The sequence below is a fragment of the Theropithecus gelada genome, chromosome 2 (genome assembly GCF_003255815.1).
Source record: "Theropithecus gelada isolate Dixy chromosome 2, Tgel_1.0, whole genome shotgun sequence".
NCBI classification, from domain to species: Eukaryota; Metazoa; Chordata; class Mammalia; order Primates; family Cercopithecidae; genus Theropithecus; species Theropithecus gelada.
Genome location: NC_037669.1, coordinates 16,652,287 through 16,796,465, shown reverse-complemented (window position 1 = coordinate 16,796,465; position 144,179 = coordinate 16,652,287).

The following is a 144,179-nucleotide window of genomic DNA, read 5'->3' as shown; positions in this document are numbered from 1 at the left end:
GTGATGCCTCCAGCTTTGTTCTTTTTGCTTCGGATTGTCTTGGCAATGTGGGCTCTTTTCTTGCTCCATATGAACTTTAAAGTAGTTTTTTTTTTTTTTTTTTCCTGATTCTGTGAAGAAAGTCAGTGGTAGCTTAATGGGGATGGCATTTAATCTATAATGGGGATGGCATATAATCTTGGGCTGTATGGCCATTTTCATGATATTGATTCTTCCTACTGATGAGGATGGAATGTTCTTCCATTTATTTGTGTCGTCTTTTATTTTGTTGAGGAATGGTTTGTAGTTCTCCTGAAGAGGACCTTCATTTCCCTTGTAAGTTGGATTCCCAGGTGTCTTATTATCTTTGTAGCTATTGTCAATGGGAGTTCACTCATGATTTGACTCTCTGTTTGTCTGTTATTGGTGTATAAGAATGCTTGTGATTTTTGCACATTGATTTTGTATCCTGAGACTTTGCTGAAGCTGCTTATCAGCTTAGGGAGATTTTGGGCTGAGATGATGGGGTTTTCTAAATATACAATCATGTCATCTGCAAACAGGGACAATCTGACTTCCTCTTTTCCTAATTGAATACCCTTTATTCCTTTCTCTTGCCTGATTGCCCTGGCCAGGACTTCCAACACTATATTGAATAGGAGTGGTGAAAGAGGGCATCCTTTTCTTGTGCCGGTTTTCAAAGGGAATGCTTTCGGTTTTTGCCTATTCAGTATGATATTGGCTGTGGGTTTGTCATAAATAGTTTTTATTATTTTGAGATACATTCTATCAATATCTAGTTTATGGAGAGTTTTTAGCATGAAAGGCTGTTGAATTTTGTCAAAGGCCTTTTCTGCATCTATTGAGATAATCATGTGGTTTTTGTCTTTGGTTCTGTTAATGTGATGGATTATGTTTATTGATTTACGTATGTTGAACCAGCCTTGCATCCCAGGGATGTAGCCAACTTAATCATGGTGGATAAGCTTTTTGATGTGCTGCTGGATTCAGTTCGTAAGTATTTTATTGAGGATTTTCGCATCGATGTTCATCAGGGATATCGGTCTAAAATTCTCTTTTTTTGTTGTGTCTTTGCCAGGCTTTGGTATCAGGATGATGCTGGCCTCATAAAATGAGTTAGGGAGGATTCCCTCTTTTTCTATTGATTAAAATAGTTTCAGAAGGAATGATACCAGCTCCTCTTTGTACCTCTTGTAGAATTCGGCTGTGAATCCATCTGGGCCTGGACTTTTTTTGGTTGATAGGCTATTAATTACTGCCTTAATTTCAGAGCCTGTTATTGGTTTATTCAGAGATTCAACTTATTCCTGGTTTTGTCTTGGGAGAGTATATGTGTCCAGGAATTTATCCATTTCTTCTAGATTTTCTAGTTTATTTGTGTAGAGTTGTTTATAGTATTCTCTGATGGTAGTTTGTATTTCTATGGGATCAATGGTGATATCCCCTTTATCATTTTTTATTGTGTCTATTGGATTCTTTTCTCTTTTCTTCTTTATTAGTTCTGCTAGTAGTCTATCAATTTTGTTGATCTTTTCGAAAAACCAGCTCCTGGATTCATTGAGTTTTGGAAGTTTTTTTGTGTCTCTGTCCCCTTCAGTTCTGCTCTGATCTTGGTTATTTCTTGCCTTCTGCCAGCTTTTGAATTTGTTTGCTCTTGGTTCTCTAGTTTTTTAAAATTGTGGTGTTAGGGTGTTGATTTTAGATTTTTCCTGCTTTCTCTTGTGGGCATTTAGTGCTATAAATTTCCCTCCACACACTGCTTTAATTGTGTCCCAGAGATTCTGGTACGTTGTGTCTTCATTCTCATTGGTTTCAAATAACATCTTATTTCTGCCTTCATTTTGTTATTTACCCAGTAGTTATTCAGGAGCAGGTTGTTCAGTCTCCATGTAGTTGTGCAGTTTTGAGTGAGTTTCTTAATCCTGAGTTCTAGTTTGATTGCACTATGGTCTGAGAGACTGTTTGTTGTGATTTCTGCTGTTTTACATTTGCTGAGGAGCACTTTACTTCCAATTATGTGGTCAATTTTAGAAGAAGTGCAGTGTGGTGCTGAGAAGAATGTATATTCTGTTGATTTGGGGTGGAGAGTTCTGTAGATATCTATTAGGTCTGGTTGGTGCAGAGCTGAGTTCATGTCCTGGATATCTTTGTTAACATTCTGATTTGTTGATCTCTCTAATATTGACAGTGGGGGTTAAAGTCTCCCATTATTATTGTGTGAGATTCTAAGCTTCTTTGTAGGTCTCTAAGTATTTGCTTTATGAAGCTGGGTGCTCCTGTATTGGGTGCATATATATTTAGGATGGTTAGCTGTTCTTGTTGAATTGTTCCCTTCACCATTCTGTAATGGCCTTCTTTGTTTTGATCTTAGTTAAACCTGGTTTAAAGTCTGTTTTATCAGAGACTAGTATTGCAACCCCTGCTTTTTTTTTGTTCTCCATTTGCTTGGTAGATCTTCCTCCTTCCCTTTATTTTGAGCCTATGTATGTCTCTGCATGTGAGATGGGTCACATACAGCAGACTGATGGGTCTTGACTCTTTATCCAGTTTTCCAGTCTGTGTCTTTTAATTGGGCCATTTAGCTCATTTACATTTAAGGATAATATTGTTATGTGTGAATTTGATCCTGTCATTATCATGTTAGCTGGTTATTTTGTCCATTAATTGATGCAGTTTCTTCATAGCATTGATGTTCTTTACAATTTGGCGTGTTTTTTGCAGTGTCTGGTACCAGTTGTTCCTTTCCATGTTTAGTGCTTCCTTCAGGAACTCTTGTAAGGCAGGCCTGGTGGTGACAAAATCTCTCAAAATTTGCTTGTCTGTAAAGGATTTTATTTCTCCTTCACTTATGAAGCTTGTTTGGCTGGATATGAAGTTCTGGGTTGAAAATTCTTTTCTTTAAGAATGTTGAATATTGGCCCCCACTCTCTTCTGGCGTATAGGGTTCCTGCCGAGAGATCTGCTGTTAGTCTGATTGGCTTTCCTTTGTGGGTAACCAACCTTTCTCTCTGGCTGCCCTTAATATTTTTTCCTTCATTTCAACCTTGGTGAATCTGACAGTTATGTGTCTTGGGGTTGCCCTTCTCAAGGAGTATCTTTGTGGTATTCTTTGTATTTCCAGAATTTGAATGTTGGCCTACCTTGCTAGGTTGGGAAAGTTCTCCTGGATAATATCCTGAAGAGTGTTTTCCAGCTTGGTTCCATGCTCCTCTTCACTTTCATGTATACCAATCAAATGTGGATTTGGTACAAAAAAAAAAAAATTAGCCGGGAGCGGTGGCGGCGCCTGTAGTCCCATCTACTCGGGAGGCTGAGGCAGGAGAATGGCGTGAACCTGGGAGGCGGAGCTTGCAGTGAGCTGAGATCGCACCACTGCACTCCAGCCTGGGTGACAGAGCGAGACTCCATTCCAAAAAAAAAAAAAAAAAAAATGTGGATTTGGTCTTTTCACATAGTCCCATATTTTTTGGAGGCTTTCTTCATTTGTTTTTACTATTTGTTCTCTAACCTTGTCTTCTCACTTTATTTCATTAATTGGATCTTCAATTACTGATACCCTTTCTTCCACTTGATTGAATCAGCTATTGAAGCTTGGGCATGCATCACAAAGTTCTTGTGCCTTGGTTTTCAGCTCCGTCTGGTCATTTAAAGTCTTCTCTACACTGTTTATTCTAGTTAGCTCTTCCCCTAACCTTTTTTCAAGGTTTTTAGCTTCCTTGAGATGGATTAGAACATGCTCCTTTAGCTCAGAGAAGTTTGTTATTACTGACCTTCTGAAGCCTACTTCTGTCAACTTGTCAAAGTCATTCTCTGTCCAGCTTTGTTCCGTTGCCGGTGAAGAACTGCAATCCTTTGGAGGAGAAGAGGCACTCCAGTTTTTAGAATTTTCAGCTTTTCTGTTCTGGTTTCTCCCCATCTTTGTGCTTCTATCTACCTTTGGTCTTTGATGTTGGTGACCTACAGATGGGGTTTTGGTGTAGATGACCTTTTTGATGATGTTGATGCTATTCCTTTCTGTTTGTTAGTTTTCCTTCTAACAGTCAGGTCCTTCAACTGCAGGTCTGTTGGAGTTTGCTGGAGGTCCACTCCAGACCTTGTTTGCCTGGGTATCACCAGCAAAGGCTGCAGAACAGCAAATATTGCGTAACAGCAAATATTGCTGCTTGGTCCTTCCTCTGGAAGCTTCATCCCAGAGGTGCGTTTGCCTGTATGAGGTGTCTGTCAGCCTCTACTGGGAGGTGTCTCCCAGTTCAGCTACACAGGGGTCAGGGACCCACTTGAGGAGGCAGTCTGTCCATTCTCAGAGCTCAAACGTCATGCTGGGAGAACCTCTGCTCTCTTCAGTGCTGGCAGACAGGGACGTTTAAGTCTGCAGAAGTTGTTTGCTGCCTTTTGTTCAACTATGTCCTGCCCACAGAGGTAGAGTCTATAGAGGCAGTAGGCCTTGCTGAACTGTGGTGGGCTTCACCTGGTTTGAGCTTCCCAGCTGCTTTGTTTACCTACTCAAGTCTCAGCAATGCCAGACGCACCTCCCCCAGCCAGTTTGCTACCTCGCAGTTTGATCTCAGACTGCTGCGCTAGGAGTGAGCAAGGCTCTATGGGCGTGGGACCCACCAAGCCAGGCACGGGACAGAATCTCCTTGTCTGTCGGTTGCTATGATGTTGTGAAAAGCGCAGTATTTGGGTGGAAGTGTCCCATTTTAGAGTACAGTCTGTCACAGCTTCCCTTGGCTGTGAAATCCCCCAACCCCTTGTGCTTCCCAGGTGAGGCGACTCCCTGCCCCACTTCAGCTTGCCCTCCATGGGCTGCACCCACTGTCCAACCAGTCCCAATGAGATGAACCAGGTACCTCAGTTGGAAATGCAGAAATCAGCCATCTTCTGCATCGATCACTCTGGAAGCTGCAGACTGGAGCTGTTTCTATTCAGCCATCTTAGAATGGAATCTTAGGCCCCTTTTCAGGGACAGGGTGTTGCCAGTTTGAGGCTTTCTATCACCAACACCAAGACTTTCCTTCTTGATTGTCTCATTCCTGGTTTTCTTTGTTAAATTTCTAGCTGGTCTATCATTTTTCTTGCTGTTATTAATATCTTGGAACTACTAGCATCCTCTCAGTTTCTCACCTGTATATTTTCACTGTTTTTAACAATGCTCTTAGGACATAAACTTCACTAAGCTGAATTAATTCAGAGCTCTTAGATGGAGCCATGAAACTCCATGTTATGAATTCCTGCTTTTTCCAGTGGAAGAATCTTTGTGTCATGATTCCCCTGCTAACAAGAGTCTACAATTTGAGTAAAGAAGACTACAGTCTGGCTCACTCTCCTAGTCTTGGTTTGCTCCTTTAGTGAGGAACCTCTGTCTTACAAGCAACCTGAAGTGGAGATGGTTAGAGCCCATACTGTCATTCTGCCATGCTTTGTATATAGCTCCTGCCCTATGGGTGGGAACTGGGTAAATGAAAGGAACCCCAGTCTTCTGCCTGCTCATGTCTGTAATAGAGTTTCCACATCTCAGAGCTGAGAGGGGACTGAGAAGTACTGGTTGTCATCCTTTACAGGATACACCATAGCTCTTTATTGTGAGCTTGAAAAAGAGGAAACTCTGTCTTCTTGGCTGCACCCACCTAAGATAAAGCTTCCATCACACTGGGCTGCAAAGGAATATGTGGGGGTTAGCATATAGGAATGTGTTGTAGCTCAAGTACCCTTGACTCACATTCTTCTGAGATTTAGTTTATTTTCTTGACTACAGATTTCTTCATTTGCTATATTTCCTTTAAAAAATTCTAGAGTGTTCATATTTATTATTTTTATCAATTGAGTAGATATTCCTCTGGGGAGACATTTTGCTAAGCTCCTTACTCCACCATTCTACAAGTCCTTAGCCTTTAGGATTTTCTATGGATACAATCATGCCATTTATGGATAAAGATGATGTTACTTTCTTTATTTCCAATTCTGTGAGCTTTTTATTTTTTTTCTGAATTACACTGGCCAGGACATGTAAACAATGTCAAATATACTTCTGTGAGCAATCACAATCTTTGGTCCTGATCTTAGGGGAAAGGCTCTGTCTTTCATCATCAAGGGTGTTGTTACCTGTAGGTTTTTATGTATCTGTTTCCTCAGATTGAGAAATTTCCTTCTTCTCCTAGTATGCTGAAAGTTTTTTCACTTAAGTGAATATTTAGTTCAAATGCCTTTTTTTCTGTCTATTGATATTATCATACATCTTTCTCTTTATTTTCTTAATAGTATGATGGATTCTATCTGTTAATATTTTTGATGTCAAATCAACTTTTCATGTGTGAGGAATTCCCACAATTTGAAAGTTACTATCTTTCTATATGCTGTTGGATTTAAGTGAAATTTATCATTAAGGATTTTTACATCTATTTTTCATGAAGGATATTTAGCTGTAGTTTTCTTATTCTGTGCTGTTTTGTTGATTATGTTGACACTTCAGATGATTTATTATTATATATTCAGTTTCTGATATCAATTTACACTTGGCCCTCCATATCCATGGGTTCCACATCCATGGGTTCAACCAAACTATTATTTAAAATATTTTTAAAAATTGCACTGAACATGTAAAGACTTGTTTTTTGTCATTATTTCCTAACTGTACAGTATAACAACTATTTGCATAGCTTTTACATTATATTAGCTATTATAAGTAATCTAATGACAATTTAAGATATACAGGAGGATGCACACAGGTCTTGTGCAATTACTTGATTTTTATACCATAGACTTCAATATCTGAAGATTTGGGCATCCACAAGAGGTCTTAGAACAAATCCCCCATGACATTGAGGAATGATAGTCAATTTTGGTATGAGTCAAGATAGGTTAATATATCCTTAACAAAATTAAACTCAAATATAGTGTGCTAAAAGAATAAAAGGAGATTTGCTTACCTTTTCTTTTGTGCAGGGTTGTATAGTTGTTTTCATCGCAAGAGTTATCATAAGAGTGTCAAGAGGTAACTACACCTACACACCTGTACAGGTAGGGAGCTTTACACCTACACACCTGTACAGGTAGGGAGCTTTGCCTGTCTTCTGAAGGTTTCCTCTAACATTTTTATTTTTCTTTTCTTCTTCTTTATATTTTTTGTAATAGCTTAAGAAAACAATTGGATGAAGTTGGGTCAAGATGGCAGACTAGAAGCAACAAATGTATACTGTTTTCATAGAGAGAAAACAAAATAGCCAGTGAGCACTGACTCTGCAAGCCAATTATTTTGTATTTATTTATTTATTTATTTATTTTTTGAGATGGAGTCTCGCCCATCACCTAGGCTGGAGTGCAGTGGCACGATCTCGGCTCACTGCAAGCTCCACCTCCCGGGTTCACGCTATTCTCCTGCCTCTGCCTCCCAAGTAGCGGGGACTACAGGCGCCTGCCACCACGCCCAGCTAATTTTTTGTATTTTTAGTAGAGACGAGGTTTCACTGTGTTTGCCAGGATGGTCTTGATCTCCTGACCTCGTGATCCACCCGCCTCCACCTCCCAAAGTGCTGGGATTACAGGTGTGAGCCACTGTGCCCGGCCTTCTAGTCAATTATTTAAGCAATCATGTCAAATTCATCAATGCAGTAAGGGCACACAGAAAGCAGAGGAGCAAGGCTGGGCAGCAGCTCATCTGGGAACAGAGTGAAGGCAGAAGAAGCTCCCTAACACAGGGAAAGGGTGCATTTGTGAGACCCCCTTGGAGTATTCACACTCTCCACAGAGACCTGGACAAGTGAGGGAATGGGATAATGCTCCTGACACCGCCTACCCACACTTCTAAACTAAGGCATGTTTATATACCAATCATGTTCTAGCTGAGAACCAAATTAAGAACACAATATTGTTTATAATAGCCACAAAGAAAATGAAATACCTAGAAATCAATCTAAACAGGGAAGGGGATATTTCTACAAGGAAATCTCCAAAGCACTGCTGAAAAAAGTTACAGATGACAAAACAAATGGAAAAATAATCTATGCTCACTGATTGAAAGAATCAATATGGATAAAATGGTTATACTGTCAAAAGCAATTACAAATTCAACATTATTCCTATCAAAATATCTATGTCATTTTTTACAGAATTAGAAACATTTATTCTAAAATTTATTTGGAACCAAAAATGAGCCCACGTAGCAAAAGTATTCTAAGCAAAAATTACAAAATCAGAGGCTTCACATTGCCTGACTTTAAACTATACTGTAAGGCTGCAGTAATCAAAACAGCATGGTACTTGTACAAAAACAGACAGATAGATCGGTGCAACAGAAGAGAGAAACCAGAAATAAAGCTGCTCCTCTACAACCTTATGATCTTCAACAAAATCAACAAATATATGCAATGAATTGGGGAAAGAACTCTGTATTCAATAAATGGTGTTGGGATAACTAGCTACCCATATGTAGAATAATGAATCTGGACCTCTCACTATATTTGTGAATTAACTAAAGATGAATAATAGATTTAAAGGTAAGGCCTCAGGCTCTAAAAATCTTAGAAGAAAACCTAGAAATACACTTCTCAACAAAGACTGTGGCCGAGAATTTGTGGCTAAGTCCCCAAAATTAATTGCAAGAAAAATAAAAATTATCAAGTGAGACATAATTAATCTAAAGAGCTTCTTCACAGCAAAATAAATTACCATCATAGTTATCAATCTACAGAATGGGAGAAAATACTTGCATACTATGCATCTGACTAAGGTATAATATCCAGAATCTACAAGTAATTTGAACAAATCAACAAGCAAAAAACAAACGATTTAAAAAATGGGCAAAGGACATGAAGAGACACGTTTCAAAAGAAGACATACAAGTGGGCACAAACATATGAAAAAATGCTCAGCATCATTAATTATCAGAGAAATGCAAATCAAAACCACAATAAGATACCATCTCACACCAGTAAGAATGGCTATTATTCAAAAGACAAAAAACAACAGATGTTGGTGAAATCCAAAGACACTTCCACTAAAATCAATCCCACTACTGGGTATGTACCCAAAGGAAAATAATTCATTCAATTATAAAGACACATGCACCTGTATGTTCATTACAGTTCTATTCACAACAGTAAGGACATGAAATCAATGTATATGCCCATTAACAGTGGATTGGATAAAGAAAATATCATACATATACACCATGGAATACTATGCTGGCATCAAAAAATGAAATCATGCCTTTAGCAGCAGTATGGATGGAGCGGGAGGCCATTATCTTAAGTGACCTTACACAGGAACAGAATACCAAATACTGCATGTTGGCTTTCACTTATAAGTGGGAGACAAACATTGAGTCACATGAGTGTAAAGAGGGGAACAATAGACACTGAGGGTCACTAGACAGGGGAGGCAGGGAGTGGGGCATGGGCTGCGTAACCACCAGGTGCACACTATGCTTATGTCATGGGTGATGGGATTGTTGGGAGCGCAAGCCTCAGTGTCACACAGTTTACCCATGTAACAAACCTGCATGACATGTACCCTTTAATAAAAGTTGAAATTTAAAAAAGAATAAAAGCTGATTTTCATTCATGCACAATCCATTGCATAAGTTCTCCTGGCATATCTTCACCTAGTAGTGGCTAAATGGTCCTGGCCCTTTTCATTTGAAACTCTTTGAAGTCCTTCAATGGATCCTATGCATGTCTGGGTGCTAAGAGAAGAGGGAAAGAAAAAAATAATTATGGGAAATGCTAAGAGCATGTATAAATTTCTTCTCATGTTCTGTTGGTATTACTAGTCATTTGGGAAAAATACCTAAATTTAAATAAACATATTTGTTGCAAGAAATCTAGACAACTTGACAGACAAACTTTAGACCTGAACTGGCTTATATATCATTTGTCATATCTATGCCAAGTAGATAATTAAATGTAATCTAGAGATATTTTGGTGAGTCCAATAAATTGAAGCCTCTCAAGAACATGACTGCAGCAGATCAAAAGGTTAAGCAGGGATCCATGTGGTATATTGGTATGCTTTAAAGTTGAGAGAGGCTCATTTAAAGAAATTCATCCAAAGACATTTCCACAAGAGGAATACCTCTGGAAGACTGTAAATAGTAACATTATTCTTAATATATAAATGATGATTTCATATTTATTTAACACACAGTATTCTGTATTAGGTTGAATAAGGCTTTTTGAAAAAGAATCAAAGCAATACGTCAATTTTTGGATAGTTGAGTATGTTTCAGAGTCACACCAATCTGCTAACAGCAGATTTCTAAAACAAAATATACATACAGTGGGGAATAAATTATAAAAAAATGACAAAACATTTATAAATTCTACAAAATAAAATTATATGAAAATTAATACAATTCACATTAAAAAGAAATCAGGTCAGATGCAGTGGCCCAGGGCAGACCCTGTGTCAAGCAAACAAACAAACAAAGAGAAAAGAAGATTAAAATGTTTTTCAGTTTTCAATTGTTTCTTTAATGTTTTATTTTTTCTGAGTACATAGTAAGTATATATATTTATGGAGTACATGAGATGTTTTAATACAGGCATGTAATGTGAAATAAGCACATCATGGAAATGAGGTACCCATTCCTTCAAGCATTTATCTGTTGAGTTACAAACAATCCAATTACACTTCCTAAGTTATTCTAAAATGCACAATCAAGTTATTATTGACTATAACCACCCAACTGTACTACCAGATAGCAGGTCTTACTCATTCTTCCTAATTTGTCTTTTATACCATCCCCACCAAAATCCCAGGCCCACACTAACTTTTCCAGCCTCTGGTAACTAGTCTTCTACTCTCTGGGTCCATGAGTGCAATTGTTTTAATTGTTAGATCCCACAAATGAGTGAGAAGATACAAATGTTTATCTTTCTGTGCGTATACATAATGACCTCCAGTTCCATCCATGTTGCTACAAATGACTGAATCTCGTTCTTTTTATGGCTGAATAGTACATTATGTATGTGTACCACATTTTCTTTATCCATTCATCTGTTGATGACAAATCTTAGCTATTGCAAACAGTGCAGCAACAAACATAGGAGTGTAGATATCTCTTCAATATACTGATTTCCTTTCATTTGGGTATATATCCAGTAGTACAATTGATGGATCATATTGTAGCTCAATTTTTAGTGTTTGACAAACCTCCAAATTGCTCTCCATAGTGGTTTTACTAATTTAAGTTGCAACCAACAGTGTACAAGAGTTCCCTTTACTCCATCTCCTCACCAGCATTTGTTATTGCCTGTCTTTAAATAAAAGTCATTTTAACTGGGGTGAGATGATATCTCATTATAATTTTAATTTGCATTTCTCTGACGATCAGTGATGTTGAGCACCTTTTCATATGCCTGGTTGTCATTTCTATGTCTTCTTTTGAGAAATATCTACTTAAATACTTTGCCCATTTTTGGTTCAGATTATTAGATGTGTTCCTAAAGAGTTGTTTGAGCTCCTTATATATTCTGGTTACTAATCCCTTGTCAGATGGGTAGTTTGCAGATATTTTCTCCTGTTCTGTGATTTGTCTCTTGATTTGTTGTTTGCTGTATAGAAGTGTTTTAACTTGATGTGATGCCATTTGTGCATGTTTGCTTCGGTTGCCTGTGCTTGCGGGGTATCGCTCAAGAAATTTTTACTCAGAAAAATGTGCTGGAGTCTTTCCCCAATGTTTTTTGTAGTAGTTTAATAGTTTAAGGTCTTAGATTTGCCTGTAATCCAATTCAATTTGATTTTTATATATGGTGAGTGATAGGGGTCCAGTTTCATTCTTCTGCATATGGATATCTAGTTTTCTCAGCACCATTTCTTCAAGAGACTGTCCTTTCCCCAATGTATGTTCTTGCCACCTTTGTAAAAAAAAGAATTCACTATATGTATGTGGATTTATTTCTCGGTTATTTTTACTATGTTTCATTAGTCTGTGTGTCTGTTTTTATGCCAGTACCATACTGTTTTAGTTACTATAGCTCTGTAGTATAAAGTCAAGTAATGTGACTCCTCTAGTTTTGTTATTGTCGTTTAGGGTAGCTTTGGCTATTCTGAGTTTTTTTGTGGTTCCAGATATATTTTAGGATTTTTTTTTTTTTTATTTCTATGCAGAATGTCATTGGTATTGTGATAGGGGTTGCACTGAGTCAGTAGGTTGCTTTGGGTAGTATGGACATCTTAACAATACTGATTCTTCTAATTCATGAACATGGATTATTTTTCCATTTTTTGGTGTCCTTTTAAATTGCTTTCGTCAGTATTTTATAGTTTTCATTATATCACTTCTCTGGTTAAGTTAATTCTGAGGTATTGAATTTCATGTGTGGCTTTTGTAAATGGGATTACTTTTTAAATTTATTTTTCAAATTGTTTACTGTTGGCATATAAAAGTGCTGCTGATTTTTGTATGTTGATATTGCATCCTGCAACTTTACTGAACTTGTTTATCAGTTCTAATGGTTTTCCTGTGGAGTCTTTAGGGTTTTAGAAATGTAATCTCATATCATTAGTAAACAAGGATACTTTGACTTCTTCCTTTTCAAACTGTATGCCCTTTATATCTTTTTCTTTTCTGATGCCTCTAGCTAGGACTTCCAGTATTATGGTGGTGGTGGACATCTTTGTTGTGTTCTAGATCTTAGATAAAAAGGCTTTCAGGTTTTCCCCCATTCAGTATGATACTAGCCATTGGTTTGTCATATATGGCTCTTATTATGTTAAAGTATGTTCCTCCTATCCCCAGGTTTTGAGAATTTTTATCATGAAGGGATGTTGAATTTCATCAAATGCATATCACCTCAATTGAAATGAATATATAGTTTTTATCCTTCATTTTGTTTATATGATATATCACATTCATTGATTTGTGCATGTTGAACCATTTTTGCATCCCGAGGGTAAATCCCACTTGGTCATGATGGGTGATCTTTCTAATGTATTGTTGAATTCTGTTTGCTAGTATTTCATTGAGGATTTTTACATAAATATTCATTAGAGATATTAGCCTGTAGTTTTCTTTCTTTTTTTGATGTGTTTTTGTCTTTAATATTGGCCTTGTGGAATGACTGGAAGTACTTCCCCCTTCTCTATTTTTCAGAATAGTTTGAGGAGAATTGTTATTAATTCTTCTTTAAATATTTGGCAAAATTCAGCAGTGAAACCATCAGGTGCCTGGCTTTTCTTTAGTGGGAGACTTTTTATTACAGCTTTGATCTTGTTACTTGTTATTAGTCTGTTCAGGTTTTGGATTTATTTGTGGTTCAATCTTGATAGGTTGTATAAATCTAGGAATTTGTCCATTTTTTTCTAGACTTTTGAACTTATTGGCCTTTAATACTGGCCACTAATGATTCTTTTAATTTCCGCAGTATCAGTTATAATGTTTCCTTTTTCATTTCCGATTTTATTTATTAGAATCTTCTCTCTTTTCTCTTAATTCATCTGGCTAATGTTTGTCAATTTTGCTTAACTTTTCAAAACAACAACTTTTTGTTTTGTTGATCTTTTATATATTTTTTAATTCAATTTTATTTATTTTCTGATCTTTGTTATATATTCTTCCTCTAATTTTGAGTTTGGTTTGCTCTTGCTTTTCTAGTTCTTTAAGATGCATCATTAGATTGTCTACTTGAAGTATTTTCTCTTTTTTTGATGTAGGCACTTACAGCTATAAACTTCCTTCTTAGTACTGCTTTTGCTATATCCCTTAGGTTTTGGTACGTTGTGTTTCCATTATCATTTGTTTCAAAAAATTTTCAATTTCCTTCTTAGTTGCTTCATTTATCCACTGGCCATTCAGGAGCATACTGTTTAACTTCCATGTATTTGAATAGTTTCTAAAATTCCCCTTGTATTAATTTCTAGTTTTATTCCATTGATTGATCCATACTGTGTTGAAGAAACTCAAAGAAATTCAAGATAACACATAAAAGGAATTCAGAAATCTGCCAGTGAAATTTAACAAAAATATTGAACGAATTAAAAAGAAACAAGCACAAGTTCTGGAGCTGAAAAATGCAATTGGCATACTGAAGAATGCATCAGAGCCCTTAATAGCAGAATGGATTGAGCAGAAGAAATAATTAGTGAGCTTGAAGACAGATTACTTGAAAATACACAGTCAAAAGAGACAAACGAAAAAAATAAAAACATAGCACATTTGCAGGATCTAGCAAATAATCTGGCGCTCAAACACATAAACTAAACACACAACATCCCAGTCTTCCCTCCCGTTTTCAAAGTCAGAGGAGCCTCACCCTATAGCCTCCTGCCAGGCTACCTCTGATCTTCCACTAAGGCCCAAGGTCTCTTAAGTCAGCTTGTCATGAAAGCTACCTGGCCTGAGACTCACCCTTCAGGGCAATAAACTCCCCCTCTGGCACAGAGCAGGTCCAGAAATGCCATCCAAGATTCAAGTCCTGGAATTGGGGACCCCAAGAACCCACTTGGTACTCTATCCCCTTGTGGCTGTGCTGGTACTTAAGGTGCAACACAAAGCCCCCTTGACTTTTCACCCTGCTTTTGTCAAGCAAAAGGAGTTTTGACCCATGACCACAGCAGCTGATGAAGCTGAGTCTCACCTGAGGCCAGCGAGTCCCAGAGACTCAATCAGGGCCCTTAGGGTAGTAACCGGGTATCACTGCTGGTTATTCCTGCCCCCAAAGCTCTTCAGTTAGCAGTTGATGAATGCTGTCAGGACTGGGTCCTTTCCTTTAAGGCAGTGGGTTCCTTTCTGGACCAGGGTGTGTCTAGAAATATCATCTGGGAGTTGGACCTGGAATAGGAGTCTCAAGACTCTGACATGTGCCCTGTTCTGCCGTGGCTGAACTGGTATCCTACACACAAGACAAAGTCTGCCCCCACTCTTCACTCTCCTCAAGCAGAAGGAAAGAGTGGATCCTTGAGCTGTGCAGCCTGGTATTAGGGGAAGGGTGATTCCAACACTTTCTTGGTTGCGCCAGCTGTATGTTCAGTGCCCCTCAATCCATTGCCCTTGGGCCTAGTTCAGTACTGGCACTTTCCTAAGAGTTATAGTCCTTATGGCCTAGACTGCTTTTCAAGTTTACTTGAAGATGCAGAGTGCTGTGCCCATCGGTGCTGAGGTTTGCAAGCACTCTAACAACTGGGACTGGCAATTCCCTTCTGGCTAGGGCTGGCTTAAACACCCCCTCCGTGGGTGGACATGAGCTGAGCTTAGTCTGGTTTTCTATTCTGATTTAACAGAGCAGCACTGAGTTCAGTGCCTCACAATTGCTGCGCTCTTCCTCCTGCAGTACTCAGAGAAGCTCTCTGTACTAGGCAGTTGCAGCTGGGGATAGGGGAGTGGTGGTATCTGAGATTCAGGACTCTTTTCCTTATTTCTTCAATGCCTTTCTCAGAGATACAAAATTAAAGCCAGGTACTGTGAGTGCTCACCTAATTTTTGGTTCTTTTTAAATTGTTTTTCTATGTAGATAGTTATTAACTTGATGTCCTTGCCAGAGAGATAATTTGTGGAGCTTTCTATTTCTCTATCTTGCTCTACCCTCAACTTTGAAGATCAAAATGTCTCACCTTCCTTCAAAACAAACAAACAAAACCAGAAAGCCCCAAGAAAACAAAACAAAAAAACTCCAAATGGTAAAGATTTTTTACCTGAAAATAAAAATATATTTTACACAGTACAGCTTATTTCAGTTACTTCTTATCTATAAACTATTTTTATAATGTTCCATATAAGATCATAATTGTACTTTATAGGGATCAAAATTTTTCCTTATTAGTTACATACATTGTTCAAGCGCACATTATGCATTCTATTAAAATTGTATACGAAATCACAGATAAGTGATAGATCTTAGTAAATTTATACCTGAATAAAAGATGGAAATGGGTTATTAAAATTGAAGGAAGCATCATAAATTCTCAAAGTAATATTAAGAGTCTTTTTTGATTGAAAATTTACAATGCAACATTAAATTTTTGTTTCCTCACACGTATTAATATGCAATATAATAATATAAAAGATATGGAAGCTCTGGAGAAAAGAGTTCAGTGGATAGACAGTACAACTATCATGTTTGAAAGCAAATCAGTATGGCCAAACTTGGCTGGTGCCAACACTTCCAGCTATATGATATCTATTTAACCAGCTGTGTCTTATAATTAGTTATTATTTGAGCTTTCAAAGTACCTGCCAGTGCATAGTAAACACTGTATCTGTTTGTTAAATTTAAAACCCAGGGAAGAGTTAGGGAATAAGAAAGAGACTGGGAATCAGGTTTGAATCAGGTTTACTATTGATTTATAAGGCAGAAGAGGTGTTTTTTTTTTTTTTCCACCATATATTCACTTCAGTCCTTTAATCTGGAGGCTTTACCATCCCTGGGTTTCTGGATCTCAGAAGAATCCTTTGATTTTGCTGGAAGACAAGAGAAGGAAGTTAGAAAGGAGGAGGAAACAAAATAATTTTTAAAGCCTCACCAGGAAGTTTATTGATTATTTTCACCCACATTCCACTTAGCCCAAACCCCTTTATTTAGAAAAACAGAATCAAAACACTTTGGAAACTAAAATTCCAAAAAATACTCAAAATAGAGAAAAACTCTTTTTTTAAAAAACAAAACAATGTCGAAACATGAATCAAATATCCTCAAACAAGCATTCATACTTAAATCAAAAGCCTAAACAAATCTCACATGAAAAACTCACCACAAATGTAACAAAAGCAGGAAGATATGAAATGATAGTTGACTGAACTTAAAGAACTGAATGGATGAAAAAGATAAAATAATTTAAAATTGAATACTAAATGTCAATATGACCAAGCGAAAATAGAATTTATTGAAAAATTAATTAGAATAATTGAGAAAATTAATAGAAATAGCTAGCAGATTAGAAATTTTAAATATTTGGGAGGTAAAATGGCTCAGAGAAAATTGTAGATATAGTGACAACATAAGAATATTCAACATGTGTATCTTGGAGTTTGTGAAGAATTAAAACAAGATTTTAAAGATTCTAATTTTCAAGGTAAGGTATAAGAAAAAATTTGAGAAACTTAGAAGATCTGAATCTGGGTTTTTATAACAACCCTTCTTGTACCTGGGAAATTTGACCTGGGATAGTCTACTTCAAGATATAAAAGTAAAACCTTTGGGACTTAAAGGTAAAACTTTAATCCTGTGGGTTTCACAGCACAAAGTTCTAGAAACTTTAATGGTAAAGTAAATTAGGATGGCATCAGAACTTTGAAAGCAAAATATAAGACTGGACAAACTGGAGATGCATTTTCAAGAAACTCAAGGAGAGGAAATGTAAGTCAACAATTTACTAGCCATGTAAGATATCTTCAATCAGCAAATCCTCAGAAGATTAGTTTTTTCACAAGCAAGAGCACAGGAATTATGATGTTCTCCAACTTGTACGGAGGAATCTTGCAGAAGATGAAGTTTACTCAATTGAGAAATGAATGGAAAATTACAGTAAATGAAATAATCTAGTAGGATCCTTGATTATTATATTGATACTTGGCCTTCTTGACTAAAGACTACATTTCTTAATGTCTGTTATGCATAGTTGTGGCTCAGTGACTGTTAGGGTTCTCTAGAGGAACAGAATTAATAGGATAGATGTATATATAAAAGGGAATTTATTAAGAAGTATTGTCTCACACAGTCACAAGGTGAGGTCCTACAGTAGGCTGTCTGCAAGTTGAGGAGCAAGGAAGCCAGTCCCAGTCCCAAAGCTGAAGAACCTGGAGTCTGATGTTGAATGGCAGAAAGCATCCATTATGGGAAAAAGATGTAGACTGGAAGACTACACCAGTCTAGTCTTTTCACCTTCTTCTGCCTGCTTTTATTCTGGCCATGCTGGCAGTTGACTGGATTGTGCCCACCCAGATTGAGGGTGGGTCTGCCTTTCCCAGTCCACTGATGCAAATGTTAATCTCCTTAGGCAACACATTGGATCCTTCAATCCAATCAAGTTGACCCTTAATATTAACCATCACAGAGACTAACTTCACGTGTGTGGGTTATAAACAAAGGTAGTGTATACCAATTCTATAATGTTTTCTATAAAGTGATGGATTGTGCCCTAGTCTTGTTTATGATTTTCCCATTGTCTGGAATGCCAATGTAATAATAGCTAGAACCGAAGGATCCTTTTGGAATAGGTGGACGAATAGGATATGAATATAGAGAACCAAGTCAGAAAAAGCCTATGTACCTGACAGTACAGAACTTTACGTGTAGACTCTAGAGTGCCTACATGAATGTGAGAGTTAAATACATTTCCAGCTTTTTAAAGGAGATTTTGTTATTTTGAGATCTTAGTACTAAAAGTTAAGTCTAATCCTAATTAATACAGAGCCAGTCAATGCATGCTTGGCAGGTTATTTATACCATGTTTAAGATTATTGTAAGTGTAAGAACTTGTATGGTTTTGGTGAAAGAGGGAGGACATTTAGTAAGTCAGGGAATAGTGAAAGTGGATCAGAACAATTTTAGCCAAATTCACTTTCTTGCTTTAGGGGTACCTGGGGTCCCAACTATTGATCTTATTTGACAAACTGAACAGGCCACAGGTTTGCCTAGGTTACTGAAACTGACAGCTTGCATCTGGCACGGAGATTGAGCAATAAATAAGTATTGTGCAGGCAAATACTTATAGTAATCTATTTTTTATTGGGAGTTTTAGTGTTAAATTTAAAAATGAATTTTATAAGATTCTGTACCTATATATATGATTGCAATGTCAAAAAGTAAAAATCTAAAGATAATTCTTTCAGTTTTAATTTTTTTTTTTTTTTTTTTTTTTTTTGCGATGGAGTCTCACTTTGTTGCCCAGGTTGGAGTACAGTGGAATAATCTCTGCTCACTGCATTCTCTGCCTCCCAGGTTCAAGCAATTCTTGTGCCTCAGACTCCCAAGCAGCTGGGACTATAGGCATGTGCCACTATGCCTTGCTAATTTTTTTATTTTTTAGTAGAGATGGGGTTTTGCCATGTTGACTAGGCTGGTCTTGAACTCCTGACCTCAGATGATCTGCCCACCTTGGCCTCTCAAAGTGCTGGGATCACAGGTCATAAGCCACCACGCCCAGCCTAAAATAGTTATTCTTTAAATAGGAAATTTCATATGACCAGTGTATTAGTCTGCTCTCATGCTGCTGTGAAGAAATACCTGAGACCGGGTAATTTCTAAAGAAAAGATGTTTAATTGACTCAGTTCTGCATGGCTGGGGAGGCAGCCTCAGGAAACTTACAGTTATCACGGAAGGAATCTCTTCACAGGGTAGCAGGAGAGAGAATGAGTGCAGAGCAAAGCGGAGAAAGTCCCTTATGAAACCATTAGATACTGTGAGAAATTGCTCACTATCACAAGAACAACATAGGTGAATCACCCCCATGATCAAATCATCCCCCACAAGATTTCCCCCCCAACACATGGGGATTACAATTTGGATTACAATTCAAGATAAGATTTCACTAAGGACAAGGAGCCAGACCATATTAACCAGTAATCACATTTTAATTGTTTAATTGTTTCTTGATTTAATTCAATTTGGTTCTTTTTACAATTTTCTGAGCTGTTCTGTTTGTAATACAGAAAAGATAGATTGCTTGGTGGTGGTAGGATTTTTTTAAAAGTTTGGCATCTTCAAGTCTTTGAAATGGTGACAAGAAATAAAGTTTTACCTGTTAGTAAAACAAACAAAAAATATAGAAGAAAATACTCTGGGTTTCTCTGCAGAGGTGGAGAGGTTTTTTTTTTTTTTTTTTATTTTGGACAATAGATATGTTTTATTTTCCCCCTTTGGTATTGAAAGGAGCTTCCTATGCAATAATATTCCAGTGCTTTCAAAATTGGGGTTGACAACAAAATAATACAAAAATTCTCAACAAAATCTTGCATATTGTCTTACTTCATCTCCTTTTTCATAATTTCAAAATCACTACTTTTTCAAGAACATTTGTCATGAAGTGGAGGCTAACTGTACTATTATTGCACGAAACCTATATATGTACTGGCTTTCTAGATGTTTGGTCTTTATTTATTTGATTATATTATACAGAGTTTTGTTTTTGAACAGCAAAAGAATCTCACATCATTTGAAAACAAAGATATTTATAACTTTGTTTAAGTTTCAGGTATTTTTATACATCAATGAGACAAATCTTTTAACTACAAGTCTTGCAATGACTGTTTCTGATATGGTTTAAAAACTCTGTATTCTTTAGCCAAGTCATGATTTTGGCAAAAGAATCTGGATGTAGATGTAAGAATGACAGAAGAATAATTTCTAGAGCAATGAGTTAGAAATAAGGAATTCTGGTCAATTTATTTGCAAGAATAACTGCACAGTCTTGGAAACAATGAGAAATGAATAGGTTTCTACATATGGTGTTATTTAAATGTTGCTTGAAAATCCTTTCCTTGCTGACATAATCTGGGTCAGTAATCCATATTTTCCTAAAGATAATTTAATCTACACAAGCAAAACGAAGTAAAGTTATATGAACTTAACTCAGCTTTGGAAAAATCTTTTCTTTATCGTTATAGGCCATTCCTATAACAACTGTCATATGGTGATTTGGGAACTTTGATATAATTTATACTCCTAATGTGAATTTAAAGCATTACTAAAAATGTTAAAAATTAATTAGATGTGAAATATAGTATGGGTATTTACATGTCGAAGATCTCCTTGAGCATTCTAGTTTTCAGTTCATATCCAAAGTAGCCTTCAAGTTGAACATTCGAAAAGAAATAGACTTTTTTGCCAAACTTATATTCTTCTTAATTCATTTTCAGATAGTTGGCCTTGACTTTTCACACAATAAAATTATTGTGGGAGATATGTATGTTTAAAATATATGTTCCACCCAAATAAATAAGCACTATGTATACTTCAATTAAACACGTAGAATGTTAAACTTGTGGAATTAAGTGCATTTTTTAATGTAGAGATGTTAATGGATTTTGAATCATATTCTCAAAAAGTCTGGAATCTTAAATCATACATCAAAATTTAAATGCTTTCGTGAGAAGCTTACTTTCTTACTGTTCCCTCTTATTATGTATTACTGAGCATATGAGAGGGAATCCAACAAATCTAAACAAGATTTCAAAAATAAAATAGAATGTATATTCTTCTTTTAAGCATTTAACCCAGAAAAATGACACTGTTTATGGGACTGAAGCATTTCTGCATGTTGAGAATGAATTATTTACACTATACATCGATGGGGAAAAAATCACAATAATTTTTCTTTCTCATAGCTTTATAGCAGCTGGAGCACACATTAACTCATTACAGAATGCATCTCCTTTGTTTCGTAAAATGTGCACAGGTACAATTTAGTGTATTTAGTATATTTCCAAATTCATATGTGTCCTCTCTAAAATGGAAAGCCTCACTTAGCAGAGCTCTCCTTCACACAATGAGTTAAATCTTTCACAACCAATAAAAGAGTTAATTTTATGATATGCACAAGGCGTATTTATGCAAGACTACGTATTTTTAAATACAAGAAATAAACTAAAATATTTGTAGAGAGAAAACTGTTTGAATTTCCTGCCATATTAGCATCTATAGATGGCTTACCTATAATTTTTTTATAGTTTCGTAAGAAAAAATGACAATTGATAGTGTCTTTTTATACACATTATATTGTTAGAAGTAGAAACAGGTTACTATCATATTTTTTTCTAACAGGATATTTTCATCTACTTTTAAAGGCCTTGACTTCCAAAAGCCATTTGGTGTGAAGAGAAAATAAAAGCCAGAAACCCCAAAAATTTATTCTTTATGCTTTTAAGTAATTCCATTGTCTATTACATTAGAATACTTTAAAAGAGCAGTCACCAACGACATATTGGGGGAAAAACTATTTTATTCTAGAAATTATACAAGATCAACAAAAAGAAACCTTTTAAAACCTTGAATAATGATTGCTAAAATAATTTCTAAAATGCACAGGAAGTTTATACAAATTTTTATCCCCTTTATATACACATATACATATACATATACATATAAGAGATCTGTATGGTACTCTGCGACATGAGTAAAAGGCCTTATATCTTGTTTACTGGCATAATATTATTATTATGTCAATATGTCAGTTGTTGAACCACAACTACAATGAAGAAGAAACCACTGCCTAGGTGATGGGTTGATAGGTGGAGCAAAACCGTGATGGCACATGTTTACCTATGTAAGAAACTTGCACATCATACACGGGTACCCCAGAACTAAAAATAAAAATTAAAAAAAACTATATAAATGAAACAATTAGAAGGGAAATAATATTGAAAGCATGAATTAAAAGTGAATGTTAGATGAATTAAAATGCAGGTAAAAAAATAATTTATGATTCATTAGTAACTATTTAATTCATTTTTAGTAATTTCATATTAGAAAGTCCATTCTTTGATGAATATAATAATATTGAAGTCTTGGACAAAGTTTGTAGACTGTTAGAGTTAAAAGCAATCATAAACATATCCATTTTAACCACTTGCTAACATAGTTGAGAGCTGCTACTATGGCTGCTATTGATAAAGGTGATGATAAAAAATATAAAGATGATAATTAGAAAGACTGTTGAAGCAAGACAATTTTAAGAAACTTTAAGCATACTAATTTTCCAGCTTTTTGGAGAAAAATAATAAAAATTCCATAAACCCTGCAAGTAATCTATGAGCAGGAATGGTCTTAGTATATAATCACTACTTTCTGAAATTTATAGTTACAGAAATCTTTCAGTTAGAGCAAAGACAGAGGAACGAAACTATATATGTGAAACCAAATGACCACCAGACAAATTCACACGGGAATTAAGTGACTTCCAAGCTTTGCCTGATCAGCCTCTTCTCTGAGTAGGAATGTGCCTTGGGGAAATAATTCAAAGTGAGGACAAAGAATTAAAACTCTGAAAGTCTAAGTCAATTTTAATATGGAACACTTATTTAAGTTGAGCTATAATGAGGTCTGTATAGGAAACCGATAACAGTGAAGGCAACTTATTCATTGCTCAAAACCATCAACGTAAAATGAAAAATCTCATCCAAATACCCCATTTTCAGCATTACTGCCTTTTGTAACAGCCACAGCAGCATAAAGAATTTATTTGTAGTTGAGGAGTCTACCAGCAGAAAAGGGACAGAGCTAAGTTCTCACTCCTATGTTATAGCAGAAGCAGCCAGTGCTGGCTCTTGGGCAGGAGCATTCTGGATGACCTCATCCCACCAGAGTAATGACAATGGCGGCGCTTGGGAAGAATTTCTCCATATGGTGAACATTCTGGATACCTCCAGCTTTGTGACTATATCAAGCAATGCAGCATGATACTCGGAGCCACCTACTTCCAGAAGTAGTCATGAACTTGCAAATTTTCAGGAGTGATTTTTCAAAAACCTGGCTCAAATAATGGGACAGAAGTAAATGGCATTTGTCGTTTAGATAAACACCTGGATGACTTTCGCCAAATAAAGAAGTAATATTCTGAAGAGGGAGAGAGGCCTAAATTTTCTGCAGTTTGAACACATAAAGGATCTAATTAGGTTTTTGAAACACTGGGTGAAATTCGGGGTTGAGGGTTTTTTGCACCTATATCCGAAAAACAGAATATCATAGAACTACAATAATAAATTAAATAACAGTGTGTAGTTAAGGATTCAAAGGCTGTGACCTTCTCACCATTTCATGTTGTCTTTGAAATAAGAGAACCGAAAGAAAAATGATTTGCTCAAATGAGATAGCCTGAATTTTTAGAAAAAGTTCAAAACTTTAGATGGAGTACTAGAAAGGGGTGTGGAAGAAAGATTGTAAGTCACTGGTGCTTGGCAGATGATAATGATGACAAAATAGGAGCAATAAAGCATTTGGCTTTTAAAGCCTTTAAAAATGGTTTTATAAGCAAATGCAAGCCCAGTTTCAAAGTCACCTAGGAAAATAAAGGCTATTCGAGGTGTATGCTAAAAGATCTATTTGAAAATGACGAGTTAATGGGTGTAGCACACCAACATGGCACATGTATACATGTGTAATAAACTTGTATGTTGTGCATTTGTACCCTAGAACTTAAAGTAAAATTAAAAATAAATAAAAAGAAATGGACAGTTTTTGGCACTCTCATTGCCTTCTGGAAATATTTGGTTATACATTGGTTATAGTGCAACCTATATAGGATATTTAGATTACATTTCTGTTACATTACAGACCTAGCATTTAATAATTATTATTTACTTTTAAATGAGCACTGTGTTTAGGACACTTGTTCCTTGTTTCTGCCTATTTCCTCGATTTTCTATGCTGTCTAGTTGCCATATAATTATACATTCTGCTTGTTTCAAATGGCGTACAGAATTCTGTATTTCTGTGACAAAAATATTAACTTATGTTACCTCGCTGATTTTCTCTCCTAATTTTCCTTTCTTCTGCTCTCAAAATCTGTGTTTTCTGTTATGCTGAAGCTACTGGTACATATAGGCCTTCCTTAACTGAAAGTCACTTTCTAACTACTAAGACCCGTTACTCTAGTGACATGGATTTCCTCTACACCATAATCATTTGGCTTTAATGCAAAACAGGCTGAGTAGATTGGTTACATTAAGTCAATATATTATTACTGTTAGTCTATGCTTCTCCCATGTACTTTCTACTCAAATAGAATTCTATTTGACCAATGAGGAAAAAATTTGAGAGATTTTGCCAACAATAATTCTAATATATCCCAGTAACTGTCTATCAACAATACTACCATTATAGTAAGCACTGAACATAAGTGTGGCATTGAACTGCACAAAGGAGACCTCAAGAGTTTACTTCCTTAGCAAGAGCAATTCTGTTGGTGATAGCTAGACTGTGCAGCACCCAATGTGAATTCATCCAATTGTACTGAGTCCATATTCAAAATCACAGTCCTCCTTTCACCACTTCCCCCTCCTTTAAGCAATTTCTCCCAAGTTTTGAAGTGTGAAACCGAATCACTGATTGAAATCCTTCACTCAGCTTTCTCCAAGTTCCTCCCTGTATAACTTCTTAGTAGGTGTTAGCCCATTATTTTTTTCTTTATTAATGTTCATATATTTATGGACACCTACTGAATGAATGCAGGTATTGTGATTGATTTTGCAGGTGAAAAGGATTTCTTATATTATTTCCCTGATGAATATTTCAGTTCAGTGGGAAATACATATTAACAAAACTATGTTAGAGTAATAATAATAATAGCTAGTATTATATAGTTTTTACGAAGTTTCAGACACTCTGTAACATATCTACATATATTATGTATTTTTCTTCAGAGAGAGGAACTCAAGTCAAGAGTTTAAGTAAATTGACTAAGTTCAGTCAAATCACTACGCTCTATGGCAGTGGGAAAAAGTCTGCCTGAGAATCAGAGAAGGCTTCTATTTGGAAGTAACACTTGAACTGGACCTTACATTATTTAAGATTAAAATGGAAGAATACTAGGTGGAAGAATGTTACATGATTCTGAAAATGCATGGTTCTTACTTGGAGCTGCAAATCAGCCAAATGGTAGTTTAAAATGAATAATGGAGATTTTTGGGTTTCAAAATGATGACTCCAATACTATGTGAACAAATTATTATAAAAATGAGTAAAATAAATTAATTAGGATGATGTTAAAATTGCCCTTATGAAAGATTAATGTGAGACTGAATGAAGGCAGGAGAGTGAAGCTAACGACCAGAGAATGGTAACAGAAATAATTTTGAGGCTACTAATTGGATGGAATCAAAGAGTGAGTGCCTGGAAAGAATTGAGAGTAAATACACTGTAAGGGACCAAAACAGCACACTTGAAATGTATACACAGAAACAATGCTTAACATGAAATAATGTATAATATATAATGGATTTAAATTTTTAAAAAATCTTTTCTATAAAGAATAGTCATTGCCTAAATTATTGGTCCCAGCATGTTTCCCAACGAAAAGTTTCTTAAATTAATCATTGTAGTATGCATAAGTACACATAATCAAATGAAGACCTAGGGTGTCCATGGTTCATTTCTAGATATTAGAGTTGTGATTTTCATCGCCTGTGAAGTTATTTTAAGCTGCATGTGATTAAAAAAACTGCTCATTTGTATGCATAACTGAGCCTAAAGCAATGATTTGCAATATTGTAGCTTTGTATTTCCTCTAAATGACAATGAACTTAAAAGTGACAACCAGCTGTGAGTGGTGGCTTCCTACTTTTGGTACTGTGGTAGGCTAAGGCAGGAGGATTACTTGAGGCCAGGAGTTTTAGACCAGCCTGGGTAACAGAGCGACATAGCGAGACCCTATCTCTACCAAAAATAAAACAAAGTTAGCAGGTGTGGTGGCACGGGCCTGTAGTCCCAGCTACTCGAGTGGCTGAGGCAGGAGGATCTTGAACTCAGGAGGTCAAGGCCATGATCACACTATTGCATTCCAGCCTGGGCAACACAGTGAGACCTGTATCTGAAAAAAGGAAAAGAAAAGACACTCCTCTAAACTTTAGTGAGCAATATTTGCAAAACCAAATAAGTTTTCTAAATGTAGCTAATTAGTTTAGAGTCAAGAAAAAGAGTAACATAAAAAGTTTTCCCAAGCTCTGCTCAAAGAGCTAGAGCACCTAGGAAGTTAGTTCACATTTATAGCTGAAATGGAGATAGAGACATAATCAACTTTTTTGAATTTATTCTAAGCTCAACAATAAATCTTCTGATCATGACTTTACTTCCCATCCTTGAACACTTTTCTTTAGTTCTAGGGTAACCCATTTTGGTTTGTCGTAGTAAACTAGTAAATTACAATTTTGTTTAACAGTACACTTTTCTATGATGCTGTTTTATCTCTTGAGCATAGTATTCAATGATGAAACAGAATCATTTAATAAAATTACATTTTGGAACTGGATACCAAATTAAAGTTAGATTTATGGAATTGCAGCAAACCCTTTTTAAAGCCAAGACAGAGTAAACAGTTTTTCTCCCCACAAAAACAAAACAAAACAAAACAAAACAAAACCTCTCCAAAGCACAGCTGGCTAAGATGTAAATAAGCATCATGTGCTACCGTCAAGAGAAAAAATTGTGTAAATACTATATAGTATCGAGCACCTACTGTGTACCAGACATTACTCGCAACCAACACGTAAGGCAAATATTGCTACAAATTTAGTATCCCTTATCTGAAATGATTGGGACTAGAGGTGTTTTGGATTTCAGATATATTTTTATTTTGGAATATTTGCATATACATAATGAGATATCTTGGGGATAGAACCCAAGTAAAGATACAAAATTCATTTATGTTCTGTATATACCTTATACACACAGACTCAATGCAATTTTACACAATATTTCAAATACTTTTGTAAATAAAACACAGTTTGTGTACACTGAGATATCAGAAAGAAAAGGTGTTGTTGTCACAATTTAAGGCCCCCATGTGGACAATCTAGTTGTTTGACATCACCCTTATTTCTTACTCTGAATTTATACGCTACTGATAATCATTTTCTTACACTTATTCACACATAAGTACACAACAGGAAAAAATATTACAATATAGTAAATACAGTGAAAGAAAAGTAATGTGTTCAGGGTAATTAAGTACAATAGCATCAACAGAATACCTATATCAGCTGTTAAACAATAGCAACAACAAGCAACAGCAGGCTTTCAGTCTTCACCTAAAAGGCTGTGTTTTGGTTAACATTTTTTTTAGGTGAGTTGAAACATCACAAGCAATTGAAAGACCAGGAAGTGAGTCCTCTAGGGAAGAGGAAGCATTCCACTGCATGGCTTTTAAAAATGTTGCTCCTAGGCATCTGCCTAATCAACAATGTGCTTTTTTCTTTCTTGGAAGTCTTTTCGACTTTATAAACTTACCTGATTTCTCGCTCTGTTGTGAATGCACACTGCTATAACCCTCCAAGAAGCCCATCACACACTTGACCTCCTTCAAAGTCAGCACCTTGTTCATCATCATCACTGAACATAGTTGTAGACCAGATGTTGGGTCCAGGCATGCACAACTGCATCTTTAGTCATTGTGTTCCAAGTGTTGGTAACAGCATGTATGACATCTTTCATACTAAACTCCTTTTGAAAACCTTCCCATACTCATGACTCTGTTCCCTGCTGCTAGCATGATGTTCAAAAAAGTGTCTCTATATTTACTCTTTGTTTATCTAAGGATACTCTGGTCACATGCTGAATTAATAAAATCACAGTTAGGGAAAAGTACATGGCATAATCATTATTTCTGATGAGAATTTCAGCTGGAGAAGGAGCAGAACAGTTGTCAAGGAATAAGAAAATCTGGCAGTTGTCATCCACTCCAGCTTCCCTGCAGTGAGCACGATCTGTTGGGACAAAATGTTTAAGAGACCAATCAGGAAAAGATGTCCCTGATGAACTATATTTTTTGTTAGCATAATAATTAACTGGTAAGAAATTCACTCTGAAAACAATGAGGACTCAAGCTTTTACTTATCACAAAAAGTTTACACTTATGTGTGTCTGCTGCATTAGCACATCTCAGCACAGTTATCCTGTCCTTGACATCCTTAATTCCTATAAGCTCTGTCTCATGAGAGTCTTGCTGGGGAAACAATGCCAAAAGAGTGATGTTTCATTCATTGGAATTATAGGTTTGTTCTGGCATCCGATTTTCATTAGCAATGACCTTGGCAAACTCATCAAAGAACTTCTCCACTGCTTCATAATCAGCTGATGCTTTGTCACCACAAATCTTTAAAAACGTAACGTTATGGGTGTTTTCTTAAATTACTACAAAAAGTCTGTTGAATATTCACAGTTCCCTTCCATTTTCAGTTCATCATGATAGATCTTTGCTTGTTTCATAATCGGCATACCATTAAGTAGCATGTATTCACTTGTGATGTTGATGGATCCACTCTTTCAGTACATAATTGAAATCTTCATTTCTTAGTTTTATACACCATTAAAAAAATTTTCACTAACTTCTGTTAATCACTTTCAGCATAGTGCTTCAACAATTTATCCTTCTGTTTCTTCAGATGATACATGGTGGTAATTTCAACCATCTTATTTTACTCCAAACGTCTTACTCTTACATAAGACATTTCACATTTACACTGCTGTCCATTTTCTCCAAGTTGACTTTCTGTATTGCAGATAAACGTAAGTGCTTACTTGTTTTCTTATCACTGTTATTCATAGGGGAATCTGCAGGTCTTTTTGGACATTTTTCAGTAAAATGTTTGAACCACAAAGCAGAGAATAAGCAAAAACCACAGAGAATAATGCACATTGTTCATGGTCCCAGATGGAGCATGGTGAGGAAACTGCTGCTGGTTTATTCAACCTGGACACATGCCATTCTATTACCCTTTTTAGATATACTTGCATGGGGGAATATGGGTGTGCATGGAAAAGATATATCACAGATGAACTGGGGCGGGAGGGCCCTTTTCTCTTGGGGACACTGAATTAACTGTATGTTGTGCACCTGTGTCTTGAACATAACCCATCATATGAAGGTCACCTGTGTAAAATTTCTACTTGTGGTGTTATGTCAGTGTTCAAGAAGTTTCAGACATTGATGCATTTTGAATTTCAGATTTTTTTATTAGAATTGTTCAACCTGTGTTCCTTCTACTAGTGCAGAAGATTAAAATGTGTAGGTATAATCAAAATTTGTTTGCAATTATTCAAACAGTCAGTGGCAGAGCCAAGATTCTAAATCAGGTTTAAAGGCAACAAAATCAATTTTCTTTTCAAAGCACTTTGGAAACTTTTCATACAGTATTATGGCTAAACAATCACTTCCACTGGTAACCCAGATTCAAAGGTGAGCAGATGTGAGAAAGACCTCAGCAACTAATCACACTCATAACAACTTTTTTTTTTTTTTTTTTGACACAGAGTCTCATTCTGTCACCCAGGCTAGAGTGCAGTGGTGCCATCTTGGCTCACTGCAGCCTCCAGCTCCCAGGTTCAAGTGATTCTCCCACCTTTGACTCCTGAGTAGCTGGCATTAGAGGAGCCCACCACCACACCCAGCTAATTTTTGTATTTTTAGTAAAGAAGGGGTTTCACCATCTTGATCAGGCCAGTCTCAAACTCTTGGCCTCAGGTGCTCTGTTTGTCTCGGCCTCCCAAAGTTCTGCAATTATAGGTGTGAGCCATTGTGCCCAGCCAAAAACTTTTTATGAGAAGTATAAATTTACTCAATTTTGAGACTATGGATTGTGACTTAAATAAAAAAAAATTTATTATTGTATATGAATATTTCAAAATATAATAAATAAATGAGCTATGATCTCCTGGTCTTTCTATATCATAAAATATTGACCTATCCAGCTCAGAAAATACACATTTTTTTTCTCCTGCTAATTTAGAATTACCTCCAGACTGGGCAAGTACTAATAAAAATACAAAAATACATAGATATACCTTTTACATGCTATTTTAGCTAAAGGTAGTTAGTTAAAATAATCTCCAGTTATGCATTTGTCATAACATAATTTTTCATTCACTAAGACCATTGTGATGACTAATTTTATGTATCAACTTGACTGGGCCATGAGGTGGAAAAGAGAGGTAGTAATTAAGTGATAAGGATCAATTGTGGAAAAGAGAGGTAGTAATTAAGTGATAAGGATCAATTGTGTTGCTTCTGGTTTTCATTCCAACATGAAACAAACAAACAAACCAACAACAACAACAAAAAAAAACCACTGGGATGTTGTCATGTCCATTCTTACAGCAACAGAAAGCTGGAAAACCTGAAAATCAATGACTTTCCTTGGAATTATCAGAGAACTGAAATTTCAGGGCAAACATTTCTTCCTCCAACTCCTCTCCCCCAAAATCTGGAGAGATAAGCACATTGAGAGAGTCACAGCCAATATTTGGTTACCTGGAACACAAGTCGCTGGATCTATAAACCAGTAATTTTGGTCAATTTCTGGAGGCTGAAGATGGAATAGCTTGACAGTGAAAAAATCCTGGGGGAATAGTCTCAAGGGAAGCCCAAACTTCCGTGTATTTTACTTTCTGAAACTCATCATATTCTTACAGTGAGTATGCAAGGAAAATTCTTTCATGGCTCTTGTGATGGTAAACAAAATGTAATTGTTTTGAAATAAGCCCAGAGTATTCACAATAAAGGTCCATTCTCTAGGAAATAAGATTTTACCAGACTTTTATCCCAAATGAAGAAGGGCATGCCTCACATTCATATACTTTAGTATTTCTGTAACATGTAAAGATACACAGCAAATCTCTACTACTGGAGAAACACTTGTAAAAATCACGGCCCTGTGATATAGGCCCCTTGAATGACTGAGATTTAATCAGAAAGCTACAAAAGAAACTTTATTTTACATACCTTCCCACTACAACAGTGCTCCTGTATGACAGCACTACAGCCAGAAGACTGCAAGACACAGACTGTCTCTTGGGAGGAGATCCTACAGGAGCCCCCAAACAAGGGGGAAGAGAGAAACAAGAACATAAGAATTTGAAGCCTCTGCTCTCTACTACTACAGCAAATATTAAACACAGCACAACTCCTAGCCAGATTGATATCAAACCTCACACTAAATGCCTGTTGACCTCAGTTCCTATTACCTGGTACAACACATCTAACTTTCAACAAAAAGTTACAAGGCAACTACAAAAAGTTACAAAAAAGTTACAAGGTGTGCTAAAAGACAATAGATAGATAGATAGATAGATAGATAGATAGATAGATAGATAGATTTTAAACAGATGAAGCAAGCATAAAACCAGACACAGATATAATGCAAGCACTGGAATTATCAGGAAATTCTAAAATGACTATGATATGTTGTTAAGGGGTCTAAAAGGAAAAAACAGACATAATAACAGGTAATGCAAACAGAGAAACTCTAATAAAGTATTTAAAAAGATACTAAAAATAAAAACACTGAGAAAGAAATGAAGAACATATTTGCTTATCAGTAGACTAGACATGGCCAAGGAAAGAATCAGTGAACTTGAAGATGTGTAAGTAGATAGTAGACACTTCCGAAACTGAAAGCATAAATATGAATTTAAAAAAGGAACAGAATATACAAGAACTGTGGTGCTCTTTCATAAGGTACAATCTATGTGTAACTGAAACAACATAGAAGAAATAAATAATAAGCAGAAAAAATACTTTAAGAAATAATGGCTAAGAACTTTCCAACATAAATGGCAGACACTAAAATATAGATCCACTAAGCTCAGAGAGCAGCAAGCATGATAATTATTCACAATATATTTACAATGGACACATTGTTAACAAATAGCAATTATTAATTAATCCAAGAAATCATTTAAGCATTATTATGTTTCAGGCTTAATGATATGGAAGTAACATAGAGGTTAAAAAATAGATTCAATTTGGAGAAAAAAGGCAGTAAATGATAACAGTTTTTGTTATTGTATCATATAGCAGTAAGTTCCATGAAGAATTTTGAAGCTGGGTGAAGAAAAGAATTGGCCTAAGGGGTAAAATTTTAATTAGAACTGTGAGCTCGGTCTCAATGAAAAGGTGACGTTTAGGAATTGAGGTAGGTTCCCCTTCCTGAGTCCAAGTGATCTCATTGTTCAGTTCCCACCTATGAGTGAGAACATGCGGTGTTTGGTTTTCAGTTCTTGTGATAGTTTGCTAAGAATGATGGTTTCCAGCTGCATCCATGTCCCTACAAAGGACACAAACTCATCCTTTTTTATGGCTGCATAGTATTCCATGGTGTATATGTGCCACATTTTCTTAACATCACACACCGGGGCCTATCATGGGGAGGGGGGAGGGGGGAGAGATTGCATTGGGAGTTATACCTGATGTAAATGACGAGTTGATGGGTGCAGCACACCAACATGGCACAAGTATACATATGTAACAAACCTGCACGTTATGCACATGTACCCTACAACTTAAAGTATAATAATAATAAATAAATTAAAAAAAAAAACATTTAAAAAAAAAAAAAAAAGGAATTGAGGTAGGTTAGAAAGCCTACCAGACTTATATCTGAGGACAGAGAATTACAGGTAGATGATACAGTAAATGCAAAGGCTTATAAATGGAAGGATAACTGACCTGTTCAAACAGCAGAGCCACAGTCAGTGTAACGAGAGCAGCGTGAGAAAAAAAGTAAGTCGTATGAAACAAGGTCAAAGATGTAACAAAGTCCAAATCATGGGGATCTGTAGGGACGAGGCTTTTCACGGCTTTTACTGTGAATGGAAAAAAAGTGAAAATTCTTTGGGGGTTTAAGCACATCAGCACTTGATCCAAATTTCATTTTTAAAGGAACAGTCTGGAAGTTATATTGAGAATAAATTGTAAAAAGAAGGCAGAACGAATAGGAAATTATGTATTGCTGTAATCCAAGCAAGAGATTTGATTAAGATGACAGCAGTAGAACAGATGTGAGCATTGAATTCTTAATATTTTTTGAAGTTTGAGCTAATACAATAGCTTAACGGATGTTTTGCAGAGTATAGGAGCAAGAAACAAGTCAAGGGTGATTCGGAGATGTTTGTCTTGAATAATTGGAAGATGGAGTTCTTTTTATCAAAGAATAGGAAGACTGATGATGTAGCAGTTTTGTGGAAGGATTTCATGCTAAAATTTAACAGTATTGGGTAAGGGATTTCTATTTAGGCATCCAAATGTAGCAGTAGAGAAGCCATTTGCATGTGTGAGTCTAAAGAACCAGGGTTAGGGGTAAATATTTGAGAGCTATCAGACTGTAGAGATATTTTAAATTAATGAGGTCTGTAATGAAGTGGTTCTAAAAGAGAAGAGAAAAGTTCTAGGATCTAAATGTTTTAAGAGTTTAGGAATAAAGTGAAGATTAACAAGGGATATGAAAAAGAAGTCTCTGGGAGAATCCAAGTGAAGAAAGTATTTCGAGGAAGAAAAAGTGACCAGTTTTCTTAAACATTGTTGCTTAAAATAAGGTGATGATTGAGATTTGGACATTGGATTTAGGGAAAAAAGGTTACTGGTGACATTAAGAACAATCTCAGTAGAATGAATATTTTTTTCATTTTTTTTTTTTTTGAGACGGAGTCTTGCTCTGTCGCCCAGGCTGGAGTGCAGTGGCGCGATGTCAGCTCACTGCAAGCTCTGCCTCCCAGGTTCACGCCATTCTCCTGCCTCAGCCTCCCAAGTAGCTGGGACTACAGGCACATGCCACCACGCCAGGCTAATTTTTGTATTTTTAGTAGAGACAGAGGTGCACCATATTGGCCAGGATGGTCTTGATTTCCTGACCTCGTGATCTACCTGCCTCAGCCTCCCAAAGTGCTGGGATTACAGGCGTGAGCCACCACGCCTGGCCTCAGTAGAATTGTTTAAGATTTTACTGAGAAAATCAAGCCAAAAGAAAATAGCATACAAGGTCCTGCCTCCATAGATTGAGTACGGGGAGGAGATGATTGAAGTTTAAAGAGAAAGGAGTGTATAAAATAATAGGTCATGTTGCAAGATAGGAAGAGGTAGAGGGTAGATGGATTAGACTAATGTAGTCCAGTGGCCCAGTATCATTTAAGGTCTACTTGAGGTTTACATCATAGCTTTGAAGTGTGATGTGTCAACGTGATCATATTTTTCCCAGTGATTTTCAAATATGTGGGTACAGGAAGAGAACCAGAGGAGAGTGAGTTAAATCAGGATGAAATTGTATTTTTTTATTACAACTCATAGCTACACCCGCAACCTGATATTCTTAAGAGCTTGAACTTTTTCCTTCTGTATTTTAAGTATATCACATAAACAAACAAAACTTGTCTGTAGCAGAGTGTATGAAATTGAAATGGAGGAAAAAAACAAGAAAAAGTGTTTTGATAATATAAAATGACTGGATGGATATGTATCACTGTGCCTATATATAAGTGTATTTGTAAGTGCAACCCAAAATTAACTATTAGAAATTGCCAAGTCATAAAAAATAGTGATAACTGACATTTTGAGCATTCACTTGATACTCTTATAAGGAATTTACCTTATTCATTTAAGGTTAATTCATTTAATCATCATAACAACATAGTGAGTTTGATAGAAACCAAAGGCTCCAAGTGTAATTAATTTGCCTGCTGGCAAATGGCTTGTAACCTGAGGAGCATGAACTAGAATCTAGTCTAGCTTCAGAGCACAATCTCTCACAAATGGACAATTTTTGGATTTTCTTTAATTGTGGCTTTAAAATTTATATCTCAGGATTCTGAGCCAATATGGCCAACTAGACTGAGCCAAGAGGAAGATCTCTCACGGAGAGACTAGGATATCAGAAAGACTGGTACACTCTGAACAGATCTTTGGAAGGAAGGCATTGAGAATAAACAGATGGGGGACACAGAGGTGGGGCTGAAGGAGGAAGGAGCTGGGAAACTTGTATGAGGCTGCTGAGCACAAGACTGTATTCTCGTTCCCAGTGACTACTGGAAAAGGGGTGAGTTTAAAAAGTGAGGAGTGGCCTGCTCTTACCAGGGACCTCCAGAATCTGGAAGTATGAGACTCCAGATTCCCAAAGGCACTTGAGCTGGCAGGGAGAGCCACTTAGAGCAGGGACTGAACTTCAGACTGCAGAGCCCAGAGGATTTGACGTGGAAATGGCTGTAGTGGAGCGCAGCCAGACACACCTATGCCCCAAGGCTTTGCCATGCTCCTCCAAAAGGCTTTAGCATTTGGGTAACTGACAGACCTAGGTGGAGGAGGGCAGTCTAGCCTATTATACAGGACCAGTTGGCTCTGAGAGCCGCCTGTCTTCCAGACACTCCTGGGCCCCAGCCTTGCTGTACCCACTTGCAATGTCACCTCCAGTGCCCAATCAGAGTAATTCTTAGGGGACGTCTTCATAGCTTCTTTGCTGGCCAACCATGCCTGACTGTTAGAGGTCCAGCAGACTGGCCCTACCAATGTGCACCAGCCCACCTGCAGCCTCCCCCATCGCAGTATCCTACCTGTCACCCTGCCGCTCTACCAGCATGCTGTTGCCCATGGCACCAGCCACGCTTTGCTGGAGCACACATGGGGGGTGGGTCGTGCCTCCCCTTCCCTGTCAGGTTGTGTGTGCGTGCACCCCCATGCAGCCCACCATTCCACCACTGCCAGCATGAGTGTACCCTGCCACCCTACCCTTGCTGACACATGTTTGCCATGTCATGCTGATACTGCTGGTATGAGTGAGCATGGTCAATGGCAATCCTGCCCCTGCCAGCATGCTGACCTTGCTGTGCCACTGCCATTGGTACAGCCATAAATAGGAACACTGCTTGCAGAAGCCCATTCAGAAATGCTGCAGCGTGCTCCTGTGGGTGTGTTACCCTGCCTAACATGCGTGCACTTTGTAGTGCTACGACTGCTGCTGACATGCACAAGTGAGCACTGATCTTGCTGCCACCACTCCAAATAAGTGCTTCAGTTGGCACCCCCCATCAGACAATCATGGACAGTGGACTGGAAACACCTTGGCCCTCCAGTGCAGCAAGTTCCTGACCTCGAGGAATTAGGGAATAAAGCTTGGGGCCCAGTACCAGCCCCCCAGAGACAGAGCATGCAGCCCAAGAGGGCTTATCTGAGCACTGGCTCCATAAAATCCTTAAAAAAATGAAGCCAGTCAATCAAAACAACAATCAAACCCCCAAGGGCATGAAAGAAAATAAAAGCAAAACAACTCACCCAAAGGACAGCAATTTCAAAGAAGAAAAGAACATCAGCCCACACAGATGAGAAAGAACCAGTGCAAGACCTCTGGCAACACAAAAAAACAGAGTGTCCTCTTACATCCAAACTACTGCACTACTTCCCCAGTGATGCTTCGTATCCAGCCTAAAATGGCTGAAATGACAGTATAGTTCAGAATATGAGTAGGAACAAACATTGTCTAGACTCAGGAAAGAGTCAAAACGTAATCCAAAGATCTAAAGAATACAATAAAATGATACAGGAGCTAAAAGACAAAATGGTCATGTTAAGAAAGAATCAAACTGATCTGATAAAGCTGACAAATTCACTAGAAGAATTTCATAATACAATTTTAAGTATTAACAGAGAATAGCAAAGCTGAGGAAGGAATCTCAGTTTGAAAACCAATTCTCTGAGTTAGCTCAGTCAGGCAAATATAGAGAACAAAATAAACAAAATCTGAGAAATATAGAATTATGGAATGAGATAAAAGCTATGACTCATTGGCATCCCTGAAAGAGAGGGAAAACAAGCAAGCAACTTGGAAAACATTTGAGGATATTGTCCATGAAAATTTCTCCAGTGTCACTAGAAAGGCCGATATTCAAACTCAGAAAATGTGATGAACCCCTCCAAGATTCTATACCAACGACTATCCCCAACACAGTCATTGAATTCTCCAAGTGTGAAAGGAGATAAAAATATTAAAGGCAGTTAGAGAGAGAGAAGGTGTTGGTTACCAACAAAAGGAACCCCATCAGGCTAATGATGAATCTTTGGCAGAAACAGTATAAGCCAGAAGAGATTGGAGGGCCTATATTCAGCATTCTTAAAGAAAAGAAATTCCAAACAAAACTTCATATTCAGCCAAACTAAGCTTACAAGAAAAGGAGAGTAAAATCCCTTTTAGACACACAAATGCTAACGGAATTTGTTACCACCAGACCTGCCTTACAAGAAGTCTTTAAGGAAGTGCTAAATATGGAAATGAAAGACTGATACTGGCCACCACAAAAACACACTTAAATATATAGATCACTTACACTATAAAGCAAGTGATACACCATCAAGTCTGCATAATAACTAGCTAAAAACACAATGACAGACTCAAATCTGTACATAATATAAAGCAAAAAGATAAATAATCCTAATTAAGTGATTCCAATTAAAAGACACAGAGTGGAAGTTGGATAAAGGAGCCAGATCCAGTGCTATGCTGTCTTCAATAGACCCATCTCACATGCAATGTCATCCATAGACTCAAAGTAAAGGGATGGAGAAATATCTACCATTTAAATACTTAAATGTAAAACCTAAAACCATTTTTAAAATCCTGGAAGAAAATCTAGGAAATTCCATTCTGAACATAGGCCCTGGCAAAGATTTTGTGACAATGATGCCAAAAGTAATATCAACAAAATAAAAAATTGACAAATGAGATCTAATTAAACTAAAGAGCTGCTGCACAGCAAAAGAAACTATTAACAGACTAAACAAACATCTACAGAATGGGAGAAAATATTTGCAATTTAAACATCCAACAAAGATCTAACTTCCAGAATCTATACAGACCTTAAACAAATGAACAAGGAAAAAACAAACAAGCTCATTACAAAACGGGAAAGGACATGAACAGACACTTTTCAAAAGAAAACATGCATATGGCCAACAAACATATTTTAAAAAGCTCAACATCAGCAAACATTAGAGAAATACAAATCAGAACGACAATGAGATACATCTCACACCAGTCAGAGTGTCTATAATTAATAGTCAAAAAATGACAGAGGCTGGTTAGATTGTGGAGAAAAAGACATACCTATATGCTGCAAGTAGGAATATACATTAGTTCAGCTTCTGTGGAAAGCAGTGTGGCAATTTCTCAAAGAACTTAAAACTACCATTCAACCCAGAAATCCTAGTATTGGGTATATACCCAAAGGAATATAAATTGGTCTGTCATAAAGACACATACACAAGTATGTTCATCACAGTACTATTTACAACAGCAAAGATGTGGAATCACCTTAAATGCCCATCAATAATACACTGGATAAATAAATGCAGTACATATACACCATGGGATATTACACAGCCATGAAAAATAATAAGATCATGTCATTTTCTATAACATGGGTGGAGCTCGAGTCCATTAAATAAGTGAAGTAATGCAGGAACAGAAAACCAAATACCAGATGCCCTCACTTGTAAGTGGGAGCTAAACACTGGATACACATGGACACAAAGAAGGGAACAACAGACATCAGGGTTTAGTGGACAGTGGAGGGTAGGAGAAGTGTGTGGCTACTATGCTTATCACCTGGAGGACAAAATAATCTGTACACCAGACCCCTGTGACATACAATTTACCTATGTAAGAAACCTGCACTTGTACCCCTCAGCCTAAAATTAAAAAATTTTCAAAAATACCTTTTACATCTCAGAAACTAGCTTGTCAATATAAACTTAAATCACAATGAAATGGAGCATTCATTAACCCAGAAATGTTCTTCTTATAAAAAAAATTCCAGACCATTTTAAAGTCAAGTAATAAATGTAATAAATATTTTATGGGGCACAAAAACGAATGTTTTCCAAAATGTGGATTATAAAAGTGAAGAAAAATATGGATTCTGATTAGACCAGTGAGTCTTCACAAGCCTTGTGACGTTTTAAGATTTTCACCAGTTTTTTAGTGAGGAGGAAATGAAAAAAAAAATTAAAACCTTGCCAATATCTTTAGATATTAGGGTAGGGAATCAAGGGAATATTTCTATGAATATAGTTTATCAAAGTGTAAAAAAATTAGTCAATGAATAACTAGTCTAATATTTGTATCCAAATGAGACACAGAGAAAGTTTAAAAATATATAAAGTCTTTTTAGTCAGTCCTGATCTGTGTTTGCTTCAATGATCCAACAAATATTGGACTAAAATATTTGTATTATACAGCAGAAACCGTGAATGAGATCTCTTATTCTACCCACTAAAATAAATTTAGTATAATTCCCACAAAACATTTGAGAAAATAACTCCTTTCTTATGGAAATTCTAAGTGGAGTTACCAGTGAAATGCTTATTTACTTAGTAAAAACGTTCAGAATACTTTATATAGATGCCAACCTATGTATTCATGAACACACGGGATGACTCTTATTTTACCATTAGTGAATCATTCAGTATCACGTTTCAGACCCACAGTTTCTTGAGGAACAGTTTCTTCCATCTTTAGAATATTTCTAACATGTGATATTTGAAACTTGGTGATTCACATTGCACAGGGCTGAGCTGACTCATAACCGTGGATGCTTTCAGTTGTATCAATGTGAAGTTGCACCATAGAACTCAGGAGTATGTACTCTAAAAACTTCACTTATACGTCAGGCGAGGTGGCTCGCACCTGTAATCCCAGCACTTTGGGAGGCCCAGGTGGTTGGATCACGAGGTCAGGAGATCCAGACTATGCTGGTTAACACAGTGGAACCCGGTCTCGACTAAAAATACAAAAAATTAGCCGGGCGTGGTGGTGGCGGCGCTTGTAGTCCCAGCTACTCCGGAGGCTGAGGCAGGAGAATGACGTCAACCCGGGAGGCGGAGCTTGCAGTGAGTGGAGATTGCGCCACTGCACTCCAGTCTGGGCAACTGAGTGAGACTCCATCTCAAAAAAACCAAACCAAACCAAACCAAACCAAACAAAGCACTTCACTTATGGTAACAATAGCCATATACTTTCTGTATAGAACTTCCAAATAAATAAAGTCTATAAATATTTTTAGATTGAATGACAAGCAAATTGTGAATACTTCTAAATTACATATAATAATTGTATTTCATTTCAAAAAATAAATAATAAATGACTTCTTTTACATTTTTATAAAATGTTATATTTTACATGGAAGGAGAAATACCTGACGTCTAATAACCTAATATAAAAGTTGAAGTGTGGGAGGTTTACAAATATTATATATTACATGAAATATGCTGTAATGAAAACATGAATGTATTGCCTTATGGAGAGAAAAAATAAGCTAGGAATAGTAAAAAGAGCCCACTATTTGGCCTGTTTATAAATAGGAGTTCAATACATGGCCAAACTGGCATTTCAGTTGAGCGGTGTAAAGTATGTTTAGCAATAAATGGGGCCATAATTACTGACGAGTTACAGGGAAAGAAATCACTTCTACAATAAACTATGAATAAAATTAAAATTTTACAAAAACACTTTCAATTTTTGAATTTAATTAAATGATTTTGTATAAAATAAACGTCTTGACATTTTAGCAGTGATAATTTAATTCATATTATTTAGAAAGAAAAATTTGATGAAAATTAAAATTATTTGTAAATATATACTATGAAGTTATTCAGAAAATATGTAAAATACTTTCAGAAAATATAAAAAATAAAGGGATAATACCTATGCTCTACAACAAATCCACAAAAATTAATTAGAAAAAGACAATAAGTAGTAGAAACATGGGAAAATATATCAATAAGCATTTCAGTAAAATCAACAATATTCAAGGAATTGCACATTAAAGAAAAAAATGAGATGTTATTTTTCACTTAATAGATTAGCAAAAATTATAAATAAATTAAGAAATTTGGTGCAAAAATTAAAATTAAATGACAATGTTGAATAGAATAACAAAAATTAATAGATTTTTACATTATTAGCACAATATATATTAACTTACAAATCCTTACATTTTTGATCCAAAAAGCACACTTATGAGCTCTTTCATATATTCATAAACAATAAAACTTAATGTATACAAAAAAATGAGTCTTGCAGTTTTATTGATCAAGGCAAAATCTGGAACACAGTGAATGTTTACCCATTGACGGATGCTTGAATAAATTCTGATTCTTTCACTTAGTAAAATATTATACAGCTACTAATGACTGGATAGTGCCAAAATGCAAAAATGACCTTATTTTTGTAAAGTAAAAAGTGACAAAAATGCATAGCGGCATATCCATATTACTACAATATTATAAGTAGAGTTGCTTCAGATTTAAATATTTAAACACACAACCATGCACATGCTCATGCTCACAGACATTAAAAATATATGGACCGGGTACAGTGTAATCCCAGCACTTGGGAGGCCAAGGAGGGTGGATCACCTGAGGTCAGGAGTTCGAGACCAGCCTGGCCAACATGGTGAAACCCCATCTCTACTGAAAATACAAAAAATTAGCCCAGTGTGGTGGCCAGCACCTGTAATCCCAGCTACTTGGGAGGCTGAACCAGGAAAATTACTTGAACCTGGGCGGCGGGGGTTGCAGTGAGCTGAGATCATACCAGTGCACTCCAGCCTGGACAACAAGAGTGAAACTCTGTCACACACACACATACATACAATTTATATATTATATATATAATATATAAATGCATATATATAATATATATACGTATATATGTAATACATAAATATATATGAATTTTTTGTCACTGAAATGTTAGTTGTAGATTTCTTAGTACAGTAGTATTACAGACTTGTTAACTTTCTTTCTTAAACTTTTCGTATTCCATGAGCTAACTTAATATAAACAGGTGTAGGTTATTGTGGGATCTGGCCAGCAGCCCACAATGCAACGAGGCTCTTTCTTTTTTCCCAGGTGGATTGGCAGGTCGAGAAATAATAGACACACACAAGATAGTGAAAGCTGGGTCCAGGGGGTCACCGCCTTCTGGTCCCACAGAGCCACCAATGCACTGGATATACCAGCATTTATTATTAAGTTTAGTGAGGGCGGGGGTAGGTTAGTGAGGGATTTAGGGTCATTTGATTATGAGGTGAGATGGTCACATGGGGATGAAGTGATTCTTTAACATAACATCTGTAGGCAGAAGCACAGTATATAGAGAAAAGAATTTACAATATAGTGTGTGCATCAGTAATTTCTAACAGACCCTTAAAACAGGAACACAGTCTTTCCATAACCTGTGATTAGCAAGGTACTAATCAGCAGGAACAGTTGCAGCAAAAGCTGGTTACAAACAATCCATACAAACAGGACGTGAAGCTAGACAACTGGTTAGACCAGAAATTCTCTGAAGGGAGTATGCCTTAACCCTAACGAGGCCTAGAAGAGCCATGGCAAGATGAGGATATTTACAGCCCTATCTTATCCATATGGGCAGGCGCCCCTCATGCGTCCGTTTATAGGCTCTCCACAGGGTTGCATTCCATTCCCAGAGCTATGAACATCTGCTTTTCTGGGATAGGAATCTTGGTGATGTGAAACCTCCCTGACTGCACGTCCATTCATAGGCTCTCTGCAGGGGGAAGCACATCACGTGCTATTGGCTCATTCTGGCAGTCCAACCCGGCATTGTCTTTACACAATCCTGCATGCAATTTTGTATTTGCAATAATCAGGAGCATTTCATCTTTTATTCCATAGCAATAGTTTCAGGAGGTGTCCCTACAGTAGGTAAAAAAAATTAGGAAAAAAAAAAAAAAAGGTTATTCATTCCAAAGGTAAAGAAAATGTAACAAGTAAATTTGATCACTGTGGAGCTGAGGTGACTATGTGAACTTTCCTTGGTCACACAGACAAATGAGCCATTGAAGAGGAATAAGAGAAATCCCTACAAAAAGAATGAGTAAAATTAAAGGGGACACATAAAAATTAATTCTTAATGCTGAGGGAATCATTTTATATTGTTACTTATAAGAGCTGCCTCTAGTGTTAAAGATTAAATTTTAAATTATACAGTTTAATTTAAAAGGAAGGAGGAGAATTTTAGCTAAAATAAAGTAGCCCTATATAAAAACATAGCTAAGTTATTTTTTATAATTTCTTCCTCACCTGTGTTCTAACAGTTAGGCTATGATATATCAGTCAAGCCAGGCCATCAATCAACTGGTAAGCTCTAGTCATACCCAAGATTATTGCAAACATAACTTAACAGTAGATGTCATTTATTATATAAAGGAACATTTTTCTTTCCAGTTTAAACAGAGAATAAAGTTCTCATCACACACTGAGTCTATCTAAGGCAACATATAAAATAAAACAAACAGGAAAAGTTGACATAAAAAAGTTCAAATAGATGTGAATAAGAATCAAGAGTTACTCTGAAGGATTTATGCTCCAAATTTCAGCTTTTTCCATTTTTATTAGGGAACAGTAAAAATTATCCTATAAAAAAAATGGCTTATATTTTTCTAAGATATTTATAATATCTGTAAGGAATAAATTTTATTATTATTTTTGTACTACAATAAATGGAAGATAATGTTATTGGAAGGAACATTTGAACATTATCATTTTTTCATTTATTAGTAATAATTTTATCAATATGCATGACCTTTTCACAACTGGAGGCTAATAAAAGATAATGCCCCCTAGCAAAAACATATTTGAAATCATCTTATTTGCAAACATACTGAAATAAGATATATAAAAATACTTTTTGTTTACTTCTAATTTACATTATACATCTAAAAGAAAATCTCACATCTAGCGGGGAGAAGCATGGCTAACAGGTTTAAAATTTCTCAACTATTTATCTCAAAAACTTACATGAGTCAATTAGCTCCTTTGGCACTGTTTCATCTTTAAAAAATTCGATGCATCATCACTAGCCATTAGAGAAATGCAAATCAAAACCACAGTGAGATACCATCTCACGCCAGTCAGGATGGCAATTATTAAAAAGTCAGGAAACAATAGATGCTGGTGAGACTGTGGAGGAAGGGGAATACTTTAATATTGTTAATGGGAGTGTAAATTAGGGATACTAAACGCTAGCAGTCCCATTTTCCTTATATGTGAGGTTATTATAAAAGAATAGAAGGGATAATATATGCATTTCTTAGAATAGGATCCAATAAATGAGATTTTCTTCCTCCTTCCATTTAATTAATTTTATAATAGTCAGTTTTTAAATAATCTTAAACTGGGGAAATATAATATCTATGAAATTAAAATATATTTATTAATCATTCTTTTTATTCTATTTGATTAGAAGAAATATTCTTGTTACCTATATATTATCGCTTATGTTTTTCTTTACATCTCACAATTATTTCCCACAGCTATTTTGAATATATTTTCAAAGAAGCAGTTGGAAATTGTTGCTGTTTAAATGTGTCCCACAAAGTTTATGTGTTAGAAACTTAATCCCCACTGCAACAGTGTTGAGAGGTGAGATTTGAGAGGTGACTGGGTCATGAGAGCTCTGCCCTCATGAATGGATTACTGCTGACATGGTGGAAGTGGGTGAGTTATCCTGAGTGGGTTCCTCATGAAAGCCCTGCTCCCTCTCTGTGTCACACATTCTCTCTTGCCCTTTCACCTTCCCTCATGGGATGATGCAGGGAGAAACCTCTTGCCAGATATAGGCTCCTAGATCTTGGACTTCCCAGCATCCAGAACTGTGAGAAATAAATCTCTGTTTTTAAATAACTTCACCTGTCCTAGGCATTCTATTATGAAAGCATAAAATGGTCTAAGATAGAAACATAGTCCCCTTTCATTTAATTTTTTTTTCTCTTCATAGTAATAGGACATTTCTAAATATCATATGATGCCAAATTTATCTTTATTCTCAGCAACCTATGAATTTTGGAAGAAAGAAGCTTGTCTTTTGTTCAGTAAACAGAGTTAAAACTTGTGATGGCCGGGCGCGGTGGCTCACGCCTGTAATCCTAGCACTTTGGGAAGACGAGGCGGGCGGATCACAAGGTCAAGAGATCGAGACCATTCTGGCCAATATGGTGAAACCCCGTCTCTATGAAAAGTACAAAAATTAGCTGGGCGTGGTGGAGGGCGCCTGTAGTCCGAGCTACTCAGGAGGTTGAGGCAGGACAGTCGCTTGAACTCAGGAGGCGGAGGTCACAGTGAGCTGAGATTGTGCCACTGCACTCCAGCCTAGGGACAGAGCGAGGCTCTGTCTCAAAAAAAAAAAAAGAAAGAAAAAGAAAAAAAAAAAACTTGTGGTGACTCTGATACACTGTTGTATAGAATCCAGCTAAAAATTGAAGTAGCCTTTTAATTGGTCTCTGAACCCTCTCAAAATATGAGTCAGAGGGATCAGTAGTAAAAAAGTAGTGAAATTTTTTATTTTGTTGAAGATATGATATAACAATTTCTGATGCATTTGACAAGAATATATATCTATATAGTTTGTTAATTTTTATTACGCACATATATAATCAATATGCATTTTGGTGTACTTTTTTTAGTATTTGCATTTTTTCAGTCTCAGAATTCTGAGGGGAAATGATATAATGCTTCTTTCCAACACTTAAAAAATATGTTAATCCTTAAATATTGCCTGAAGAACCTTGAAAGATTCATAAACTTTCAAAGTACTTTGCTGGATAGGAAATTAACAAATGTTTAATTCAATTTACTCATAAAAATCACCAAACTAACTGGAACAAACTGATTTAAAATTATTGAATATTTCATTATTTGGATATGTATCATATAATTTTTTTGTTGCTTTGCACATGAGTATTCTTAGCAGAGAAAAAAAGAACTCAAATACTTTTAGTGTCTTTTAGGTCAAAATATACATATTGTATTTTATGATTACATACTTTTATTATTACAAAGCTTATGCATCTATCACCTTATGAATTTTAATAACTTAATTAAAAGGGTTTAGTTGGAAAAATAATCTTGATATTCAAATTTGAATTGAAAAGTAGTCTGAAATATCAGTTAATACTAGCTACAATGTGTTTAGTTAAGGGTTAATAGAAAGGTATAATGTCTTATCTAACCCGATAATTTCTTTTGCTTGGGCAGTTACTTTAAAATATTTGCTTACAAATATATAATTTTAAATGCAATAAATATGTTAATTGACTGAATATCATAAATTTTGAATTTTAATTAGGAGCAAATCATGGCCCACTTTGCTTAATTAAAGAAAAACAACTGGTGGTCCTATAATAAATGCATATTTATTGAGCATTTACTATAAATAAAACATGATGCTAAATAGAAATGAGACCAATGTTCAAACTACATTCTCTGACTTTTGTAGGCAATAGGAGTTCTAAAAGTGCAAGACCATAAAAGACCAAGTATATAATAACATTCAGCAAAAATCACTTAAAATTTACAACTTTGAACTTTGAGGATCAATATATTTTTACAAACAGACCTGGGACATTTATATGAGCAAAGTTTTAATCATTTTAAATCAATCTTTTAGAAGAAAAATATTTGTGTAAATTTATTGTTATAAAGTTTTTTTAAGAAGAATTTTTAATAATTGAATTTGAATTTAACAGCTACAGGTAATTTAAAGTTTGTAATTAAAATGAAATTGAGGTTTAGAAGTAAGTATTTCCAAATGTCAAGTTCTGGAATCAATCCAAGGGGGCATATAAATCTGATGAGGTACTTCATTGTAAAATGGGTGATCTAGACTTTACATACAGATTTTCTATGAAATAATGACTTCCTAAATCACTTTTAAATTGGTATTATACATAGTTTTGTAACTGATTTGTGCAAAGTTGCATATGTTTTCATTTTCTTCTTATTATTTCAGTATTTACCTCTAGCCCAACAGAAGTTTGGCTTTTTGATTTTTGTTTCAAAACCTTGGAAAGGGAGGTTAGTCAACAAATACTTATTGAATTGAATTGAATTGACTTCTTTTTCTTGAACATACAGAAATAGTTTTGAATAACCATGAAAAAAGAAATAATAGACAAAATGTACAAAATATTTATCAAATAGAGTCACTGTGCTAAACACATAATAAATATTATCTTATTTAATTTCAGCAATAATTTTTTTGAGGTATTATACATCAAGTTAAGATATGTTAGCCCAAATTCACAGAAAACTTAAAGTAACAGTAGCTTAATGCAGACAGGTGCTTATTTCTCTCAAAAATAATTCAAGAATTTATGTGATCATTCCGTTCCATAAAATCCTCACAGGTTGAGGCGCTTTCAAATTGTCTGCTTCACAGTGAGGAACTGAGTTCCTGATGAGTAGTGTGGTTGCAGTTGAGAAGGAAGGGTGTGAAGAAAAGGATGAGGAAGAAAAAAACAGTAGCTTTCCAGACACAGACTCGTGACAGCTTGCATTTGTCAGCATTAGTCATAACTAAGGGAAGGGAAAATAGAAAATATTGTCTTCATTTTGAAAGATTTTACATCCAGAAAATCCTTTCTGAGAAAGGAGTATCTGGATATTGATGGAAAACTAGCATGTCTATAAATATATTTCAAGAGAATGTAGTCAAGAGTTGAAAAATTGTGATTTCTCAAAGTTTAAACAATTAATAAATGGTGGAGCACATACTGACACAGTTTGTCTGCAGACAGTTTTTCATTACTTTTTTTAAATTTAGAATTTCTGATAACTTCACATTGGATTTTACACAATATGTCTATATGTTTTCCGGGATCATACTAAGAAAAATACATTAATTGTCAAAAAATAAGTGAGGCCCGGTGTGGTGGCTCATGCCTGTAGTCCCAGAACTTTGGGAGACCAAGGCGGGAGAACTGCTTGAGCTCAGGAGTTTGAGACCAGCCTGGACAACATGGAAAAACCCTGTCTCTACAAAAAATATAAAAATTAGCCAGGTATGGTGGTGCACACTTTTAATCCCAGCTATTGGGGGGCTAGGCCAGGAGGATCCCTTGAACCTGGAAGGTGGAGGCTGCAGTGAAGCAACGTGGCGCCACTGCACTCCAGCCTGAGTGACAGAGCGAGGCCCTGTCTCAAAGCACAATTAATTAATTAATTAATTAAGGAAATACAGAAAAACCTCCTAAAATATAAGAAATACCTTAATCTTGCCAGTCAGAAATGACAGTTGCTATTGACTTTTGGTGCATTAACTTAATCCGTTTATTTGTTTCTTTGTGTACTCTGTCTATCAGGAGTACAGAGAAATTAAAATTCTTACACAATCAAGTCACACTTTTAAATTGTATATTCATTAGTTAATGAATTTATAGCACATATTATTATGTGTGCAGACCTCTCAACATGCTCTATTTATTGTATTTCTTAAATAGATAATAAATGTGAAATATAAAATTAGAGAATACTAACTATAGATGAAGTGGAGAGAACAAGTAGTTGGACCGGTGGTGTTGAGTTATAAAGACTAAATTTATTCTGAAAATCCAAGCATTTAATTACTTTATAGTTAGTAAAAATGATTTGACTTATGTATTTCAATTCAGAATATTTTTCTAAATCTCAAGCAAATCTGAGTCCATGTGTTACTCACCAGTCTGAAGAAATGTATTTTGCAGCTTCTTGACGGTAACTGCTTACATAAATTCAAGGTGCTAGTGACAAGATCAGCTTGTTCCAATAGCACCTCTGTGAAAGAAGTCTGTGAATAGTAGATAAGAAAATAGATTTATTATATAAAAGTTCTTCAAGCATAAGATTTCAATAAATTGCTTTAATTCATTATCGTGAAAATGACATGATATTTATTGTTTCCACCTTAAAATTGGATAATTGAATTACAGTCCTTAGGAACTGAGAATATGTATGCAATGTTACCAATACTTAGGCTCTCCAGAATTTCTCTTTTTCCTGAGCACATGGAATATTGAAATTCTAAGCTTTCTTGCAGCATGATTTGAATGTGTGACTATTTCAAGCCAGTAGACTGTGGAAAAAATTAGTAGGTGTCATTTGTAGGAGCAATTATAGAATACTAGGTGAAGCTTAACCATATTCTCTTCCTGAGCTGCAGCAAATGGCAATAATATTGTTGAGCCCCAGCAAATCTAAATTTATGAGTAACTACTTGGAGCATTGTTCCTTACCATTGCCCAACTCTTTTGCATTAAACATTTAGTGTAGATGAGGAAAACAAACAAACAAACAAACAAAAACCTTTCCTGATTTAAGACATTGAAGTTTTGGATTACTACACATTTCTGACAGCAAAACTAGCATATTATAATAAACATAACTTGGAATAATTAGAGCTCTATATTTTCTTTTTTCTTTTCATTTAATTTCTGAAATCACAGAAAAAATGTTCACCATATAATATTAATGTAAATATTATATCCAATTTATTTCAGTGTGAAGCAGAAAAATTCCTTGAAAATGTAATTAAATTTTGAATTACAAATAACTGTGTGTTGCTTATATATTTTCTTTTACATGTAGCTGCAAATTTATTTGATGTATTATTTTGGCATAATGTTTAACTATCATAGAACCAGGGAGACAGAGAAAAAACGTTCACTTGTTGACTTACCGTAATAGATTATAAATTCAGTCATAGGATCTTCAACATTCACATCTAAAATAAAAACTCTTTTAGCAATAACAATGTCATCCCATTTCTCATTCAATGAGAAATCCTGTTTCTTGCTAACCAATTTGCATAGACATTTACAAAAGCAGAAACGAAACAAAAACCCAAATTTCTCACATTATGCTATCAACTAAATATTTGTTTCCACCTCAAATTTATTTTTGAAATATAAAGCTCAATGTGATGGTATTTGGAGGTAAAGCTTCTGGGTGGTCAAGTCTTGACAGGGGAGACTTCTTGAAGGGGATTAGATTCCCTTACAAGGAACTGAAGGGACTGAAGTTCTCCCTTCTGCTATATGAGGACACAGGGAGAAAATAACAGTCTATGAGCCAGGAAGCAGGCCCTCACTAGACATGGAATTGGTTGGTTCCTCAATCTCGGACTTCTCAACCTCCAGAAATGCAAGACATTGTTTTTAAATCACCAGGTCTATGGTATTCTATTATAGTAACCTGAGTAGACTAAGACATGTTGCATAGATTATAAGGAAAACTATTACCGATTTTTCAATTCAGAACCAAACATTTGATTTTCCAGTACTGAATTTAAACATATTTTATGAAACCATATTTTTGTATGAGTTGGTGCTTTGAAGATTACATGCATAATTTAAAGGGAATAGCAGAGAGGAACTCTCTTATTATTTCAAGCAGTACAGTAATCATTCCTAAGATGTTTAAGATATTTTTGTCAAGAAGCCTAATATTTTGTTTCAGGTAAGCTGGTTTGATTTACTTTGTGGACGTGAGGGAAGGGGAAGTATATTGTCCCATTCAATTTGATTTTCATTTCATAGACTACAAGTGTAACTAAAGAGTGGCAATTTTAAAACTAAAGCTGTGGTACTCTCCAGTATAAAACCCTTCATCCTTTCTCAAATACAATTCTTACAGAGAAATAAGCCCTAATGTCCTTAGGCATGCACTAAACAAAATAAATTTTGTGCTTCTCTATGCATCTAGAATGATACAACTTATGTACTATCCTTTAAAAATTGAGAAAATAGTCAAATCGTTTTCTTACTCAGTAGAATTGAGAAAGTCTGCAAAAATCAGTCCATGTTATCCATAGGATAAGTACAAGCTTCTTAAAGTGGCATATAAAAGCCTCACAGACCTGGCCTTGGACACCTTGCTTGCCTAGATTTGTCAGCAGCCCCTGACTCTAGCCTACAGTTTTCTAGCTTACAGCTTTCTCCACATGCACTGATGTGTCACTTTTACTACATGCAATGTTTTTGTCAGCTCCATTTAACAGCTTAATACATATTCATTTCTTCCAAGAAAACTTCATTGATCTCTTTCCCCAACAGGAGGCTAGCTTATAGCCTGTCTGTCATTTCTGAGTTAAGTCTCTTGCGGCAAATGCAAGCCTACACCATTATTTTAATTATTATTGTTTTGTGTCTTTCAAGTATGGGGGCATTTGTTTAAACCAAAGTCTTTGTACCTGTGTTCCTTTCCCATTTATCTACCACAGGAGAGCATCTTAATAATTGGGAAGCTACATCATGCCAGAGATCAGCATCATGCTAGCAGTTGTCACCATCCTATTTATACCAACAATAAGATCCTGTTGACATCTGACACAGTTTTTAAAGCTCATTCTGAAGAAGTGTTCTCTCATACCACTTCTGGTAACTCTCTTAACTTGCAATTCATTCACTCCTCCAGCCTGCCAGACTTCCCAAGGGGAGAGAATGGTGAGACAAAAACTGATATGCAGTTTGTTCATTTGAGAGGCAATCCCAGGAAGCGTGAGTGAGTGGGGAAAGTGAGGCACTGAAGTAAGGAAAAGGGTGCACCAATGAGCATTTCACCACTGTGGGAAACAGGGATTCGATCATGTGGGAACACTCTGAGAAACTGCGTGGAACACACATCACAATTATCCCACCAGAAAACAGAAAGCTGGGGACATTTTCTATAAATACCAGCCCCTAGTAGTTGAGGGCTTCTTCTCATGTGGGTACATTAATTTCCTTAGTTTCCACCTTGAGTCTATAGTGGTAGGTGGAACAAACTTGCAAAGTGATGAAAAACGTGCAGGCAAGGGGTTTCCAGTGAAGATAACAGCCTACTGGTTACTCTGGATCATAAATGCAGGTGAATTCAGGTGGGCTGAGCTGATACAGATCATGACATTAACAGTGTCTGCTATACTGCCCCAAGATACTTTGTATAATGTCACATATTTATGACTATTGATATATTTTCCATGCTAGACTGGAAAATTTGAGAGAAAATTACATATGATCGTCCTTGGCATATGGTGTTCAATATGATAACTGTCCACAAGTCCTAATGATTAAATTTCCTAATTGTTCTATAATACTACATATTTCATTATTCTTTTCTACCTGAATACTATAATACCTTCAAACCTGATTTCCTATCACCTGTCTTGTTTTCCTCAATCCAACTTCTTCATTGTTGTAATGGTGTTCATTTTTAAAAGCTCAAATATATCAGGATTCTATTGCTTAAAGTCCTTAAAATGACATGCAAGCTCCTCATATTCTATATTAATAGCTACTGTTTATTAAGTCTATAAATGTAAGACCAATTCAAAGAACATAGCATAATCTTATAAAATTACCAATTATAAGAAAATAATTACAAGATTATATGAAAATATCTGTCTTTGGGAGAAGGACAAATTTTAAGGAGTATTGCTCTTTGAAATGTTAGTATGTTAACATAGACCACAGCAGCCTTTAGCAAAACTTGACTTTCTGTAGCATAAGTAACATATTTCTCTGGATCTAGTCCCTGCCTATTACTTTAGGACCTTACCAATGTAACACTTTACAACATTTCCTCCAATACTTCTGAGTATTCATTATGAGTAACCCATGTTAATCTATGAAACTGATCTGCCAACCCCCATGAAACATAACAGCCCCTGTAGATGCCACTGATCAAGGTGTCCACCAAATATGAAAACAAGTGGAGAAATACTGTATTTCTTGTTTTGTCTTATTTTATTGAAAAATTAGTATTTTTATATGGATAAATTTTTCAGCATTTTCATCTGAAAATATAATGTGTTAAGCTTTTATTGAAAGGCCTCTCTCTCTAGAAAACACGTCAGTCCTTGAGAAGTTGAACAGGAAACAGATGTGAGAGGCCGACCTCTGCTCCACTCAGAAACTCCTTCGTTTTAATGCTGAGGGTGTTGTAACTCCTTCATGCCTTTCCAATGTTTATCAAGAGGCTTTTGGCTGGCGGGTCCACCAGTTTATAAAACACGGTCATATCTACATCTCAGGGGACAATGTGGCTGAATTTCAATTGTATTCTCAACTGGAAATTATGTTCTTTATAGTTTATATTGCACTATAAAATTATTTATCAAAAGTGCAGTATCTTATATAATCTCAAAAATTTCATGTTACTCTCCAATCCCTATTTGAATGTAAATAAAATATACACTAAATTGTGATAGTTAAAAATGAAAAGAGATTTTATAAGAATAAGCTGATTTAGTTCTCAAACATTTAAAAGTCTGTTCTGAACGGATACTTTTCTTATAATACATAACTTGGTATGTGAAATATACATTACTCTATGCCGGAAAGGTCATGGTTTTTTTTAGGTAGGAGAAACTAGAGGCACATGACTGACTGTAGATCAATTCAGAAGCATGAGTTCATTTTCAGAGGATATATAGTCATGGTTGAACAATGGTTTAATCTCTTCAATGGAAGCTGCCCACAGAAATCTACAAAGCCATATTTGCCACATTTCTGCCAGGAGTGGCATAGAATTTAGAGAGCTGGGATTGTATCTTTTAGAAGTCAAGCTCTCTAGCTCAGTTAATAGATTTTTACATTTGAAATTGCCTTATCCTGTTGTGGAACAAAAGAGACATCCTTCAAAGGGAAAACCTATAATGGTTCCTTGTCAGAGAGGTCATGAAGAGGATTTTTGTTTTAGAATATATAACCCTTAATATCCCTTGCTGCCCTAAGTTTCTCTGAATTAATGTTATTTTCTGTCCGTTACTTATGTCTCTGACATGATTTATTTTCAATTTATGTGCATATTTGCTATATAACTTGCTCTGGGTTACCTTCAATAAAGGAAATGTGGTAGGTAAATGATGAAAGTAACATTACAGTAAGATTTTTAACACTGAACACTGAACCCACCAAGAGAAGAGAATATTACTGTAGCCAGCCAGAAGATGTGACCATGTAACAGAAAATTTATAAGGTGAGTCATTCATAACCAGGTAGCTAAAGCATTACTAGACTGGATTTTGGCATTTGAGTACAAAGATAGTATAATTTAGCTTGTATGCATGCTTTTATGGGATTTTATGATTTATCCCAGCAACATGAATATGAGGCACTGGAAAGCTGGTAATCTCAGGGAGATGCTGCTAGTCAGATAGAGTAAAAGAACTTCAGAAATAATCTGCATTCTGTATTACATCTGTGAAATCCACATTTCCACTAAAGTTAGTCAGGACATTTCACTAATAATAGAAAATGTCCTCAGAGCTGGAGCGCAAGGATATATTGGATATTGAGTAATGAGTCTTGGTTCAGGCACTTTTAAAAATGCATTACTTTACACTACTGATGTTACTTTGTCATCTGCAAAGTGGGATTATTAATACTAGCTTACTAAAGTCATTATGAGGAATTAACTAATTAAATGTAAAAATGGCTGGTATATTTGAGGAAACTCAGTGTTAGGTGACTCTCAAACTGTTACTTAATCATGAAAAAAGTATATTATTGCTTTATAAATAAGGAATTTTGAATCATTCTTGACATGCATGCTTTAAAATAAGCAATAGGGCATTTTTACTCCTTAAAAGGAAATATTTTTTATTTACATGAAGGTTACTCAGCAACACCTTTATTGCATCTTGTAATCCTGCAATATCATTAGCATTACTACATCTTCACCTCAATCTTTACTATAATACTCTCCTGGGGCTTGCATGCCATCTGATGCAATTTCATTATTTCTTCAAAGTACATCCCACATTTACCGATCTCTTAATACATCTATAAACCTGGTCACAGTGTATCCTTACCCATTGTCTATGTGCAGCTAAAAAATAAGAAAATGAAGAGATGGGCTTTGATTCAAGGAATAGAATGAGTCTGAATTATTATAGTTTTAGAGTAGGGTAAGGGGGAGAATTAGAACATGTGTTATGCATACATTACATGATTTAAAGTAAGCAAAATAACCAAAAGCAGCATTCTTATGTTTGATAGTACTTATTGGACATATCAAAATGTCCTAATAATTATAAATATATATGTAGCAGTTGGGTTGAAAGCTATTGACACAGAGGCTAGTAGGCAGAGGCTAGTTGGAATTAATAAGTTATTATTGCCACTACTGAAATGGGTGAATATTAATTATTATTGGGTTTCTTGACCTATGGTAACTTTCCCCAAGTAAATTTATGCATACTGATTTTATATTCAGGCAAACAACACCATTCCTTTAAAATGGTAATTCCATGTTGAAGAGGGAATATTTTGCAAACAAATGATAATTCTCCGTGTATACAGAATGCACACACATGGATGTTCCTAAAATATGAAAGGTGCCTGGTTCATGAATAAATTTCAAAATTAGAATATTTACTTTTGGTAGGTTATCTGATTGTTTATTTCACACTGATTAATAAGTTAGTGAGACAAAAGCAGGCGTCTCAAGACTTTTCAGTTCAAAATCAAAGAGACAGGAAGTTAAATCTAGACTGGATCTTATTAGTTGTACCCTTTGAGCAATTTACTTGTTCTCTGAGTCTCAATGTCTTTCATCTCAAAATATATAGAAATATGGACTTTCCTAACAAACAAGTTTTCTAAACACTGATTTAGAGGATAACTAAAAGGGCCTGAGAAATAATAGGTAAATACTAGTCATAGATTTCCTCAATAGACAGAAACCAATTCATTTATTAATGATAATATTTTTATAACTGTATTAAGAATGATCACCTTGTTTTAAAAACTGATCTGTAACTTTATATACTGACACAACAGTATTAGGTAAATTATTAGATAACTTTATTATATGCAGTAATTTTGCATACATTATTTCATTTGATATGTAAACAAAGGTTATGAGATTAGTAATATAAAAGTAATTACATAATTTCACAAGTCAAAAAAAACTGAAACTCATAATAACTTGACTAGAATGACAAACATATTGAGTGACAGAGTTAGGACAAAAACCTGGGTATTATTTCCCCATTTTATTGATTCCATCAAAATATGCCATCAGTTGGAATAATATTTGAGTTTTGGGAAAATAATTCTTAGCAATGTTTCTCTCACTACATAAAGACAGTAAAACAGCAAAATGTCTAAGCATTGTCAAGAAGTTTCCACTAGTGATCAATTACAAAGAATCGATGACAGTATAACTAAAGATAATCCTTCTCTTACTACTATTTTATATTAGTGAAGAAATATGTTCATGTATTTTTCCAGTTTCATACTCAGAAATTAATTTGTTATATAGACAACTTAAGAATTTTGGGCTATTTTCTAATACATGACAGTATTTATGCATAAATTGGTATTTACTTTACAAGTCAACTTTTTATATTCATTGAGTGAGTTGATAATTGTGAATTAGAGCTCACAATCTGAAATAGGTGAAGTAATTTGAAATGAATTGTCTAATTTGAAGGACAGAGAAATCAACATGAAGGTGGACTTTGAATGTTTGTATGATAGAAGAATCAACATATATATATATATATATAACAAACCAGACCCTGTTTCCCTTGTACTCTGTTGTATTTCTGTACTCTACGTTCTGTAATAAAGTGAAAGAAACAGTAGGTGCTCCACATACTTTGAAATAAAAGTCAATTTTAAAGACAAAAACCTGATTATTAAAATTTTTCTGAACTTCCTTATCCTCGGGAGAGGTTATTATAAAATCTAAATGACATACCTATTTTATACCTTGTAAGTCTTCATACACATGATATTTTACATTTTTAAAGACTTATTATTGGAAATCCAAATTAAATATCTATTAAAAGTTCAATCATTATACAACCTGACAGTGACCAAGGGAATTCTCAGTAGCTTAAAAAGCATGAGGAATATCAGCATAATAATATATGTGAAGCAAGAGCTCATAGGTGGACAAAAATAAAAGAAAGTTAATGTTATCCATGTATGTTAGTATATACACATATGCGATACATATATTCATATTTATGCATTGTAATTTGTGCCAGATAATTACTTTGATTCTGCTTCATTTGAGGTTACCTTAATAACTAAAATAAATTAAAAGTTATTAAAACAGATTTACCTGGATGAATCTCAAAGTATATTCATTGCTTTAGGTCAATTTTAGAGTTTCTAAAATATACCGGTGCTAGTCAGGGGAGCACCTCAGCATAAACAAACCAATATGAGTGGGAATTCTTCCCCAGCACAAGGCATCGTTCCACAGACAGGAAAAATGAATATTTGAGTACTTATCATGTGCCTGGCACTGTGCTAAATGATTTGATTACTGTGTTTGTTTTCTTTTTCCATTTACTTCTCACCTAGCTCCTAAAGTGTAGATATAGTGCTTTTTTTTTTTTTTTTGCCAGTTACATATAGCTTGCAAATAGTTTGACTTAAAATTGCTCAGCTTTCTTTGTTTGCCTTATCTCTGCCTGCCGTCTATACTTTCCTTTATAGAGTGAGGACTGTGGGGAGCAATGTAGTACTGCTTGATGACTGAATAAACTGGCTTATGCCAGTGTTTGAATTCAGTAAGTTTGGGTGGAAGCCCCCTTGTGGACCAGGAATGGAATTTAAAAACCCATTGAAACAAAAGACTAGGAAACACCTTCAAGTCTGGGATACCGCAATTAGTATGCAAGCCCCACAAGAAAAATAAAACAAGATCAGGGAAATAAAAACAATAAAAGAAAGACTGGTTGACGATAGGTGAAACTGGGTTGGATTAGAAGTAGAACAAAAACAAATTAAAATAGATGAGAATAGTGCGTAGAACTTGGAAAAGGTATCTGAAGTATCTTACTTCGGGAAGTAGCTATTTCAACTATCCTTGAAGAATAGTTGTGGATGACATTAGACCAAAATTAAAAATTCATGGTTTTACCTCTACAATAACCATTAAAACAATGGCTTATGCCTTCGTTCTCAGCAAACTAACACAGGAACAGAAAACAACAACCGCCTGCTGTCACTCATAAGTGGGAGTTGAACAATGAGAACACATGGACGCAGGGAGGGGAGCATCACACACCGCAGCCTGTTGGCGGGTGGCGGGGGCAAGGGGAGGGAACGCGTTAACAAACACCTAAGGCATGCGGTCTTAAAACCTGTAAGACTGGTCGATAGGTGCAGCAAACCACCATGGTACATGTATACCTATGTAACAAACCTGCATTTTCTGCGTACCCCAGAACTTGAAGTAAAATAAAAACAAAAATAAGAAAATGGCTTATGAATTTGTAAGTTCCGTGCCGTTTATTCTCTGTCATATTCATGATAGATCCATTTTCTATCTTTCTTTGTCTTGTTTTTTCACTCAAAAGAGCTGACCTTACATGGACATTCTTGCCCTCTACGTTCTTGTTGGTTTTGTTAAATGGAGGAAACTGACAACAGATCTGAGGTGAAGAGAATATAATATGAGTATGTACCCCTGTTCCCATTGTTCCGCCAGTTGTTACATCCTGCTAAGGCTACACGTTGGACAGCCCTATTTAGTGACTGCAGGATCCAGCAGCTCTAATTCCTCTCTTGCTACATGCAATCCATTGTTCTTCTCTGGTTCCCTGAAACTGGTAAACAATAAAATAAATCCCTTAATTACAGTATTTTCAAAATTAGAAACCTGATTTTCTTCTAAGATACTGATTGATAAAAATTTCTAACTGGATATAGAAATAGAGTAGTGAAAATAATTAAAATAAAACAAGATAAGAAAGAGTAAAGATAACAAAAAACCTGGTCAAACAGCGAACAAATACAAATATACAAGTAATTAGACAATGTTTATAGACTAAATCATACAGTTAAAAAAAAAAACTAAGATTAACAGACAGAAAAAAAAAAACTAACAAGTGAGCAATCTTAAAAAACAAGATTCATACACATTACTGAATGCAGGTTGCTGGAAAGATGCTCAATTAAATATTTGAACATATAAATTAACTGATATAGTAATTAGGAATAGTTACTCAAATACATCTAGAATCATTATTATAGAAAAAGAAGAAAATCTGGTTTGGAGAAGGCAAAAGTTATTTCCAAATTAAAAATATTTTTTTTCTGAGTAGATTGTAGGATGTTTATTATGTAAGAATCAGGCTATTTCTCTTTGAATAATTTACACTCTCTATACATATTTTTTATCATCTTTAAAATAAAGAAGTTGAAGTAAGATTATCATTATCATCTCTAATATTCCATGGCAGTTTATAGCAGCAAATTCACCATAGATATTGCCTTTTATGAAGAACTTCTAAGTCACAGCCCATAAGCAAGAAAGTGCTGAAAAAGGAGCAGTGATCCTGTGCCTCAGCTCTCTATCTAGAGTGTAACTGGAGTGTTGTACCCAAATTTATGGTCACAATAGTTCTGCATTACTTCTACTTGTCTGCTAATAAAATAAGACTCTAACTCTTATATACTTGAATAAGGTTCTTCAACTTCAAATTATTAGAATTTTGTGGTCTTGTTAAGATATGGTAATAGCAAAGGCAAAGCTGGTGGAGAAAGATAAAGTAGATAGGAGGTATTCAATCCTTTTTGGAGTTTACAGAAATCTTTATTGCACTAAGTAAGCCTCATAAACATACACTGTCACTCTCACAAACACACTGCATTCCATTATTACCAGTAGTAATATCACCAGGATGTCATTTGAAAAGTAGATGTCCAGGTTCTTTCTTCCACTTTCTTAAGGGGCATGTCTGAGCATTAGGAATTGCCAAAAATGCTTCTGAACCTTTACTATACCTTTGAATCATCTAAATTCTTGGGACCTGAAATTAAATAAGGATATACTAGGTGTAAGATGTGAGTTCTTCATACTTTTATGAAGAATTGCCAGTGATAAAATTACATGAGGTATATTATTTTAAATAGCTTTTCATTAGTTGCATTAATTGACGGCTCCTAGGTAACATACTTAGAGGAGTACCTCACTGTAGAAAGGGCCTAAGTGATATTTGTCATTGAATTGATGAATCACTTAGATCTATTCTCTTTTGGAATGTGCAAGACAATGTTATTTTGAGTTTTTAATGTGAAATTAATTCTCTCTAAACACACACAAACACACACACACACACTTCATATGCTTCATATGTGTAAGTATAAAGGAACATTAAATTTTGTTTCATCAAAATTTAATGTTGTCATGGAAACTAAATGCAAGTAAAGTAAACTAAAAGGTTATGTACCAGTCTTACTTAATGATTAAGACTACTAAAACTTTACTAATTTTAAGAGATTCCAAATAAAATTTGATTCATTAATAGAGGGCCAATTAAATTGTTTCTATAGTGATGGAGGTGTATTTATTGCTCACTCTACATTGTAGTGCAATATCTGTACTTAATATATACTCAGTGGGTTATATATTTCTTGCTGGCAAAAATAAATATGAATAGCTACATTAGATATAATCCCTTTCCTCAGAAAATTTTAAATGTTACGTAAATTGATATATTGATTTTATTATACTGCTTACGGATCGTTGGACTCTCAACCTCGTGATAAAAAATGTGACACAGCCTCTCTTTTGTTAAGACAATGGATATCCTTATTTTGCTAGGTGAAAATGTTTTAATAATGTTTTCCCTTTCCTCTTGGCCTTAGATTTCTAAGCTGTTTAAGATCAAAAAAATATCACAGGGATCAACTGGTTATTTACCAAAATGTATAATATGTTATCTCTTGAAAATAGCACCAAAGACATTAGTGTAATCTCAGCTAACAACCTGCAAATCATATTTAATATGTAATTAAAAATCTAAATCTTGAAAAAAGAAAGCACCTCTAAAAATTAATAATAAGTTACCAGTATGTTCACCACCATACCTTTAAATATTTCTGCCATTAAGAAACAGATTTTAATTTTGACTATACAGATTTCTCATTTGTTACTCTACTACAATATTTATGATATAGAATTTAATAAATCTTGTAATTTCCTTCATCCTACTTTGATAAGTGCATGATTAAATCTCAAATCCTCTTAATAGTTATTTATATTATTTGGGACATCTTTCTATAGGAAACTTAGGCAGACTGTCAGAGAGAAGTGACCAAGGATGTCATTCACAATGACCATGATTGCCTCTCACTAACAATTTAATATGGCTACTTCAAATTTCCTCTCACTAACAATTTAATATGGCTGCTTCAAATTTTTCACTATAGAAGAGATAAGGTCAATTACATAAATGAATAAATCAGAAATCAGATTGAATTTACCATCCAAAATTTCCTTCACCTTTCAAACAGAAATTTAAGTCAAATTGACATAATGTTATTGGGTTCTCAATACAATCTAAATAATAAATAAAACACATATAGTATTCCACAATTAATGAGATTTACTTTTTAAAACATATTAAACATTCACTTCATTCCAAACACCACACCACTCTACATGAGTTTATATATTTCAAAACTAAATCATTATTTCAAAACTAAACCAAAAGTTTTTCTATACTTTTAAAAATTGCATTTGATGCCTTCCATTATAATTCTTAAGTGTCTGTGTCATGGTAGAGCTCACTTGACCACAGGTACAGATGACTAGAGAGTGGTTTAAAAAGTTACATGTTTTCACCAAGGACTTTCAGTACTAAATGCTGGAGTTGGATCTATCAGACATTGCTAGGAAATGTAGCAACAAAATAACCTAAAATTTTTGGTGACTTAGACATCAAATTGCTATTTCTCTGTCTGCTGTGACTTTGCTTTAGGTTGCATCCAGGTTTAGGTCTGCACAGTATGTCTTCACATTTTGTTACCCCAATGTACAGAACTTTGTAGGACATATCCTTCTCATTGGCACAGGGCATAGGAAAAGAAAAGGCCATGAAAACTTGCAGTGCATCTAAAATGTGTGTTTGGATGTGGTGTATATTCCTTTCATTCACATTCTGTTGGCCAAAGCAAGATAATCACTTAAAATCAAAGAGAATTAATAATTGAAGGTATGGGGCAGAATTGTATAATCTGCCTGTAGAGAAGGAGTGAATAATTAAGGACAGTAATACAATCTACCATTCAAAATTTCATAAATACATTTTCTGGCCATACACCTTTTTTTTTGCATATAATCGCTGCTCTGTCCAATGTGATGTATATGATATGAGGTATTTCTAATCTGCCTGTACTCTGTGAGGTATATAAAATGATAGGGTTTGGAAATCCTTCGGGAGGTTTAGTTCTGCTTTACAAATAAGTATTCATAAAGGAATTTTCCAATAAAAATTAAAACATAGGACCCAAGCAAGTCATAAAATAAAGTGTATATTTCCTAGGAATTCAGAGAAAGAAAAAAGTATTTTTTTTCTGCAGGTTGGAGAAGATGCTACATTGAGAAAGTGGAAATTGAATCTTTAAGAAATGGTAAATTTTTATTGGAAGAGAAGAAATAAGATATTTAGGTGCAAAAAGAGCATAGACATACCTGAAATGAACTTGATAGATACGGATAGCACTATGGAGATTTATTCAACCCACAGAGAAGGTTTGTGTTGTGTAATTAGAAAATATAATCATATAAGTAAGATAGAATCAGTTATTGCAGAACCTCAAAGGGAAGGAAATGATATGAATTGATTCATAGGCAATAGCAATCTTCCCTCCTAAAAGCATAACCAAAATAATGACATTATTGATAATAACACATCATTAGATTTACCCTTTAATGATTGTTATTTTTTCATCACAGTTTTAGGGAAATTTGTCTCCAATTTATGTAAAATATTTTTAAAACACTAAAAATTAAAACAAAAATATTTTAAGAATTAGTTGGTGGTTTTGAGGTACAAACATTTGCTGTTCGATATAAATTAACATCGTCTGCTTAAAATGTTTATAATATTCATCACATTTCTTGCTGATTCACTTTTAAATTTTATTTTTAAGTATATAATTTACATATTTGGGGGTACATATGATAATTTAATACATTAATATAATTTTTAAAGATCAAATCAGTATAATTGGGATATCCATCACATTAAATATTTCTTCTCTTTATACTAGAAACATTCAAATTATTCTCTTCTAGATATTTTGAAATATACACTAGATTACTGTTAACTATAGTCACCTTACTGACCTATCAAAGACTAAGTCTTATTTCTTCTATCAAACTATATTTGCACCTGTTAGTCAAGTTGTCTTTACTCTGTTTTTTCCTACTCTTTTTGGTCTTTAATAAGCACCAATCTATTCTCTATCTTCATGAAATCCACTTTTTTAGTTTCTCCACATGAGTGGGAACATGTAATATTTGTCTGTCTATGGTTGACTTATTTTACTTAACATAATGACCTTTAGTTTTATCTAGGTGCCTGCAAATGAAATGGGTTTCATTATTTTTTATCTTTCCATCCATTCTCTTTCGGTCTATATGTACCATGGTGAATGAAGTAGGTTTCTTGTAGGCAGCATATAGTTGGGTGTAGTTTTGTTTATTCATTCAGTTTATGCCCCTTAACTGAAAAACTGAGTTTGTTTACATTCAGTTTTATTGTTGATACGTAAAGACTTACTACTGCCATTTTTGCTGCTTATTTTCTGGTTGTTTTGTATTTTGCTGCTTATTTTCTGGTTGTTTTGTATTTCCTCTTTGCCTTTCTTCCTGTCTTCCTTTGTGGTTACATAATATTTTCTTGTTGTGTGTTCTATTTGTTGCTTTTTATTTTTAGTGAATCTATGAAAGGTTTTTGCATTGGAATTACCTAAGGCTTATACAACTCTCGTAACAAATTATTTTACAGAGAACAACTTATCTTAGATCACAAAGAAAAAAAAAATTTAATCTATTAAAAATGAAAAAACAAAACCCCTACATTTTAACAAACTCTCTCCACATTTTAACTTTATGTTACCTCAACTTTAATATTTTTATATTGCCTATCTCTTAACAGGTTGCTGTAACTATGATTGTTTTTGATAGATTTTTCTTTCAGTCTTTGTACTAGAGTTATGAGTGGATTACCCACCACAATTACAATAGTAAGAGTATTCTGGGTTTGTCTCTGCACTTATTTTTACCTGCAGGTTGTACATCATCAAACGATTTATTTTTGTATATTAATATTTTTGTTTTTCTCTCAGATTGAAGAACTCTCTTTAGCCCTTTTTGTAAGATGCCTATGGATTGATGGTGATTAATTCTCTTAGCTTTTGTTTGCTTAGAAAGACTTTATCTTAGATAGATGAGCTGGATTCAGTATTGTTGGGTGGCAATTGTTTTTTTTTTTTTTTTTTTTCAGTACTTTAAAAATGTGATCACATTTCCACCTGGGGTGTATAGTTTTCGTTGAGAAGTCTGTTGTCCAATGAATTGGAACTCCTTTATATATTATTTGCTTCATTTTTCTTGATGCTTTTAGGATTCTCTTTTTGTTCTTGACTTTTGAAAATGTAATTATTACATGCCTTGGGGTAGTCTTATTTTAGTTGAATCTATTTGTTGTTCTCTAACCTTCCTGTTCCTGGATATTTATTTCTTTCTAAAATTTTGGAAAGTTCTCTGTGATTATTTCTTTGAATAAACGTTCTACCCTTTGATTTTTCTCAACTCCCTCTTGAATAATAGTAATTCTTAGTTTTGGTCTTTTGAGGTAATTTTCTGTATCTTTGGGGTGTTTCTTTCCATTTTTTAAAAATTTTTTCTTCTCTGCTTATTTTCAAATAGCCAATCATCAAGTACACTGATTATTTCTTCTACTTGATTCATTCTGCTGTTAAAGCTTCTAATGTATTCTTCAGTTCACCAAATGTCTTTCTCAGTTTCAAGATTTCTGTTTTATTATTATTATTATTTCAATCTCTTTGCCAAATTTCTGAGTTGCTTTTGTGTATTATGGAGATCACTGAGTTTCCTTAAAACTGCTATTATGAATTATTGATCAGAAAGATTATGTATTGCTTTCTTGTTAAGGTCAGTCATTGGTTCCTTGTTTTGTCCATTTTGGAAGTCATGGTTTTCTGTTTGCTGTTGTTTCTAGTGGATGTACATCACAGTCTTTGCATTGAAAGATTAGTTATTTATTTAAGTCCTATCTGTCTGCTTTGTTTTAGTTTGTATTGGATATGTTTGCTTAGAGATGTTTTGAAATTTACCAGTTGATTTTATTTCTCAACCCTGTAGAACATTTTAGTTTCACCTTAATATTTGTCCTTTGGTACTTCAAGGGTTGTGTTTCATTTTCATCTATTTTTAATTTCTGATGAAAATTTGAGTGTCTTTTCAATTGTTGGTTTTCTGTATGTAATATATCTCTTTATTCTGGCTGCTGTTGGATTTTTTTTTTTCATCACTGGTGCTCAGAAATTTGATTATGATGTGCTCTAGCGTATTTTCTCTTTTTTCATCAGTTATTCTGGGACTTTTGCCAATAAGTCTTTACTTTTCTAATCAAATAATTGTATACCTTTGTCAAAAATAAAATGATTGTATAAACCTGAGTTCAATTCTGGGTTCTTTTTTGGTTGGTCCTATGCCAGTAATTGTCTTGGTTATGATAGCTTTGTATTATGCCTTGATGTCAGGTATTGTAAGACCTAAAAATATGTTCTTTTTAAAAATCCTATTAATAATCTATTCTGTTTGTAGTCTACATACATTTTAGAACACAATTTTAAATTTCCAACAAAAAATCCTGCAGGAATTACATTTTGGATTGCTTTTAATATACAGACATATTTGCGAAGAATTGACAGTTTAATTATATTGAATGTATGAATAGGCATATTTCTCCACATTTTAGGACTTATTTAATTTCCCCTTGTAATACTTTTTTAATTTAGTGTAGAAACATTGCATATCTTTAAGAAAATTTGTTCCCAATTATTTTGGTTTTGATGCTATTGTGAATGGATTGTTAAATATATTCACAATTCAGTTTTCTATTGCTAGTACATAGAAATGCAATAGATATATGTATTTTAACTTGGTATACTCTTTTTTTCTAAATTATGTGTAGTTTTATATATTTGGATGATCATAATATGTATAAATGTCCATCAAAATTATGTAGAGGAATATTCATAGATGCAGAATTCTGTAATAGACAAAATTAAAACCATCCAAATATTTATCTACCATAGAATAGATACATAAATTCTGCAGATTAGTACAATGTGATACAGCAACAAATATGAATGAACTACTACACACAACAACCTGGATAAGCTTCCTCTTAGATCATTTATGCTGATTTCTTAAGTTCTTATTTACTGTGTATTTCTTTTGCATATGTAAACAAAAGTGTACTTACTAAATCAGTAATAAACTTTTGGGTAATCTTTATTTTTGAAATAAATCACACTTTCTGATAAAATATTTAACAATAGGAAAAATTTATAATAAAGAATTGAGTTGGATACATAAAGAATTGTGGATTAAATAAATATTGACTCAGGGTTTTCCATTCCCTTTTATATCATTTTTCTGCCAGTTAATTCAGAGCTTACTGTTTGTGTAGAATATCTATGTATCTGCCTAAGGTGACTATGTGTATGAATTTCTAAAAAATCAAGGGGATGTATTAAAATATAGTACCATTTAAATATAGATTTAGAAGCCCTTTTTTTTTTTTGAGACAGGGTCTCACTCTGTCCCCACGCAGGAGTGCAGTGGCATGTACATGGCTCACTGCAGCCTCAACCTCCCAGACTCAAGTGATCCTCCTGTCTTATCCCCTCAGATGGCTGGAACTACAGGTGCACACCACCATGCCCGATAATTTTCCTATTTTTTGTAGAGATGAGGTTGCACTGTGTTGCACAGGCTTATCTGGAACTTCTGAACTCAAGCGATCTGTCCACTTTGGCCTTCCAAAGTGTAGGGACCACAGGAGTGAGCTATGTGATTGGCCCAAAAGTAATTCTTTATTTAACTAGAAAAAGATAAATTGAAAATATTTCAATTGCAATAAATACATATTCAGACACATAAAATAGGGAATAGTCAAATATTACAGAAAAGTATGAAGTGTTTTATTATTTCTTTACATTGCCTATAAATTAATCAGAAGGCAGTTCACAATTAAATTTGTTTCTCAATATAATTTTTACTTATATTATTTTTATTCTCAAAAACATTCCATATAATATTGAAAAAAATTATTTCTGTTTCAAAATAGACCTAATTATTAGCCTCCCCAGAACACCTACATATAGTTCTTCATATCTCATTTTTAAATTTAAATTTTTTTTTTTTTGCTTTTTTTACTCTTCTTTCTTTTGACACATGTTCTCTCAGGTACTTGGCTCTGAGTGTAGCACGCAGGGGTGAAACTGAGTATTCAATAACCTCAAAACCATGAAGAACCCTTCAAGCTCATGATGTTAGCTAAGACTTAGCTTAGAGAGCTACTGTCAGTGTCCAAATAAGAAAGCAACTTTCTACTAAAAATATTGTTTATAATTAAGAATCAGAGACATCATCAGATGGTTAAGACGTGGCACATGCTCAGAATATAAGGCAATAATTTTTCTCCAGCAGAGGGTAATAAACAGACTACATGGGAGTGATAGCATCACGAATGGTCCCTGATCATATGGCATCTGCCAAGCAGTTTCTAAAGCAAATTTGGGAACCTTATATAAGCTGTGGACATTAAACCATTGGCCGTCCTTATGGTGTGACATTAGGATACCTGGCTCATACATATGAACATTGTATTTATTCTTACCATATTAAAGTCAGCTTTCTTGAACACATACCTTCTAATAGAAGAGAGTTATTCAGTCCAGAAAGCTATTACATACGTAGAAAGCTTCTACACATATGTAGAAGGCAAAACAGGCCACAGAGATGTCATATTAAAGTTAAGGAGGATCAAAGCAAAGAAATAAAGAAAGTATTAGAGGGTTGCATGGATTCAAATTGTAGATAAGAAAATACAGGGTGACATTCTCAAAAATAAAAACTTGAGCATTCCAGGGATTTAAATTCAGTGGCACTTTGCAGAATGGTAAATTATGCATTATAGAAGAAAGTCATACTGACAGACTCTCATATATACAGTTTTAAAATATGCCACTCTTACTCCAGAGGCCTTATGAGCCACTCCTCGGCATCACTCCTAATTGCTCATGGTACATACTAGCCATACCTGAAGTATGCCCTTTCATACCAGGTCCGGCTCTTCCCTACTCAAGAGGGGAGGGAAGCTGGAACCAAACCCTGCGCAGGCAAGCATTCCATAGGACATCTGCCTCATTTAACAGTTTAAAATAATCTACAAAATGGGAGGATCCTTTTTTTTTTTTCTAAATAAGAGGATTTGGCCATTTGACCCCAAAAGTTTCAGGAGAATCTCAAGAGACATTACCCAGATATCCCTATTGCGAGGTTCCCATTCCTTCCTTTTCAAGGTTCTGATATTGGACACTTGCTAAAAATGAGATTTTATTATTTTCTAAATTTCTGCCACGCTTAGGATTGGTCCACACATTGGCAGCACTTAGGCTATAGTATATGAAGATTACTTCCTTTACAGGTCGTCTGCTGTCTTTTAATTGGCATTTAATTACTTAAAATAGTAATATTTTCTTTTCGAAGCATCAATAGTATGCAACAATAGGCATCTGATTTACAGTCCTTATAATTATTATTTGCCAGTTACCGCTCTAATGTCAGAGATAAGCCAATCTGTCTCCTTCTACTCTCCAAGTTCACCACCTGTAAAAATCTTAGTAATTACATTCCACAGATGTTAAGAAGCATGGATAGCCCACTATTTAGATATGGAATTCTCATTTCTCATTCACTGGTAAGTGATCAAATGCAAATATCCTTAGAATCTGCTTCTTAAGGCTGTTTCTGGGACCATCTGCCTTAGATTAGGTTTCCTAGAAGCAGAGACCGAGACAAGAATTTGGGCACACAAGATCTATTGAGGATTTGCTGTGAGGAGAAACAGTTTCCATTAAAAAACCAATGAAACAATAAACTGACCAACCATACAAACAAAAATCACAGAAAAATCCAGTGGAGGAGCAACACAAAGACGTGGTGTCAACTGGAGTCTAAATTGCATGAATTGCAACACAAAGTTGATCCTATCTTGAGGCAAAGGGACCAGAATTTTCTGTTCCCTTCTTAGTCAGTCATCAGCTGTAGGCTACCCCTGGGTGGAGAAAACCTCTCTGAGCAGGCCACTTCTGTTTCCCCAAGGGCAATTCTCCAAAGAAGGAGGAATCTCTCAGCCATTAGCAGTCAACATTCTTTACGGCTGGGGATTGGGTGTACTGACCCAGAAAAGGGGATTTGCAATCCTGCTTTTTTTACAAATGACAAAGTGAACAATAAAATTTTGAAATTAACATGTAATTTCATAACTTTCAACTTACCAAGGTAGTTGATATTTCATGTTATCAAAGAAAGATAAAAATATCTATACAGAATATGTTCTATTTTCTCTTAATAACTGACTAGTGAAGTAGAGATGTTTTAAAATGGTATTACATAATAATCTTTTATTTTTATAATCCAAGATCATTTATTACATCCTTTGTAATTAGTAATAAGATAATACTTACTTAATACTATTAAGTAGTTAAATCATTGGTGATACCGCCACTTGAAATCTTCTATCTTGGGTACAAAACCAAATATTCTACAGAATAAAAAAAATTAATATGAATGCAAGGAAAGAATATTTTTATTATAGTGTCCTATTTATATTCTGTGTTAACAATATTATTTGAACATGGTATTCCCTTATGTCTGAGTTTTATGCTAATATAAGCTATCTATAACTCACTATAGATATATATAATTGTGGTTCAATATGCATTCTTAAGAAAATCTTCTGGAATAGCTAATGAAGAAGTGGTTCAGGGGTTGAGCTTTTATATACTCATCAATCAGGCTCAGCTGTCTATAAACAAGAGGCCCTACTAACAGCTTCTGTCAGTATCCTGATGGATTTTGCTGGATTTCATTTGTAACGAGAAGACAGACAAAATGCTCTATTGTTGGTGAAGGTCCTTTTTCTCCACTAGATTAATCAAGTAGGCTACTTACCAAAATCACACTACTCATTATTTCATCTGCACACTGCTCATTTGTGTTTTCGGAAGAGGATGAGAAATTTCTAACAATAAAAGGAAGCCCATGAGACGGTGATACAAATTTATATTTTATAGCACTGTATAGTCTTTCAACCATTGTCACATTTTTCCCTCTCATTTAATCTTTGCAACTGCACTATGAAGTTGGCAAGGCATACCATGTATGGATTTCTTTTTTTTCCTTGTTCCATGTTTTTATGGAAAACAGACATTCAAACATATCCAAGGTAAGGTAGAAAGGAAGTGCTTCATCCAAAACCAGACTCTAGCCCGTTTCCAGATAGTCCTAAGGTCTTCTAACATTTATAATATTACAGTGATTTCTTTTTAACAGATAACAAAGTATTTTAAAAATATATCTGTAAAAAATTCCTTACATTAGTTTCTCTTTATGAATGAAATATGCCAGTCACATAATGCTAGAAGTTTAATAACACAAAGTTAAGAAGGCCCCACTTGATACTTCCCTGTATTTGAATAATGACAGTTTTACTAATTACTGCCTTTTCAGTTGTTAGCAGCAGGACTTAGATATGGCTGAGGATTTTAGCAATGGAGTAATACTTAGTAAAGTGGTCTGAATTCAGGAAGCAAGCGAAAGAGTATGGCAGCACAATTCAAAATACCTTCCCGGCAAGAAACAGTTTAACTCGTTCGCTCTGTACAATTGACTGTGGGGTGCTGTTATGTCAGCTGCTTAACTCAAAGATCACCCAGTGCTTCTCCCGCCCCTCTAAGGAGGAGGCAGCAGGTGCAAAGATCAAGTTCCTTTCCTGATGTGGAAACATGGCATTCAGCAGAGTAGGCAGGGGCTCAAATCAAACAATGGTTGTCAAGAGCATCACCCTACAGAAAATCTGCCAGCTTCCTGTACTCCTCAGACCTCTTCACCTCCAGCTTACACCATCTTCCTGTTCAATTTGATCTTTAGGCATAATCCCAACAGTAGGGAATAAACAGCAAAGATTCAAGACAGTAAAGAGAATGAGACAGCTAGATATTTTTACCGCCCATTTAGCCAGGCCCTAGCAGTGTTATATTTGGGAAGTGCACCACAAGGCAAAAAGGGGAAATCTGAAGGGTTAATCTTCAGCTTCGTTATGTGGCAGCTGGTTTAAATCTGAGGCATTGTGCTCATGCCAGTCTCAGGCCTAGGTAATTTATAATAACCTAAAGTTCCAATATAAAAAGCACATAGCTGCAGGGAGACTTGTCAGCTTCCCTTGCACAGCCTGTCATTTCCTTGGAAACATAATAATTAAGATGTCTGGTATAACTGCTTCTGCCAGAAATATTTTTAGATTTCAGCCCATTTCAAGAAATTCTAAATTCAAGGAGAGAATTATTAAATACTGCATGACAAACTATGGCAAGTACTCTTACAGGTTTGTTCTGTCAAAAGGAACAGATACTTCATCTAAATCTCTTGACAGTAAGTAGAGAAATACCTAGACTTGAATTAAAAATACAAGGATTGGCATCGGTTTGATTAGAGCAAAAGCAGATGAGATGAGAAAGAAATATGCACACTTAATCGAAAGCATTTTTCCGTATAAAATACTGACACAATTTTCAAGGTAGAGTGACATCATCCCACATCCTCAAATTAATGCAATTGCCTTTTTTGATTATCCATATTATTTATAAACAAACTACTTCTCTTAGCATGGGGGCACTACAGAGGATCTTATTCAACATCCATTTGCTCGCCACTATCAGAGGAGGAAACCCATCACCCTAGTATGGTAAATTAATTTCCTGGAGGTATGATAAAAGCATGTCTGCTGTGTTAAAATCATTTACCTTGCAATACCTTTAACTTAAAAAAATACAATTTGAGAGTTAAAAGAAGTATTTATATCCATAGGTTAAAATAGTTAAAAAGTGGAGCTGTTAAGTACTCCTTAACAATGAATGTCGTCGTACTTTAACCTTTTCTTGGCTTTCTGAATAAAAACTCATTATGGCCTAAGGTGACACCATCAATGCAATTAAAATCAAAGAGTCAATATGTATACTATGATAACAAGGACAATATTACATTTTTCTGATGAATTTTAGGTGAAAGCATAATTAAAGGGGCACTCAGACTCAACATTTGCTTCCAATCTAGTATGTTCCAGATAACATGCTGGGTTACCACTCCCCACATATATTCTCTCATTTACTCTTCACAAATATGCACAGAAGGATGCATTCTGTTCCCATTTTAAAAGGAAGAAATTAAATCTCAGCATCACATAGTTATTAAATGGCAGAATCTGTGAATGTTCTCAACCACACTTAATGACTGTTTTCTTTTTGAATTACCTTTTTTTATTATTATTATTCTGAGATGGAGTTTCGCTCTTGTTGCCCAGGCTGGAGTGCAGTGTCGCAATCTCAGCACACCGCAACCTCCGCCTCCCGGGTTCAAGCGATCCTCCTGCCTCAGAACCCCGAGTAGCTGGGATTGCAAGCATGCACTGTGATTACAGGCCTGAGACACTGCACCTGCCCGAATTACCTTTCTTTTTTTTTTTAGAAAAAAAAGTTTTGTTTGTTTTCATGGAGGACACATTTGTTTTCACACTATGCTGAATTCTTTGTTTTGTCAACAATAAATATTAAAAGTTAAAACTCTATAAACATTTACCTTAACTCATTGCACAAAGTGGTACTCTGTGAATGTGAAGTATTCTTTTTGAGGGACTACTTAAGTTATAATAATACTAGGTAAAATAGATCTTTATTCCACATATAACCTGGAGATTTATATAAACTTTGCTAACACCAAGGAAGTATAAATTTAATAATATCACTCTCATTACCTTATCTTGCTCTGTATTTCTACACTGCTTTCCTTATCTCTCTATGTCTAGCTGTATCTCTATCTCTATTTGTGTGTGTGTGTGTATATATATATATACACACACACACACACACACACATCTATTTATCCATCCTTCTACTTATTATCCATGCACTTATTTTGCTATTCTTACCCCTCCTCTAATGAAAACATGAGCACCTTGAATTCACCTGTTTGGTTCACTGCTATTTCCCTTTGCCTAATTCATAGTAAGCTCAATAAATATTGATTGGATGAAGAGCTGATGCACTTATTTTCTGTCTTATGGGAATGTCTGATGTACAGGTATAGTGGGTTGAGTGTTCTCCCCAAAGCTATATCCACCTGGAAATTCAGAGTGGAATCTTATTTGGAAATACAGACTTTGCAGATGTAATGAGTTAAGGATCTGGAGATGAAATCATCCTGGGTTTCAGGTGGGCATGGAATCCAACAACTGTTGTCTTTGTAAGAGTAAAAAAACAGATACAAGAAGAAGAAGGCATGTGAAGATGGAAGCAGAGACTGGAGCTATGCTGCCACAAACCAAGGAATGCCTGGGCCAACAGTAGCTGGAAGAGGCAAGGAAGAATTCTTTCTTGGAACCCTCAGAGGGAGCACTGACCTGCAGACACCTTGATTTCAGACTTCTGGCCTCCAGGGAGAATATATTTCTGTTGTCTTAAGTCAACTATTTTGTGGTACTTTGTTATGGCCAGTCCTAGGAAACTAATACAACATAGAAGTTCTTTTTGTATTTCAACACTATGGACAACTTTGGCTAAAAGGATAATTTGCAAAAGTCCACGATTCCCAGAGAACTAAGCAAGGAGTGTGGGATACAGAGGTGAGTAAGATTAAGTGATACCCAAGGAATGTACAGTTTCCTATGAGAAATAGAAGAAGCACATAGGCAATTGCAAATCACAGTGACAAGAAAAGTTTGCTAAATGAGAGAGGGACAATGGAGCTAAGAGATGAGAGAAAATATTTTTTCAGTTTTGAGAGTCTGAGAAAAACGTTGACCGTATTTAAATATGTATTTTGGGTTCTCTGATCCTGAATAAGTACAGCTACCATGAACACATACACATGGATGTTGGTGTGTATAGTGTGTATGTGTGGGTGTGGGGGTGTATGTCACAAAATTATTTGCATTTGTCAATTGTCATTGTATGTGTATTTGTGTGTGCATATACATGCATATACACATGCATACACATATGGTCATGTATGTATAATACATAGATGAATATGGAGATAGAATATTAGAATGCCCAGCCTATAGGATATAGGTATAAAGTAAGTAGTTGTTTCTTTGTCCTGGTTCACCTTTTCAGTTTTTTTTTTTTTTTTTTTTTTGAGACAGATTTTCTTTCTGTGCCTGCCCCAGGCTGGAGTATAGTGGCACCATCTCAGCTCACTGCAACTTCTGCCTCCCAGATTCAAGCTATTCTCCTGCCTCAGCCTCCCAAGTAGCTGGGACTACAGGCATGCACCACCACATCCAGCTAACTTTTTGCATTTTTAGTAGACATGGGGGATCACCATGTTAGCCAGGCTGGTCTTGAACTCCTGTCCTCAAGTTAAATGCCTGCCTCGGCCTCCCAAAGTGCTGGAATTACAGGTGTGAGCCACCACGGCAGGCCCCTGGCTTTCATTTAATTGTTCTAATTTTGAATTAAACTGATATTTGTTTGAATCATTTACTTCCAGGTCTCAGACTGGATTAAGCGCTTTCTGGTATGTGTATTTCAAAAATGTGTATTCCTCTGTCTCTAACTTACAATGATCAGTCCTAAAATTATGGCACCAGTACACACCATTCTCTGCTCTTCTATTCACTGTTTTTCTTTTCTAAGTTCTGCTGAATAAATCTGTGCAGGACCCCAAACACTTGTCAAATTGTACCATTCTGCAATTGGCAGCAGGTTCTTCTGCCTTGATTGGAACTAAAGGGTGCTTTCTCAACTTTTATGCCCACCCCTCTCCCCAAAAGAGGTTATCATATACTGGCTTTATTGCTGCTTTGCGGACTCCTCTATTTTCTGAAGTACCTGTCCTTTCTGCTGTTTTACCTCTTCCACCAATTGCAAAACACTTTCTGTCTTTGGACCTTTATTTGGGATCCTATGGCCTATGTGACTTCTTTTGCCAAATATATACCACCTCTGTTCCCAGTGGCACACTGCATTGCATGTTAAATAGAATCCTTCAGGGATTATTCTCAAGGAAATCTTTTCATTGTTTCATCAAAGATTATTTTAAAAGCACATTTAATGAGAGGTACTAAATGAGGATGAAGAGATAAAATAATTAACCAGAGTGAGAACGCTTGCCCTTGCATTCTTGACTATGTATTTCTGATGAAGATCCTTAGTTCTTCAGGTCTAACTTACAACATTTTTTTCCATCTAGACAAGGAGTAGGCACCTCTTAAAACATACATCAGAAACCAGGCACGGTGGCTCACGCCTGTAATCCCAAAACTTTGGGAGGCCGAGGAGGGCAGATCACGAGGTCAAGCGATTGAGACCATCCTGGCCAACGTGGTGAAACTATCTCTACTAAAAACACAAAAATTAGCCGGCCATGGTGGCACGCACCTGTAGTCCTAGCTACTCAGGAGGCTGAGGCAAGAGGATCGCTTGAACCCGGGAGGCAGAGATTGCAGTGAGCTGAGATTACACCACTACATTCCAGACTGGCCACAGAGCGAGACTCTGTCTCAAAAACAAAACAAAACAAACAAACAAAAACCCCACAAACAAAAGCGTGTATCAGATTAACAGTATAACCATGTGGGATGATAGTCTATAGTATTTCCAAACAGGTAAAAAATAATCTTATTTTAAAAATCTACTGCTTACACTAGCACTCAATGTTGATATTTTCTAGTATTTTTTTCCTACAGCAAACTAAAGGCTACCACAATATTAATTCTTTACATTCAAATTTGGTTTTGAAGCTGGTGATGCTGGGAAGAACATACCTTTTAATAGAAGCTATCGAGTCAATGAGGCCATGAAATAAAATATTTGATATATGCTTGTATATTTTTGTTTTGTTTATAACTTTAAATTAGAACTATAATATATGCCCTGGATTAATTATAACTTGGTAGATTATTTCTATGGGGGATCATGCCTAGCTTTCAAAGAGTCACTTCTAATTCCTTGAGAGCCATTGGTCCGGTACAATATCCACACTTTTCTACATCCATCTGCATTGTTGCCAGTCTCACATCACAATTCCCATTTGGATCACATTTTACTTCCCCTCTACAAGCTTAAATCATGGCCATTTTTAAAGAGTTGACTTAACTTTCATTCCCTTTTCGACAGTTTTTAAATTGTAAAGTATGGATAAATTCTATATGGTTTTAAACACTAAAGTAATTGACAAAACCATGATACTTGATACTTTTATGATAATAATGAAGTTATTTTAATGAACGAGTTGTATAGTAGTTTAAATCTCCCTGTTGTAATGATAACTATTTACTAAGATAGAACTAAACAAATCTTCAATAAATAGTACTATGATATATACTATCCATGTAAAGATGAGTCATATATAGAATAGTAGAGTGTGTAATTGAGATGATCATTGCTGATAATAGTTATTTTAAATTTTCATTTCATGTGTTTTGTAATGTGTAGCCAATTTGCAATCAAATGTGTCATTAGAGGGGAAACTATCACCAGTTCTTCTTGTAATCTGGAAGCACTGACGATCCTCTCTGTTCATTCTTTTGCAGATCATCAAAGTTAGATGTCTTTTTCCTTTTTGCTCTCATGACGCTTTGCTTACTCGTTTTAGCTTAGACTATACACTGGACTGCAAGTGTTAGTTTACATCTCTGCTGTTCCCCAGGCTATGCACATTATAAAGGCAAAATCTGCTCTACTTATCTTTTAGTCCTTAGCAACCTGAACAGAGTGCAACTAGACAACCCTTGCATTTTATAAACAAGGATGTTTGAGTTTGAAGAGGTAAAGTGATTTGCCTCAGAAAATAAAGCTGCCACTTGACCATAAGCTAGGTCTTTCTTCTTTTCTAAAGTATACATTGATAACAAAGACATTGACAGAAAACCATGAATGATTTTGCATTTATTAAATTCTACTTTTTGTCTAAACATAGCCAACATCACGCAATAATGTTTAAAACAATTTGCATCTGCCACTGTAACACCCATGTTGCACATTTTCCCCAGTAAATCACTTTTGCGACAACAACTATTCTCTGGTTGACTTTATCTTGCCATCATGTGAGAAGGGCTACTGATTAATTTTAATTATAAAATGTATTAAATTTAACTATGAAGCTAAATTTCCCTCCTTAAATTCCAGGTATAAAAAAAGGAGTGAATGTTGAACAAAGCTGTATTCTAGTTCTGAATGGGTGGACTATCATTTGATAGTTTTCCTTGCTATGTCTATGAGAGGTAATCGAATTCTGTTACCTATCTGAGATGTTTAAATGTGACTGATACATGATTATTTAATGCAGAAGTTTTAGTTTAGATCTCTCAGAATTTAGTTTGTCTTACAACCCAACTATTGCCCATTCAGAACACTAAAGATGGCATTATGTGCCATGAAGGGGAAGTCATTTTATTTCCCATTTTGACAGTGATATACGTACAGCCTCATTCTTTTAGCCTCTTACATCCTCTGGAAGTGGAAGCTGAACCATGTGCTGTAGGGTCGTCTCTTGCACTGCTCTTTCCCTTCCACTTTCACAATCAGAGTAGATATGCTGATTCACTCCCTTCAAATAGACAGCAGACATTATCATTAAAATCTCATTCCTGAAATAGTTTTCAAAACTTCATTTGTTTTTCATGATTTTCCCGTGGAGCTTTTCAACAAAAAGGGAAAATTCCCATTTTAAAAGATTAGAATAATTGTCACAAGCTTCAACTCTGTGACAACGTTCAATAAAGGCCACGATTACACTATTACAATAAGGTTTCTGAGAAGCATAAAGGGAAAATATAATTGGCAGTAAAATCTCTGGTCATAAATATATTCATAAAACCCTATTCTTTCAATTGAGAACCTAGCATATTTCTGTTTCAACTGTGCCAATAACAGAAGAAATCTGAATTAGTTTAGATCTGTCTTTGCATTATCAGCACCTAATTGGCAAGAAGAACTTTGTAGCTCTCCCAAAAACTATCAAATGACAATAACAAAAATAAAATAAATATATATTTCAGAAAATCCAAAGCTATAATTATGTCTAGCAGGGAAGTTACAATAAAATTGCAATAGAACCAAATCTCCCATCTAATAATTATATTCATTAGACAGTGTCATATTTTGACAGTGGCTTACAAATGCTGCAAAATAAAATATGAATATACTTTAATAATTAATATTCTAAAGAATAACAAAATAAGCTCTGAAATAAGTTAATTAATATAATTTCATTAGAAGGAAAACAAATATAAATGAATTCTTCCTCACTTACCTTATATGCCTATGAAACTGTTGAGTTGGGTTTATGGAATGCTAAACAGTTGTGTCAATATGACTCTAGCTACAAAGTTTAAAGGCCCTTGATATAGTTAAAATGCATATTGTGAGATCAGCTCTGCCTCCTCGAACTCAAGCATAGTCTTTTGGAAAAGTGAAGTCTTGAAATAAGTACTTATTGCACTAACATAGAGTATGTTCTTCACTATATTGTCTACAGTTGAGTTGATTAGTACTTTAAAATTCTATTTCTTTATCAATTATAATTAGCTATCTATCTTTACTATAGATTTCAGACAAATTGTTATCTTGATGTGTATTCTTGTATAAACAATAAATAGAATTGAGTGTTAATTACAAGTATGCCTTTTTTTACTTGCTTTACTTTGAATTACCAACATTAAGTCTAGGTATGAGTTTTCTCTTTGACATCCATATTTCTCACACGATGCTATTATCTGAGCTATAAGATGTGAACAATTCATTTTAGAGAAAAACACATTTAAGAAAGCAAATTAGATGGTGAACTGGCAAGTGTTTCTTCAGTCCTTTTGTCACCGGGGAATAGAGTAACCATCAAGAGTCTGAAACACTTTTCTTGAAGCATCAAATTTAGTATTGATCATAACATAGGCATTCTTCTAAAACTGATTGCACTTATTTATAGAAATAATTTTCTAATGTAAACATTTTCTTGATGCTCAAGGGTTATAATTATAGATGCTATTGTATTCTTTTATATAAAATAACTTTAAAACTGCTAAAGTCCATAAAATTATTTACTCCTATATTTAAAGGCCCTAAATTTTTATAACTTGCAAATTCTATGTCAGTTTTTTAGAATTCATAGCATCTTTGTAAATGACAGAATGCCAAACTGTCTTCCTTCTTATAGCTATGATTAGTATTCACTAGTTGTTAACACAACACAAGCTTTGCTTCATACAAATATGCGTTTGCGTGCAGAGTGTACCATAGAACTTGGCGAGATTACTAACTAATAAAATCTCAATTTCATCATCTGTAAAATGGCAACAATATAATGTAACCTAAAGTGTTGTGCTGAAATTTAATTAAAATAGAACATGAAGAGTTCATAATGATCAATAAATGCCATTTATTGCCAGTATTGTTTATTAATTACATATTAATTACTAGTCCATATGATTTTAAAAACAGTGCTTTTTAGATTTGGCATTTTAGCTGAGATATGAGTTGAGCCAGGCACACAAAAGCTGGACAAAATTTTTGAGCGAAGTTGCAACTTAAATAAAGAAAACTTCTAAGTCACAGAGATGAAGCCAATATTGCTTTAGTAAAACTGAAATAAAAGTTGGAGATGTAATGTAAGGGCCAATTCATAAAGGCCCTATAGAACATGAGAGGAAACCTGATTCTTCCTTGTGTAGCCAGAGTTTAAATCCTTGCATGAGTTTAAATCCTGGAATAGTCATGATTTGATTTAGGTTTTTAAAAATATTACTCTTAATTGCTTTTTGTATAGGGAACTCCACATGAATAAGAGTCAAAATACAAAGGCAACAAGATGGGTAGTGTAGGTAAAAAATAGTGATGATGCACATTAGGATAAGTTTTCATGGAGATTAAGAGAAATATGATAGAAATGAATTATGAAGATAAGTTCAATAGTTCTGATAGATAAGATGTGTGAGTGGGATCATTTTTGGTCCTCAAAGTTATTTTTGTTAAGTAGTTTTAGGTAAGAAACTTATAATTTCTAGATTGTAAAGGTATGGTTTTGCACAAACTTGCTTGTTTCACTAATACAAGTTATGTGGACATTTTCTGAGATTTCCATCTGTGATACAAACTTTTGGCTGAGGACTAAATTTTGGAAGATTGAGATTACCCAAAGTTTATATTACTGTTATATGAGTGTTGATATAAAATATTTATTGCTTGTTTAACTTACATTATTATGTACCTATGTCTAATCATATTGGTATACATGAAAACATGATGTAAGGTTGTAAAAGATGTCATGATCCTTCTACAAATCCCATGGGTAGGCTGTGCGGCATTTAGTAGTTCTTCAGTTAGATTTTTAAAAAGAACACAGTGAAAACTAAAATGACTTAATATTTTCGCTGTCAATAAATAAGTCTTATTAAGTATTAGATAAAAATGTGCATGTGGTTCATTTAACACACACATGCACACACACGCACACATAGATGCACACACACACGCACACACACACGCACACACATGCACACAAACACACATGCAAACACATGTGCTCACACGCACACACACACGCGGACCTGTGCTTTATTTCCTCTAATTTCTTCATTTCACCCTAATATCGTACCATAAAGATGACTCTGTATCTTTCCTTAAAATGAATCTTTTTTTTGTATTTAACTTTGTCCTGGGGTTCCATTTTAAAAATTCTGCAACATTGTATGCTGTATGGATAAACTATATTTTTCTGCCTTATGTTTTGGGTATTTAATTTGTTTCCAACATTTTATTAGCTAAAACTACAGTGTTATTGTCATTCTTACCAATAAATATTTGTATTAGTCTGCGACATTTTGAAGTAGATTAAAATTTTATAATTTCAGACATGAAGTAAAGATGGAATATTAATTACATAGCCTACAGAAGAATAGGTAAGTAGAAAAATCAATAGATGGAAAAATGGGGAAATGGATCGATAAAGAGGCAAACACCCTGTTTTTATTAATATCACATTTGACTTTATTTATAATTAATCATATATTTAATTGATATTTTATGCTTCTCCATATGTTCTTTAAACAAATTTTATCTGAAGAAGTAAACTTTCTTCAATTGTATATTGTCCATTATTTTGCTGCATCTCCATTCCAAGCTATTTAGTTAATATTAACAAAATTATAGAAAATTATAAAATACACTTCTATTAGATTCATTATATTTTTCCTTATGTCAAAGAAAATAAGCAGTTATAGTTGATTACTTCCAAGAATATATTTAATTAGGCTTACATTTTATTGCTTTGATTTAGTAAAATTTGATTTCTGATTCTCTATGGAAAGCATAGGTCTGTTCATATTTTCATGGCTGGGTGCTTACCATATGACAGTGTTCTTGTATGTAAGTATATATATTTACATAGCACTACTTTATAAAATTCCTATTAGTTTGTTATGGATTGAATTGTACTCCTCTTTCAGTTTCACAGGTTGAGGTCCTAATTCCCAGTACCTCAGAGTGTGACCTTATTTTAACATAGGGTCATTGCAGTTGTAATTATTCAAGATGAGGTCATACTGGAATACAGGGAGCCCTATATATGATCAGTGTCCTTATATAAAAGGGGAAATTTGGAGACAGACATGCGCACAGAAAGAACACCACGTGAAGCCTGGAACTATGTTGACACAAGGTGAAGATCTAGAAGACAGATCAGGAACACATTCTTCTCCAGTGCCTTCAGAGAAAGCATGGCCTTCTTGACACCTTGATTTTGACCTTCTAGTCCCCAGAACTATGCCAATAAATTTATCACAACAATAAATTAATGTTGTTCTAAGCCATCCACTTTGCTATGACAGCCCTAGCAAACTAATACAGAGCTATATATTACGATCATCTTGAAGAAGTGGTGGCAAACGGGTTACATAATCTAAGGTCACGTAGTAGTAAATATTAAAGCTGAGGTTAAACCTAACAATCTGACTTCAGAGACTCAACTCTTAACAATGATGTGAAACTGCCTCATTAAGGTGGCTCTCAACTGTAATGAATTAACTTCTGCTTATCTGTTTATTATCTAGTGCACATAAAACAGATTCTTACAACAATTAAAATATTTATGAAAATATTTGTAAATTTGAATTTGTAAACTTTGTATACAAAATGATAAATTTAGCTTCAAATAAACTAGGAAATATTTATTATTTGAAATTAATAATCTTTGTAGTTATGACTTTAACATAAGTTATGGAAGTTATGGGAGAGTATATAGTAAGTAAATTTTGTTTAGAAAATTATTCAGGTTACACTATTTACTCATTAACTAAAAGTCAGATACTTTTAATAACTTGAGCAGTTGGTCACTTTTCAATTAATGTATTTTTAAAGATATTTGACAAACTCAAATTTAAAAGAAAGTTATTGTTTAGCTTTTTATCTCCTAATACAGTACAATTGCCAAACTGTTCCTTAATATAACATATAGAGATGTGATGTGTCAAGTAAATGTATTTGTAATTTACTTTTAGCCCTACACTTTGATGACTGTTAAAAGTTTAAGTACAGAACACATCTTTCCATCTGTAGTAGTTGTAAGAGTAGGGATCTAAACTAAATTTAAAAGTTTAAGGGGACAGGACAGTGGTCTTTTACAAAATTTGCTTGTTTTCTGAGCTGTTTTAATCTGTAATATCTTATACTGTAGTTCTGTGCTGATATGGTTTGGCTCTATGGCCCCACCCAAATCTCATCTTGAATCATACTCCCACAATTCCCTCGTGTTGTGAGAAGAACCTGGTGGGAGACAATTGAATAATGAGGGCAGTTTATCCCATACTGTTACGGGGTAGTGAATAAGTCTCATGGGATCTGATGGTTTTATAAGGAGAAACCTCTTTTGCTTGGCTCTCTTTGCCTGATGCCATCCACATAAGATGTGACTTGTTCCTTGCCTTCCACCATGATTGTGAGGCTTCCCCAGCCACATGGAACTATGAGTCCAATAAACCCTTTTTTCCTGTATAAATTACCCAGTCTCAGGTATGTCTTTATCAACAGCATGAAAACAGACTAATACAGTAAATTAGTACCAGTAGAGTGGGGTGCTGCTGAAAAGACACCTGAAAATGTGGAAGCAACTTTGGAACTGGGTAACAGGCAGAGGTTGGAACAGTTTGGAGGGCTCAGAAGAAGACAGAAAAATATAGGAAAATTGGGAACTCCCTAAAGACTTGTTGAATGACTTTGCGCAAAATGCTGATAATGATAAGGACAATGAAATTCAGACTGAGGTGGTCTCAGATGGATAATGGGGCTTGTTGGGAAGTGGAGCAAAGGTGACTCTTGTTATGTTTTAGCAGGGAGACTAGAGGCATTTTGCCTGTGGCCTAGAGATTTGTGGAACTTTGGACTTGAGAGACATGATTTGGGGTATCTGGTAGAAGAAATTTCTAAGCTGCAATGCATTCAAGAGATGACTTGGGTGCTGTTAAAAGCATTCAGTTTTATAAGGGAAGCAGAGCATAAAAGTTCAGTAAATTTGCAACATCATCAATGTGAAGAAAATTCCACTTTCTGAGCAAGCCAGCTGGAGAAATTTGCGTAAGTAATGAGGAGTTGAATGTTAATCCCTAAGACAATGGGGAAAACGTCTCCAGGGCATGTCAGAGATCTTTACAGCAACTCCTCCCATCACAGGCCCAGAGGGCTAGGAAAAAAAAAGGTTTTCTCGGCCAGGCTCAGGGTCCCCATGCTGTATGCAGCCTAGGGACTTGGTCATGTGCCTCCCAGCCACTCCAGCCATGGCTGAAAGGGGCCAATATACAGCTTGGGCCATGGTGCAGCTTGCACCTTCACAGGGTGCAAGCCACAAGCCTTGGCAGCTTGCATGTGGTGTTGAGCCTGCATGTCCATGAAAGTAAAGAATTGAGGTTTGGGAACCTCTGCCTAGATTTCAGAAATTGTATGGAAATGCCTAGATCCCCAAGCAGAAGTTTGCTGCAGGGGTGGGGCCCTCATAGAGAACCTCTGATAGGGCAGTACAGAAGGGAAATGTGGGGTTGAGCTCCACCCCCCATAGAGTCCCTACCAGGACACTGCCTAGTGGAACTGTGATAGGAGAGCCCCTAACATCCTCCAGACCCCAGAATGGTGAATCCTCCAACAGCTTGCACCTTTTGCCTGGAAAAGCCGAAGACACTCAATACCAACCCATGAAAGCCACAAGGAGGGAGGCTATACCCTGCAAAGCCACAGCAATGGAGCTGCCCAAGGCCATGGAGGCCCACCTCTTGCATCAGTGTGACCTGATTTGAGACATGGAGTCAAAGGAGATCATTCTGGAGCTTTAAGATTTGACTTCCCTGCTTGATTTTTGATTTGCTTGGGGCCTGCAGCTTCTTTATTTTGGCCAATTTCTCCCATTTAGAATGACTATTTTTACCCAATGCCTGTACCGCTATTGTATCTAGCAGGTAACTAACTTGTTTTTGGTTTTACAGGCTCACCAGTGGAAAGGACTCGCCTTGTTTCAGTTGAGACTTTAGACTGTGGACTTTTGAGTTAATGTTTAAATTACTTAAGACTTTGGAGGACTGTTGGGAAGACATGGTTGGTTTTGAAATGTTAGGACATAAGATTTGGGAGGGGTTGGGGCAAAATCATATGTTTTGGCACTGTGTCCCCACCCAAATCTCATCATGAATTGTACTCCCATAATTCCCACATGTGGGAGAGACGCAGTGGGAGATAATTGAGTCATGGGGGTGGTTTCTCCCATACTGTTCTTGTGGTAGAGAATAAGTCTCATGAGATCTGATGGTTTTATAAGGAGAAACTCCTTTCGCTTGACTCTCTTTGCCTGCTGTCATCCACATAAAATGTGACTTGCTCCTCCTTGCCTTCCACCATGATTGTGAGGCTTCCCCAGACACGGGAAACTGTAAGTCTGATAAATCCTTTTCCTGTATAAATTACGCAGTCTTGGCTATGTCTTTATTAGGAGCATGAACATGGAATAATACAGTGCTATAAATTTTAAAGATTATATTACATTAAATGTTGAGTCCATCTTATAATTACTCAACTTTAAAAGTACTTTTTATTTATTAAGTTCAAGAATGATTTTCATTAACATCAGGTTAAAGAAAATACGTTTTTGTTTTAGTGCAACAACAAGCATTCATAAAGAAAATAATTCCTAAGGTTAAAAAAGTTATCTAATCCCATTATCTCATACTATAGAGTAGGAATCAGTCTTGAAAAGATGAAACTTGCTGGCTGAATCCCCAGAATGAGTTAGCAACACAGCTTAGTATAATGGCACAATGGTTTTTTAACTCTCAGATTTATGCACTTTTCACTACTGCCTCTCTTGACTTCACTACGTTAGAAAATTGTATTTAAAAAATTGTCTTATTCTACACCTTGTCAACTTGTACCATGTACTAACTCCTTATCATCTGAAGAAGAGCTAGTGTTTGGCATTGCTATTTACAAAATTTACTCATTTCTTAAACACTGTTATTGCATCTGCCCCACAATTTTTTAGTTTTAAGTTTCCTAAGAATGTATTTTCCTTAAATGACTTATTTTCTAATAAGTATGAAAAATCACTTTTCTTCTATTACCATTTCTCTATCTGTTGCCCTTGAGATATGCTCCTTAATTAGTAAAATGGTTGCCACCCTAATTAACTGAACTCATATTTTGATCTGTTGCTCACTACCTTTTTCTTGAGTAAAACAAGCCCTCAGGATATGAAAGCCTCTCATAATAGTTCTTGAATGTGAAGGTTATAGTCCACAAAATCCCTGAACATTTTATTTGTCATTCAGCCTTTTCCTAACCTCTAGCTAAGAAAGTATGTACAACTTGCCACAAATGTGCGGTGCTTATCTCTCTTAACCTTTCTGACCCATGCTAACTCACCATTGCCCAAACTAGATTACAATCACAGTCTGCACAGTTTCTATGTTGAAGTCAAAAACATATGTTGTAATTTGAACAACTCCGTACTGAATTCTAAAGGAATAAAGGACAGAGGAGAGGTATTGGGGCATTCCCCTTTTCCACATACTTTTTTTGTTTTTTTTCCATATAATTCAAGCACTATAGAAAAAGCATCTTCAGCTAGGATGAAAAATTTTTTTTCAGGTTAGCTGGATTTTGATGGTTGGCCATAAGTACAGTGAAGGGACTGCCTCAATTTTAATTATACTTTCCACTATCTGAATGTCTTGCTTATCATTTTGTTTGAGAAATGTAATCATGTGACTATAAAGCATATGTTACGTGAATATGGTTAGTGGCATTGAAAAAGCAAATTGAGTTTAAATTGATAATTATATTTTTCTATAAATACCTAGTTATCTCCTTAATTGCTACTCACATGCTTGGGTGAGTGGTTGCCTTATTATTTTTTTTTCTTTTTTTGGAACATAGCTGTAAACACCTAAGAGAAAGGAGACAGTATATCTAAGTAAATGTTCCTTAAACAGCATGGTTTTTCTGTAGAATAACACATTTTCCTAAGTAGCAGCTGATGTCACAGAGACTACCTTAGCAACTGATAGAAATTGTATTATTTAATGTGTTCATACATCAATGTACAATTTGGGGAAAATAATCATTGCAGGTCACATTACCCCTAAAACAGAATGCTCATCAGGGAAGGGCAGTAGTTTGACATCTTTGCACACTGTGTTCTGATGAATAGTTAGCAACACAAGTAATTTCAGCAACCTCAGGGCATTTTTCCTCTTGGATTTCAGAAGACCAGTGTTTTCATTGAGGTACTGAACACTTTCTAAGCATTCAGAAAACTCTTAACATTTTATTATCTGATTTGCCGATTATGAAGCTATTCTTTCATTCTTTAATATAATTGATGATCACTCTCTTAAAAAATGAAGGAAAACTGTTTCTACCATTTAAGGCATTAGATAGTCATGTAATTAAAATAAGGCCCCCACTCCCACCCCAACCAGAGTTCACCTGAGTTTGTCAGTGAGTGCATCAGGATCTACCAAAAAAAATCTCTAAAATGTTTGCTTCTACATCCTCTCCTCAACTGTCTAGGATTCATAAGACTGAGGAGATGTAACATTGAGACTTTTAACATTTATCCTATTCACCTTATATACGTACATATTATCCAGGACATAGTCATGCAATATATTAAAAATAACTCAGAAAATACAGATGTTAGAAAAATCTCCCTAAATCCAATCACAAAAATGAGGCACTCATATTTTTGTGTGAAGTTTTAGTTTTTTCCCCCCAGACTTTATATATTAAGTTGGTGCAAAAGTAATTGTGGTTTTGGCCATTCCTTTTAAATGGCCAAAATCGCAATTAGATTTGTACCAACCTAATAGATAAACTACTGGCATTACAACATACTCTGTTTTATAATCTTCATTTGCTATGAGATGTTTTTATTATTCTTTCTCTGTCAAGAAGCACATAACTACATTTTCATTTTCTAGGCTGCATGTATTTTAATAGTCTTCATATTCCATAATTTTGATATACAGAATTATCTGCTTAAATTGACCTTCTAAACTGTAGTTTCCCACTTTATGTAACTACAAAACTACAAAGCTATTTACAAGTGCCTTCTGATATTGTTTGGATATTTTTCCTCACCCAAATCTCATGTGGAATTATCATCGATGCTGAATATGGGTATGCCTGGGTTGGATACCTCATGGCTTTCTGATATCTTTGTGATAATGAGTTGCAAAAGATTTGGTCATTAAAAGTGTGTGACATCCCCCCAACCCCCACTATTGCTCTCTTGATCCTGCTTTTGCCATATAATGTGCCTGCTCCTGCTTCACCTTCTGTCATGAGTTAAAGCTTCCTGAGGCCTCCCCGAGAAGCAAATGTTGGCATTATACTTCCTGTATAGCCTGCAGAACTATGAGGCAATTAAACATCTTTTCTTATGAATCACCCAGTCTCAGGTATTTCTTTATAGCAATGCAAGAACAGCCTAACATAGCTTTTTACCTATGTATATTTGGACAGTGACAATGGAAGAAAGAATCAACATGTATCCATACAAAACTGCAGGTTACTTACAAAATATGTCATATACTTCACAGATTATTAGTGTAGTACAAATTTGAAAAACACAATTCCTTGATTTAGATATTTCATGTTGTCTTAGACAAAAGTTATATTGACTGACACCTGTATACTATAAACAAAAAAGCATATGTAATTTGCCCATTTTTAAATTCTGCATTTCAATCTGTATTCATTCTGATTTCATACAGACATATATAAAATATATGTAACATTCTACTTTCCTTAAATAGTTTACCAGATATTCAACATGATTTACATAACATTTCATTTTTAGCATATACCATATTATTTTTTATAATGGGATATTCTTCTAGATTTTCTTTTATTTTCATTAATTGTTGTCACATGTTGATATGATTGCCAATTTTTAAACATGTTTACTGGTTTATTATAAGGAATATTGCAAAGGATACAGATGAATAGATATACAGGTGGAGGTGTAAGAGAAGGGGCTTAGACCTTCCATGTTCTTCCTGGGCACACCACCCACCAGGAACCTCCATCCGTTTAGCTATCTGGAAACTCTCCGAATTCTGTCCTTTTGGGTTTTTTATTGAGGCTTCATTACATACATAATTGATTAAAGCATTGACCATTGGTAGTTAGCTTGACTTTCAGCCTCTCTCCCCTCCCTGAAGATTGGGGAGTGGGACTGAAAGTCTCCACCCTCTAATCCTGCCTTGGTCTTTCAGCTGACCAACCTGAAATATCAGTCCATGATATTATATGAAAGTGTCCCATGGTGAGGCCACTCTAGTTTGCAGGTTTTCTCTCAATCTTGTCAGGTTTCGGAAGCAGGAGTGGTCTTGGTAAATATACAGTTTCATACTTTCAGGCATCTGGGATAATTAAGCTAAGAGATGTTATCATTTCTTGCTCTGAGACTCTTTTGCGTTGTTGATGTAATACTGAATTTCTTTCAATTAATAATCCATTTATTTATTTCTTTACTCTCAGATACTATTTGTCTTTCCATTCATAAATATCCAAACATTTTTCATTTTTGGAAGGGACATTAGAATCACCACTGTGCTAGTCTAGATTGCAAGCAGAAATACTAGTCTAGCAATTACCAGCTCCTCATTTCAATCCCATTCAGATAAGGTAAAGTTAATAGGTCCAGGAGTTGTGAGCTATTTTAACCACCAGGAAATACAGCTGCATTTACTCTTAAACTCAATTTGGCTAGATGGGGTGACGGCACAACCCACTTCCATCATGCCCTTCAAAATTCCGACATAAGGTTTAAAAACGTAGTTACAGTTTTTTGTTTATAAATCATTCCTACTTTTTGCACTTACAGTTGTAACCTGTTCCTAGGACCACTATACCAGGTAGGGGGGGAAAAATACAAAAAGAATTCTGAAGGTGATCTGAGGAAGAAAGAAAAAGTTGTAAAGGTTATACCATTGTACTCTTCTCATGGCAAGAATTGCATAGTCATACCAGCATCTGCCCCACCCCTCTGCCTCAGATCAACCAGAAAACCAGAAAAATCCAGCAGTGATACGCTGGTGCCACTCATGCTGACTGTGAGACACACACGTGATGGCATGTAAGCTAGCCCTTCCTGCTTTTATGTCCCCATGTTTTAGGAAAGCAATGTTTTAATTGCCCGTTCTACTTCTCTATCAAACTCTCACTCTGAGGATGATACCCTTCCTCCCATTGCTGGGGAATATGGGCTGTACAGTGTGTTCTTTGGTCTGAAGAAGCAACAGTCAGTTGTTGAAATCCGTACAATAGTTTCTGTTCTGTTCTGTTTTTTTTTTTTTTTTCCTGGCACTCTGAGCATTTGCATCTTCCACTGGGTAAGCAAAGGCCCAATCCATAGCCAGTGTCTGTTCCTGTCAAGACGCAATTGTAGCCCTCCAGGGCTACCAGCATCAGTCTCCCTTTCCAACTGTATTCAGGGCCTTCCCACCAGTGAATCTGCTTCATAGCAATTGGCAGTCTCTGTCTCTCTTGTTGACAAACAGAACAGTTCATACTGGCATTCTGTGCCTAAGAGGGCGCGAAAGAAACATGTCTAGATGGAACCCATCTCTACATTGCTGTAGTACTCCCATATCACTCATTTCATGGACCCATGTGGCCACTTCGAGGGAACAGAGGATAACTGTTTGTTGATTCCAGTCACTTTCTGAATCTGGAAGGGAGTTCTTCTGTTGGGCACTGATTTGTTATACTTTGGAGCACTCTTCAAATTTTCATAGGACCGTGCTCCATAGGAAGCATCATTTTAACAGGCCAGATTTCCATTGTCCTTTTGCCTGAGTCTATGGCCGTGCCATTGGTCACTGCCCATGAGTCAGGAAAAACCCAAACACAGGGACTTTCCACTATTGTTCAGTTCTTTCATTACTGTAAGAAAAACTGCATGCAATTCAGCCCAGTGAGTTGATCTGTTTTTACATTCTTTGATCAAAAAAACTTGGAGTCACCTAGGTGTTAGCAAACACTTTGTGTACCACTGACCTAATGATTTAGATATGTAGTCCATGTTATCTATAGAATGATTCTTTCACCAAATATTTATTGAGTACTTTTCTAGTTTGTGAACCTACATCAGTGAACAAAAACAGTGAGTCCAATTCATTACTGTCTTTTAAACAGCATGAAGAATATGCTATTTTTGAAGCCATGGTGCTTTAATATATATAAATAGTCATGGTACATAAACATATTGAGTAGAAGCTGATCAGAAATATTATAGACGTGATTTCCAATAAATTGATTTTCTGACTACTTCAATTTTAAGTGCAGCTTTAAAAAATGGATAGTTGGTTCATTATAGATGCATATTTTTAGATGAATAAATACCTCTGGGATCAAATGTGTTTAAATAGGGGTTTTACCTTTTGATTGCACTCTGGAAAGTATTCACTGAATTTAGAAATGTGCAGTAATCAACACAGAATTATGTTGTGGTGCTCCCTACCACAACATTTTATATTAGCTGACAAAATTTTATTGAGAGTTAATATCAACAAAATTTTGTCAGCTAATATAAAAAAGGGACTATGTCTCAGATAGTGTAAAGAATCTGGTCATAGTAAAATTCCCAGAAAATAAAGCTTAATAGTGGATTCCATGGTCTTCTTCTGAGTTTCCAGTATATTCTCTCTCAAAGTCCCAATTAAATACCTGATTTATTGGGTATTTATCTATTTATTCAGTAAAATCAAATTCATTTATTTATTCAATAAAATAAAATACAGGAAAAAAGAGCAAAACTAAACAATTGTTTAGTTAAATAATCGAAAACTAAGAGTTATGACCAACTTATTTATAAAAAGTGAGATTTTTACCTAAGTTAAAAGAACTGGAGGCTTACCAGGAAACATCATTGGTGGTTTGTAGATGCACCACTGTATTCATCAGAAAAGCATGGTTTGCTTCTTAGTAACTAAGAAGATGTAAGCCTTCCCAGCAGATTACTGTCTGCTGGTTTTTGAGATGCTTTATTTTTACCGACCCTAAAAACTGGGCAACTAGAAATAAATTTTACTCTTCATCTTTATCAATTTATATATTTCCAGAAACTTTCTGAGACTGCGTCTGTCACATTCAATTTATCAGAATGCTGGGTAGGAACCGGTGGCCACAGTTTTCATCTGCATGTTACAGCCCCACCACATAACATTCATGGGCAAGAGCAAAATCAGAAGGAGCCATAGGGGAATATATTTTCAAATTAAAGTATCTAAAAGGCGGTACATTGTAAAGTAAGAGGACCCAAGTCTAGGAACGTTGCACCGTGTAAAGGTACCACAGACATCCGGCTTTATGTTAAGAGAGACATCCATCCACCTCAGACTGTAGGTTAGAAAGCAGGATGCTCCAAACACCTATATGAGCAGTGGAAGCAGCAGAGAAATACTCCCATAGTTTCTTTCTTGGCAAACACTACATCTCTTTAGGCATCTATTTCACCAAAGGTAAATAAGCAGAAAAAAATATTTTAAATCTAAATTATGTAATATATTCTGAAAAATAAGACGAGAAATATTATCTTACAGACTAGTAGTAGGAAGAGCTACCTCAAATTGATCAACTTAAGGAAAAATATTTGGAAAGATTAGATTTATGCTCTTAATAATGTACAAGACAATATCACCTCTGTGAAATGAAAGTGAGAGACTATAAAGCCACATCTGAAAGAATGATTGCAAACCCAAGATTCATAACATCCTATTGAGATACAAGCACTCAAATGGAGGTAGGGAAACTAAAAGGTAATTGAAAATGTAATAGCAAAATTATGATCCATTCACTTTGCAGGCTGGACGAAAAGCACACTCAGGAAAATTACAATGAGTATTCTCAGGACATTTTTGAGAAGTTCTTTTAGAATCACAAGTGTAAGGCCAGTAATAGAAACTTTGTAAGAATAAGATGGTTGATATTAGGGATAAAGAAACAAAGATACAAACTTATATTATTAATTTGTTAACATATAAGAAAGGAAAAATAATCAAATTTATAATACAAAACAAAGAACTTCCAGATTGGAGAAATTACCCGGATTGGTGTCCTCAAAGTGTTTACTAAATCTAGAAAAAATTCATAAAAGAGAATCATGCATTATATTTTGAGTTACAGTGACAATGGAAAAAAGAATCAACATGTATCCATAAAAAACCGCAGGTTACTTACAAAAACAACCCCCCCCCCAAATACATGCAAAATTGCTTTCCAATTTAATCTCAAAAAGACTAAATGTCAGGAAAGTGTCAATCAATATTTAGAGGTTTAAACAAATTTTATGTTTTGTTGTTGTTGTTAACTATGTACAACATTGGGTGCACAAAATGAGCACAACTGCATACTCAGTCATCACAGAAGAAAAGGACCAAGTTTGCCAATATGAAATTGAAGCCAAGAACATTGTGTCCTGGCCTATGAAATTGACCTCTTCACTCACTGTGGCAAATACATTCCTGTTTTCTAGATGGATGCCTAAGAATTTGTAAGCCTGTTAATATTAAAATTTCAGATTATTTTACTACCTGATTCTATTCTCCCCAAACAAATTCTTGTTTGCCAAATGTCTGCTAATGTAAGAAACCTAAAAAGAGAATTTTTTTTTTTAGCAGGAAAAATTGCACCCTGATATCCTTTGAAGTTATAACTTCGCAGCTCTTGAATATGCCATATGACTAAACACCAATGTAGAATATTTTTGAGTGAATTAATCCCTAGAGAATGAAACATATTCTTTGTGTGTGTGAAAAGTCTGCCTCTAAAAGACTTGGGGCAAAACTTTGAACTGTTAAATACTTGCTAATGGATTTCAAGCTTCTGAGAATCTGGCTATCTGGGTTTTACCTTTCTTACTTAAAATTCTACTTTAGGTATTAGGTTACAAGCATCAGTTTATTTAATTTCCTAGTAACTGCAGAAGAAAATTCTATTTTTTTCTTTATGTCTTGTGTGAGACAGTTGAGCCTCCGAAAAGATAAGAAAATGGACACTATTCATAGTTTATTGTCTTGAAAACCATTATAGTATGTTATATAGCATATTATATAGACATTTGTGCAATATACAGACAATAGAAATTAATTTTCATTAAAATGTCACCACCACCTTTAAAAATTCTGCTTTGGTAAGTTAAAATTCAATGTACTCATTTTAATTCCTGGCATTTTCTTACAAAGAAAATAACATGAACATGTTATAAATGTTTAAAAAATGTTATATCTTGAAGCAAATAATAAGGAGTTTCTTGAAATCTGATGTACAGCAAACTGTCCATCAGTGCTACATCATTGCAGCAACACTTGTATTGCCCCAACTTCTCTCTGAGACATATATTCAATGGATAAAATTGGAAATAATACAAGTTAGAGCTTTCTTACTAGCATCTTCAGTGAAGTATCTATCATGTGTTTAGAAGCATACGCTCAGATTTTTTAAACGAGAGAGTGTATTTCATTTTAGGCATACTAAAACAATGAAAATGATAAGATGAAAAGGCTTTTCTGAAAATGGTATTGAGAAAATGCTAATTCCTTGATTAGAGTAAAAATCTGGGAACGATATACTGTGGCTCTTGTATCTGCTTTCTGAGTAATAACACCTTTTTCAGAAATATAATCCATGTTTGCAGCTGAATGCCTTTTTTCTATTTTTCTTCTGTAGATACTTGATGCGTTTGTGCAAGCCTAACAAATCTAACTATAGCATTAGTGGAGGCTAGTTGTCTTTCGACGAGGTATGCATATTAAAATTCATTGAGACACATGGTGAAGGATGTGGCTACTTGAATTGTTATATTTTATTCGAGTAGAGGAAAATGGAACTTAAATGAAATGCAAAGCAGGAATGAATGTTTTCTGAAATTGAAGCTTTGAATACACCCAGGAAGTGAAACTTGCCATCATATCACCTTATATGTCTGAAATAAAGGACTTGTTGAACTGGGACCACTGAAGTCAGGAAAAATTGTTCTGTCACATATGATAGTTTTCTGATATAAGTCATATTTCTTTTAGGTAGGGAAAAGATAGAATTGCTTACTTGTGTTCGTATGCAAAGACTCCTCAGCAAAAACCATAATGGAAAATAAAATTATCTCTTTTCATCTGGAGACAAACTGCATGTATCAATTATTTATCACTGCATAACAAATTATCTCGAAATTAGTGATTTGAGATAACTGTAAATATTGGCTGGGCTGTTTTGAACTAAGTCTCATGAGACATTGCTAACAGACATCACAGGGCCACAGTCTTCTGAAGGGCTTACTGGAGCCAGAAGATCCACTTCAAAGTTAACTCATATGCCTGGCTGGTAGTTGGTATTGATTATTGGTGTGAAGTCCTAGTTTCTTTCCAAATGGGCATCTGTACAGAGATGCTTCAATGTCCATATGGCATGTTGGATGGTTTCTCCCAGAGGAGTAATATGAGAGAAAAGGGAAGAAGGTTCAATGTCTTTTTTGGCATAACCTCTGAAGTCACACACGATCATGTCCACAACATCTCACTGGTCCACAAATCAACTTTATTCATTGTAGAAGGAAAGTACACACACATGCTAATACAAGTAGATGACTGATTAGCTCAGTCCACCTTTTGACCTTCAATGATTCATGTCTTCAAACCTACTCCTTTATAAAAAATCCACATCTTCTCTCCAAATTCTCATTCATTTCCAATGTCAGCTCAAATACAGGATATTTTCTACAAAATCAGGTTCAGATGGGGTAAGCCATCTCGAGTGTGGCGCTTAGAATGCAAGCCTTCTCAATATAAGGACCTGTAAACAAAAGACACAAGCTCTTGCTTTCTGTCATCCCCACAGGCCCAGCAAACAATCATGGAACAGGCATAGAATAACTGGCACAGACCTTCATTTTCATAATAGGGAAAAATGGCAGAGACACAGTAGTCACTATTCCATAACATTTCTGAAATCTAGAGCGGCACATGTTGCAAGTTCCTTGATTAGGGCTCAAAGTCTGAGAATAATGTACTGTGGCTCTTGGATCTGTCCTCTGAGTAATTTCTCCTTTTTAATGATATGTTTCCCATATTTGCAGCTCGGTAGTGGCTTTCTCAACCTGCTTACTGCCTATGGAATTGTTAGTGTACATCAGATCTTTTTCATCTTGTGCTGTCATTGTCCCTTTTAGTTCAAGTTGGCAGTATAGTACAGTTCTCTTAAAACACTTCTCAGGGCTCCTAGGACTGTTATGGGGTGGGCTTCACTAGATGAAAGACACACCTGCAAATGCCTTGAGCTAAATCCTTCCCTATGTGTGTTTCTTGGGCTTAGGCTGCTTACACTGCTTCGTATTCTTAGAAGTTATTGGCATATCAGATCTCTGAGGCACTGCCCTAGATATTCATGAGATTTTAATAAATGATTTTATGGTCACACCCTGATTTTACTACTAGACTTGTGGTAGGCAGAATATTAACCTACAAAGATATCCTTGTCCTAATCCCTGAAACCTGTGAATATGCTACCATATATAGTAAAAGGAAGTTTTGCAAATATAAGTAACTGAAAGGTCCTATAAAGGGGAAATTATCCTGGATTACCTGGGTTGGCCAAATGTAAATACAAGGATCTTTACCAGAAAGCCAGTAGAGTCAGAGACAGGGAAGGGGATGTAATGACAGCATCAGAGGTCAGAGTATTGCGGCCATGACCCACGGAAGGCGGACAACCTCCAGATGCAGAAAAAGGCAAGAAACAGATTTTCCATTACGGCCTCCAGAAATACATGGCTGTATTGACACCTTGGTTTCACCCCTTTAAGTCCCATTTTGGACTTCTGACATCCAGAATTTTAAGGTAATAAATTTGCGTAGCTTAACACCTACATGTTCATAGTAATTTGTTACAGCAGCAATAGGAAACTAATAAAACTCCATTTTCCCTAATATACCTGCAATTTATCTTTGACCAAAAGATATTACTTAATATTAAACATATTTTACCACCTGAAGAGCCTGAGAATTTTCAAACCCTGGAGGTCATTACTTTTTTATATTCAGTTATTCCTTTTTAAAAATCAGTCTCTTGATTTTACTGTAAGCATCAAGAAGAAACCACATGGCACCTTTTACACCATGACTGGAAATATCCTTATCTAGACTACACAGCATATTTTTTTTTTCTCCTTTCCAAATTGTAACAGACACACTTTCTGCTACTACACAAGTTCTGCTTTCTCATTTCCAATGACTACAAAATCACCATTACCATGTCCACGATATCCTGTTGGTCTCACAGAGTAGCCCTATGCAGTGTGAGAGAGGATTCTACACTGATGTGAATATTAATAGGTGAAGGTTACTGATGGTTATTTTGGAAATAACCTGTGGCTTTGAGACCACCAGTTAGATTAAAAGTGGTGTTTCAAAAACTTGAGAAAACATAGTCAGAATGATACTTTCTGAACAATATTCTATGCTAATTGTTACCATAAGAGGTAATATCTTAGTCCCTTTGGGATGCTGTAACAGAATGCCATAGATTGTATGGCTTATAAACAATGGAAATTTATTTCTTACAGTTCTGGAGGCTGAAAAGTTTAAGATCAAGAGGCCAGAAGATTCGGTATCTGGCGAGGGCTAACTTCCTGATTCATACAGACAGCCATCTTCTCAATGAGTCATCACATAACAGAACGGCCAATGGAGCTCTGTAATGTCCTTTACGTGGGCACAATCCCATTCACAAGGACTTCACCTTTGTGACCTAATCACATCTCAAAGGCCCCACTTTCAAATACCATTACGTTGGATATTAAGTTTCAACATATAAATTTTGGGGAGACTTAAACATTCAGTCTATAGCAGATGGTGTGCGTGTGTGTGTGTGTGTGTGTGTGATATATGTACATACACACTATCTGCTATAGACTGAATTTTTCATATATATATACGGTCTGGACTTTATATATATATAAGTCCTTATATACTTATATATAAATATATATTATAAAATATATAAATATTTTATTTTAATTATTTATATATTTACTATTTATATTTATTATATAAAATATATTTTAATATTTTATAAAATATAATAAAATATATCATGGTATATTTTAATAAACTATAAAGTATGTGAATATTTTTATAATGTATTTTATTAACAATAAAGATATTTGACATATTTTATAAAGCATGTACTTAACCAAGAACCACTCTCTCTCAATTATCACTGAAGTCTTGAGAATGTATCATTCAGAGGCCATATATAACATGTTCTATTATTTTATGTCAGGTCACATCTAGAGATTTGAGGCAAACACCTAGAGATTTTGCCATTCATTATGAGTAGATCACTGAGACTTACGTAAATGCTTTTTCTGACTGAGGACAGGGTAAATTTTATAAGAAATAGTTTCAAAAGGAATGAGAGTAAGTATGCGCTATAGCTTTATATTTTGTAGAACCACTGAAATAATAAAGAATTCAAGTTAATTATTTGGACAATTCAGTTTCAAAACCCAACTATTAGGATTTGAAAATAAGAATTCTATTGATAACTATAGATCTAATTCATATAATGGCCATGTTGATGTTGTTACAGTTTATCAAATATTTTATTTGATAATTTTTATTTTATAATAATTTTATTTATTTTATTTACATGTATTCTTTTTTGCTATCAGAATTTTATTTAGTTATTTAAATCACATTTGCTTTCTTTAATACTATATTAAATTACATCTAAAATGCATTTTAAAGGTAGAGCTAAATCATATTTTGATTTACATAGTAATCACATATTTATAGTTCTCAGCACAACATAATGTTGCTAATCTATAAAGCATCTACATGTAATTTTAATTTTTTCAATTATTTGCATGTGTCTTGGTGCAAGTGTATTTTGTTTAACAGTTTGAAAAAATCTTGGAATTACATTCTTGGTAAATACATGTCATTAAATAAAAGTTTCCATGTAAAATACAATTTTTATTAAAATGATATATTTGATTTAGTATAAATGAAGCTTTCTTTAAAAATGTGTACCTACTCTTATTATTTCTCTAAGAAAATTTCTACTTGTCTTTTCTCTTGCTATGTTTCTCATATAATTCATCTCACCACTGATAAAGAGTGGAACCTATAAATCAAATTTTCCCCTCAAATCGCTCTTTTGGACAGACACAGAAAGGAGCATGATGATGTTTTGTTGATAATTCATACGTATATATGTACTCAGCAAACATCTACCTGATCTAATTTCTGTATTTCCAAAAACCCAACCTGTTACATCCAGTCTCTCTCGCAAGACTAACATTCCTTCCCAATTTTCTGCTCTAATAATCACTGTTTAAATCCAATTGTTTTGTGTCTGGATAGGTGACGTGAGACATAAATACAACATTTAGTTGGTTAACATTTTCAGCCACCAGCAGCAACGCGTGTACATTCCTGAATTAGTTGGTCATGAGGAGTCAAGGTCTGAATAAATTTAACACAAGCCAGGTAGAATTATCTGGACTGTATCAGTTATGAAACATTGACAGAGACTTGCTGATTTACATGGACGCTAGAGCACAGAGAACATACACTTCAAGGGGTCAAGACGAGGACACTGAGAATTCCAAGTTGGATCTAGGGATGCTGGAAGGGAGGTGAGAGAGCACTGAAAACAAACCTGGCCTATTTCAAAATTTTGCCTATAGCTGTAACACATCTCTATGAATATCTCCATCACTGATTTGGGCCTGTCACACCTGTCATTTTGACATGACATCATTGGAATCTACATCTTTTTTACAGTGTGAAACTTGTTTGCTACAAACTGTCCATTCCGATGCTTTAAAAAAAAATCCTTGTATTTTCTTCCTCATCTCTGATTTTGGTCTCTAATCTCTCCTCTGTATCTCCTCCACTTTACTGCATTAACATTTAACTTTATAATTGACTTCTTTTCTTTTTCCAACTTAGCAGCTCTCATTTCTCCCTTGTGATTCCTCACTTACAATTAAATACCTCTTGGCAGCTGTAATTTCTCCAACTTAAAAAAAGAAAAAAAATAATAAAGGTAAATGCAAATCTTTAAGAAAAATACAAATACCAATAATTAACTGGAAGTACCACTTGATTGTTGATGCCATGTATAAAATAATTTAATGTATGACTGAAATAACTAGACATTTAAATCATTTGTGTGTGAATATGTTTAAGTATTTTCTAGCGAACTCAAATATGCTAATTCAAATATAAAAATTGGATCAGATTAAACCAACCATATGATGATAACCCAAATCTAAGTATCACTGTATTACATCATATTGTTCTAGTTCTGATCATTTTAGAATTCAGAAAAGTAAAATGAACCAAACTCATTGGTTCCTCAAAACTCTATTTTCTCTGTTCTGTTTTTTTTAATTTAAAGAAATGTCAAGTAAAACTTTTTTTTCTTTTTTTAACAGTAAGAGTTAATGTTAGGCAGAACTCATAATGTATGGAAAGAACATTTCATAAGTGTCACTGAAAAATTGCTCATAACAAAAATCTATGCGTCATCCGTGAATTTTTTTCCCCCTCATCTCCACATTCAACACACAAGCAAGTCTTTTGGCATTACTTCTAAAATATACTTTAAACCTATCAATTTATATCCATTTTTAGTGCCACCATTGTAGTCCAAATGATCATCATTTCTTTTCTAAAGTACAGTAGTAGTCATCCCACTTTTTCTTTGCTGTTCTCACGCCTGCTGTTACCTCCAACTGCCTAATCTATCCAGGCAGTCTTAACATTTTTCTTGCATTCTGGTTCAAACCATGGGCTGTTTCCCAGAGTAATTGCTTTTAAAATAAAATATTTGGATTTACAGGAAAAAAGGACTATATTCAAAGATGTCCTAATTTATTATTATACAATGATTTATATTTTAGTAAATCAAGTTATGTCACTATTCTGTTCAGTGGAACCTTATTAAACTAAAAGAAAAACTAAACTATTTATCATTATCAACTAGATTTAACTACCTGCCTCTCCAATATCTATCATTCTGTCCCTTGCTTACCAGTCTCTGGCTAAATATATTTCCTTTCCTTCAATATCCAAACCCTTTCCTTCCTCATGGTTATTAAATTCGATGTTCCTTATTTTTGTTTCACATGTCACCTCACCTTAAATCTTCTGACAATACGATTTATTATTGTACATTCAATTTCTGCAAAATAAAAGTGCATAAAGTGCTGGTTCTAATCCTCTTCTTGATTAAATTAGAAATGACAAATATAAAACGGTCATTGCATTCAAAGGCTATTTGTTGAAAGCTTTGTTCCAAAAAACCTTTCAATTTTTTTAAAAAATGATATTTGCATTGTGTGAACATTTTGACTTTTTCCAATACAATATATAATACACTGAATTTGGACATTATGAATATACAATATGTTTTCTTGATAAGTGTTACTGACAGATTTAAATAAGAGAAGATAGAGTTTTAAAATTAATCATTTGAAATTGTTTTGTCTGTTTTCCCATAAGATATTAAAAAACACACTAACAGACATCTTTCTGCTCTATATACATAGCAATATATGTATTTTCTCTCTGTATGCTATATATATAAGAATCACAAAACTCAAATATTAAAATATATTACTTTTACTTTTTGACCTAATGAAGTCTATACAAAAATAAAGTTATCCTTTAGCATATGCTGTGATTTAAATTAGTAATTCATGAATATATCACTGCTTAATCTGCTAAGCTCAGCAGTACACAGTAATTATCAGTGACAGAAAGAGGACTTAAGACCACTAACTGCTGCAAATTATTGAAGGGTAGTCCAAGAAAAATTAAGCTGGGTGTGAGTTATTTATGAAGAGTAACTGAAACAAAGTGTCATAGCATTCATTAAATTAATGAGAGAAAGCCCCTAAAATCACATTTTAAGGGCTTTTCCTTGGAATTAGAATTCAAAAAAAAATGCCTTTTGTTTTCATGTGGTTAATTGTAACTTAGTCTGGCATTTAAAACAGTTGGCATAATATAATTAGGTAAAGAAAGGGGGTGTGAGATTTTTGTTAGATATATGTTTTTTAAAAGTACAAATATCATTATAACATAGTTTAAATTTCAGATGAAATTTGAGATATTTTTATCCAAAATAATAAATTTGTGTCAATGCTGGATAAATCTCTTTGTGGTTTTTCTGCATTTGATCTTGGAGACTAAGTACAAATTAAAGAGCAAATGTTCTCAAATTTACTTGCAAATAATGATATAAGTAAGAAGATCACACATGAGACACAATATATAAGTTAAAAAGTATATCCACAGATACTTGCTAATTTATCCCTTTCCAAAGAGTATATTTATGATAGTAAAACTAATAGATGTGTCTTTGTCACATATTTTTATACATACCTGAGGGGAAAAGAACAATTTTTTTCTTGTAACTTCAAACTGCACGACTCTATTTTGGAAGAAAAATAAATAAATGCCTGCATTCCTCAGTTATTTTGTTATTTCACCAACATAGTATGAGGAAAATCAATAAGTAATAACATAAACAACAACATGATTAGCAGAGACATTGGGAAAAGAAAACTTTCTAAGTGAGATACATAATTAAGATCAGGTAAGAATGATACTAATATATGTAGCTCAACCTATTGTTGTCTTCATCAGTTCACCAGTAGTCATTTAGAAAGATATGTAGGGGCTGGGTATGGTGGCTTACACCTCTAATCCCAGTATGTTGAGGCAAGGAGTTTGAGACCAGCCTGGGCAACAGAATGACACCCGGTCTCTATAAAAGTATAAAAAAATAAAATTACACCAGGCACGGTGTCTCACGCCTGTAATCCCAGCACTTTGGGAGGCCAAGACGGGCGGATCAGGAGGTCAGGAGATCGAGACCATCCTGGCTAACACGGTGAAACCCCGTCTCTACTAAAAATACAAAAAAAAAAAAATACAAAAAACTAGCCGGGCGAGGTGGCGGCGCCTGTAGTCCCAGCTACTCGGGAGGCTGAGGCAGGAGAATGGCGGGAACCCGGGAGGTGGAGCTTGCAGTGAGCTGAGATCCGGCCACTGCACTCCAGCCCGGGCGACAGAGCGAGACTCCGTCTCAAAAAAAAAAAAAAAATTACCTGGGCATGGTGGTGAGTGCCTGTAGTCCCTAGCTACTTGGGAGGCTTGGGTAACAGGATTGCTTGAACCAAGGAATTTGAGGCTACAGTGTGCCAGGATTGTGCCACGGCATTCCAATCTAGGCAACAGAGTGAAACATCATCAAGAAGAAGGAAGGAAAGAAGGAAGGAAGAAGGAAACATACTTGCAATTCCTCAGTAAACACTGTAGGGGAATATTTAATAAATAATAGACTCTATTGTACATATGTTCTAAATTGAGGATGAAGTAGGGTGAAAGCTAGTTTTAATCTTAAAACATCACAATCATAACATGGTTGTTTCTTGTGTTAAGAAAACAGAGTTGATGATTATAACTCAAAGATTTTTGAGACCAGTGACACACATCAGGTCTATACCTGTGCACTACTAAGCAGATTTTGAAATTCCTCCCCCAACAATAAAATTCCTCCTTCAAACAATGTTTCACATGAGGACATTGTTGGAAATATCTCTCTATATGCTCTGTTATCAGCATTTTATTCTGTTATTACATCCCTAAGATTCTAAAATATTTTGTCTCACACAATTTGTTATCCTTGAGAAAGGAAGAGGAAAAGCATAACAGCACTTCTTAATTGATTAACAACATCAATTGTGAAAATATCACTATCATTTTATTTGAGCAAAAGCCCCTCTAAGATTAACTTGAACACTTTATAATTTCTATTTCTTTCTGTTTTTCTTCTGATATTTGAATATACTGTGAGAGCATAGACATATTTTTTTTTGTTTTTTTCTCAAGAAAATAAGCATAAAACTGTTTTGTTTTGTTTTTAACTATAATTGTTATTTGTTTCCCCTGAAAAATGCACCAGGTACACTCCTGACAATATCGCTCCAGTGTGAGGGAGTAGTAAGCCGTGATCTCGCTAAATTTTCAGTACTATGTTCTTTTATTATGACAGTGAAACCTTTGTCCCAGAACGTGTCAATCAGGAGATACTGATACAAATAATTCTTGCAGGGGGACACAGAGAACAGATAGGAGTACAGCTGGGCACCAGCCTGACTGGGCTTAGCAGGGAGCCAGGAAAAGCTCTCCAACATGGAAAGGGGTGAGTGAGTGAGAGCCCTCTACGGGATTCTTACTCTCCCCAGGGACCTATGCAAGACTGGCAATGGGAGAATCCCCCTTCCCCCTGCACCTCCTCACCTAGCCCCAAGGCTGAGGCCAAGAGCCATGTGGACATTTTGCAGGGGCAAATTTTAAGTCCAACGGTATCTCTAAAAGCCTCTGGCCCTAAAGCAAGCCATCATTGGTGCCATAGCCCCAGTAGAGGCCATGGCCACAGTGCCTGAAAGCAGCAAGATTGTTCTACCCCCTACTCACTGGACAAAACTCAGGGCCAGTTTCCAGCCCAGTGATTTCACTTTTGTGTGAACTCAGCCAGTGACTGCAGCCTCCTAGTGTCCCAGGAAGCACCTAGATGTTAGGTCAGGCAACCCCACCAACCCCTGCCACTAGTAGCCAGGCAGGCAACACCTGCTAGAGCCTCTGCCAAGGGGTCCTACTTCAGTGTGAATGCAGTAGGTGGGAAAAGCCTGTTGCACCAGGAATCAGATAGATGACAGGGTAGGTGACTTGACCCACCCCTGCCTCTTTAGACAGGTGAACCATGCCTAGTGGAACTTCCAGTCCAATGGGTCCTATTTCTATCTGAATATGCTGAGGGCTGCAGCCTCCTATTTCCCTAGAAACACCCAGATGGCAGGGTGGAAAGCTCCAACCACCCCACCTCTTTTAGCTAGACGGGCCACACCCACTAGAGCTTCTAGTCCAGTGAACCTGTTTCTACCTGAGCTCTGCGTGCAGGCACAACCTTGTGTTCCTTTGGAAAGAATTTGAACAACAGAATAGGGCAGACATGGCAGATATGGCTGTCTTCCGACTGTGACCCCTGCCTGAAGGAGCCCTGTGAACCAGAACACCCAACAAAAGAAGGCACTGGTACAAAAGCAGACTTCTAGACCAATGGAACAGAATAGAGAGCTTGGAAGTAATGCCACACACCTACAATCATCTGCTGTTTGACAAAGTAGACAAAAACAAGCAATAGAGAAAGGACTCCCAATTCCATAATTGGTGCTGAGATAACTGGCTAGGCATATGCAAAAGATTAAAGCTGGACCCCTTCTTTATGCCATATACAAAGATCAACTCAAGATGGATTAAGACTTAAATGTAAATCCTAAAATTATAAAACAACTGGAAGATAACCTAATATATATCATTCTGGACAAAGGCTCCAGCAAAAATCTCATGATGATGATGCTGAAAGCAATTGAAACAAAAAGAAACATTGACAAATGGAACCTAATTAAACTAAAGAGCTCTGCACAGTGAAAGCAACTATCAACAGAGTAAATACATGACCTGCAGCATAGGAGATAATATTGGCAAACCATATATCCAACAAAGGTCTAATATTCAGAATCTATTAGGAACTTAAATTAATAGACAAAAACAAGCCCATTACAGAGTGACAAAGGACATGAACAGACACTTTTCTTTTATTTTCTTTTTTTTAAGACAGGGTCTCGCTCTGTAGCCCAGGCTATAGTACAGTGGCACTGTTTCAGCTTACCGTAACTTCCGTCTCCCAGGATCAAGCGATTCTCCTGCCTCACCCTCAGCCTCCTGAGTGACTGGGATTACCAGCACATGCCACCATGTCCAACTAATTTTTTGTATTTTTAGTAGAGATGGTGTTCACCTTGTTAGCCAGGATGGTCTTGATCTCCTTACCTCGTGATCCGCCTGCCTTAGCCTCCCAAAATGCTGGGATTACAGGCGTGAGCCACCACACCCAGCTGATACTTTTCAAAGAAAGACATACATGTGGTCAACAAGGAAAACATGCTCAACATCACTAATCATTAGAGAAATGCAAATCCAAACTTGAATTTCTCAAGTAAGATACCATCTCATGCCACTAAGAATGCAAATCAAAACTTGCATTTCTCCATGAGATACCTTCTCATGCCACTAAGAATGGCTATTATTAAAAAGTTGAAATATAACAGATGCTGGTGAGGTTGCAGAGTAAAAAGATGTCTTACACACTGCTGGTGGAAATTAGTTCAGCCATTTTGAAAAGTTGTGTGGCAATTTCTCAAATAAGTTAAAACAGAACTACCGTTTGACTGGGCATTCCCATTATTGAGTATACAACCAAAGGAATCTAAATTGTTCCACCATAAGGACTCATGCATGTGTATGTTTATCACAGCACTATTCACAATAGCAAAGATACAGAATAAACCTAACTGCCCATCAATGGTAGACTGAATAAAGAAAATGTGGTACATATATACCATGGAATACTACGCAGCTATAAAAAGAATGAGATCTTGTCCTTTGCAACAACATGAATGAAGCAGGAGGATATTTTCCTAAGTGAACTAACATAGAAACAGAAAACCAAATACCATGTGTTTTCACTTGTAAGTGGGAGCTAACTATTGAGTATGTATGGACACCAAAAAGGGAACAACAAACACCAGGCCCTGCTTGAGGGTGGAGGTTGGGAGGAAAGAGAGGATCAAAAAACTACCAGGTGGTATGCATATTTTCTGGGTTACAAAATAATTTGATCCCACACCCCAATAGTCAATTTAGCTATATAACAAACATGGCCATGTATGCTTGAACCCCAAAGAAAAGTTAAGAACAGCATCAAACAAAACAAATGCCCCAAGAACTAGTGGCTATCACTCACTTGTGCTTCATGATCTAGTTTTTTTTCTTGCTGTGTTATATCTGTCATTATTTCTCTTGCCTGTCTGAAGCCACTGGGGCATAATATTTATTTTCTGCTGTTTATATTGAGTTAACAATGACAGCAGGACCACAAATATCCACTTAAGTATCAATGCAGCTGTTTTCTGTTGATGTTGAGAACGCTGAAACAGAATAGTAAATTGTCTTTCACAGGCGGCAAATACGTCAACACCAATAGTGTTGATACATCAACACTCAATGTGCCAAATATTTGTTTTCCCTCCCATTTTATTTTATTGGATATTTTATTTTATTCATATATATTTTTACATTGTGCCCATCAGAACTTACCTGGAGGACAACCTTGAGAACAGTAAACGCATTCCACCATTTAGAATCATCCTTCTCTCCAACGCTGACACAATGAACATGAATCAAATTTGTAAGATTCTACCTATTTTTTCCTTCTGGCTAGTTACTTCTCAGGAGGCTCCTTACATCTTCTTGTCTGAGCAAGCTTGATTTTTAGGATGAGCACAATGCTGTTTTCAACTTGTATTTCTGCTGTTCTGAGCTATACCAGTCAATTCCCTTGACCATGACATGAAAAGGGATGTAAAAAACAGTTTGAAACAAGAAACCATAGGGCATATCCTGTTGAATATTGCAGTATTGACACAAAAATAGTGTCACTACTCTGTTTTCCTTTTATAACCAGAATCACTATTCCGAGATTACTCTGCTTTAAACTTACACTACTATTTATTTTCTACAAATTAATATTGACTTCTTTTTGCACTTTTGCTCCACTGAAAGAGATGAGGAGAGGAACGAAAAATGTCATCGCAGTTACGATGTTTCATAAATGAGTCTATTAGCACATGTGTGTGTATATATATGTATGTGTGTGTGTATATATATATGTGTGTGTGTGTATATATATATATGTATGTGTGTGTGTATTTAAAGCCATACCAGGTATTCTTGAATGGAAAATCAGGAAATGGAATAGGCAAGTAGATAATATCATAGTAAAAATATTCTCCTTTCATTTTGCGATATTATCTTAACAATGTTAAGCAAGTTATGTTCATCACTATTCTCTTGCTGAATGTATTTGCCCCAGAAAATAAATGAATATTATCATTGCAACAGCAAATTTAAAATAGGAAAAACAAAGTGAATGTGCTGCTGTCATTTACACTTGTACATTTATTCTATGTTGTTGGCCTGGATTTGCTCTGTAAATTATCAACTATGTTCAGTTCCTCTCATGCTAAGCATTGGTTTTTGGCTTTTTCAATGTAAACTAAAGTTTTTTCCATTACTTTTGGTTCTGCAGAGAAATTACAAAGTCCAAATAAACTAAGTTCTACAATCCTATGTTTGTTCTTTCCTTAAGAAATAACATTTATCTCAGACTGATAGATTTTCTTTTTTTTTAATAACTGCATAACAATTGATTCTCCATCCCATTTTAATAGCATTAAATTATTTACTTTGGACTCACCATGATTAAATTTCATGGTAATTTCTTACCATATCCACTTTCTTTTCGATACTCAAATTTGCATTATTTCTGAGTAATAGGCAAACCCCTAATTGTTTATAAAGTACAATATAACATATTGCCTATTTGCAATAATAATTTTCATATTTAAAAATTTTAAAAATATTTATGTTCAATAATACCCTAGCTTAACGGTCATCTTCCTGTTTAGGACTCTAATGAATATGTGGGGAGCTAGAAAAGACCAAGGACATAGCTTAGACTTCCACACTTGCCAGGCTGTAATAAGGAAGCCCAATGCCCCTACTGTAGAGGTTTTGCTTGAAGGTGGAGTAGAGAGATGGGACTTTCATCCCCACTAAGCTGTAATAAGCCCCCAAGGTACTAGCAACAACCATGTGGGGAGCCTGGATTTCTACCTACATCTGGTAACAATGAGGTATAGTTCCCTCTCCCTCTGTGGTCATATCTGAGAGTCTATTGGCGGTCTCCTCACCACTACTCAGTAGTAAGGAGGCTACTTCTCTCTCCCACCCGTGGAGGCCATGGGAAAATTCTAATTTCTTCCACAATAGAAGAAATATCTTTTCTATGCTAATTATCAGATATCAAACAGGCATGACATTTTTAACACTTATTTTCAACATCTGTGAGTAAAACTCAGTAGTTATATTTTTAATAAATGTTTAAAAATCAACAACAAAAAATTAACCACACAGGAATAATAAATTCATTCAGAAATACAGAAGTACTTGGGCCATTGTAATAGGGAATTGACAGAAGGAAAAAAAGAAAGAAAGGATGGGAGGAAAGAAGAAAAGAGAAGGAGAGGAATAAAAGGGAAGGGAAAGAAAGAAAAGAAGAAAGGAAGGAAGGAAAAGACAGATTTGCAGAACAATTTAGATATGCTTATTCAAATTGTGAGAAAAAGACTAAATGATGAAAATGATGAGACAGGACAAAATGATAATAAGTACTTGTGAAAGCGAGAGTCAAAATTAATTTTGCTTTCTATTGACATAATGAGCCAATAGCAATAAATGCAGATATTATAGAAATTATTAACCATATTGCAAAAGAAAAGTTACTAAAATAAACCTAATCTAAATATAACCTAAATACAAAGTAGGCAGATATCTTAATATGTATAAAAAAAAAAAAAAAAAAAAAAGCTCTTCTATCTATAAGAACATTGTCATACATAAAAAAGTTTGCTCTATATTTATCCTCATAAAACGTAAAATAGGTGACTTGTATGTATTATTATTTCATTTTATTTTCATGGAGCAGAGAGAGATGATTTAGGGTGTCTGGTGGAGGAATTTCCAAGCAGCAAAGCATTCAAAAGATGAAAGATTGCAAAAGTTTGAAAAATTTGCAGCCTGACCATGTGATAGAAAAGAAAAATGCATTTTCTGGGGAAAAATTCTAGCCTGCTGCAGAGATTTGCATAAGTAAGCGAGGAGCTGAATGTTAATCACAAAGACAATGAAGAAATGTCTCCAGGGCATGTAGAAATCTTTGCGGCAGACTCTCATTCCCAGATGCCTAGGAGGAACAATTAGTTTCCTGGGCCAGGCCATGAGCCCCTACTGCTCTAGACAGCCTTAGGACTTGGTGTCCTGCAACTAGCAGGGGTTTTAAGGGCCAAGGTACAGCTCAGGCTGTGGCATCAGAGGGTGCAAGCCCCAAGTCTTGGTGGATTACATGTGGTGTTGGGCCTGCAGTTACACAGAAGACAGGTATTTAGGTTTGGAAACCTCTACCTGATTTCAGAGAATGGATGGAAGTACCTAGATGTTCAGGCAGAAGTCTGCTTCAGGGGTGGGGCCCGCATGAAGAACCTCTGCTAGGGTAGCTCAAAGGGGAAATATGAGGTTAGAACTCTCACACAAAGTCTCCACTGGGGCCCTGCATAGTGGGACTGTGAGAAGAGGGCCATAGTCCTCCAGCCCCCAGAATGGTAGATCTACTGACAGCTTGTACCATGCACCTGGAAAAGCTGCAAACCCTCAATGCCAGCTGTGAAAGGAGCTGGGATGGGGGCTGTATTCTGCAAAGCCACAGAGGCAGAGGTGCCCAAGGCTGTGGGAACCCACCTCTTACATCAGCATCATCTGGATGTGAGATACAGAGTAAAAGGAGATCATTCTGAAGCATTAATATTTAATGACTGCCCTGCTGGGTTTTGGTCTTGCACAGTACTGGTAGCCCCTTTGTTTTGGGCAATCTCTTCCCCCATTTGGAATGAGAGCATTTATGCAATGCCTGTACCCTCACTGTATCTTGAAAGTAACAAACCTGTTTTTGATTTTACAGGCTCATAGTTGGAAGGGACTTGCCTCGTCTCAGATGAAACTTTGGACTGTAGACTTTTGAGTTAATTCTGAAATAAGTTAAGACTTTGCGGGAGTGTTGGAAATATATTATTGGCTTTGAAATGTGAAAAGACATGAGATTTGAGAGGGACCACGGCAAAATTATATGGTTATGCTCTGTGTCCCCACCTAAATCTTATCTTGAATTGTAATCTGCAGGTGTTGAGAGAGTAGATCTGATGGGAGGTGATTAGGACATGGAGGTGGTTTCCCCCATGTTGTTCTCATGACAGTGAGTGAGTACTCATGAGATCTGATGGGTTTATGAGTGTTTGACATTTCCTCCTTTGCAAGCTGTCTGTCCTGCTGCCTTGTAAAGAAAGTGCCTGCCTTCCCTTCCACCATGATTGTGAGCATCCTAAGGCCTTCCCAGCCATGCAGAACTGTGAGTATATTAAATCTCTTTCCTTTATAAATTACCCAGCCTCTTTTATTCTTTATGACAGTGTGAAGACAGTCTAATACAGTGACTTTTTATATGTAACAATGTATTTATATTGCCACCATACACATTAGTCATCATTTGGTTGGGTAGAAATCATATATTGAATACTTCAGTTATTGTGAACTTTTTATCAAGAATCAATTATTTAGAAAATCACATGAGATAGTAATTCACTTAGTTTGGGTCTGTGTTTTTAATAGATGTTGTTTTTTTAAAAAGTTTTAGATTCATGGCAAAATTCATGGAAAATACAGAGAGTTGTTGTACCCCCTGACCCTACAGGTGCATGTGTGGACACAATTTTCCATCTCACTTGAGTAAAAATACCATGAAGCACAATTACTGAAATGTATGATAAGTATGTTCAGTTTTGTAAGAAACTGCCAAACTGTCTCCCAAGGCGGCTATTCCAATTTGTATTTTCCACCAGCAAAGAACGATAGTTGCTCCACCCTCTGGCTGGCATTTGATGTTGTGAATGTTTTGAATTTTAGCCATTCAAATAGGGGTTGTCTTGTTTTCCCATTGAGAGTCTCTTTTATAAAGCAGAAGTTCATAATCTTATTGAAACCCAACATATTAAGCATTTATTTCATAGATTGTGCCTTTTGTGTTTTATCTAACATATCATCAACAAACCCAAGATTAACTCCAGTTTTGTTTTAAATACTTGAAAAGCAAATTGATAATATTATGTATCAACAGTGAATCTTCTAATTGGCTTTCAATAACCAGTCAAAAGTAGACTCATAGTATGGATATTTTACACAAAGTGAGTTGTTAGATAATGATTTTTGTACTAGATGTAAACCTAAAACAAAGTTTGGTTAAATGCAACTTAATCATTTGGATACTGGGAGAAAAGTGGTAACCAGATAGGTAAGTGGTTACCAGTTATATTTTAACACTGTGTATTTGAATGTACACCCCTCACTTCTACTCTTTTTTCCTCCCTTACACATAGTTTCTTCCGTATTTTGAACTGAACTTCTTTCCTTGGTTAATCTACATCTTGATTTTCTTTGGGAGAAAAAAATGTAATTGTTGTCTTTTTCTTTGAACTGTTTTGAACTTCTTGAGGACATATAGGCTGCAGTACCACACTTACAGTCACATTTTTGTCATTTTAAAATAACTTTCATGTATGTGGTAATTTTCTCATCTCCTAGTTGTAAATTTCTTTGGGCAGTATGAGAAGGCTGTCATTTACTAGTTTTCACCTTTCAATGCAGCCATAACTGAGTTAAGATATGAGTTCTGAGGATGGTACAGTTAGCAGATATTGGGTACTATGCAGGAGGGAAATTATGGAGAAAGTATATATCTTTTCAAGATCCCTCCCTCCAAATAGGTTAAAGAGATAAAGATTGAGCAAAACTGTGAATGAAACAAAACAATATAATGGGAAGAATTGTTTTGAAGGCAATGATCACTAAAAATTAGTATTTGGAGTACAGGAATTACGGAACAAAATTGTTCCCTGCTAAAACTTAATTGTAAGAAATAACATGAGTTCAGAGAGGCATCCATCCACAACGGCAAGTACTTAAATAAACCTCAGGAAACGTGCTTGGGAAAATGGTCCTTGATAAGAAATGAAAAGCCTAATCAAAAATATCTCATTCTTGGTTGAGAAATGGAAATATTTAATTAATATTAATATATTTAATTAATAATCAAATTTATTAATATCAAATAATTATAGTCAATAGTCAGAAAAATAGATATTCCAATCACTTGTTAGTCTCTCATAAAGTATCTTATAAAAACAATTGAAAGGAGTGTCTAAGATGATCTAATTTACCTAAAAGCGTTGAAACTTACTTCCTTTACAATCCCCATAAATAAAATATTATGTCTAATAACACTCAATTGTACTTAAAAGGCATCACCTTTATTTTTAAAAACTAGAGAAGGAGAGCCATCACTGAATGCAGTCAGCTCAATTACGACTCCTGCCATCTTGCAAGGAGATCAGAAAATGAGGAAAAAATAAAGAACACTCATTTATGTATTTTCAATAAGTTAAGGCATTTACCATTTGTAGGAAAAAATGCCATCATAGATGTAGAGTATGTTTTTTAATGTCACTAAAGTTAAGCTTGACTGTGTGACTTACTTTGGCCTATGGAATGTTGGCAGATGAGGTATAAAGCAGTATTTTGAAATATTCATGTGGCAAGGACCTTTCCCTCCTGCGCTTCTGTAGTCATCAAAAAGCAGAGACTCCTGGAGGAGAACTATCTCAGGTGAACCACAGTAAGAAGCGGTGCCATACGAATCAACCTGCACATTTGTGAGTGGCAAATGTTTTCTTTGCAATATTTTGAAGTGTTTACATACAAAAAAATTTAATGCAATGAGAAACAAATAAATAAGGGCATGGTGGCTGGAATTCATGATAAAAGCGGAAAATAATTTGAGGATAAAAATATCAAAATTACGACCAAATGAACAATGTTGAAGGCCATTCTGAATATATATATGTAGGTCTGTGTGTGTGTGTGCGTGTGTGTGTGTGTGTTTGTGTGTGTGTGTGTATGAATCCTGCCCCTTAACCTACCACAGTCCAAAACTCTGCATATAACATTTAACTTTCCAAAAACTTAATTATTAATAGTCTACTATTGACTGAAAGCATTATCAAAAACATAAAGTCAATTAACACATATTTTGTATGTTATGTGTATTATATAGTGTAATATTATAATGAGGTAAGCTAGAGAAAATAAAATATTCAGCCAATCATAAGGAAGATAAAGTATATTTACTATTCAGTAAGTGGAAGTGAATCATCATAAAGGTCTTCATCCTTGTGATCTTCACATTGAGTAGGCTGAGGAAGAGGAGAAAAGGTTGATCTTGCATCAGGGATGGCAGAGGAAGAAGAACATTTGCGCATACGGTATATATTCACGCTATATATAGTCATGAGCTACATAACGACTTTTTGGTCAGTGATGGACTATGTATATGAACGTAGTCCCATAAGTTTATAATGGAGCTGAAAAATTCCTATTGTCTAATGACATCATAACCATTGAAATATTGTAACCATTGTAACATTGTAACATCAATATTACTTTTTAAAATAATAAATTTAGTGTAGCCTAACTATACAATGTTTATAATGTCTACAGAAGTGCTAATGTTCTAGGCCAGGGGTGTCCTGGGAGAAAAGCAGGTAACTAGATAGGTAACTGGTTACCAGTTTTATTTTAACACTGTGTGTGTGAATGTACACCTCTCCCTCCTGCTTTTCCCCTTCCACTACACATAGTTTCTTTAGAACTGAACTCATTCCCTGGGTCAATCTACATCTTGAGCTACTTTTGGAGAAAAAAAAGGAGATAATTGTTGTCTTTTTCTCTGAATTCTTTTGAACTTCTTGAGGACATATAGGCTACAGTATGACACTTGCAGTCACATTTCTATTATTGTAAAATCACTTTCATGTATGTGAGAATTTTCTCATCTCCTAGTTACAGATTTCTTTGGACAGTATGAGAAGTCTCTTTTTTACTAATTTTCGCATTTCAATGCAGCCATAACTGGCTTCCCTGGGCCACACTGAAAGAAGAAGGATTGTCTTGGGCTACACATAAAATCCACTGACAATAGCTGATGAGCTAAAAAAAAAAAAAATCGCAAAAGAGTCTCATTATGTTTTAACAAAGTTTACGAATTTGTTTTGGACCACATTCAAAGGCGTCCTGGTCCTCGTGTAGCCCTCGGGCCACAGGTTAGACGAACTTGTTCTAGGCCTTCATATTCACTCACTACTGATTGACTCATCAAGAGCAACTTCCAGTCCTGTAAGCTTCATTCTTGGTAAGTTCTCATGGAAAAGATGTAACAATTGTTATCTTTACACAGTATTTTTGATTGTAACTTTTCTATGTTTGGATATATTTAGATACAAAATACCATTTAGTTACAGTAGTCAGCACAGTAACATAATGTAAACGTTTGTCACCTAGGAGTAATAGGCTATATCATATAGCCTAGTTGTATACTAAACTATACCATCTAGGGTTGTGTAAGTACACTATATAATGTTCACAGAATTCAAAGAAGTGCTTAACGATGCATTCCTCAGAACATATCCTGTCACTAGGTGACACATGATTCAATATATATTATATACTCTGATTTATTATTTAATATAATAATATTAAATATATAGACATATATATACATGTAAACTTCTTGGATATATTTATATCATATCATATATGTGTATATTTTTATTTATTAATAGGATAAGTAGATATTCTAAAATAATTGGGAGCTATTGAAGTCTTTAACCCAGAGAGTGACAATTTTAGATTTGTGCTACTTATATCTATAAGTTAGAAATAAGAAAAGATTTTCCAGTATTACAGAAATCAACACTTTATCAATGAAGTTGTAAGTTATTTTGAAACTGCTTCAATATACCACAATCATAGGACTGGAGAATATTGAAAGACAGTTTCTTCCTAGTATTAAAATTAATCCATTCAAATGTCATTATTTTGCAAATTGCGTATTTTTTTAAGCCTATCAATTGAAAAAGGAGAAAAATATTTCTTTTCAAATATTAATAGATTTGGTCTGGGATTTCACTCTGGTTTCTAGTATAAGAATTTCACATTTGAGGGGTTTTTCAGCCTTTTATATAAGGAGAAGGCATTTAGAGCTAGAAGTATTATGCTTCCTCTTTGGACCTAGATATCTGTAATGAACAATTTATTCTGTAAAACATAAAGCCTGGCAGATGATATTGTGATCCAGAGAGTTAATGTTGTGTGATAATAGTGAATCAGTAGGTTTACTATAGAATCTTATTTACAAAGAGCTTTCCTATTAGAGTTCCAGGTGATTCCTCTGATAACTGTCAGGATTCTAGATGTTTATTGTTTTCGGATAAATCCCAGTCTTCTACTTCCCGTCCTACTCAGGCAGTTTTGCAAACAAGGTTGAACTTCAATCTTGAGTGACTTCTTCTTGATACAAGTTAAATTCTAGTAAAGCTAAGGTTTCAGTCATCGAAAATTGGAAGCTATCTAGCAAAGCCAAACTCTATCACATTTCTTCATTAAGTTTTCTAACTTGCACTCTACCTGTCATTAACATGTAGCAGTTTTTGTTTGTTTTTTCTTTCCATAAAGCATATTATTAGCATTTTTCTATTTTAACAATATCTGAGTCATTTTAAAATGGGTTATTTATATATTCTAGCTTTTACCATATTTCAATTGTATTTATGGATGCTTTATTGAAATAAAACAATAGATTATAGAACACCACAAAATTTTATGAGCCTTTGTATGATGTGTGAACTTATAAATTTATTCAATGAATGTATGCTATCTTTCTCAACATTTCTACATTAATAAAATAATTGTCTTGATAAGAAAATGATAAACTGAGGAATACACCATTTGGAAAAAAAGGGAGGACATTGTTCAATAAGGTTTTTTAAGTCTTAAAATGAAATACACACAGTGTTCCTTTGGAAGCAAGAAACAATGAAGCAAAAGGACAATGAATACACATATAAAATAGATGTATTCACTGTCCATATATATCATACATATATATATATATGTTTATGTATAGCGAGAGAGAGAGAGGGAGAGACAGAGAGAGAGAGACTCCCTCTGTCACCCAGGCTGGAGTGCAATGGTGCAATCTTGGCTCACTGCAACCTCTACCTCCCAGGTTCAAGTAATTCTCACACCTCGGCCTCCCCGACACTTTCACGTGTCTACTTGGCTGGATCAGAGGTGCTCATATATTTGGTCAAACATTATTCTGTGTGTTTCTGTTGGGGTGTTTTTGGAGATTAATATTTGAATTGGTAGACTAAGTAAAGCAGATTTCCCTCTCTAATGTGGGTGGATATCATCCAATCCTTTGAAGGCCTGAGTAGAACAATAAGGCTGACCCTCTTCTGAGTTAAGATTTCTCCTGCCTGGCAGCCTTCAAATTTGGGTATCAGCTTTTCCTGCCTTCAGACTTGAACTAAAACATTAGCTCTTCCTGGGCTTCCAGTTTTCCAGCCTTTGGACTAGAACTATACCATTGCCCTCTTGATATCCAACTTGCCTACTCATCCTGCAGAGCTTGGGATATGTCTGTTTCTATAATCATATGAGCCAATGTTTATTTTACACACACAAACACACACCACACACACACACAATCTTCATCCCTACACTGAGTAACGTGTTTGGTAAAGACTGGTGCTTCTTCATGGTTCCAGTTTTCAATATTTAGAACCTCCATCTAAATATTGGTTAACTGCCAGCCAGTTTCCCACTTCAGTTGTGTGGTCCCTGCTGCTGATCTCTGTTGACCCTACTTGATCCCTTAAGTATACCCTGGCTTCTCCCTCCCACTTGTCCTCCAGTCATCCACCAAGACTTTCCACTGTCTTAATAGAGCTGAAATTAGTTTGCTAAGGAGTCAGGAGAATTATTTCCTAGCTCCATAAAACACAGACAGAAAAGGGAGGAGAATGTATCTCAAAGGAAAGGCAGATGAACTGTATACCATTAAGAGGTAAGACATAATACTCCTACAGAAGATTTACATTTGTATTGAAATTCATGAACTTGAAGAAGAAACATTGATAGCATTTGGAAGTCTTTTTACAGTACTTTATATTTCAATAGTTGTATGTATAAATTCCATGGATAATACAAACCTTGTAATTTTATATTATTTTATAATATAAACCTCATACTACTGTATTATATTATAAAGAGTTGGAGGAAATCATTACAGAATAAAAGCATTTGCAGAGATGTACGATGAGTTTGGCTAGATGGAAGGGCAGGTAGCTGTTGTGTAGTGATTAAGTGAACAGGAGCATTAGATGAAGCATGCAACTGCATGTAGGAAGTACATTATCCACAGTAAGAATCCTGAATTTTATCCTATATGCAAGGGAAAATTATTAAAGTGTTTTAGGCAGAGAAGTGATATAATCACACTTTTACTTTAAAGAGGAGTGTGGTCACTAAGTGGCAAATGTGCTGGAAAAGTGCAAAAGGGTCATCAGAAATCAGTCAGGAAATTACTCATTCTAGGAAAGGATAATGGTATCTTGGACTTCAAAACTGAAAGTGAGAAGGAAAGAAAATAAGAGATTGAGAAAATGTTTTGGAGAAACACTAGGAAGGCTGAATAATAGTTCTCCCCCAAAATACGGTCGCATCCTCTTTCTCAGGACCTGTGAATATGGTACGTTAGTGAAAGAAACTCTGTAGATGTGATTAAATGTAGGATCTTGAGAGACGGAAAGTATCTTGCATTATCCGGTTGGGCCCCATATAATCATCCGGGTCCTTATCAGGAAAAGAAGGAAGCAGGAAGAGATGAGGAAGAGATGTGATGAAGGAAGCAGGCGAGAGAGGGAACAGGGTCGGGGTCGGGGAGACACACACACACACACACACACACACACAGAGCGAGAGAGAGAAGGCTACACTGCAGGTCTTGAAGAAGCAGAAAAGGATCACAAACCAAAGAATGTAGGCAGCCTATAGAAGCTGAAAAGGGCAAGAAAACAAGTTCTATCTTAAAGTCTTTAGAAGGAATTTAACCCTATCATCACCTTGATTTTTAGACTTTTGGCATCCAGAACTGTAAGAGAATAAATGTGTGTTAAGTCATTAAGTTTTAGTAATTTGTTAACATAGCAATAGGAAACGAATATAGACACTCAAAGGAAGTTGCTGTTGGTTCAAATGTAGCGAATGAAGGAGAGAAGTGTCAAGAAAAAGTCTTAGTGGCTAATAAATAGAGATAGTATCTGTTTGAGGTATGGGAGACTATGAGAAGCATTTTTTAACATGTGGACATGTCACCTGAGGTATAAATGATACGACCAATTTTGAAATCAAGCACACTGCTGTCTTTGTGGGTGTGGAACACAAAAGCAAAGAAAATTCTGAGCATATTAATGTTGGGATTATTATTCCATAGATGGAATTTAAATTATGTCAATAAATGAGATTTACTTTTTTAAAATCTTTTTTACATATTTTTGAGATGGAGTCTCGCTTTGTCTCCAGTTTGGCTCACTGCAAGCTCTGCCTCCCAGGTTCAAGGGATTATCCTGCCTCATCCTCCAGGTAGCTGGGATTACAGGTGCCCACCTCCATATCTGGCTAATTTTTGTATTTTTAGTAGAGATGGGATTTTATCACGTTCACCAGGCTGGTCTTGAATTCCTGACTTCAACTGATCTTCCCACCTTGGTCTTGCAAAGTGCTGGGATTACAGGCATGATCCACCATACCCAGCCAATAAGTGAGATTTCTTATGAAAGAAGTGATATGTAAGAAGAGGGTCAGGATTGAACTCCAAGGCACTTTAGTCTTTACAAATTAGGTAGAGAAGACAGGGGTCACATGATATTAAAAATTAATCTGAAATGAAGGAAAAACAATATACATTATTTTGTTTTAAAGGAAACCAGCATAAGAGAGTTTAAGGCAAGCTTGTACAACATACCTTATTTTGTAGTTTGTTCTATTTTGTATGAAAGATGAAGAGGCTTTATTGGCCAAAACAGAAACAGAAACTAGGAACCCATGACTGTAATTTCTCTCTTGGATATCGCTGGTTTATGAGGTAAAATCTTGAATTATGAATAGAATAGTAAAATATAGAGAAAATAAATATCTAATTTTATAAAAAGGTTAACTATGAATGGAAAAGCATTACTTTATCTCCGTGGTTTATCTTACACGAGGAGGATAAGACAAATGGAAGTCAAAGTGTAATCCAGAGAAAAGTAAGATGGCCAGAATTGTCCTGTTCTACTTACCTTCCCTTTCTGTTGTGAAAACAGGATCCCAGGTACTAAGGCACCACTTTTAATTTTCCACTTTTATGTGCTTTGAGGGCTTGAGCACTTGGAAAAAGGTATCTTAGAAGAGTAATTCTCAATTATATACTAATTATGCTAAATAACAAAGCAAGCTCCCATGTGAATATAACTATGCTGATTCTGAAAGTTAAGAAGTGGAATGAGTGTAATGGCTAATTTTATCTGCCAACTTGACTGGACCATGGTGCCCAAATATTTGGCCAAACATTGTTCTGGATGTTTCTGAAAGGTGTTTCACATTTTCAATTAATTCCTACCTGTATCTATCTATCTATCTATCTATCTATCTATCTATCTATCTATCTATCATGTATCTATCATCTATCTATCTATCATCTACCAAGAGACATTCACATCTTATTGTTTTTGTTTCTCTGGAGAACATCATTACATTAACAGTACAGGTGAAAAACAGACATATTGGAATATTGATGGATGTGGAAGCTTTTGCACGTGTAATTTTCAAAAATTGTCGAATTGTTGTCTTCAAGATTCAAATTTCTCTCCATGATGGCATTACCTTTCTGCTGGTACAATTGTCTTGAATTTCCAATGTAAGAAAATGAATTGATTGTTGACAATCTATGAAGACAGTCATTTCCCATCCTAATAGAAATGGAGAAAGAGTGACAGGTTTTATCACTAGAGGTTTTCAAATATAAAGCAGAAGTGTTACAGAAAGAATGCACACACTTAATTCGTGGTCGAAACACTTAGGATATTACAAGTTTGTGACTTGCAGTAGGAAACAATACAAAATCCTAGATATATCTATGTAGTGGAACACTACATCAAATGTTTCAGTTATTTTTCTGTTAAAATTCTAGCCTATTTTTCTACCCCATATCTAGTTCCCTTTTTGAGCTTTGATTTTTGACTTTCTTTTTATTCTGCTTTCAACTATTTTTTTTTTGTCTGCACCTGTGGTAATTACATCTTCCTTTAATTTCTATATGTTTCTATTTCTACATTTGCAGCATAGATGTTGCATTTACACACTTGCAACACACACACACACACACAGAGCCCTCAAATCTCTGGAGTAGGCAAAACACAACACTCTGTTAAGGAACAAATGTTCTTCCCCAGCAGCTCAGTTTTTGAATTTAATATTTAACCTAAAATGACTTAATTTTTTTATCTCTTATTTCGAGATAAAATAATGAAGAAGGCATAGTTCAGATTCAAAATCCAGCTTGGCTCTATTTATCATTCCTTAATTTCAATCTCCAGTTAAGTTACATCCCTCAGTGTCATAGTATGATAGCAGGTATAAATGCATTTATTGGTTACTTGAGTTAAACTTAGCTCTTTCATAGCACAAATTTCTTGAACTTCTACCAGACATGATTATGTCGTTTGGTTTGTTTTTTAAAAAAATCTTTTAAAATCAAAAGATATGTCATTCTTTTCTACAGACATTATAAATATTTTCACAAATTTGAGTTACATTGAAGGAACCTCCATATCTTTTTGTTGAAATAATTGGCTAATGAGAATAAAGAAGTTAGGCTGGGCACAGTGGCTCACACTTGTAATCCCAGCACTTTGCAGGGTTGAGGCAGGTGGATTGTTTGAGGCCAGGAGTTCGAGACCAGTCTGGGCATCATGGTCAGATCTTGTCTCTACAAATAAAGAAGAAAAAAAATTAGCTGGGTTTGCTGGTGTGCACTTGTAGTCCCAGTTACTTGGGGGGCTGAGGTGAGAAGATCACTTGAGCCCAGGAGTTCAAGGCTGCAGTAAGCTGTGATCATTATGCCACTGCACTCCAGCCTGCACAACAGAGGAAGACTTTTCTTGTTTTTTAAAAAATGTCATGATTCAGAAAGTTAACTGCTTGTGGTAAAAATAAGACATACCTTGGAATTATTGGAATTTTTGCCAGTATATTAGTACATGAAGCTTAAGTACTTCTGGTCTCACTAGGTTGTTGACTTTCTACATCTGTTTATTCTTGAGTAAATATTTTTCTTCTAACAGAGTCAGGATAATAAATAGAATTATACTTGATTGTATAACTGGGGTTGCTTTTTTATAGATTGTTATTTTTAATTTTTGTTAGATTTCACAACCTCATTCAAGATTAGAAATTAAGTCATTTTTCTGTAATTTACACTTTAATCAAATACATTTGATGTCTTAATCTGCTATTTGTGAAAAATAATGTACTCTGTATGTATTGCACGTATTCCTTACCACCGTCATTTGTGACAATTACTGATAACTCTAAATAATTCTCAGTATCCCTAAAGAAAAGATCCTTATTCAGTGACCTAGATTTTTTCCAATAATATTTTTAAGCTACCTGACTGTGACTTTTTAGTGTGCATTTGTTTGATTCTGTTTTTCTCTTTTACCTGCTTCTGTCAGATCTCTCAGGAGCTATTCAGCTTTTGAATTTAAGAGAAGTTGACATATGAATGGATCCTTCTGTATGCCAATATAATGAATTCTTGCAGTTGGAAATGTACTCAAATTGATGACTTGCATAGTAGAGCAATGTAACTGTCTTATTTCAATGCCTACAAATATGTATTATTGCATATTTTCTCCAAAATTTATAAATTGATTTCTGGAACTTCATTTCCACCATAAAGTGAACAATTATTTATAAAACAAAACAAAGTTATTCAATATACATCTTCAGTAAATGAAGCTAACGAACTCTAATAACTATGTATGACACCGAAAGAGAAGAAAAAAGAGTCCTATAGATGTATCATATAATGTTTTAATTAATTAATGAAAAGGTGGTACTAATTAAGTACAAAATGATACCTTAGGTTGTTAAAAATAATAAGTAGGCTCTTATTCAATTATAAATATGTCATACCCACAAAGGCAGAATTAAAATTTGAATTATGTATGCATTTGTTATTTACCAATTTAATATGTAAAACTAAAATTCACATTAAAGATCATGAAAGAAAAAAATTCTCAAGTTATTCAAATCTGAAGACTGAAGTATATTCTACTATGTTTTCTGTTGATAATATATGCAATTTTAAATATTATAAGCATAATTCAATGTTCTGTTGTTCATATTAGCTCTACTGTAAGTGTGGCTATCTTAATTTATTTACATAAAATGACATCTAAACAAATAAAATGGTTTTTAAATAAAATGGTTCTTTATTTGAATTTCTAATACTTGATTTCCCATCTAACTGATCTCAGTGTGTTTTTGGTATCTTGCCCTGAATTTTATTGGAAGTCACTGTTTAAAAGGTGAGTTATAATATGTACTTTTCTCACTTCATAGGTTTTAGATGAGACCCAAATTATATACTATATATGAATATTAAATAAATACAAGTTATATAAAAATATAATGTGATTTAAGTAAACCCGGCTGAAAATTCACAAAAGAATTGCTTTTATTGTTAGCATTACCCTTGTGGTTTTGCTTATGTTTACTGCTTAATTATTTTATTCAGATGGCGTTTTTAAATTTTACATATAGCCTAAGCTAGAACAAATTCTAACCTTTTCTTGCTTCCTAAATGCTCTTTGTACTGTACTAAAATATAGTCATAACAAAACTTCCATGTTTGAGCTTCAAAGTTAACATTCAGATATAATGAAATACACAGTAGAGCATAAGTATCTTAATTAAGTTTGTTCCAAACTCATTTACCTAGAAAGCTTTTGTATAGTGAATATATTGACATCTCCTGGAATTACAGAGTACTCATCTTGACATTATAAAATATAAAGCTGTAAAGACTACTTCTGATTAACAATAGCCTACATTTTCTTCTCACTTTATAAATGAAATTTTTTTTTTTTGTTTTAGGAAGTCACATTAGAGAAAGTGTGCATTATAATAATCAAATACTTGATAAAAGTCAATACAAATTCATATCTTTAAAAGCTTAATCTAGTTTTTGGCAAGATTAAAGTTGAAAACAATGTATATACAGATTTAACTCTAGCTTTAGTTTTTCATTAGTTTAATGAAAACTAATTTTCATTTTGTTAATCATTAGTAGTTCCATGTTATTAGAGAGGACATTTTAGCTCATGTTAGAATGCTGTTATGGATGGAATTGTGCCCTCCCAAAACCCATATGTTGAAGTCCTAACCCCAGTACTTCACAATGTCGACTACACACAGTCCAGTACTTCACAATGTCGACTACACACAGTCCATTGCTTATAATGGTTTAACTTACAATTTTTCAGTTTTGCAAGGGCACTAAATAAATGTGCATTTGATAAAAACTGTACTTCAATTACCCATGTAACCACTCTGCTTTATACTTTCAGTATAATATTCAATAAATTACATGAGGCATTTAATACTTTAATATAAAATAGGCTTAGTTATAGATGATTTTGCCCAACTGTAGGCTAATGTAAGTGTTCTGAGTACATATAAGGTAGGTTAAGTTATGATGTTCACTACATAGGGATATTAAATACTTCTTTTTAATTACAGGGTTTCAACTTACAATGGGTTTAGCAGGATGTAACCCTATTGTAGGTTGAGTAGCATCTCAACCTTACTCTTGAGGTAAGTCCTTTGAAGAAGTAACTAAGTCAAAATGAGGTCATTAGGGTGAACTGTCACCAGTGTCCTTATAAGGACAGGAGATTAGAACATAGAGAGAAACATGAGAAGCCTGCATGCACACAGGGATGACCATGTGATGTGGCAGCAAGAGGGTTGCTGTTTGCAAGCCAAAGAGAAGCATCAGAGGAAATCAACCTTGATACTGGACCTTTAGCCTACAAAACTATAAGAAAATAAATTTCTGTTGTTTAGGCCATGCAGTCCATGGTCTTTGGTATGTTAGTTTGTTATCCTAGCAAACTAAAACATATACAATTATTTAAAGTATCTTGGAAAGAAAGGAAATAGAGAAGAAAGAACAGAAAGAAGGAACCAGCCTTCTCAGTAGAAGCAACCATTAGCCTCTCTTGTTTCTTTAGTTTCATTATAAAAAGGACATCTTTCCTGTAATCCTAGCACTTTGGGAGCCCAAGTCGGGTGGATCACAAGGTCAGGGGTTCAATACCAGCCTGGCCAAGATAGTGAAACCCCGTCTCTACTAAAAATACAAAAATTATCTGGATGTGGTGTAGGCGCTGGTAATCCCAGCTACTCGGGAGGCTGAGTCAGGAGAATTGCTTGAACCCAGGCGGCAGAGGTTGCAGTGAGTCAAAATCGTGCCACTGCACCCCACCCTGGGTGACAGAGTGAGACTCTGTCTCGAAAAATAAATAAATACATAAAAATAAATATATATATTTTATATATATATATATATGAAATAGATAAATAAATCTTTTAAAGAGAGGTTTAATAAAAAGTTATTTGACGTTTCTTTGGGATAGAAGTAATGATAATAAAATTACAACATGTAGCTTAGGCGTTCTTCTAACTAACAGTGTATTTGGGGAAAAAGTATTACTATGACTTAGAAAACTAGGTCAATATCATCTGTTGATTTTAGGCCTTATGAAAAGTTAAAAACATTCCTGTGAAAGCAATGACCTAAACCAAATATTTATCCATAATTATCTTTGGAACAGTCTGCTAATTTGTTTCTTACTTTTAATATTATGACTGCTATGTTCTAACTGGAACAGAGATAATGCACAGAGATAGTAGGTCTATGACTAGAATCAGAGCATGGAAGATGAGAAGGAGCTTCCTCAGAGCCTAAACACATTCTCTGCAAGTGAAAGGCAATGGACTGATACAAGAAGTAGTCAGAGAAAAAAAGCTAGGCAAATCTGTAAGAAAGTCGGGCCCTCACTGTGTAAGGCAGGTTATGGAGGGATCAGTGAAGTAAGTTAATGATCTTTGGAAGAATAGAATGGCTATTGGTAAGAGAAGAGAACAAAAACTCTGGAGTAACCACAAAATCTGGTATCCACATTGCAAAGCAGAGGGTTCTACTATCCTTAGGAGAGTTGATGTCTTGGATGCAGATTATATAGTAAATGCTAGAATCTTCACTGTGCTTAGATCTCATGCCCTTATGACAGATAAGCCCTGATGCTGCCTTCAGAATATTGGAAGTTAGTGGTGAGCTGCATTAAACTGAGGCAATTACAAAGCCTAGATTAACTCGAGTAAACATTCGATTGACTGTCATTCTTACTAGCTAGATGAAAGGCAAAAGGGGCAAGACTTTTCCTTGAGAAAATAATTTTTACTTCAGTCCCTAAATATTTTCAGCAAAATTTCTAGAATATAATCAAAAATCAAGAAACAAAGTAAAAAAATTTGATCCAAAGAAAGAAAAACGTTAACAGAGGCTAGATATGAACTAGATGTTGGAGATAGCAATGGCAAAAATAGATGTTAAAAAATTTTTAAAAGAACCTCCAATATGCTAAATATGTATTATAGATAACTTATAGCCAAAACTATAAAACTTATAGAAGAGAACCTGGGTAAAAAAACTTTTGTCATCTAATGTTAGGCAATTATTTCTTAGGGAGGATGCAAAATTAAGAACTGTATAAGAAAAATAATGAAAATTTTATATTCTTTGAAGGTTACTTAAGAAAATGAGAAGCCTCTTATTGTCTCATCAATAAGGACAAATATATATTTGATACCCGACTTGTGTGTGTGTGTGTGTATATATATGTATATGTGTGTATATAGTGTATGTGTATATATACACACACACACACACACACATATATATATACAGTCAAAACTCAATAATATAACAACAGACAACCTAACAAACATTGAGCAAAATATTTTAACAGACATTTTAAAGACATGTGGATGGCAAATAAACACATAAAAAGATGCTCGACATGATCAGTCATTAGGGAAACATAAATGTAGGTACTAGAAATCTCATGCATAGCTGCTGAGAATATAAAATATTCTAAGCACTCTGGAAAATGGTTGCTACTTTCTTAAAACCACACAAATACCACATGATCCAGCTATTTTACTCTTATTCACCCAAGAGAAAGGAAATCATATGTTTAAAACACAGGCTTATAAATCTAAAGTTACATATAGTATGACTCCATGTATACAATACTCTGGAAGAGTCCATGCTACAGAAATCCAATTCAGATTATTGTCATTGACTAGGGGTGAGGGAAAGTAATTGACTGCAAAGAGAAATGATAAAATCTTTAGGGAGTGAAGAATATGTATACTAATTGTTGTGGTGATTATAAAATTGCATATATTTCTCGAGACTCATAGAGCTGCAATCGTAAAAATGATGAGCTGTATGTATGTAAAACCACAGTGTATCTGACATAGAGTGGTGGTTAGCAGACACTGGGAAGGGTAGTGGGGAGGAGAGGAAAAAAGTGGGAATGGTTAAGGGGTATAAGAATATACTTAGAAAGAACAAATATGACTTAGTATTTCAATGGCAAAACAGGGTGGTTATAGTCAAACATATAAATATAGTCCATTGTACATTTAAAAATAACTAAAGGATGGGAATCGGAATGTTCCTAATACAAAGAAATTATAAATTATGAGATGATAATTTCCCCTGATGATAGATACCCTGATGAGACTATTTCACATTCGTATGCTGTATCAAAATATCACATGTACCCTATAAACATATATAACTACCAAGTATCCATAAAAATTAAAAAAAAAAACTGTAAGCAGAAGAAAATGAAATGGGTAAATAATGAAATTAAGACACAAATCAAGAAGCTCTTTGAAACTAATGAGAACCCCAGAGTTAAGAGGGAAATTTACAGTACAAAATGCCCACATCAAAAAGTTAGAAAGACCTAAATTTAACAACCTAACATCACAACTAAGAGAACTAGAGAACCAAGAGCAAACCAATCCCAAAGCTAGCAGACGACAAGATATAACCAAAATCAGAGCTGAACTGAAGGTGATTGAAAAACAAACAAAGAAACAAACAAAAAATTAAACAGATCAACACATTCAGGAGTTTTTTAAAAAATAATAAAATGGATAGACTGCTAGCTATACTAATAAAGAAAAAGGAAAGAAGATTCAAATAAACACAATCAGAAACAACAAGGTGATATTACCACTGACCCTAAAAAATAAAAATAACCACCAGAAAATATTGTGAACACTCCCATGCACATGAACTAGAAAATATCGTAAAAATCAATAAATTCCTGGACACATACACCCTCCCAAGTCTGAACCAGGAAATAATTGGATTCCTGAACAGAAAAATAATGAGCTCTGAAATTAAATCAATAATAAATTACCCTATGAACCAGAAAAAGCCTAGGACAGACAGATTCACAGATGAAACTTACCATATGTACAAAGAAGATTGGGTACCATTCTTGCTGAAACTATTCCAAAAAATTGAGGATGAGGGACTCCTCCCTAAGTCATTCTATGAGTCCAGCATCATCCTGGTACAAGAACCTGGCAGAGACAACAACAAAAAAAGGTATCTTTGGGTCAATATCCTTGATGAAAATTAATGCAAAAATCCCCAAAACAGTACTGGCAAATCGAATTCAGCAGCATATCAGAAAGCTAAACCACCACAATCAAGTAGGTTTCATCCCTGAAATGCAAAGTTGGTTCAACACACACAAATTAATAAGTGTGATTCATCACATAAACAGAACAAAAGACCAAAACCACATCCAAATGATTATTTCATTAGATGTAGAGAAGGTTTTCAATAAAATTCAACACCCTTTCATGTTAAAAACACGTAGTAAAGTAGTTATCAAAGGAATGTATCTCAAAACATGAGTCACCTATGGCACACCCACAGACAACATCTATAGAATGACCAAAAGCTGGAAGCATTTCCCTTTAAAAACCAGCTCAAGAAAATCCTCTCTCACCATTTCTATTCATCATAGTATTGGAAGTCCTGGCCAGGGCAATCAGGCAAGAGAAAGAAATAAAATGCATCCAAATAAAAAGAGAGGAATTCAAACTATGCCTGTTGACAGAAGACAGGATCTTATATCTAGAAAACTCCATGATTTCTACCCAAAAGCAGTTAAGCTGATAAACAACTTCAGCGAAGTCTCAGGATACAAAATTTATGTACAAAAGCTACCAGCATTCCTATACACCAAGAGTCAGGCTTAGAGCCAAGTCAGAAATGCAATCCCATTCACAATTGCCACAAAAAGAATAAAATACTTAGGAATACCGCTAACCAGAGAGGGAGAAGTTCTCTACAAGGAAAACTACAAAACATTTGTCAAAGAAATCAGAGATGATATAAACAAATGGAAAAACATTCCATGCCCATGGATAGGAAGAAGCAATATCGTTAAAACATCTATACTGGTAAACACAGTATAGATTCAATTTAAAGCAGTATGGATTCAATTAGATTTCTGTTAAACTGCTATTGAGATTCTTCACAGAACTAGAAAAAAAAAAAAGGTATTTAAAAATTGATATAGAGCCAAAAAGGGTTTGTATAGCCAAGGCAATCTATAATCAAAAAGACTCAACCTGGAGGCATCATGCTACCCAACTTTAAACTATACTACAGGGCTACAGTAGCCAAAACTGAGTGGTACTGGTACAAAAACAGACACCTAGATCAATGGAACAGAATAGAACACACAGAAATAAAGATACACACCTATAATCATCTGATCTTTGACTAAACCTGACAAAAACAAGCAATTGGGAAAGATCTTCTATTCAATAAATAGTGTTCGGAAAACTGGCTAGCCATATGCAGAAGATTGAAACTAGTCTTCTTTCTTACACCACATGCTAAAATAACTCAAAATGGATTAAAGACTTATGTGCAAAATATAAAACTATGAAAACCCTGGAAGACAACCTACACAATACCATTCTGGAAATAGACAAGGGCAAATATTTCATAACGATGACACCAAAAGCAATTGCAACAAAAGCAAACACTGACAAAAGGGATTTAATTCAACTAAAGAGCTGCTTCACAGCAAAGGAAACTAGCAATACAGTGAACAGACAACATGCAGAATGAGAGAAAATATTTGCAAACTATGCGTCTGACAAAGGTCTAGTATCAAACATCTATAAGGAAGTTGAACAAATTTACAAAAAAAAAAATTAAAAAGAGGGCCAAGGACATGAACAGACAGTGATTATTAGAAGTAATAGGAGTCAAAACCGCAATGAGATAACATCTAACACCCGTCAGAATGGTTATTAATAAAAAGTCAAAAAACAAAGATGCTGGCAAGATTGTGGGGCAAAAGGAATTCTTATACAATGTTGGTGGGAGTGTAAATTAGTTCAACTATTGTGGTGATTCCACAAAGACCTAAAAACAGAAATATCATTCAACCCAGCAATTCCATTACCGAATATTTACCTAAAGAAATATAAATTGTTCTACTGTAAAGACACATGCACATGTATGTTCATTGCAGCACTATTCACAATAGTTAAAACACGGAATGAACCTAAATGCCCATCAATGATAGACTGGATAAAGAAAATGTGATACACGTACACCATGGAATGCTATGCAGTCATAAAACAGAACCATATAATGTTCTTTGCAGGAATACGAATGGACTTGGAGGCCATTATGCTTAGGAAACTAATGCAGGAACAGAAAACCAAATACCACATGTTCTCACTGAAGGTTGGGAGTTAAATGATGAGAATACCTGGACACATAGAGGGGAACGACACACACTGAGGCATATCAGAAAGTGGAGGTGAGGAGGAGGGAGAGGATCAAGAAAAATAACTAACAGGCACTAGGCTTAATGCCTGTCTGATGAAATAATCTGTACAACATAGCCCCATGACACAAGTTTACCTATATAACAAACCTGACAATGCACTCCTGAGCTTAAAGTAAAAGTTAAATAAATTGAAAAAAAAAAAAGACTGGTAAAGGAAAGAAAGTTTACAGAGTATATTCTATGATCACAACAGAATTAAATTGTATAAACCTAGATTTAAATAGTCAATTGAAATTTTAAAAAGTCACCAAAGAAAACAAAAAGCAAATGAAAACCCTTACAAATTATAGGTCTGAAACAATTTCATACCCATAATGAAAAAAAATGACTCACAAGTACTTTCTCGTGCCACTTACCAAAAAATTAATTTGAGTTGGATTGTAAGCCTAAGACCAAAGCTAAAATTAAGAAACTGTTAGAATACAACAGATGAAACATTTTTCTAATTGGGAGAAGGGCAAAGATTTCTTATAAAGGATTTCCCAGGTTCGTTGGCAATATAGTCTCAATTTTTCTTTTCCTGAAAATGTCTATTTCATTTTTATTTTGAAGGATGTTTTTGTTGAATATGAAATTATAGGTTTATTCTTTTCTTTGTAGTTCTTTAAAGATGATGTTTTATTGTCTTGATGTTACTTTGACTTCTGTAAGTGATAATCCATTATTTGTATCAAAGTTTACTGTATGTAATGTGTCTGTCCACTTTGGATACTTTCAGGACGCTCCCTTTATGACTAGTTTTCAGTACTTTTCCCGTCTTCCGCCTAACATAAAATATTGTTTGTGGGAGATACCAGTTATTCAGTTATGAAAAGAAGTCAACTTATTGTATATGTAATATGTTTCTTAGCTCTATCCACAGAAAGGGCCTAAAAATGGTACCAGTGAAATTATGTCAACTTAATGAACAAATCTTAGTTATTAAATACCAGGGCCCCGAAATGATATCTGTGGCCCTTTGGAGAAAAATACCACACTTAGACTGGGACAGAGAAAGAACAAGGTGAGCTGGGCATACCTTTTCATGATAAAAACATGTCATTATCACAACAGACGCAGAAAAAGGATTTGAAAACACTTAGTATCCCTTCGTGATAAGAACTCTTAACACAATTACATAGAAGAAACATATCTCAAAATAATAAAGGCCATATAGAACAAACCTATAGTCAATATCATATTGAAAGAGGAAAAGTTAAAAGCAATTCCACTAAAAACTGGAACAAGGTAAGATTGCCCACTTTCACCACTTCTATTCAACATAGTTTTTGAAGTCTTTGCTAGACCAATCAGGCAAGAGAAATAACTAAAAGGCAATCAAATTGGAAAATAAGTCAAATTATCTGTGTTTACTTTTATCATCTTACACCTAGAAAAATCTAAAGATTGTTCCAAAACCCTCTTAGATTTGATCAGCTAATTCAGTAAAGTTTTAATATACAAAAATTAACATACAAAAAACAGTAGCCTTTTTACACACCAATAACAATCAAATGGAGAACCAAATCAAAAAGGCACTCTCGTTTACAGTAGCTACAAAATAAAATATCTAAGAATATATTTAAGAAAGGAAGTGAAAGGCCTCTACAAGGAAAACTATGAAACACTGATGGAAGAAATTGTAGATGACACAAACAAATGGAAAAACATCCCTTGTTCATGGATCGAAATAATTATTATTGTTAAGGTGACTGTACTACCCAAAGTCATCCACAGATTCAGTGCAATCCTTATCAAAATACCCATCTCACTTTTCACAGAATTAGAAAAATCAATCCTAAAATTTTTATGGAATAAAAATGAGACTGAATAGCCAAAGTAATTCTAAGGAAAAATAACAAAGCTGTAAGCCTCACATTACTTGACCTCAAGTTATACTATAAGACTTTAGTTAGCAGCCTGGCATGGTGGATCACGCCTTTAATCCCAGGACTTTGGGAGGTAAAGGCAGGTGAATCACTTCAGCTCAGTAGTTCAAGACCAGCCTGGGCAACATGACAAAACCCTGTCTCTACGAAAAAATAAAAATAAAAATAACCAGGGGCGATGACTCGTGCCTGTAGTCCCAGCTACACTGGAGGCTGAGGTAAGAGTATTGCTTAAGCCTGGGAGGTGGAGGTTGCAGTGAGCTAAGATCATGCCACTGCACTCCAGTCTCGGCAACAGAGCGAGAACCTAATTAAAAAATAAAAAAATAAATAAATAAATAAAAGACTATAGTAACCAAAACAGCATTTTTCTATGGTGCTGATAGAAAAATCAGTGGAACAGAATTTAGAAAACAGAAATAAAGTCACGTATCTACAGCCAATTGCTCTTTGACAAAGTAGACAAAAACATACACTGGATGCTTTTCTCACACCATTGCTGGGAATGTAAATTGTTACAACACCTATGGAAAACAGAATGGAGATTTCTCAAAGAACTACAGATAGACCTACCAGTCAGGCCAGGCCTGGTGGCTCACACCTGGCATCTCAGAACTTTGGGAGGACAGGGTGGGTGGAACACTTGATGTCAGCAGTTAGAAACCAGCCTTGCCAACAGGGTAAAACCCCAGCTTTACTAAAAACACACAAAAATTAGCTGGGTGTGGTGCCATGCACCTGTAGTCCCAGCTGCTCAGGAGGCCCAGAAAGGAGAATCATTTTGTGTCTGGAATTGGTGGGTTCCTGGTCTCGCTGACTTCAAGAATGAAGCTGCAGACCCTCACGGTGAGTGTTACAGCTCTTAAAGGCAGCATGGACCCAAAGAGTGAGCAGCAGCAACATTTACTGTAAAGGGCTAAAGTACTAACGTCCCACAATGGGGAAGGGGACCTGAGGGGGTTGCCACAGGCTAGCTCTGGCAGCCTGCTTTTATTCCCTTATCTAGCCCCACCCACATCCTGCTGATTGGTCCATTTTACAGAGAGCTGATTGGTCCGTTTTGACAGAGTGCTGATTGGTGCATTTACAATCCCTGAGCTAGACACAGAGTGCTGATTGGTGCATTTAGAATCCTCTAGCTAGAAATAAAAGTTCTCCAAGTCCCCACTAGGTTAGCTAGATACAGAGTACCAGTTGGTGTATTTACAAACCTTGAGCTAAACACAGAGTACTAATTGGCGTGTTTACAAACCCAGAGCTAGACACAGAGTGCTGATTGGTGCGTTTACAATCCCCTAGCTAGACATAAAGGTTCTGCTAGTCCCTACTAGACACAAGAGCTCAGCTGGCTTCACCTACAGTATCCTGCACCTGGGCTGCAGGCCAAGCTGCCCACCAGCCGCGTGCAGTGTGCCGGAGCTCCTCGGCCTGGGGCAGCTGATGGGACGGAGTGCCACAGAGCAGGGGTTGGTGCTCCTTGGGGAGGCTCCAGCCTTGCCAGAGCCCACCACGGGGTGGCGGGTGGTTCGGGCATGGCAGGCTTTGAATTTGAGAGCGTTGGGCAGTGCTGGGGGACCGGGGACAACTTCCGCAGCTGCTGGCCCAGGTGCTAAGCACCTCATTGCCTTGGGCTGGCGGTGCCAGTGGGCCTTTCCAAGTGCGGGATCTGCCAAGCCCAGGCCCACAGCCCACACCCCTTAGAACTGGCGCTGGACTGTGACGACCGTGCGCAGCCCTGGTTCCCGCCCGCGCCTCTTGCTCCACACCTCCCGGCAAGCAGAGGGAGCCGGCTTTGGCCTCGGCCAGCCCACAGAGGAGGTCCCACAGTGCAGTGGCGGACTGAAGGGCTCCTCAAGCGCTGCCAAAGTGGACGCTGAGGCCGAGGAGGCCCCGTTAGTGAGGGCTGCTAGCACACTGTCACCTCTCAATTTGAACCCAGGAGGCAGAGGTTGCAGTGAGACGAGATCATGACACTTCACTCCAGCCCACGCAACTGAGCAAGACCCTGTCTCAAAAATAAATAAATAAATAAAATAAATAAAAAACTGCAAGTCAATCCATTAATCCCACTACTATCAACCTAAAGATATCATTATATCAAAATGATACCCACACTTGTATGATTACCACAGCACTATTCACAATAGTAAGAATATAGAATCAACCTAAGTGTCCATTGATGGATTGTTGGATAAAGAAATGTTATATATAAAATAGAATACTATTCAGACATAAAAAGGAATTAAATCTTTTGTTTATTTATTTATTTATTTTTGCAGCAACATGGATGGAACGGGAGGCCATTATCCTAAGTGGAGCAACTCAGAAGCAGAAAGTCCATTACTACATATTCTGTTTTATAAGTGGGAGTTGAAAATGTGTACACATGGACATAGAGTGTGGAATAACAGACACTGGAGACTGGAAAGGGTGGGAAGCTGGTTGGAGGGTGAGGGATGAGAAATCAATGAGTGCAATGTACATTGTTTGGGTAATGTTTACACTTAAAGGTCAGTCAGACTTTATACCTACACAATGTATTCATGTAACAAAACTGCATTTGTACCCCTTAAATGTATACAAATAATAATTCTTTAAAAAGAAACACCCGGCCGGGCGTGGTGGCTCATGCCTGTAATACCAGCACTTTGGGAGGCTGAAGGGGGTGCATCACGAGGTCAAGAGATTGAGATCATACTCTCCAACATGGTGAAACCCCGTCTCCACGAAAAGACAAAAAACTAGCTGGGCATGGTCACACGCTCCTGAAGTCCCAGTTACTTGGGATGCCGACAGGGGAATCACTTGAACCTGGAGACGGAGTTTGCTGTGAGTCAAGATCGCGCCACTGCACTCCAGCCTGGTGCAGAGCAAAACTCTGTCAAACAAACAAACAAAAAGAAACACCCAATGTCCAATGGCTGGCTGTTTGAAGCTTATAGCAGTTAGCTTAAATAGGCTTCCACTGCCCATATTTAGGACATGGTCACCACAAAAGATATATATAGCATCTATGGTGATACCTACCCAGAAAGAGCAAAAGGTAGGAAGAAAGAGGGGGAGGGAGAGAAGGAGAGAGTGAACATTTTTTTAAATTATGGCAAGAACATGGCAAGTGATTATCTGAACTCGTTTTTAGAAAACTGGTAAAGAAATAAATAAGCATTTATTTACCTTGCCTTTTTACGAGAAATTTTTACCACATTCTCAGTTGACAAAGAATATGTCTTTTAAACAGAAGAATTATTCTAGTTAATACATATAGGAGACATAATAAAATAAAAAATTCCTTTTCTGCAATACTTCAAGATATTATTTGATTCCAACAACATATATTAATTGATGTTAAAATTATCAGGTAAAAGGTTGTTAGAAAAAAGACTTCACTCTCATTTCCAACGTATTTTCCTTTAAAATCTCAAAAAGTAAACTGTATCTTTATAACTGAGAAACCTGGTTTTCATTATGTTAAATATGTGATCAAACTTGAACTTTTTGTTTTAAACTTGTATTTTAGGTTCAGTGATATATGTGCAAGTTTGTTATATAGGTAAATTGCATGACATGGGAGTTTGGTGTGCAGATTATTTCTCCATCCATGTAATAAGCATGATACCCAATAGGTCATTTTTTTATTCTTGCCCTCCTGCCTCCCTCTACTCTCAAGTATGCCCCGGTGTCTGTTCATGTCCATATGTATTCAATGTTTAGCTTCCACTTATAAGTGAGAACATGTGGCATTTGATTTTCTGTTTCTGTGTTAGTTTCCTAAGGACAATGGCCTCCAGCTCTATCCACGTTTCTGTAAAGGACATGATCTTGTTCTCTTTTATGAATTGATAGTATTCCATGATGTCTATGTACCACATTTTCTTTATCTAGTCTACCACTGATGCAAATTTAGGTTGATTCCATGTCTTTGATATTGTAAATAGTGCTGTGATGAACGTACATGTGCATGTGTCTTTATGATAGAATGATTTACATTATTTTGAATATATCACCAATAATATGATTGCTGGGTCACATGGTAATTCTGCTTTGAGTTCTTTGAGAAATCACCACATGGCTTTCCATAATGGCTGAACGAATTTTCATTCCCATCAGATGTGTGTAAGTGTTCCCTGTTTTCTGCAACCTCGACAGCATCTATTATTTTTCAACTTTTTAGTAATAGCCATTGTGACTGGTGTAAAATGGTATCTCATTGTGGTTCTGACTTACATTTCTCTAATGATTAGTGATGTTGAGCATTTTTTCATATGCTAGTTGGCTGCATGTATGTCTTCTTTTGAAGTGTCTGTTCATGTCCTGTCCCACTTTTTAATGGGCTTGTTTGTTTTTTGCTTGTTGATTTCAGTTCCTTATTGATTCTAGATATTATACCTTTGTCAGACGTGTAGTTTACAAATATATTCTCCTATCCTGTAGGTTTTCTATTTACTCTCTTGATAGTTTCTTTTGCTATGCAGAAGCTCATCAGTTCAATTAGGTCTCATTTGTCATTTTTTATTTTGTTGCAATTGATTTTGGTCTCATGAATTTTTGGCAACTTTTGTGACCAAAATGGTATTTCCTAAGTGAGCTGTCAAGATTTTTGTAGTTTTAGGTTTTACACTTAAGTATTTAATTCATTTTGAGTTGATTTTTGTATAGGTGTAAGGAAGGGGTCCAGCTTCTATCTTCTGCATATGGCTAGCCAGTTGTCCCCATACCATTTATTCAATAGGGAGTCCTTTCCCCATTGCTTGTTTTTATCTACTTTGTCAAAGAGAAGATGGTTGTAGGTGTGTGGCATTATTTCTGAACTCTCTATTCTGTTCCATTGTCTATATGTCTGTTTTTGTTCCAGTACCATTCTGTTTTGGTTACTGTAGCCTTGTAGTATAGTTTGAAGTTGGGTAACGTAATGCCTCCAGCTTTATTCTTTTTGCTTAGGATAGTCTTGGCTATTCAAGCTATTTTTTGGTTCCAGATGGATTTTAAAATAGTTTTTTACTAATTCTGTGAAGGATATCATTGTTAGTTTAATAGGAATAGCATTGAATCTGTAAATTGCTTTGGACAGTAGGACCATTTTAACAATGTTGATTCTTCCTGTCCATGATCATGGGCATTTATCAGAGAAACCTTAAACTGTAGCTACCTGAAGTAATGCAACATGATATATATGGCATCATCTATAAAATATTATTGTCAAAAATACTTAAACAGCATCTCGACATGACTATAGAAATATCTTCCAATTTGCTTCAAATGACAACGATAGTGGAACAAGGTAAACAACACCATGATGAAGCAATCAAACACTTGAGAATGAGGCATTTCATAAGACAATTTACATACCTCGTAAAATACATTATCATCATAGTAGGGAAAAATATTGAATGAAATATTAGGTTTAGAAATGTTTTAAATATATGCATTATGTAGAAAACCAATACAATATGTAAACATTGTTTAAATCTTGGCCCTCAAGGTAAATTTATAAGACCGTTTTGGGGAATAATGGATTAAATGTGAATATGTTATAAATACTAACATGGTACAATATTTATGGCCAATGTTGTATGGTATCTGAAGTTTACTTTCAAATGGTTCAACCTACCTATCTACAAATATAAAACTGACACTCATTATATGTATGTATGTATGTATATCCATGTCATTTGACCTTTGTATAAATGCTTTAACTGTTTTATGTATTTGAACTTTTCTCACAATAAAAGTTGAGGAACAAAGGAGAGTGACAAATTCTTCTCCTTGTGGAACTATATTTATTTCAATAATTAGTTTGAGATAAACAAAAATAACTACAAAATAGTTAATAATGCAACATAACCTAGTGGAAATTACATCTAATCTTTTATTGATGGAATACCAATATCCTAATGTTCAAAATCATGTAGTCTTTTGACTTCTTGTCTCCATGGTGTATTACTAATATATTAAAATTCATATAAAATTTGCACCAGTATTCTCATTAAGATAATTCTTGTTTTCTATTGAAATAAATATTTCAAAACATATTTCAGTTGTGTACATATCTATATTATTTGTAAAACACATGTACTTTTGAGAATTATGAAAAACATATAAAAACACACTTTATGTTGTAAGTTGTGTCAAGAACTATATTTAGGCTGAAAGGACATGGTAAACTCAAATACTGATTTCAAAGATTTTTCATATTCCTAGTGGAAAAATTAGAAATAAACAGATGAAACAAAACAAAAAGCAATAAAGGTACATTTATAAGATAATATATGGATATTCAATAAAATGAGTGTGATGGATGAAACAGAAAGAATGGCAAAAATAAATAAAAGACCTCATGTAAATACACCACGTATTTTATTATTTGAGAAATCATCAGTTAAGGTTTTCATAACATTCACAATACCAAAAAATGAGACAGAATGATTTAAAAATTGTTTAGGTAAAGGAGTTTCCCTTAATCTAAATTCATTTTACATTCCCATCTCTTTCTGTAGTCATAGCTGGTGTATAATGTTTTGAAAAGAAAGCAAGACTTTAAAGATCACAAACAACCAATTTCACACTACCAGCAGTTGTAAATAGAGCTAAATTCCCTTTAGTGATACACTATTTATCTTTGTGCTTCATTGAGTTCAAAGAAAAGTATTATTCAGAGTGTAAGCAATTAGCTTCTCATTCTTTTTTCTTTTTGTTCCAGAAAGGACGTTATCAAAAAAGCATGGGATTAGGAAGCTACAGAGCTATCAGAGGTATACTTAGTGTATGAAATTTCAATTTAGCAAAACATGTAAAACCCTAAAGGCAGTTAAGACCCAATACAGGGAAACCACTTTATTTTCACAGTATATTTATTTTAGATCATCACTGACACTACCGATTTTCTGCTGAATAGAAATGAGTAGGTATTAAGTTCAGGCCTTATTCTGTGCTGTGTATTTATCACCAAATCAATGCGATGATGTACCTAGAAAATTCCCTAAAAAAGCATATCTACCTGCTTGTAGAAAGGAAGGCTCACAATGTAGACATTTTACAAATCTGACATCAAGATTTTATTTCAAAATAGTCTGAAATGGTAATACATATGTTTATTAAATATGTACTTCATATCATTATATTAGAAATTGATCTATTACCAAATACCTACACATTAGAAGAATTATATTTTCCCTATGCTTAGTGAAATATATTTTACTATTCACAGTTATATATATATAAATATATAAAATATATTTATAATATTATAAAGCCAATAAAAGTTATTGAGTACTTCTTATATGTTAAGACAATATTATAGGTGTTTTATATGTATTAGATATTACAATAAATGTTGACAAAATTGAGAAGCAATTTGCAAGTGCAAAAAAGCGGCCCCAAAAGCAAAAATCTAGCTCCAGTGGTTACTCATTATGCTGTTTTGGCTCAATGGCTATTTAACAAAAACATATCAGATTTTACCCAAAACAAGTTCTTAATTGTTTAATGTTCAGTTTTATACAACCACAAACACTGTAGCACTCATGATAATTCAGATTTAGATTCACATGTTTATATATCTATGTGATGAGCTGAGTATTTGGTTTAATATCATTCTCTTAGAAGTGCATATTCAGAAACACATCATTGATGAGAAACTGTAAGGACAATGTCAAATATTCAGCAAAACAATGAATCAATCTGCATCTTTCCTGGAAAAATGTCTTACAATTATAATCTTGATGACTCAGAGGAACATAAAAAATCAGCCTGTAAAGTAGTAAAGGAAGAATAAAATTGAAATAAAAACTTCAGTTTTAAAAAAAGCAAATTTACTTTCTTCTATTTTTTTCATTTCACAATTTTTGCTTCAAGTAGTACATTGGTTTTATATACATGGTAAATCTTATCACATGGTGGTAGTTTTCTTGACTGTTATGTTAAGAAGGATTCTGAGACTGTATCTGGGTTAGTCAGATAATATTACCTCGATGAATTTAGGATGTTTTCATTTCTGTCACTACCGCTAACTATGGCTTAAAAACTGAATACATCCACTCTTCTTTAATTCCATATAAATAAGCTACAGACATCCCCAAAATAGCAATTACTATTTAATATCTTTTAGTTGTAAAAAATAAAGAAAATGTCCTGTTAAAATTTTTATATTAGCATATTAAATTATAAATGGTACATCAATTATTCTATTTTAACGTCTCTATCAGAAATACACTTTAAACTGGATACAGGAATATTTTATTTCATTGTACTTTGCTTATTGTGCCTCACAGATATTGCGTTTTTCTTACAAATTAAAGATTTGTGACGACCCTCTGTTGAGGAAGGCTGACAATGTATTTTTTTTTTTTTTTTTTTTTTTTTTTTTTTTGAGACGGAGTCTCGCTCTGTTACCCAGGCTGGAGTGCAGTGGCCGGATCTCGGCTCACTGCAAGCTCCGCCTCCCGGGTTTAGGCCATTCTCCTGCCTCAGCCTCCGGAATAGCTGGGAATACAGGTGCCTGCCACCTCCCCCGGCTAGTTTTTTGTATTTTTTTAGTAGAGACGGGGTTTCACCGGGTTAGCCAGAGTGGTCTCGATCTCCTGACCTCATGATCCTCCCGTCTCGGCCTCCCAAAGTGCTGGGATTACAGGCTTGAGCCACCGTGCCTGGCCCACAAGGCATTATTTTTAACAGCATGTGTTCATTTCATGTCTCTGTGTAGCATTTTGGTAATTCTCTCAATATTTCAAACTTTTTAGTTACTATTATATCTATTATGGTGATCAGTGATCCATGACCTATGATGCTACTATTCTACTTGCTTGGGAGCACAATAAATTGCACCCGTATAAAATGGCAAGCGATGAATAAATGTTGTGCGCCTCCCAACTGCTCTGCCAATCAGCCATTCCCCTCTCCTTCTCTCTTTCCTTGAGTCTCCCTATTCCCTGAAGCACAACTATTGAAATTAGGCCAATTAATAATCTTACAATAGCCCCTATGTGTTCAAGTGTAATGAAGATTTGCACATCTCTCACTTTAAATCAAAAGCTAGATATGATTAAGCTTAGAGAGGAAGTCATGTTGAAAGCTGAGATAAGCTGAAAGCAAAGCTTCTTGCACCGAAGTTGTAAATGCAAAGGAAGAGTTCCTGAAAGAAATTAAAAGTGTTTCTCCAGTGAACACAAAAATCATGAGAAAGCACTTCATAGACTACAGTATAATGTAAACATAACTTTTATATGCTCTGGGGAACCAAAATTCATGTGACTCACTTTACTGTGATTACCTTTATTTTGGGGGTCTGGAATTGATCCTGCAATAACTCTGAGGTATATCTCTACTTCCTATCACCTGAAGTGGTAATAACTTTAATGGTGTATTAATTTCCTATGACTGCTATAATAAATGATAACACATTTGGTGGTTTAAGACCGGCAATTTATTATATCACCGTTCTGGAAGCCTGAAGTATGAAATCAGTATCACTAGGCTGGAAACAAGGTGTCAGCAGGGCCTCCCTTTGCAGACCTTAAAAGAAAATTTGTTCCTGACCTCTTGCAACTTCTAGTGGCTGCCATCATTCCTTGACTTCTGTGGCAGCATCATGGCCACAACGCTGACTGTGTGCCATGATTGTGTGAAGTGCCTTAAGTATAATATCTCATTTAACTTCATACCATCTGAATGAGATTGCATTTTTCTATGGATCATTACTTTAGAGCAACAATAAGAACCTCTTACAAATTCAGAAATAAGTGCAAGTACGATCAATGTGTCCACTGAGGACACAATACAGCCAAATTTGGAAATGTTTTTAAAAATAGTGGAATTTAATTAAAAACAACAAGCAAAACGCAACAGAAGCACATCAGAAAATAAGAAGAGATATCTTTAGGGCTCGGCACGGTGGCTCATGCAGTAATCAAAGCACTTTCGGAGGCTGAGGCTGGTGGATCACTTCAGGCCAGCAGTTCAAGACTAGCCTGGCCAACATGGCGAAACCCTGTCTCTATTAAAAATCCAAAAATTAGCTGGCATGGTGGCACATGTCTGTATTCCCAGCTACCTGGGAGGCTGAGGCATGAGAATTACTTGAATCCGGGAGGCATGAGAATTACTTGAATCCGGGAGGCAGAAGTTGCAGTGAGCTGAGATCGTGCCACTGCACTCCAGCCTGGCAGCAACAGAATAAGACTCTATATCAAAACAACAACAACAACAACAACAAAAGCAACAACAACTACAAAAAGCTATCTTTAGAAATGTGGTGCTGAATGATTCCTGGGTAAATAATGAAATTAAGGCAGAAATCAAGAAGTTCTTTGAAACCAATGAAGGCAAAAGAGACAATGTACAATAATCTCTGGTACACAGTTAAAGCAGTGTTAAGAGGGAAATGTATAGCACTAAATACCTACATTAGAAAGCCAGAAAGATCTCAAACTGACACCCTAACATCACAATTAAACAAGCTAGAGAAGCAAGAGCAAACAAATCCAAAAGCTAGCAGAAGACAAGAAATAACTATGATCAGAGCAGAACTGGAGGAGATACAGACACGTGAAACCCATCAAAAAAATCAATGAATCTAGGAGCTGTTTTTTTTTTTAATTAGCAAAATAGATAGACTGCTAACTAGACCAAGAAAGAAGAAAAGAGAGAAGAATCAAATGTTGCAATAAAAAATAATAAAGTGGATATCACCATTGACCCACAGAAATGCACACTACAATCAGGTACTACTATAAACACCTCTACACAAATCAACTAGAACATCTAGAGGAAATGGATAAATTCTTGGACACATACACCCTCCCAAGACTAAACCAGGAAGAAGTTGAATCCCTGAATAGATCAATAGCAAATTCTGAAATTGAGGCAGCAATTAATAGCCTACCAACAAACAAAAGCCCAGGACCAGATGGATTCACAGCAGAATTCTACCAGAGATACAAAGATGAGCTTGTACAATTTCTTCTGAAACTATCCTATACAATTGAAAAGAAGGGACTCCTCCCTAACTCATTTTTATGAGACCAGCATCATCCTGATACCAAAACCTGGCAGAGACACAACAAAGAAAGAAAACTTCAGGCCAATATCCTTGATGAACATCATTGCGAAAATCCTCAATAACATCCTGGCAAACTGAATCCAACAGCACGTCCTAAAACTTATCCACTATGATCAAGTTGGCTTTATTCCTGGGATGCAAGGCTTGTTCAACACATGCCAATTGATAAACATAATTCATCATCTCAAACTAACCAATGGCAATAACCTCATGATTATCTTAATAGATGCAGAAAAGGCCTTTGATAAAATTCAACATCACTTCATGTTAAAAACTCCTGGTAAACTGGGTATTGATGGAACATATCTCAAAATAAGAGCTATTTATGACAAATCCCCGGACAACATTATACTGAAGGGGTAAAGATGGAAGCATTCCCTTTGAAAATCGGCACAAGACAAGTATGCCCTCTCTCACTACTCCTATTCAACATAGTATTGGAAGTTCTGGCCAGGGCAATCAGGCAAGAGAAAAAAATAACAGTTATTCAATTAAAAAGAGAGCAAAACTGTCTCTTTTTGCAGATAACATAATTCTATATTTAGAAACCCCATCATCTCAGCCCCAAAACTCCTTAAGCTGATAAACAACTTCA